The sequence below is a fragment of the Schistocerca nitens genome, chromosome 11 (genome assembly GCF_023898315.1).
Source record: "Schistocerca nitens isolate TAMUIC-IGC-003100 chromosome 11, iqSchNite1.1, whole genome shotgun sequence".
In the NCBI taxonomy this organism is placed as follows: domain Eukaryota; kingdom Metazoa; phylum Arthropoda; class Insecta; order Orthoptera; family Acrididae; genus Schistocerca; species Schistocerca nitens.
Window position 1 is genome coordinate 160,228,624 of NC_064624.1, and position 133,480 is coordinate 160,362,103.

General features: G+C 43.4%; 1 protein-coding gene across 2 annotated transcripts; it reads right to left on the reverse strand.

Annotated features, from left to right (window-relative positions):
• Positions 1 to 16,965: 16,965 nt before the first annotated feature.
• On the reverse strand, positions 16,966 to 121,225 carry LOC126212938 (ATP-binding cassette sub-family F member 2). Of its 2 annotated transcripts, none has more exons than XM_049940456.1 (12): positions 121,107 to 121,225; positions 117,676 to 117,917; positions 108,033 to 108,239; positions 107,783 to 107,907; positions 84,381 to 84,712; positions 77,995 to 78,097; positions 76,613 to 76,708; positions 65,353 to 65,532; positions 59,031 to 59,171; positions 45,795 to 45,986; positions 27,791 to 27,994; positions 16,966 to 19,009 (listed from the first exon to the last, which is right to left on the reverse strand). In XM_049940456.1, exons 2-12 carry the CDS (start codon positions 117,878 to 117,880, stop codon positions 18,878 to 18,880), a joined length of 1,917 nt encoding a protein of 638 aa, XP_049796413.1. In that variant the 5' UTR covers positions 117,881 to 117,917; positions 121,107 to 121,225; the 3' UTR covers positions 16,966 to 18,877. The 2 variants fall into 2 exon arrangements, with proteins under 2 accessions (XP_049796413.1, XP_049796412.1); XM_049940455.1 differs by lacking the exon at positions 121,107 to 121,225 and adding an exon at positions 120,863 to 121,008.
• Positions 121,226 to 133,480: the final 12,255 nt, after the last annotated feature.

The following is a 133,480-nucleotide window of genomic DNA, read 5'->3' on the forward strand; positions in this document are numbered from 1 at the left end:
ATGTCGATAACGGAATGGGTCACAGATCGAATGGTTCAAATGGCTCTAAGCACTGTGGGACTTAACATCTGAGGTCATCATCAGTCCCCTAGACTTGGAACTACTTAAACCTAACTAACCTAAGGACATCACACACATCCGTGCCCGAGACAGGATTCGAGACTGAAGCACATAGACAGCTCGGCCACAGTGGCCGGCAGGTCATAGATCATATAAATGCTGTAACATTTACACTGATCAGCCAGAACATTATGACCACCAGCTTGCAATTGGTGCAAACTTGTCCATGCGATAGCAGTGTCACCTGGCAAAGAATTATACACTACTGGCCATTAAAATTGCTACACATGAAGATGATGTGCTACAGACGCGAAATTTAACCGACAGGAAGATGATGCTGTGATATGCAAATGATTAGCTTTTCAGAGCATTCACACAAGGTTGGCGCCGGTGGCGACACCTACAACGTGCTGACATGAGGAAAGTTTCCAACCGATTTCTCATACAAAAACAACAGCTGACCGGCGTTGCCTGGTGAAACGTAGTTGTGATGCCTCGTGTAAGGAGGAGAAATGCGTACCATCACGTTTCCGATTTTGATAAAGGTCGGATTGTAGCCTAATGCGATTGCGGCTTATCGTATTAAGACATTGCTGCTCGCGTTGGTCGAGATCCAATGACTGTTAGCAGAATATGGAATCGGTGGGTTCAGGAGGGTAATACGGAACGCCGTGCTTGATCTCAACAGCCTCGTATCACTAGCAGTCGAGATGACAGGCATCTTACCCGCACGGCTGTAACGGATCGTGCAGCCACGTCTCGATCCCTGAGTCAACAGATGGGGACGTTTGCAAGACAACAACCATCTGCACAAACAGTTTGACGACGTTTGCAGCAGCACGGACCATCAGCTCAGAGACCGTGGTTGCAGTTACCCTCAACACTGCATCACAGACAGGAGCGCCTGTGATGGTATACTCAACGACAAACCTGGGTGCACAAATGGTAAAATGTCATTTTTTTGGATGAATCCAGGTTCTGTTTACAGCATCGTGATGGTCGCATCCGTGTTTGGCGACATCACGGTGAATGCACATTGGAAGCTTGTATTCGTCATCACCATACTGGTGCATCACCCGGCGTGATGGTATGGGGCGCCATTGGTTACACGCCTCGGTTACCTCTTGTTCGCATTGACGGCACTTTGAACAGTGGACGTTACATTTCAGATTTGTTACGACCCGTGACTCTACCCTTCATTCGATCCCTGCGAAATCCTACATTTTGGCAGGATAATGCACGACCGCATGTTGCAGGTCCTGTATGGACCTTTCTGGATACAGAAAATGTTCGAATGCTGCCCTGGGCAGCACAATCTCCAGATCTCTCACCAATTGGAAACGTCTAGTCAATGGTGGCCGAGCAACTGGCTCGTCACAATACACCAGTCTCTACTCTTGATGAACTGTGGTATTGTGTTGAAGCTGCATAGGCAGCTGTACCTGTACACGCCATCAAAGCTCTGACTCAATACCCAGGCATATCAAGGCCATTATTACATCCAGAGGTGGTTGTTCTGTGTACGGATTTCTCAGGATCTATGCACCCAAATTGCGTGAAAATGTAATCACATGTCAGTTCTAGAATAATATATTGGTCCAATGAATACCTGTTTATCATCTGCATTTCTTCTCGGTGTAGCAACTTTAATGGCCAGTAGTGGAGCTAGCCAGACACACACACACAGTGCGTATACACTCCTGGAAATGGAAAAAAGAACACATTGACACCGGTGTGTCAGACCCACCATACTTGCTCCGGACACTGCGAGAGGGCTGTACAAGCAATGATCACACGCACGGCACAGCGGACACACCAGGAACCGCGGTGTTGGCCGTCGAATGGCGCTAGCTGCGCAGCATTTGTGCACCGCCGCCGTCTGTGTCAGCCAGTTTGCCGTGGCATACGGAGCTCCATCGCAGTCTTTAACACTGGTAGCATGCCGCGACAGCGTGGACGTGAACCGTATGTGCAGTTGACGGACTTTGAGCGAGGCCGTATAGTGGGCATGCGGGAGGCCGGGTGGACGTACCGCCGAATTGCTCAACACGTGGGGTCTCCACAGTACATCGATGTTGTCGCCAGTGGTCGGCGGAAGGTGCACGTGCCCGTCGACCTGGGACCGGACCGCAGCGACGCACGGATGCACGCCAAGACCGTAGGATCCTACGCAGTGCCGTAGGGGACCGCACCGCCACTTCCCAGCAAATTAGGGACACTGTTGCTCCTGGGGTACCGGCGAGGACCATTCGCAACTGTCTCCATGAAGCTGGGCTACGGTCCCGCACACCGTTAGGCCGTCTTCCGCTCACGCCCCAACATCGTGCAGCCCGCCTCCAGTGGTGTCGCGACAGGCGTGAATGGAGGGACGAATGGAGACGTGTCATCTTCAGCGACGAGAGTCGCTTCTGCCTCGGTGCCAATGATGGTCGTATGCGTGTTTGGCGCCGTGCAGGTGAGCGCCACAATCAGGACTGCATACGACCGAGGCACACAGGGCCAACACCCGGCATCGTGGTGTGGGGAGCGATCTCCTACACTGGCTGTACACCACTGGTGATCGTCGAGGGGACACTGAATAGTGCACGGTACATCCAAACCGTCATCGAACCCATCGTTCTACCATTCCTAGACCGGCAAGGGAACTTGCTGTTCCAACAGGACAATGCACGTCCGCATGTATCCCGTGCCACCCAACGTGCTCTAGAAGGTGTAAGTCAACTACCCTGGCCAGCAAGATCTCCGGATCTGTCCCCCATTGAGCATGTTTGGGACTGGATGAAGTGTCGTCTCACGCGGTCTGCACGTCCAGCACGAACGCTGGTCCAACTGAGGCGCCAGGTGGAAATGGCATGGCAAACCGTTCCACAGGACTACATCCAGCATCTCTACGATCGTATCCATGGGAGAATAGCAGCCTGCATTGCTGCGAAAGGTGGATATACACTGTACTAGTGCCGACATTGTGCATGCTCTGTTGCCTGTGTCTATGTGCCTGTGGTTCTGTCAGTGTGATCATGTGATGTATCTGACCCCAGGAATGTGTCAATAAAGTTTCCCCTTCCTGGGACAATGAATTCACGGTGTTCTTATTTCAATTTCCAGGAGTGTAGTATCACTGAGCATGCCATCCATAAGCAGAATGGGGAAGCCGCATGATTTAAGTTTGACCAAGAGCAGCCTGTGACGGCCCAACTTGGCACGAGCATTTCAGTAATTGCAAGACGTTTGGGTGTTGGAGGAGTGCTGTGGTATCTTCAGTGAAACCAAGACGAAACCTAGTAAAGACGTTGCAGGATTGGGCGACCACCCCTCATTACAGGTACTGTCGTACACTGGGCAGACTGGTAATATCAGGGCAGGCGCAGACTGTGGCGAAACTTACATCAGTCTTTAATGCTGGGCAGAGTACAATTGTGTCTGAACACACAGTGCACTGAACACTCCTAACAGTGGGCATCTGCAGCCGAAGACCCTCGCACGTGCCAATGTTAACACCACGACATTGGCAGCTACGACTGAAGTATGCACATAACCGTCGGCACAGCATTGTGTGTGAGACACGTTTCTGTCCGTCTCATTTAAACACGCGCCCTAGTTATGCCTCGGCTGCCCGCCGGCGCTTTTCCGCGTGGCGGCGCCATTTGTTCTCCTCGTCTCGTGCCCCACCCTCTAGGTCGGTGGAATGGTGTGACTGAGTCGTGAAGCGTGGCAGTACGCCATCGACTCTGGAAGTTGTTTGTCTTACTTGTGGTGGTTTGTGTGGTGTCGGCCGGCTCATTCCACCGTTAGGTTCTACGGCATAGCGTGTCTGACTCGGAGAAGCCGTTAGCTCAGATTATGCTCGTTCTTGTCGGAAAAGAATTGAAATAAGGAGCTGTGATGTTGCCGTTCTGGAGAATAGGGGGAGTCGCCGAGGACGGTTACTCCGGGAATGTTTTGAGCACTGAGGGCGGCAGGTTTTCCTCCGGGACTGAAGTTGAGTATATTTCGCTATTGCCGTTGTGCTTTTGACTTGCTATTGCCCGATGTTATTCAATCTCTATATTGAGCAAGCAGTAAAGGAAAGAAAAGAAAAATTCGGAGTAGGCATTAAAATTCATGGAGAAGAAGTAAAAACTTTGAGGTTCGCCGATGACATTGTAATTCTGTCAGAGGCAGCAAAGGACTTGGAAGAGCAGTTGAACGGAATGGACAGTGTCTTGAAAGGAGGATATAAGACGAGCATCAACAAAAGCAAAACGAGGATAATGGAATGTAGTCAAATTAAATCGGGTGATGCTGAGGGAATTAGATTAGGAAATGAGACACTTAAAGTAGTAAAGGAGTTTTGCTATTTAGGGAGTAAAATAACTGAAGATGGTCGAAGTAGAGAGGATATAAAATGTAGACTGGCAATGGCAAGGAAATCGTTTCTGAAGAAGAGAAATTTGTTAACATCGAGTATAGATTTAAGTGTCAGGAAGTCGTTTCTGAAAGTATTTGTATGAAGTGTAGCCATGTATGGAAGAGAAACATGGACGATAACTAGTGTGGACAAGAAGAGAATAGAAGCTTTCGAAATGTGGTGCTACAGAAGAATGCTGAAGATAAGGTGGGTAGATCACGTAACTAATGAGGAGGTATTGAATAGGATTGGGGAGAAGAGAAGTTTGTGGCACAACTTGACTAGAAGAAGGGATCGGTTGGTAGGACATGTTTTGAGGCATCAAGGGATCACAAATTTAGCATTGGAGGGCAGCGTGGAGGGTAAAAATTGTAGAGGGAGACCAAGAGATGAATACATTAAGCAGATTCAGAAGGATGTAGGTTGCAGTAGGTACTGGGAGATGAAGAAGCTCGCACAGGATAGAGTAGCATGGAGAGCTGCATCAAACCAGTCTCAGGACTGAAGACCACAACAACAACATTGCCTTGTATTAGGGTGGTGTGTGTGACTTCATTTATGTTGCTGCTGCCGACATTGTGTGTTTTCCGTCCACCGGTTTAGCTCACCGGTTCTGAACCTATGAAGGAAAAGGTTGAATGTTAGTTCTGCACTGCGTTTGCGGAGTTTGACTTCGAGTGTGTAGGTTGTTCTTGTACTGCTGGGCCGGTTCCTCGGTTAGGCGTCAATGTGAGTGTGAATTGCTCGGTTAAAATTTGCAGAAGGCACTCCGGGCATGGTCGATGCTGTACAACCGACGAGGATAGTAGAACATGTTGAGTCAAAGGCTGTGAATGTGAACTGCTGCTCTGTCATGTCACACTAGGAGACTGCCTAATTAGGTACTGATGTATTGGTGGCTATCTATTGATTCTTGTGACCAATTTGGTTGTCAGTTCCAAGTCTGCGTGTTCTATGTATGTGAGTGTGGTCTGATGAATCCTGATACCGTCATCATACCAATGGGAGGGCACGAATTCTTTGTCTTCCAGAGCAACAGCTCCTCAATATCTGTACTGCAGGATGCAGACAAGCCGTGAGCAGCGCCATTACGCTCCGGGGAACATTCGTGTGGGCACCCGTCGGTCCAGTGGGGCTCATGCAGAGGGATCACGATGGACAAGTATTGTACACTGTTTGCTCACAACATACCAGGTGTGTCTAGAAAAAAACCGGACTAGTACTGGTGAAACAATAAAACGAATGCAATAAGGTTGAAAGTCGCGTGGCCTGTCACGTGACTCTCGCTCCGCCTACTGCTCGAGTTTCATCTGCCTCCTGCACTCAGTCTGCCCGTGGCGTCTGTTTTAAGTAGTTGACGTTTTGTCTGTGCGTCGGAAAATGTTGAGTGTACAGAAAGAACAGCGTGTTAACATCAAATTTTGTTTCAAACTAGGAAAATCTGCAAGTGAAACGTTTGTAATGTTACAACAAGTGTACGGCGATGATTGTTTATCGCGAACACAAGTGTTTGAGTGGTTTAAACGATTTAAAGATGGCCGCGAAGACACCAGTGATGACACTCGCACTGGCAGACCGTTGTCAGCAAAAACTGATGCAAACATTGAAAAAATCGGTAAACTTGTTCGACAAGATCGCCGTTTAACAATCGGAGCAGTGTATGAGTTAACAGGAGTTGACAAGGAAAGTGTTAGGCAGATTCTTCATGAAAGTTTCAACATGAACAAAGTGTGTTCAAAAATGGTTCCAAAGTGTCTCACAATTGAACAGAAGGAACGCCGAAGAATGATTTGTTCTGACATCCTGGAAAACATTGAAAGTGATCCCACCTTCTTACAAAATGTTATTACTTACGATGAATTGTGGTTTTTTACTTACGATCCCGAAACTAAACGCCAATCGATGCATTGGAAAACTCCTGGTTCTCCACGACAAAAAAAAGCACGAATGTCAAAATCGAAATTCGAGGCAATGATGATTGGTTTTTTTGACATCAATGGGATTGTGCACATTGATTGGCTACCAGAGGGACAAACAGTGAATCAGCATTACTACATTAGCGTCCTGGCTACCCTACGTGAGCGAGTACGGAGAAAACGGAACGATTTGTGGAGAAAAAAGTCATGGATCCTTCACCGAGACAATGCCCCAGCTCACAGTGCGTTGTCAGTGAAGACGTTTTTGGCAAAACACAACATTCCCATCTTAGATCATCCACCCTACTCACCTGATTTGGCCCCCTGTGACTTTTTTCTTTTCCCTAAAGTCAAGTCAGCTTTGAAAGGAACTAGATTTGAGACTGTTGAAGCAGTAAAAGAAAAAGCGACGGAAGTAATGTATGGACTTACCGAAAATGATCTGCAGCATTGCTACGAACAGTGGAAAATTCATATGGAGCGGTGTAGAGACCAAGGAGGAGAGTACATTGAAGGAGATAACATGAAATTGTAAATAAATGTTTTTTCCAGCATCAGTCCGGTTTTTTTCTAGCCGCACCTCGTATACCCATTCACGACTATCATGTTTTCCGATGGCAGTGGTATTTTTCAACAAGATACTGGGTCGTGTCACATGGCCAGGAATGTGATCACATCTGTCAACAGAGTGGGTCAAGGAACACAGTGGCAAGTTCCAGTTGATGTGCTGGTGCCCCAACTTGCCCGATTTCAACTCAATCGAACCCATGTGGGATGCGATTGAATGTGGCATCAGAGCTCATCCCCCCCTCCTAGGATTTACAGGAATTAGGTGACTCGTGCATGCAGATGTGGTGTCAGTTCCCTCCAGTAACATACCAAGGCCTCATTGCTTCCATGCCACGATGCATCGCCACTGTTATCCGTGCCGAAGGTGGACATAATGGCTACCTTACAAGTGGTTATAATGTTCTGGCTAATCAGTATATTTTCCATGTGAAAATGAAACACTCCATCAAATGAAATACAGCTTTATGCCGTCATCCATTTTAGGAGTGCAGGAAATATTCAGACACTTAACATTTCTTTCAGTAGAATGTTGTCAAATTCTCCAGGTAACATCAATTGGAGGTATCTGGAAGCTTAAAATAGTTCTGTGAGAAACGAAAGCCAATATCAACAGCTGTGCAAGGATGAATTACTGTGATAGTGTAAACATACAAAGTAATTTGAAAATTCAAACCAACTTTACAGAACACGGACGAAGCATTCACTGTGTCATGATGAGCACCATCGTAAATTGCATATTTTTTCTTGTTTGCAGAAGTTGTTTTGGAGCATCTATTATTGATTACATCAGTTTCAATGTCTCCACTGCCAATATTTTGCCCAGTCTTCTTGAAGTGGCTAGATCACGTGTGCATGCTTTCAGCGCAGCATTCTGAAATGTCCCAGAAGTTTTCAACGTGTGTAGATCGGGAGACTGAACAGTACGAACTGGACCATCCTCTTGTTCTTATACCTCTTCTGACCGTTTTATAATTTTTTTTTTTATTTACTGGACGACGTAGTAGTATGAATATCACATGTACGATTGTTACACAGATGAACTATTTTCTTTCTCAAGTGGAGAATCTTTAAGTTTTATAGGTCACAGTATCATTTTGCAAGTACTGATCCTTATTACCCAATTGGTTTACCCTGAAATATTTTTAATAAGTAAATCTCAATTTAAGTATCTGTAGAAACAGGTGGATACAGAATTTGGAGCAAGCTAATAAGCAGTTCTGACAAACATATTTCATCTACCCGTCGTGCCTCTCTTCTCAGCAATTGTCTTGCTTTCTGCTAAAACTTCCTATTTCAAATGTTATTTGTAATCAAATGTTTTATCATACAGAATGTTCCACACTTACCTGGTCCCCAGTTCCAGCACTGTTTTGCAGTCCAATTTTTTTCTTATAAAAATGCCCACTCTTTCAGTGCAAAATCTCAGTAAACTTGATTCAGAGAATTTCATGTTTTAGCCAATTTTGTCACGACCTGGTAATCACTGTTATAGGTTGCTTAGTACAGGGTGTCCCACATAAAATCAGTACAACTCTCACACAACATTCGGGTGACAATGAATTAACTCAAAAGAACAGATAATAGTGACATCACAAAAATGTATGTGCTTATAAGAGATGCTGGAAGTGGTGGCCATGGACATTTTGAGACAGTTACCACTTCAAAAGCAATATGACCATAAGTGATAGCTGGTGGTTGAGAGGTAGCATTTTTACTCTATCTGGGAAACCATGTACGAGGGCCGTTCAGAAAGTAACCTCCGGTTGATTTAAAAAAATACACCAAGTTAAATAAAAATATTTTAATATATACATCTTACAACTACATCTTTGCACTATTTTTCTACATAGTCTCCATAGCGATTGAGGCACTTATCGTATCTCTTCACAAGCTTTGAAATTCCTTCTGCATAAAAATCACCCGCTTGTGCCTGGAGCCAGCCTGTGACCGCATCTTTGAGCTCTTCGTCGTCATCAAACCGCTGTGACCCGAGCCATTTCTTCAAATGCATGAAGAGTTGATAATCACTTGGCGCCAGGTCTGGGCTGTAAGGTGGACGGTTGATAACGTCCCACTTGAAGGACTCGAGAAGGGCCGTTGTTCTGCGAGCAGAGTGAGGACGGGCGTTATCGTGCAAAAAAACGATACCGGAAGTCAGCATACCACGGCGTTTGTTCTGTATAGCCCGTCGTAACTTTTTTATTGTTTCACAGTACACGTCTTGATTAATGGTCGTACCACGTTCCATGAATTCAACCAACAACACCCCTTTGGCATCCCAAAACACCGTTGCCATCAGTTTTCTGGCAGAAAAATCTTGCGAGGCTTTTCTCGGTTTGGTAGGCGAATTTGAATGTGCCCACATCTTTGATTGTTCTTTTGTCTCAGGGTTCACGTACTTAATCCAGGTTTCGTCACCGGTCACGATTCTGTTTAACAATGGTTCTCCTTCGTCCTCATAACGTGACAGAAAGTCTAATGCAGAGGCCATTCTTTGAGTTTTGTGGTGGTCGGTAAGAATTTTGGGCACCCATCGTGCACAGAACTTATGGTAACCCAATCTTGCTGTCACTATCTCGTACAAGAGAGTCTTAGAAATCTGTGGAAAACCAGTAGACAACTCCGACATTGAGAAACGTCGATTTTCACGAACTTTTGCATCAACTGTCTGAACGAGTTCGTCAGTCACCAATGATGGTCTACCACTCCTCTCTTCATCACGAACGTTTTCTCGTCCACTTTTAAATAAACGTACCCATTCACGGACAACTCCTTCACTCATAACTCTCGGTCCGTACACGGCACAAAGCTCACGATGAATAGCTGCTGCAGAATATCCTTTGGCTGTAAAAAACCTTATGACGGCACGCACTTCACATTTGGCGGGGTTTTCTATTGCAGTACACATTTCAAACTGCCACAAAAACTAAACTAGCGCAGGTACGACGTTCACTCGACCACGGCTTGATGCCGACTGACCTGTTGAGTGCGTGAACGCACAGATGGCGTCGCTACTCCCCCCACAACCCGCACTGTGACCAATCGGAGGTTACTTTCTGAACCGCCCTCGTATTTGTAACTTAGTACTTAATTTTATCATCTTTTTCCTTTCCTTTCCTTACACCAGATTGCTCCTTGGGTCAGTAATTTTGTGTCCACCAATTTTGCTAACTTTCCTGTTACGAAATAAAATTAACCAAGGATTCCGAATTTTTCTTGTACACATTTTTATAAGTGGTCATGCTGAACAATACTTCACTCCAAGGTCTGAATTTATTTTGTTGACACCTCCAATCAACTTACCTGCGCAACTATTCATCCGACTGTCCTGCATCACTTACCAACTTGTTAACGTGTAAGTGTAATGTTATTTGATATTCCTACGAGTCGATTAGGATTAAGTAATGAACTGTTAGGGATGTTTGAAAAGAAACAAGCTGGATGACGGAAAATGAAACCACTGAGGTGATTGTAATGCTGGCATCTGTGGAACACGGACTGGTCAATACGAGGACACTGAGGCCTCAAAGCTGCGCTAGACAGACACAGGTGCACACATCCCCGTAACAGAGTGAGCAAGTGCACACGCCTATCACCCACAGCACTCGGCAGTGCTGAAAATGAAAAATGGAGTCTTCAAAAGAAGAGCACACAGGTTTAGTGCATTCCTTCTCAGCAGAATGACTGCAGGGAACACAAATTCATCGAACAATGAGGATTGTATGGAGAGCACCACATGCTTGTTGCAGTTCTGATGCTCAGTCCGATCTTGGGACTAGGGCTGCCACTGTAACTCAGTCTTCAATTACCGTATTTACTCGAATCTAAGCCGCACCTGAAAAATGAGACTCAAAATCAAGGAAAAAAAATTTCCTGAATCTAAGCCGCACCTGAAATTTGAGACTCGAAATTCAAGGGGAGAGAAAAGTTTTAGGCCGGATCTCCAAATCGAAACAAAGTTGGTCCATTGTAATATGAGACACAATCTAGGTCGAATGAATGACGATACAGCTACAGTAGTTTGGTTCGAGTCTTAACCTTAGCAGTCAAGCTTTACCAGGTAGCCATTGCTATGCAACAGGCACTCCATCCGTATTTATACGGGTACCCTTCCTTTTTCACGTGCTTTGTCTGGTTTGAATTGATTGCTCATTTTTCCTTGATCTGATAAGCACCGTTTTCTTTGTTATAGGTGTTTACGTCACTCTAAGCTGAAAATGCATTACTGTACTGTGTCATGCATTGTTTGTCGCATTCTGATAACGAGTGTTTAAGACCTGTCACCACTCTTAGCACAGCTTGCTTTTGTGCACACTACCGCCTTCAATAAAAAAGAGAGGAATTGTCTCATTAGCGAAACAATGGCAACAGACTGCTATTTGTTGTTACTTACACTGCTGCTTTCTTTGATAATGATCAACAAGAACCAAATAATAGGCTGCGTATGATAGAAGATATTCTGAATGAGAGTTTAGCGAAAACTTTTCTGTTTGAAAATCTTTGCAGACGCCTCATTAGTACATTACATTCTGCACAGAAATTAGAGTCATCTTAGATTTAAAAATCTAGTCAATTGCTGTGCTTCATTTCTGACTGTATCACTATTAGGCATAAGAATAATACGAATATAAACATGACACGATATGCATATTCCTCCACGTTTGCTGTTGTCTCACACTAGTTTTGTAGTTTATTAGGCAGACAGGATTTAAATGAGATAGCAGCAAACACGAAACAACACATGGCAAAATGTTTATATTCGTATTATTCTTATGGTGAAGAGAATACTGCATGTGATTCATAATTCATAGAAGTTCCTATTAGCAACCATCTCTTGTCACAGGTAGGAAAAAATTCAGAACGTAGAGTTGGCCATATTGACAAACATCCCAAACAGTCTTGCCAGTTGGATTTTCATAGTACATTGCCGTGTGGCTAAGGCCTCCCGTCGGGTAGACCGTTCGCCTGGTGCAAGGCTTTTGAGTTGACGCCACTTCGGCGACTTGCGTGTCGATGGGGATGAAACGATGATGAAAGACACACCACACCCAGTCATCACGAAGCAGAGAAAATCCCTGGCCCTGCCGGGAATCGAACCCGGGACCCAGTGCGCGGGAAGCGAGAATGCTACCGCAAGACCACGGGCTGCAGACCGTAGTACATTGAAATGCTGCTACATTCGAAGATGAACAATTCGGAATTTGTACTTACTTCATTGGATAATGTATGAAAATGCGGTGGTCGAAACTCGGGGCGGAGAAAAAAAAGCTCGTCTTCCACCTTTTTTTTAAATTTACTTACTGACGCAGAGGATTTGCTGCCAGTATTTATCTTTGTGCCTACAAAGCATGCCTGTGTAGCACTACATATATTCGATGGCATAAATTAGTTGTGGCGGCACCCACCAACATTTTTCAGAACTTCCGCTTGCTTTGCACTCGATTCTAAGCCGCAAAAGGTTTTTTGGATTACAAAAACCTGAAAAAAATTGTGGCTTAGATTTGAGTAAATACGGTAGAGCATCCAGCTGTTGGACAATGGTACAGGTAGTGCGGTGTGGTATTCCAGATTGTGCATCACCTGTCACTGATGTCCATCATCCCTAGAAGCACTCTAGCCACGCATGGGTGTACTCTGTACATCCTTTCCATTGTTCAAAAAAATTTCCATTCCCTGCAACTCTCCTGCTTTCAGGAAATGCACTACACCCCTTTGCTCTTCTTCTGAATCCTCTGTTCCACTGTGCAGTGCTCACTGACATCACGTGGGTGTGAACCAGTGCTCTCTAGCAGAGTTTGAGGCCTCGGCACTCCTATAGAGAGTACACCTCTTTCTGTGGGCAACGGCATTACGATTCCTTCGGTGGGTTTCATTTTACACCCTCCAGATAATTTCTTTTTTAATTACCCCGACAATTAACCCACCTCTGTGGCCGAGGTGGTTAACGCCTGCTTTTGCAGGGGCACTCGACCCGAGCGTAAGCTGGTTCGAATCCTGGTGGTGGAAAAAATTTTCGCTGCCAGTATTTGGCTGGCAAGGGAAGGAGAAGTGGTGGCATAAAGTTCCCGATTACCAAATTCTGCGCCAATGCTCCGATTTAAATACCAAACCTCTCTACAGTGAGTCATGAACGGAAGGCATGAAAGACTGCTGGTGGTGATCAGTCTGGCTGATGGGGGCTTTAAGCTCGGCAGCCTCCTCGTTGCTATTCACAACGAACATGGTGTATGGCAGTACTGGCACTGGATTGCACCCCTCTCCCTTCTCCAGTCATCGTATAGTGTCCCCAGTGAAATAATACAAAAAGACTTAAAAAACAGTATTTATAAAGAACACATTTTAAAATTGAAGAATATACATTTTTCTCACGTACCCGTATTATAATAATTTCTCTGTGTAAGTTTCGAGGGCAAAGAATTATAACAAAATGATCTAAAGATACGACAAGATATGCTCTCTTGTTAATTTTTTAGTCGTCTTCACTTCTTCTCTTGGCTTGGTTGCGTGTACACGGACATCTTGCAAGTGCTAGCAGATGTAAGCATATTTGCACTAATTAAGCATATTTGCACTAATTAAGCATATTTGCACTAATTAAGCATATAATATATTGATTTAATATTATTGTTCACCTTTAATTTGTAAGAGGTGATCCCGATTTCATGTCCGCCTTCCTTTAATTCACCTGCATTCGAGTAATTTACAGTTCAACAATCGCAGCGGCCAATGCAGCCAACAACGTCATTAGGTGACGATATTAACTTATAAAAAATTAGTGGAAGCGGAAACTCGCCCGCTATTAACATAATATACATTTTTCTCCACAGCCGACCAACATTGCAGAAAATACGTAGCTCTAAGATTCTTACTTTCAGTACAACAGCCGAGAACCAGAGCCAGGACTCAGACTACAATGCAATGGTTAATGGAGGTAAGAAAAAATAGTCACGCTTGTGTGTGGGCCGCAATTTTAATTAATAACTAAAGATTTTTTGCCTTAAAGTGAACTGACTAGGCGAGGAAATTAATATGAAAAGTTTATTCCATTGTTCAACTTACTTATTTAACGTAAAAAATAAGTTACACTCAAGTTTAATATTGTGGAAAAAAAAGGGGGGGGGGGGAGAATTCACAAAAGCATTTAATTGCAAATCAAAACAAAATGAAATATTTTTATTAAGGCCCACCATGTAAGTCGGCAACAATCACCATCATCAATAAATTTTTGTGGTAAATAATATATTAAATTACGACGGCTGACGGACGCAAGAATTGTCACCCAACACAAACACTACATTAACACCCCCCCCCCCCCACACACACACACCCCAGACCCTACTAATTAATGTCTCACAATCACATCTGAACTGAAATGTATCATCAGTCAGCTAAATGATTCCCAACAAACATCCTATTACAATGCAATTAACTTTGTGATTAATTATGAATGTGCATGCTGGCATATAAATTTTATATATTGGAGCAACTATGGTACTAAGTTTGAAGATGAAATTGTTCAGGAAATTTATTGGCACTATTAAGATGTATGAATTATAAACACTGACCTGTGATGTGTAACTTTACAAATCCATTAGTGAAACCTATTTGTCATCTTTTTGAGAGCAATAAATGTGAAAACATTTCAAGTTAACCTGCACAATGTTGTGTCCATCATTTAACAACCCAGTCACTAAACAGACAGTTTCAGGAAGAGTGACAATAAGAGCAGCTACAGAAAAAAAAAAAAAAAAAAAAAAAAAAAAAAAAAAAAAAAAAAAAAAAAAAAAACACATGTCAGTGCTCTCATAACTGAAGTCCCTTCAGCTGTTTTTGGAGTATTGTACAGGAAGCACATTGTAGAATTTCCTAGTACCACTGTTCTGTTTGAAGATAAAATTGTTTCCATCTACATCTTTAAACACGAGGACACAGCAAGTGCATAATCTGATTTCTCAGGTACTTCATTCTGTGGAAGAAGAGTCAAAATAAGGGAATACATGTCTGCTTATCTGTAGTCGACAGTTTCCGAGAGGGGGTGGGGAAGTCAAAGTTTTCAACACAATTTAGATGCCTTTTAGCACACAATAATCTCAGCCAAAATGGTTGCACTGTGGCTAGGGTCACAGTCCTGCACCCCATATTCGAAACCCAATCGCTTTCATTTATTTTATCTTATTTAGGTTTTCATTTATGGACCCATATCTGTAAGAGGCTACTACACGAATATTCCTTAAGTTCTGGGATATAACGGCAATACATTAATTGTAAAATTACAGCTGAGTTTCACAATGTCATACATTTACTATATGTGTGCATGGTATTTTCTGGGGTTACAATATTTTTAAATTTTCTTATTCTTACGTTTCTTTCATATACCAGTTACATTAATTCTTATATTTTATACTTATGTTTATTCTTCGGGAAAATTAGGTGCATTCCCTCAGATGAAACAGATCATAGAAACAGTGGAAAGATAGAAATGCTGAACATCACAAGCATTGCAGCAGGCTTGCAACAGTAACATTTGTTTGTGCAAATCTCACTTGGGAAAGAACTGTCATTAACACTGCTGAAGAGTTCACACAATAATTTCACAGCAGACCGTGCATAATGAACCACTTTTCAAAAACTACACAAATTTCATTGAAAACAGTCAGTCAGCAGACAAAAAAGGACAAAATTATTTCAGCATACAATGGAAAATGTTCATGTAGTAATGTCCTACGGACACGAGTGGATAAATGAATGACAAAAGTGAAAATAAGAATCAGGTTTCAAACACGGGGCTTGAAAGTCTGAAGCCACAACGCTAGCCACAGTGCTTCGGCTTCAGTTGTACTATTTACTTGCTAAAAGGCACTTAAAGTACATAGAAAACTGTACAGACATTTTCTCTCAAACAGTCAAGTATCAATGGATAAGCCAAGACACATATTCACTTATTTTGACCCCTCTTCCATTGATCATTTTTTTCCGGGAAATTGGGTTATGGTACTTGCCATGTTTTCCTTGTGAGCACACTGCCTTGTGTTGTGAGGTAAAGGGTACTTCATATGCCACCGTTTTCAATCCAAACATAGGATTTTCACATTCATTTGTGTTTGCCTTTGACGTATAAATATGCCATGTTGACCACTTTGCCTTCAACGAAATGTGAGTCTATTTCCTTCATGAATTATATTATTTTTTACTGACCATAAAATACAGACTTTGTGAAGCACGGCTCTCAAGTCATTTCCCTCTGGCAAGTGCTGCCCCCTCTGATTCATCTGTGGCACCGTCCCACCCTTGCCACAGCCTATTGCTCACTTGTTTGCACTACATGAAGATTTCTTTGCTTCAATTCCATTGCTCAGAATAAAAAAGACTCAATATTTTTTTATAAAAAATGTACTGAGAGAATTGGTGTCTTTCAAAAACAATGGGCAGTTTTTATTGATAATGCACCACCCATGGCCTGCAGCAAAAATGGCTGCAGTGGTCAAATAAGAAAAAAATGAAGTTAACTGTTCAACTTTATGCTGAATCAGTAAGAGTGTGTGTGTGTGTGTGTGTGTGTGTGTGTGTGTGTGTGTATGGTCTCAGACATGTCAGGATGTTCACAATGAAACATATTGCAGAAGTTGTCAAGGACAAGTTAAATCAATCTGCTTGTATATTTATAAATATTTCATTAGTTATGTAAGAGTTTTATATATGCAATGAAGCCAAAAATTAAAATTTCAATAGTTTATGTTTTGAGACTTCCACATATAAGGAGTATGTAGGGCTCACAACCCAATATGACTGACAAGTCATCTCTACAATTGGCTGGCGTGGCTATGGCGCTGCCGTGACGGCATCACACGAGTTGGGTCGGAGGGCAAAGCACTCACCTGAGAAGAATGGCTCACGAATTTTTATTTTCCATGCCTAATACGATAGAAACTTCATGTTTCACGCAAGCTCTTGCTCTCCCTCCATTTAGCAGAAGCTACCAGAGTGATAAAAAGGTGAGCTAAAAGTGTATATCAGGAAAAAACAAGACTCCCGCAATGTCCAGATTTTTATTACATTCAGCCAATGTCATGTGGGACGAGTACAAATGTGTTTCCACAAAAATCGGTAACAACTTTTAACAACCAGGAACAGAAACCAAACACACTTCATCAGATACACGGGCTCAAAGTAACAGAGCTTTTTCCAAAAAGACGGCACTTGCAACTAACTTCACTAATTTTAACAATAATGTGTGCCGGTAACCTTATTTCCTACCAAGAGCCAGTGTGTCGTGTCTCATCTATATCACAGGACTGCCTCAGCAGCTAGTTAAGCCTAAATTACAGCTATTTCCAAAAATTAAAATAAAAAAAGAACAAAAGTACCTACTGCACAGGTGACAATTGAAAAATCCCACAAATTACAAAAGTTCTAAAAATAGCTTCAATTCTTCACAGACATTTCCGAAACATACAGTTCGTGCACGATTAACATACGTATTGCCGCCGATTATTTTCATTGCTAAAATTTGACGATAATATTCCTAGAGAGAACGAGAAATAGTGAATAAATAATACCTTAGAAAATTTATATTACCCTAGACAGTTTGTAATAAGATACCTACGAGATTTATACTTTTTTTCCTTTACAATGATGGGCACCCCGACAGCATAGGAAAAATTCTTATTTCTCTCTGACCCGCAGTTCAATATGCCGACAGCTGTAGTGGGTGAAGAACTCAAAACTTATTTCACATTTCCTTCTGCAGCAATCCATCAGCCAAGTCTGATGCTTTGCACCAATTTTCAAATATGCAATGTACATTGTTACAGTAATTTCTCCGATACACAACTCTAGTACGATACTATCGGTGAAGATAAGAACAACTGTGCGACACGTCGGTCCTCTTAACAGTTAACGACACCCAACTAACCTACCCAGTATTCCTCTCGGCTAACACCTCAAAATAAACACACTGTCCCTCACAGCTAAAAATCAGTTTGCATCTATTCTCAACTGTTTGTCCACATTCTGTCACCTGTTTGAGGGGATGGCTGAAAATTAGAACACGTCAAATTAGGCAGTTGTACAAGACGGAAATCAGACTGAGGCAGATACAAAATGCGTCAGTACTTCTTAGCTGACAACACGTGTCTCTTCCCTCGCTTTCTTCTAACACCTCGTAGAATAGCAACGGAAAGAGGGAGCTGGTGTCACCAATTTCCAGTGGTCGTTATCAGAAGTGACGTGCCACTTGCTTTCTGCATTTTCAAGATGGAAGTAGCCATTCACATACATGCTACAAGGTGCAAAATAATAACCACAACACAGGCATAACTGTTACTCAACTGCCCCCCACTGTCCTTTGATTTTACTTTGCACATACCTGCTTTCTTATGATAACCAAATTTTTTGTCAGGAAACATCACTCTCACACCTCAAATGATATCAGCAGCAGGAACACTGTACTTTACTAGGTGTCTGTCAGCAACAGATGTGGGCGAGTAGACACGAGGTGCCCATCATATCCCAACCATCTGTTCCTTAAAAAGAGTCACTTCCACATTTGAAACTCACCCCAAATTACAGTTAGTAAACCAGCGAATGTGAAGGGAGTGAAAGATGGAGGGAGAGAATACCGACAGCAAGTACTTCGCTAAGAACAGGTCAAACCGAACCTTACAAAACGATCCCGCATTCACCGAACGATCGTCACCGTTTGTAGCAGTGTGGCACATTCACTGCAACAGTTGCTCCTATAACCCAAGTTCTTTCTTACTGCTCGGAAAGTGAAAATAAAAACTAGAGATTACGACAAGTATTTTGTCGAAATCGAGAGAGAAAGAAAATGAACGACCTCGACACACGAGAGAGGAGGCCGAGAGAGAGATATAGTAGAGTATGTGTGTCGGTCGAATTTTCCTGCAGTGTCGTCAATTATTGTCCCGCCTAGCGTGCCGGCTCATCACTTGAAGAGCTTCTTGTTGTTGGCCTTGTCTTTGAGGATCTTCGCCTTGAGGTGCTCCTTGTAAGTGTGGATGCCTCCCTGCCATTTTGTCACCGTGCCATTCTCACACACCCAGATCTCCTCCGCCACCTGAAACATGGGACATCATTATGATAACCTGTGAAAACTCTTTAATTGACTTGCACACACGCACGCACACACACGCTCCAAAGCAAAGCAAGCATACAAGAAGCAAAACAGGCAGCAAGCTGCAACATTTCTGAGAAAAGAATGACAGCCCACCAGGACCGAGGGAATAAATTATTAGTGCTACCGAGTGTTTATCTGGACCTGTGTGCTGAATGAAATTTCATGGACATAATGAGGATGGATACAATAACACACAATCAGGAAGATAGTAAAAGAAGGAGTAGACAGAATCAGCAAGCCTTAACCCCACGACTGTTCTGGACATACTAACAGACGTCGCTGCTACTGTCCCTGGATGCCCTGGACACGTTTATGCACACCTTCGATCCTTCCATCAGATGCACGTACATGCCCTCCCTTGCCAATGTGTTTCTACTCCCAACATGTAAATGCAACCAGCCACTCGGGTCTCTGCGTGCTCTGAATGCGTTAATGCCTGAGGCACTTAGGTACAATGTCCTGGTAGCCACATTTCTGCCCTGAGTGCTCTGCAGTCATTTGGCCTGTGTGTATCTGCTGCTGTGATCTTATTTGTGTTGCCATTTTCATCTTCAATTTTGACAGAGAAAACAGCATGCTGTTTGGGTTGTATGCAGGAAGGAATCATTAAGACAGTGACAGGCAATTTTAGTTGGATAAACCGAACTATACTATCGTAACAACAAAAATGATCTATTATTGACAAAATTATTTAATTGGTACATAAAAAATCTGCTCACCAAACAGTGGCAAAAAGACTGTTGTAATTGGCAAACTTTCAGAGCCAGTGGCTCCTCCTTCAGACAGAAGGGCTGAAGGGGAAGGAAGAAGGGTGAAGGGAAAGGACTGGAGAGGTCTAGGGGAAAGGGGTAGATTTTGGGAAAGTCACCCAGAACCACAGGTCAAGGGAAACTTACCATATGGGATGAAAGGAAAGAAAATCAGTCTTTCCTTCTCATCCCGTATGGTGAATCTCTGTTGTTCCACGGTTCCTGGTGACTTCCCCAAAATCTACCCCTTTCACTAGACCTCTCCAGTTGTCCTCCTTTACCCTTCTTCCTTCCCCTCCAACAGTTCTGCCTGAAGAAGGAGCCACTGGCTCCATAAGCTTGCCAATTACAAGCTTATGGAGCCAGGGACTCCTTCTTCAGGCAGAACTGTTGGAGGGGAAGGAAGAAGGGTAAAGGAGGACAACTGGAGAGGTCTAGTGAAAGGGGTAGATTTTGGGGAAGTCACCAGGAACCATGGAACAACGGAGACTCACCATACGGGATGAGAAGGAAAGACTGATTGTCTTTCCTTCTCATCCCATATGGTAAGTTTCCCTTGACCTGTGGTTCTGGGTGACTTTCCCAAAATCTACCCCTTTCCCTAGACCTCTCCAATCGTTTCTCTTCACCCTTCTTTATCACTCATAAAAAATATCACAAATATTTAGTTGTTGCAATGATCATACGTGACAGCAGCATGCTTATCACACACGTGTTTTACAAACTTTATATCAGTGCTATATCTGCATCTACACGAACACTCTGCAACTCACACTTAAGTGCCTGACAGAGGGTTCATTAAACCAATTTAACACTAATTCTCTATTGTTTCATTCTCTAACAGCAGGAAAAAAACAAACATCTTTCCATGCAAGATCTTATTTTATTATGTCTATCGTTTCTCCATATGTAGGTCAGCATCAACAAAATGTTTTCAGATTCAGAGGAGAAAGTTGGTGACCATTATTCCATGAGAAGATCCCATCACAATGAAAAATGGCTTTGTTTTAATGATGTCCGTGACATACTCTCCCCTATTTCTTGATATTACAAAACATGCTGCCCTTCTTTGACCTTTCTCAATGTACTCTGTTAATCCTATCTGATAAGGAGTCCACAACAGTACTAAAAGAAAAGAAAAAAGAAATGACAAGCCTAGTGTAGGCAGTCACTTGGGTACATCTGTTAGATTGTATCAATTCTTTCCCTTGCCTCCATCTGTAGCAACAGACAACAGTCTGCATAGACCGGAAGCCAGCTCCACAACACCCTCACTGGTCACTTCAGCCAGATGGAAAACTTAGACGGCCTCTTTCCAGACATTAGGCACACTGAACCGTCACTCTACCAGTCTAGTTCCGCTTCAATGAGGCAACATCCCTGGCCATGCTCTTGGCAGCTCAGCCGCACAACGCCACGTGGCCCACGTCATCGTCCGTCGCATTCTGCCTGTGTGTGTGTGTGTGTGTAGAATTCTTATCCCATAACCATCATAGTCATCTTGTGGCAGTCCGTTTAGTGAGAGGAGTGCTACTGCATTTTTACCCAATCTCATCTTCGAGGTGATTCTACTGACCATAGGAGTACAAAGGCAGATGCCAGATGCCCGGTTCTTCCTCCGGTATCAGCAATTGGGATACAGGGGAAGTGCTTTGTGCCAGGACTACTAGGCTGATTTATTACTATTCTGTCCCTGGGCATTTTGAAACCCCCTCATCACCATGCACGCCATCGAAGCAGTTTTTGCACGCTGCCAAACAAAGGTTGTAAACCACCCACAGTCCACCTCATCCAGACCCTCCTCGATTAAGAGGTATTAGCTCGTTCCTTCAGCATCTTCTATGTTCTGCCAATAAAATGCAGTCTGATTCACCTTCACCACATTTTCTATCCATTCTTTCCAATTTACATTTTTCATAATTGTAATTCCTAGGTATTTAGCTGAATTTATGGCCTTTAGACCTGATTGATTTATTGTATAATCGATGTTTAATGGAGTGCTCTTCGTGCTCATGTAGATTACCTCACACTTCACTATTTAAGTGAAATTGCCAATTTTCGCACCATACGGATATCTTATTTAAATTGTTTTGCAATTTGTTTTGATCTTCTGATAACTTCACTGTTTATGAACACCAGCATCATCTGCAAACAACATAAGATGGCTGCTCAGATTGTCTCCTGAATCGTTTATCTAGATAAGGAACAGCAGGGAACCTATAATACTACGTTGGGGAATGCCATAAATCACTTCTGTTCTACTCTATGACTTTCCGTCATGTATCTGATTGCTGCATAATGTTCTCCAGGAAGACTGCAGCTTCAGCACCTTCAACCTGAGAAGGCTCAATTCTCTTTCTTCCTATGTCCTCTTCTTCATTACTTTCACCATTACTTTACTGCGTGCTTTTGATTATTTCTTCATCTGTTAAAAGCTTGCTCTATCTCACAGTGTTCCTTATTCAGCCATTTACCAATGTCATCATAAATTTCTCCTCCTCCTGGAAGATTCCAAAGATGTCAATGTACTAAGTGGCAGCAATTTATTTCAAATTGACTGGCTCATTATCTTCAATGTACGGCCTCACTTTTCTCCAGTTCCTCTTTACAGTACCATTCTCCACTTTATCTCCAGCTTCTGCTATTTGGAAAACGTCACTTAAGTTGACTGCCTTCCACACCTTCAACACAGTGCCAATAGAACCTTTCTCACATTCATTCACCAACGGGACAAGTGCACGTCAATAGTAACATTTAATTGATTACAAAATTCCCTTATTTATGGGCTGAATCAAAGTTTACACACTGGGTGGAAGAAAGAATACTTTCATAACAACGGACTTTAGGGTCACATCAGAAGAATGACTCGGAGCAGTATTAATTACAATGATAGCTTTCAGTTGAAGCTTTTTCTTCTTTAACTCCTCTCAGAGTGGGTGCAAATATCTCAAGGAGCCACCAAGAGGCTATTTCTCTGACAATTCTCACTTTCTTCTGAGCACAATATTGCAATGATAGTGTATTTATGTTTCTGTGTTGAAAACAATGTGGATGATGGTATTTCCCATTAAGCATGAGCAGCAGTTAATTACTCCCATTTGCATTACAACATGCCATTAATATTAGGTGTTGTTTCTGTTGTTTTCCTTCTCATTCTTGGCAGCTAATATTTTTGAAGCAAGCATCTTTTACAAGAGTCAGGCTTCATCAGCATCGTGCAAAGCATCACCGTCCTCTATTATCTCCTATTAGCTTCTTTACAAACTAGCAACGTAGAAAATGATAGATTGCTATTTACTGGAAAGATGACACATTAAGCTGCAGACAGGAACAATTAAAAGACACTTACACAAAGCTCTCGGTCACACCTTTGTAAGGAAGAGAGAAAAATACACCTTTCATTCATTCACACAGGCAAGCGCACCTCTCAAACACGACAATTCCAGTGTGAGCATGAGGTGTGCTTGCTTGTGTGAATGAATGGTGTGTGCATTCTTCCTTCTGATTACAGTTGTGGCCAGAAGCTTTGTGCAAGTGTCTTAATTGTGTCATCTTTACTGTAAGTAGCAATCTATCTTCCTACAGTGTAGATATTTCAACCTCAAGTTTCCCTCCTTTACAAGATCTTCTGCATCTTACAGCAATGTTTTCGGATGAGTGTCAGCAGTCAAATGCTGTGTCTTTTTCCAGTGTGATAGCCAACCCCCATGTGCTGTAAGCAAGTTACTCTTGCCAAGATGCTTTTAAATGCAACTGCTTTTTGTTTAATTATCGGACCACTGACTGCAATTTCTTTACTGTGTTGTTGTACGAACCACATATGAACAGACAGATTCAGTTCTTCATTCTCACTCTTTCACATAACCTTCCATTTTCCCAACTCGCTCCCCGCACTGTCGATCGTCGTCCCTTTTTTTATGTCCTAAATAATCAGCAACAATGGCTTTCTGTGAAGGTCAGTTCAACTTATTCAAAATTTTGGGTTTCTGCTTCATGTCTTGCATAATGGGTTTCCTTTAGGAGGCCATGACACTGAACTGTATAGAGAAAGCCACAATTTCAAATATTTATAGCACTGTTTAACAATGTAATTAACTAATGCCTTGTTGCAAATGATAATTCGTTGTTTTAAGTGTCTTACCTGCTTGAACAACTAAAGGCAAGATGTGGACCAGATTACTGGGAGGACAGAATACTGAGGGCCAGATTAGTGGGCACTGGTTGTACGTCATTCCTGCAAAGCTAATTATAGATTTTGACATCTTGAACTGTTCATCAAATATGACTAGTGTTATGACAGCAATTCATGTTGCACACAGACAGAAAACTGGGCACAATGCAGACAACCCTGCTGCAGATATAAAAACCCAATACCTTCATAACAGTTATATCCAGGGTGTCTGGACAAGAATTTACAAAAACATTTATTTATGTTTCAGTACCTATTATGGTTGTATAACTATTTGTTCAATATCATAAATAGAAGCTCAATCATTTTTATGCATAGTGGTAGAGTTCAATGCGGACAACGTAGCTCGACAGATATTAAAACTTACTCCACTTCTCGCCACATGTTCATATGCATGACAGGTGTTAGAACCTCACCTGCAGAGTAAATCCTTTGTCTCAAATCCACCAGATCTTTTACCTTCATTCTGAAACAATGTCCTGATAAACCCCCATGAACTGAAAACAGCATAGTCGGATCAGTAGACAAAGACTGAAGAGTCCAGGCAATGCCCCTATTACCCTATCTACCATCTATAAGTTCTCAGGTTTTCAAATCTTGTCCGGTGCAGTCAAAATGGTTCAAATGGCTCTGAGCACTAAGCGACTTAACTTCTGAGGTCATCAGTCACCTAGAACTTACAACTACTTAAACCTAACTAACCTAAGGACATCACACACATCCATGCCCGAGGCAGGATTCGAACCTGCGACCGTAGCGGTTGCTCGGCTCCAGACTGTAGCACCCAGAACCGCATGGCCACTCCGGCCAGCCGGTGCAGTCACTAACACACACTTTCCTTCTCATCCTGTCCGGTAAGTCTCCCTGGCGCAGAATTCGGGGGCAATTTTTCTGAACTCTTCCCCAACTCCTAATCCTCGTCAGTCCATTTAATCTACATCTACATCTACATCCATACTCTGCAAGCCACCTGATGGTGTGTGGCGGAGGGTACCTCGAGTACCTTTATCGATTCTCCCTTCTATTCCAGTCTCGAACTGTTCGTGGAAAGAAAGATTGTCGGTATGCCTCTGTGAGGGCTCTAATCTCTCTGATTTTATCCTGATGGTCTCTTCGCGAGATATACGTAGGAGGGAGCAACATACTGCTTGACTCCTCCGTGAAGGTATATTCTCGAAACTTGAACAAAAGCCCTTACCTAGCTACTGAGCGTCTCTCCTGCAGAGTCTTCGACTGGAGTTTATCTATCATCTCCGTAACGGTTTCGCGATTACTAAATGATCCTGTAACGAAGCGTGCTGCTCTCCGTTGTATCTCCTCTATCTCTTCTATCAACCCTATCTGGTATGGATCTCAAACTGGTGAGCAGTATTCAAGCAGTGGGCGAACAAGTGTACTGTAACCTACTTCCTTTGTTTTCGGACTGCACTTCCTTAGGATTCTTCCAATGAATCTCAGTCTGGTATCCGCTTTACCCACAGTTTTATATAGTCATTCCATTTTAAATCATTCCTTATGCTTACTCCCAGATAATTTATGGAATTAACTGCTTCCTGTTGCTGACCTCCTATATTGTAGCTAAATGATAAAGGACCTCTCTTTGTATTCACAGGACATTACACTTGTCTACACTAAGATTCAATTCCCCTTCACCCCTCTTCCTTCCCCATCGACCCTTCTGCCAGAAAATGGAACCACTGGCTCCTAAAATCTGCACACTTTTTTAACCTTTGTGTGTGTTTTCTCCTGCTCCCACTTGGCTAGCAGATTTTTTTATCTGTCCACTTACTGAACAATGAGGATGATGCACAGAGTGAAGTTCCCAAAACAGGGATAGTTGTCTGCAAGGGTGGAGGAGGAAAGGAGAGGAGTGGGGCAGGGAGGCAAAGGGAGAGAGATACTTGCAAAGCAGACCTGGCCAGTGGCTGCAAGCTCTGCCTCAATGACGAATGTACACTTAGACCGATTTCATTCCTGGTGTATAAGTTACATCACTGCAGTAACTACAGTGGCAACTTGAACTTACAACTGTAATCAATAATTGTCCATTCAAGCTCTCAGCTGTGGGCAGGTAGTGTTAAATAGAGGACAGGTAACTGGTGTATGTGTATCTGTCGTGTCACAAACTGCAATGCAACATCTCTATGTCAAAGTATTCAATACATTCTCCAGAATATTTTGGAAAATGGAGAAGTGTGCAGAAAATTTGTCTGGCACACCTCGATCACCAAACAAAAACAGTGGTGGTGGTGGTGGTGGTGGGGGGGGGGGGGAATCGCACATGGTGAGACTTATCAGTATGATGCCAAAAAATAAAAAAAAATAAAAAATGAAAATGGGGGGGGGGAGGGAGCATAGTACAGAAAAAAAACCATCGCAGGTGGTGAGACTTGTCAGTATGATGCTAAAAAAAAAAAAAAAAAAAACACGGAGGGGGGAGGGGGGGGGCAGCGGCATAGTACAGAAATATGCAGGAAGGGTCAAAATGCTTTGATGACAATCGATATTCAAGCCAAAGTGACAAGCGAATTGATCATCATCCCAAAAAAGACTTTTCTGAAAGACTGACATGGCTGCTTTAATGTTCTGTGCATTTTACTGAAGTGGGGGCGGACTATGCAGAGCACATGAAGCATTAAAACTAAAATCTCAGAGTGTCTCCTCTTCTTTTTCCTGTGTCTTTGTCCTGCAGTGGCACAGAGTTGCCACTTTTATGATTGAATTTGGCACGGTTAATTTGAGGGGTGCCCGGATGTCCTGCCTATTCGCCCATTGGCTTATACAGCCGGCTCACAGACAGAAGTTTCAGGTTTGTTATTACACTGCCGGCTGTATGACAGGCTGAGCAGTCACAGTGTCTTCTTAATACTACTACTTCTCTGTTAACAGATGGAATGACATGTTATATGGAAATGAAGTCCCATACTTCTTGACAGAGCGTAGGGGAATGATATGGAAGACGCACACCACATTACTAGGCAAGGTCTTAATGGAGGTGGTTTGCCGTTGCCTTCCTCCGACCATAATAGGGACGAATAATGATGAAGACGACGATGATGATGATGAAGATGCCACAATAGCACCCAGTCATCTCAGGGGATGTGAAAAGCCCTGACTCTGCCGGGAATCAAACCCAGGACCCCACGCTCGGGAAGCGAGAACGCTACTGCGAGACCACGAGCGGCAGAGGATGTGTTATTTACCATTGGAAAAATAAGAAATCTATCTATTTAGTGGTGCATAAAACACTATTTCTTTCGATATTTTGTGAGTTAGTAAGCAACTGTTTTCAGGATTTGTTAGGTGAACCCCCCCCCCCCCCCCCAACCCCATCAAGAGAACACCCTCCAGAAATTGTGAAGTATGCAAAGCGAAGGAGGAGAAAAGCAATATACAGTTTGAGTGTGAGAAATGTCTATTGGTGTTCCACATACCTGTATTTGTCAAGTATGCCACACCATCCAAAACTTCTAAAAAAGTATTGTCTTCTCTACTTATTGCTTCAATAAATAGTAATGACAGATTTATGAAGAATTCCTATCAAAATATTATCCAATTTTGAGAAAAGCACTGATTTTCATAAATTTAAATAGTAAATACAGGGTTACTATGGGGGAAAATTATTAGTGTGTTGCACAATACCACTGTCAAATGTACAACACATTAATATCAGAAAGGATAATAGCATTTTACAGTTTAACAACGTTAACAACCTGCAGCAGATTTTTACACATTCAGGTGACAAGCAGGATGGATAGGAGGGTGGAAGGGGCAAGAACTGACCTGCGAGATGAGTCTGAAGTCGTGGCTGACCAGCACCATGCCGCCCTCGAAATCGTTGATGGCGTCAGCGAGCGCGTCGATGGTCTCCATGTCGAGGTGGTTCGTCGGCTCGTCCAGTAGCAGCAGGTGTGGTGCCTGCCACGCCAGGAACGCGAACACCACGCGGCACCGCTGCCCGTCCGACAGCTGCCGGATGGGGCACACCTGTCGACAGACACCCGACAGTGATAGCCTCTACTCCACTGCAGACCTCAGAGCACACACTACTGACTACAGCACTCACTCTGAAAAAGTTGTATACTTTTAACAGTCTAAAGGAGGAAACGGCATTACGTCTCGCGCTATTTGTCATCGTCAATGTGCACCCCTATATTTTAGTAATTTTTAATACCTTTTGTTTCTCATTTAAGATTTCACTTTTTGTACCCAATCTTTCTGTACAACCACTGGCTAAACGAGTCCCACACTGGCAGACCAAAGTCCGATGGCAGTATGAATCCCGTATATGAATGCAGCACAGTGCAGCATTCCTTCACCGACTGATCGGGAGGCGCAAGCGGAGGACCACACGACTACTCTCCCATCTGTTGGCAAACTGCAGCTTCTGAGGCCAGCGAAGCAAAGCAAAAACTTTAACTCCACTTTCTAATGTTCCTTTACAAAGAAAAACCGAGTAGAACTGCCCCAATTTAATACTCGTACCACTGAAAACGTGAATGAAATACAGTATAACCCCATTTTTACATTCCCGGAATTAATGTTTTCCTACAGTTTACGACATTTTTTATCGGTACCGTCAAATTCCCTATGCCCACAATGTTAATTTGCACCTGATTTTGCTTCAACATATCTATAATTTTTCCACGATTTACACATTACGAAAAAATGTTTGTGGAGAAAATATGATGCTGGCATAAAGTTCGCCGTCCAGTAGTGTTTACAAATGTTAAGTGGTGAAGTTTCTCGACACCAGGGCACTCTATTCAATGGATTTGAATGGGTAAACAAGCAAAAGTTTTAACAATTCCTGCCGTATCTCCCGCCACCGCCTAGCTATACGTGCCATGGTGGCCGATGGGAGTAACTAGGTTTGTTCGAATGAAGATATTGTGACCAATCACAACCATTTCCATACTGTCTCTACTGCGCAAATGCAGTTTCGTGATTGTTGTGATCATCTTGACATCTTTGTCGAACCATATTTAGTATGTCTCGGCGTATGGCCACGTGGAGCGCTAGCTGACACAGTCGTTCACTCTGTGTTGCTCAATGTTTTTAGTGTAAACACAGTGCCGGTTTCGTATTGTATTCATGCTGAGCAAAACGTGTTTCGAGAATTTGTTGTTAAGTGCAGTATTTGTGTGTGTATTTTTTGTAATGTCACACAAACAAAATACTTATTTTCATATTTTCACTTGACAACGAGAAAAATTTCTCTAAACGCGTCATGCTAAGCATGAAAAAATATGTAACTAGTGCAGTATTTCATTATTTAAGTAATGAATGACAGCTGCAGGCTTTCCAAAAACATCGATTATGACGTTTGGAAGTAAGTCAAACATTTCCACTTCCTAGACAGTTATAAATTCCAGTTACATCAGTGGTTTTTATTAGATATATAGATAGATAGTAAACCTTCACTAGATAATAAAAAAATCCCTGACAGGTCTTTTGATGCCTGTTATGTACATACATCATACATAAAGAGCAACGGGGTTTCCTACGCCTAACTTTTACAGCTGAAAACTGTATTTCCCACATTTTACATTTTCCTGCGTTTTACACCATTTTTTTGAAGTCCCTTGAAAAGGTGTAAAAGCGGGGTTTCACTGTAAGTATTAGTGTCAATGAATCTGAGAAACATCTGAAATTGTTAAAACTGAACAAAGCTCCAGGGCCTGATGGAATCCGTCAGATTTTATACTGACTATATCAGGCATGCGAGACAACGCGCTCTTTTCTCACACGACATACTGAAAGCCTTAGATCAAGGCAGTAAGGTAGACAGTATTTCTTCATTTCTTAAAAGCACGTGACTCTATACCACACCTACACTTATTGTCCAAAGTATGGTTATATGGGGTATCAAGTAAAATTTGTGACTGGACTGAGGATGTTTGGTAGGGAGGACACAGTAAGTTGTCTCGGATGGAGAGTCATTGGCAGATGTAGATATAGCTTCGGATGTGCCTCATGGAAGTGTGTTGGGACCCTTTGTGTTGTATACTAATGAACTTTGAGACAATAGTAACTTCAGGCATTTTGCAGATGGTGCAGTTACCTATAATGAAGTACTATCTGAAAGAAGCAGCATAAATATTCAGTCAGATCTTGGTAAGATTTTAAAGTGGTGCACAGACTAACAACTTGTTTTAAATTTTCAACAACGTAAACCTGTGCACATCACAAAACGAAAAAACTTAGTGTCCTATGACTGTAGTATCAATGAGTCACCGACTGTAGTATCAATGAGTCACTACTGAAATCAGCCATCTCATACAAATACCTGGATGTAACACTGTAGAGATATGAAATGGAACATTCACAAAGGTTCAGTCACTGGTAAAGTGGGTGGCAGACTTCAGTTTATTGGTAGAATACTGGGAAGTGCACTCAGTCTACAAAAAAGATTGCTTACAAAACACTCACGCAACCAGTTCTAGAATGCTGCACATTGTGGGGAACTTGCATCAAATAGGCCTAATTGGAGATATTGAACGTATACAGAGAAGGGCAGCTCGAATGGTTGCGGGTTTGTTTGATCCATGGGAAAGTGTTAGAGGTGCTGAAGGAACTGAACTGGCAGACTCTTGAAGGTAAATGTAAAATGTCTCAGAGGCTAAAATGGTTCAAATGGCTCTAAGCACTATGGGACTTAACATCTGAGGTCCTCAGTCCCCTAGACTTAGAACTACTTAAACCTAACTAACCTAAGGACATCACACACATCCATGCCCGAGGCAGGATTCGAACCTGAGACTGCAGCAGCAGCGCGGTTCCGGCCTGAAGCGCCTAGAACCATTCAGCCACAGCGGCCAGCCAAGAAAGTCTACTAAAAAAGTTTCAAGAACCTGCTTTACATGATGACTCTGGGAACATACAACGCCACCCTATGTATCGCTCACATAGAGATTACGACGATAAGACTACAATAATTACAGCATGCACAGAGGCAATCAGAAAATCATTCTTACTGCACTCTATACCTAAATGGAATGGGAAGAAACCCTAATAACTAGTACAACGGGACGTACCTTCTGCCATGCACTTCATGGTTGTTTCCAGAGTATAGATATAGATGTGGATGTAGACACTCACTCTCTCACACTTTGCTTCTACTCTTTGCCAGGCTGCTTCAGGCCTTCTGCTTTCAATTATTGCGATTAGACTTTAAACATAACTGTTCCTCTCAAGTACCTTAATGTTCACAATTGCATCCCATTTCCTACGACAGTGACACTTACTGTAATTCCTGCCTCTCTGGAAGCTCCCAAAGTAAACGGTATCTGGAATAAAAGCAGAATTCCATGCTCAATTTTTATGACTTCCAATCATTTGGCACGGCGACCAACTCCAATCTGTCTACAATTCATTGAGTATCCCATACAGTGTATCATTACTTGAAAGATAGCACCAAACACAAATTTTTCCATACTCTAGCAGCACATGTACCGAGACGTACCTTGTGCCATGCAGATCCAACTGTGTTTCGTTGGGACTCAAAACCAGAATCTTGCAGCGAAAGCTCAAAGTTGGTTAGGCATCACCAGTGGATTGTGTAATTCCAGCTTGAGTCCCAGTCAGCCACACAGTTGTGGTATGCCAGGAATATTAACGAACTTCCGATACTGCACGCTGTATCAAAGATGATATTTTCTGTTCACGATGTGGAACATTCGACACTGAGGTCATTAGATACAGTACAAGCTCAGATTGCATCAAGGATAGGGAAGAAAATTGGTCGTGCCATTTCAAAAGAACCATCCTGGCATTTGCCAGCAGCAATTTAGAAAAATCATGGAAACATAAATCTGGATGGCCGGACGCGGTTTTGAACCGTCGTCATCCTAAATGCTCTGTTCCGAGTACATGCAGCCGATGATAGGGGCGCGGTGACATCCGTGCATCAGAAGTGGGCAGGCAAATGGTCAAACCGCAGACACACACATCAATAGTGCTTATTGCGTCTCGGCAGATTGTGTGCACTACAGAACACAATGCACGGTATTTCTCACTTCTGACAGTGTGAAGCAGTAGGAAGTTTACAGATGAGGCATAATTTGGGAACAAAACACTCTACATACGTCATATGTTTGCTCAGAAGACAGAGTTTGAGAAGGGCCGTAAACAAATAGGAAAGCAGAGTCGTCTGCAGATTAAGAGAATAGGAGAGAATGTCCACAATACTGGTGATCTTATTGGAGACAACAGAAGTGTGACAGTATCTGGAATTCCTTCTCAGAAAGAAGCTGCAACAACCATTCAGCCATGTCGCAGAACGACTATCACCGTCAAGAGCACTCTGGGTGGGTCCTCAAATTTTGCCTGAACAAAGAGGTCCAAATATCTGCAGCTAAAGTGGATGCATTTTTTGAATCTCGTGACCTGTGAGAGAACTATATATATATATACCGGAATCTAAATGAGTCAGCAGTGTGGAAAAGTAAGAGTGACAACACCAGTGAAAATTGAAGCTCAATTGCCAGCTGATTAGGTGCTCACAAGAATCACGTTACCGACGTGGCGTTTCTCAGATTCAGTTTTCTGAATGGGAGTCACACCGTTGACTTTAGACTCACTCATTGCAGCACATGATGGAATCAAAAATTACGACAAGGACCCTTTCCCCAAACTGCACACCCTCACTATGTAGAAATTTGAAGAAATGAGGGAGGCACCTACAACAATGTAGCTGTAGGGAACCAAAGTAAATTAGTTGTTTTTATTATTTTATTATAATGCTTAGTTATTAAGAACTGTTCTTAATAACTGCTTGTGTTTCTCTAAGAGGAAGTCATTATTTAAAGCTCGTTCTTGGAACTTTGTAAACAGGCCTTCTCCAAAAAGTTCAGGTGGCTGCCAGTACAGTTTCCTCAGAATCTTTGTGACACACTCCCTCGAGTCATACAAATCCATGACCATTCGTGTTGCCCTTCTCTGTATATGCTCAACATCCTCTAATAGCTCTGTCTGGTATGGGTCCCATGCACTCAAGCAAATTCTACGGCAGGTCACATGAGAGGTTTCTAAGAATTTTCCTTTGTAGATTGACTACATTGTGATACGATCCCACCAATGAACCGAAGTCCACCACGTTGTTTTTCCTCCTATGACTCAGTCTACGTGGACATTCCATTTCAGATCTCTACAAACTGTTACACCAAGTATTTGTACAAGTAGACTGATTGCATTTTTTACTCACTGGGAGGCCATGGTATGGAACAAAAAAAAGTAAAAAGTCTTGTAAAGATGGACTCTAAAATGGTCACCTCAAAAGCCATGAGCACTTTTTTAGTAGAATATGCACAGTTTATAGCCCACAATTGTATGCCTTTGCTTCAAATATATCCCCACATACTGGGGATGCCCAGTCTATACAAAGTGTGTTTGAAAAGTTCTCCATCTCGCTCAGAATTGCATCACTATTCACGTAGTTTACTGCTTAGATTGGTATACATGTTAGTAGATGGCACGTGCAATTGCAAGTCATTCCAGGCAGAAGTTTACTGTACACAGTTTTTCCAAGCAGTTATATGCATAGTGTTGAAAATTGAAAAAATTTAGTGTCATGCAGTGATTAAATTCTTCATAAAAGAAGGATTAGCACCAACAGATATTCATTGGTGGCTTGTAAATGTGTATGGCACCTCTTCACCTTCAATTTACACCCTGAAGAAACAGGCTGCCGAGTATAAACTTCGCCGTGAAAGTATCGAAGATGATTCAGCGACTGGCGTAAAAAAGTGCAATCACACCAGAAATAATCAACAAAGTGCACGATGTGATTTTGGAAGATTGGTGTATAAAGGAGCATGAAATTGCTATTGCTCTAAAGATATCAAAGGAAGGTATCACATCTTGCACTGGGAACTGAGCACAAGAGCTTTGTGCAAGGTGGGTGCTGCGTAAGCCACTGCGGATCACAAACACATTCACACGATACTTGCAAAGAAGTTCAGTGCTTTTTACTAAAAACAGAAGTGACTTTTTGTGTTGATACATGACAGTAGGTTAAACATGAATTCACCTCTACACACCCGAACCTGAAGAGCAGTCAACACAGTATTTAGAAGGCAGTCCTTCAGTTCCAAAGAAGAAAAGAACGGTGCCATCAGCTGGAAAGATCGCAGTGTCGGCATTTCGGGATGCAAAAGGGATTTTGCTGTTTGATTATATTGAAAAAGTTAGAACCACAACTGGAGAAAACTACTATCAATTTCTAATGAAACTGGATGCAAGTTTAAGCTTTATAATGAGTAACATTTGTAAGATTCCAGAACACCATTCATATGCAAGCAAGTTTTTTGTTTTCTCTGTTACTGTACATAATACAATACCTTTACAAAGCAGGCATGCTTTCAGTGGACAATATATATAAACAGAGGAGACAAAATGGGAACATTTAGTAGTAGCCAGTTTGATGAGAAGGCAGCTCAGACAGTGTTGAGGTTTCTTTGTGAGAAATTTTTTTTTTTTTTTTTTTTTTTTTTTTTTTTTGTGGTTTTAGGGCGCACAACTTCAACGGTCATTAGCGCCCAGACTACGTTAGGAATGCACCGCGAGTCACAAGTTTGAAACAGCAACGAAACGGAAAACACGATAAAAGACAGACTGACAGGCATAGGATTAAAAAAGAAAACAGCATAATCAAATGTCCTTTGAGAGGGTTGTCAAATTGATAAAATGAAGAACGCGAGCAGCTGCTCGTGGGTCATCCGCTAAAATGGCTTCTACAGTACATGGCAGGCCAAGATCAAGACGCAGTGTGTTAAAATCCGGACAGGACGTTAAAATGTGGCGGACCGTCAGCAATTGCCCACATGGGCAGAACGGCGCCGGCGCAGCCGTCAGCAGATGGCGATGGCTGAACCGGCAGTGGCCAATTCGTAACCGGGCCAAAACTACCTCCTCCCGCCGAGAAGGGCGTGAGGAGGACGTCCAAGCCACGGGAAGAGGTTTTAAGGCCCGAAGCTTGTTGTCTGTAAGTGCTGTGAGAAATGTGTTGGTATCAACAAGACACTGATGTAGCCTGCTTATGCTGGAGCTAACCTACACTGAGCATGCATATTCATCTTACAGCAGTGAATCTCTCTCCTGTGTTTCAGTTTTTTTTGACATGTTACAATACTCTCTGTTACGTCATCACACATTACAGTATCATCAGTGAACTCACTTTTTACTGAGCATATTCTCCCTCACTACTTTTCATGTCTGAAAATTATATTCTATTTCCACTGTACAGTGGGTTGTAGAGTACATACACAGAAATAAATACGAACATGACATACAGAGCTCATCTGTGCTCCACTACACTTACTGGTTTTGAGTAGAGGCAGACTTCAAACCACAGCACTCTGTTGCACTAAAATATGAATACAATTTGGCATTTGACTTCCTAAGAAAATAAAGCAGATACTGTGGCCTTAGGATTCCTGGGATTTACAATATCTCATGTGATTGCGGAAGCACTTTCATCGGTCAGTCCATATGCACTGTTTAAGACTGCTGTGAAGAATATCAGTGGCACATTAAAAAAAAATTGAGAATTGGAGGAATCTACAGTTGCTGAGCACAGCCTCGCAAACAAACATACAATAGTGAAGAGTCTGTACAAATAAAACTGTGTGAGAAAATGTTCAACCATGATGGCAGAAATGATCTTAGCAGTGCACGGAAGCGAGTTCTCGAGGCAGGAAAGAGCCACAGAGACTTGTCTCAATGTTTAAGCTACGATGGGAGCGGTGGCGCCTCCAGCACAGACTCTGACACCACCTGCAAAAGCATGATGTAACTACCCACCAATCAGAAGTCATCTTCGGGTTATATAAGGCCACAACAGCAGCAGATTCAACAGTCAGTTGCTCCTGACGGAGAAAATGAGGTAATCATTGAAAGCTCGAGGATTTACCCTGAACTGACATAGCAAGAAGTCAGAGAATGTCTTACACACTATGTGATCAAAAATATCCAGACACCTGGCTGAAAAAGACTTGCAAGTTTGTGGCGCCCTCCATCGGTAATGCTGGAATTCAGTATGGCGTTGGCCCACCCTTAGCCTTGATGACAGCTTCCACTCTCACAGGCATATGTTCAATCAGGTGTTTGAAGGTTTCTTGGGGAATAGCAGCCCATTCTTCATGGAATGCTGCACTCGGGAGAGGTATCGATGTTGGTCGCTGAGGCCTGGCACGAATTCGGCGTTCCAAAACATACAAACGTGTTCTATAGGATTCAGGTCAGGACTCTGTGCAGGCCAGTCCACTACAGGGATGTTATCGTCTTTTAACCACTCCGCCACAGACCGTGCATTATGAACAGGTGCTCGATCGTGTTGAAACAGGCAATCGCCGTCCCCGAATTGCTCTTCAACAGTGGGAAGCAATAAAGTGCTTAAAACATCAACGTAGGCCTGTGCTGTGAGTATGCCACGCAAAACAAGGGGTGCAACCTCCCTCCATGAAAACACGACCACACCATAACACCACCGCCTCCGAATTTTACTGTTAGCAGTACACACGTTGGCAGATGTTCACCGAGCATTCACAATACCCACATTCTGCCATCGGATCACCACGTTGTCGACCGTGATTCATCACACCACACAATGTTTTTTCCAGTGTTCAATTGTCCAATGTTTACGCTCCTCACACGAAGCGAGGTGTCATTTGGCATTTACCGGTGTGTGTGGTTCACGAGCAGCTGCTCAACCATAAAATCCAAGTTTTCTCACGTACCGCCTAACTGTCATAGTACTTACATGGGATCCTGATGCAGTTTGGAATTCCTGTATGATGGTCTGGATAGATGTCTGCCTATTACACATTATGGACCTCTTCAACTGTCTGCAGTCTCTCTAAGTCAACAGATGAGGTCCGCCTGGACGCTTTTGTGCTGTAAGTATGCGTTCACATTTCCACTTCGCTATCACATCGGAAACAGTAGACCTAGGGATGTTTAGGAGTGTGGAAATCTCGCATACAGACATATGACAAGTGACACCCTATCACCTGACCATGTTCGAAGTCTGCGAGTTTCCCGGAGCACCCCATCTGCTCTCTCATGATGTCTAATGACTACTAAGTTCACCGATACGGAATACCTGGCAGTAGATGGCAGCACAATGCACCTAATATGAAAAACTTAGGTTTTTGGGGGTGTCCGGATACTTATGATCACATAGTGTACCACAGTGCTACCGCAAAAAACTGTTCTCATGTTTTGCAACTATTTGAAAAATGCCTAGGCTGTTACACTTTATTTACAAGACATGTGGTGACAACTTTCAATTCCTTTATGACATTCATCACATCCATATCTGGTCTACAATTAGTACCAGTCAGTAGTGTAGCGCTACAAATATTGGTTGTAACACTGTCTCCTTCCCGTCTGAGTGATGTCATGTAATCACTGATATTTCAATCTGTTTCCTTTTAGAATTCACATAGAGTTCTCAATTCAAAGTTATATGTTCATGTAGTATTATCTGCGACATTTATAACAGAAATTTTTGACTTGATTGAATTGCTCAATGGCACTTTACAAAGAATTTTAGTTACTTTGTAAATAGTAAAAAATGCACTTACAGTGCCCACGACTTTTGCACAGCTTGCTGCTGTTTGTAACTGTTTGTATGATGAATTACGGGAAGTGCACACGACAATCTGGTGTGTCCAATGTGTGTAGACTATTCTGTTGCTCATAAGTAATTTTGTACGATTCATAAATGAAGTTAGCTAGTGCTCTGTTTTGCTCACAGCAATTTAAACTGAACTATTAATATGCCAGCCTAACTACAAGCCTGGAAATTTTTACATAATTGGGAAAATTAAAGTAAAATGTTTGTGACAACCAAGATTATAAGATTGAATGATTAGGTTGGTTCGAGATATAGTTGCAACCATGTGAATGCAATCGACATAGGCTTTCTCCCAGTTTCTGTAGTTTATGGCTGGGTGTAAGCTGTTAGATTTGTGGCCAATGGACAGTTGCAACAAGTTTTGACTGATCAGAGCAAATTCTTGTGACTGGCTCCAAGGCCTTTAATAAACCTGCTCCGAAGATATCAGCATGCGCATGTGCAGAGCTTTTTGTGTCGAGTCTAACAGCATTCTCGTTGAAAATAAGAAGTTCTAGGTTCCTGCTAGTCTTTTAAAGGAACTGTATATCTCAAACTTGTGGAAAATTTAATACATCCTAGCGTAATTTTATTACCTTTAGCGATTTATGTGATGCATATATAAAGCCTGGGGTATCAAAAACAAAAAGATCTCACTATCCTTTTGTGTCACTTTCAAAATGAATACAGTTTTCTCTTGCATACGAGGAACCCATCAAAGAGCAGATAATTGGGTGTCACATACCACACTCATTGCTATAAATGACACGTGCACATTAAAATGATTCTCTTCAAAGGGGAGGTGGCATAAATAGCAATAAGCAAGCTATGCTGTTAGACATATATTAGTGAAATTAAGCTGCATATGCATACCAGATTCTTCACCAGTGGGCACATTGCAGCCATTCCCTAACAACTAAACCCATGATAATTTTTCTTCAAATTAGATAATTCCTGGTATTTTTAATGTTTGAGCACTTAATAACTATGTTTATTAACAATGGTACTAATTGTCTACAATGTAAACAAATCTGTTTGAATAATATCCACAACTGAGCATTATACCAGTGGTTGAAAATACCTCTTCAGTTGTAAATTTCTTTTATCATCACAACCAGTTTCGGGCTCTCGTAAGCCCATCATCAGGTGTCGTAACTATGCTGTGGCCCCCGACCGCCGCAGTGGATGTGTACTAGGTGCGGTGTGCTACCGATGCGCGCAGAGCAGGGAGTTCTGGGCTCATAGGTAGCACACCGCGCCTAGTACACGTCCACTGCGGCGGTCGGGGGCCACAGCATAGTTGCGACACCTGAGGATGGGCTTATGAGAGCCTGAAATCAGTCGTGATAATAAAAAAAAATTTACAACTGAAGCAGTATTTTCAGTCTCTGGTGTCTACAATGTATTGTCAATCAGCAACAAAATTTGAGTTACCAAAACCAATGAGACATGCTGCTCATATTTTTTCATCATATGCATATAATCAAAATATGTAAAAGAACACAGAATGTGGATGAGGAAAGTGGTGTCAGGAATAACTGAGAATGTCTTCAGTTAACATGTTCAATCATTGACAACATAATGTGAATGGACAAACACAAAAAATCTACTCACCAAGTGGCACCACAAAAAAGGTTTAACTTGTACAAGCTTTTGGAACCAGTGGCTCCTCCTCCTGGTGGAAGAGTTGAATGGGAAGGAGAGGGGTGAAGGGAAAGGACTGGAGAGATTTCGGGAAAGGATACAGTTCAGAAAATTCACCTCGAACCCCAGGTCAGGGTAGACTTACCGGACAGTACGTCTTCCCTCACCCGGGGTTCTGGACGACTTTTCTTAAGTGTACCCCTTTCCCTAAACCTCTCCAGTCCTTTCCCTTCACCCTTCTTCCTCCCCCCTTCAACCCTTACACCTGGAGGAGCCACTGCTCTGAAAGCTTGTCAATTACAACTGTTTTGTGTGTGTTTTCTGCCGCCGTTTGGTGAATAGATTTTTTTATCTATCCAATTAAATAATTTTAAAAACAAAGATGATGTGACTTACCAAACAAAAGTGCTGGCAGGTCGATAGACACACAAACAAACACAAACATACACACAAAATTCAAGCTTTCGCAACAAACGGTTGCTTCATCAGCAAAGAGGGAAGGAGAGGGAAAGACGAAATGATGTGGGTTTTAAGGGAGAGGGTAAGGAGTCATCCCAATCCCGGGAGCGGAAAGACTTACCTTGGGGGGAAAAAGGACAGGTATACACTCGCACGCACGCACGCACGCACGCACGCACACGCACATATATATATATCCATCCGCACATACACAGACACAAGCAGACATTTGTAAAGGCAAAGAGTTTGGGCAGAGATGCCTCTGTACTTCCGCCTCGAATGACATCTCTGCCCAAACTCTTTGCCTTTACAAATGTCTGCTTGTGTCTGTATGTGCGGATGGATATGTGCGCGCGCGCGAGCGCGAGTGTATACCTGTCCTTTTTTCCCCCTAAGGTAAGTCTTTCCGCTCCCGGGATTGGAATGACTCCTTACCCTCTCCCTTAAAACCCACATCCTTTCGTCTTTCCCTCTCCTTCCCTCTTTCCTGATGAAGCAACCGTTTGTTGTGAAAGCTTGAATTTTGTGTGTATGTTTGTGTTTGTTTGTGTGTCTATCGACCTGCCAGCACTTTCGTTTGGTAAGTCACATCATCTTTGTTTTTAGATATATTTTTCCCACGTGGAATGTTTTCCTCTATTATATTCATACAATTAAATAATTTTGCCAATAAGTGATTGTTTCAGTTGACATATTGTATCACTGATTCTCCAAGAAGTGCCGACCGAAAGTGGGAAGCAGAAACCTTCCTAGTCAGCTTCATTCATCATAATTCGATGTTTTTGGAAAGCCTGCAACTGTCATTCATTCTTTAAATATGGTAATGAAACACTGCACCTCTTATTTTTCATCCTTTACATGATGATTTTGAGAATTTCTCATCGCCTTAGTATGTGTGTGCTGTGCTGCCTGTCTTTCACTGTAGCCATCTTTTTGCGGCTATATGGCACTGTGCCTTCTCTATTATGCAGAAAACAAGGCACATGCAAACCACCATTCATAATGTTTGTGAAATTTCACAGAGTGTGTGCATGTGTGCACATGTGGTTTCTGTATCATGTAGTAGACCCAGTACGGTACTAACCTCAAAAAGACAATACAATACAATGAAAGAGAGGCACAGCACACACAATACTTATGTAAATATTTTCACTTGACAATGACAGTCTCGGAATAATATATATATAAAAAAATTACATACCTGGAGCACTGGTTCATTATTTAAACCAGAAACTTTTGAGCAATATGAAAAGAGTAGAGGTGCCAACTAGCACAGCAGGTTGTCAGATAGCAAAACATGCGAAATAAGCATTCCAGTAAACACAAGTGTTCTGATGGTCGAAATTATCACAAAGCTGTGCATGCACAGTAGAGACAGTTTGAAAATAGTTACACTCCATTGTGATGGCATTACTTGAACGAATCTTTTGTCACTGGGTACCACGTACTACCAAATGACTGGCTACAACCAACAATAATGAACTGCCAACTGAAGAGCCGCACGCACCATAACTACAGTTTTTAGCCCAGCACGTCCCATCTGCACGATGGCGATGTAAAGAAGAGCTTTAAAAAACTGTAAATAATTTACAAAACTTGGAATTTAAAGAAGTGTGCTAACTTGCAGGTTTTGCTTCCTTACCTACAAAATCACAGTCCGAATCTTCGGATGTCTGTTAATGGAAACAACACACAGCAAAAATTTTACACGAAAAGTGGTCATACAGACAACTGAAGAGGAGGGATTCATATCCCTCCATCTTATTACTGATACTCACAATGCAAATTTATTTATATAGTGAGGAAAAGAAATATGACATGTTTGTCAAGCATAAATGTGCAGATACTGTGCAACAGTTTTACTCTCAGTTTGCATTTGGCAAGCTACGTCAAGAGACGACACCTGTCTTCGGCAAGAGATGGCAATCGCAGTGGTGTCGTGAAAGGGATTACCTACTCAGATGTGGCAATCATTCGATGGATCGCTATCCTTGTCCGAAGATGCACAGACTTCCAGACAACCATTACACACACGTCAAAATAAGTGTTGTATCACTACAGTTCTAGGAGTTCCTGACCCTTTACACAAAAATAGTATATATATATATATATATATATATATATATATATATATATATATATATATATATATATATATATATATATATATATAATGAGACTTACCAAACAAAAGCGCTGGCAGGTCGATAGACACACAAACAAACACAAATATACACACAATATGTCTGCTTGTGTCTGTATGTGTGGATGGATATGTGTGTGTGTGCGCGAGTGTATACCTGTCCTTTTTTCCCCCTAAGGTAAGTCTTTCCGCTCCCGGCATTGGAATGACTCCTTACCCTCTCCCTTAAAACCCACATCCTTTCATCTTTCCCTCTCCTTCCCTCTTTCCTGACGAAGCAACCGTTGGTTGCGAAAGCTAGAATTTTGTGTGTATATTTGTGTTTGTTTGTGTGTCTATCGACCTGCCAGCGCTTTTGTTTGGTAAGTCTCATCATCTTTCTTTTTAGATATATTTTTTTTTTCCACGTGGAATGTTTCCCTCTGTTATATATATATATATAGACACACACACACATTTCAGCTCTTTATTGCTCATGAAAACAAAAAAATTACAAGTTCTACAATAACAGTATAGACTTCCTGAAGGTGTGTTCAAGACTGCAGCATATACCAGTACCTCTAATACCCAGTAACACATCCCCTTGTACTGATGCGTGCCTGTATTTGTGCTGGCATACTGTACACTGGATCATCTAGGCACTGTCGGTCCAGACTGCTGCTCCTCAGTGGCCATTCAGTGTAGATACCTCAGAAGGGTTGGTGGGTCATCTTGTACAACAGGCACATTTGATAGCGTTCATGTCTGGACAACATGCTGGCCATTCCAATCTAGCAATTTCGTTATTATAAAGGAAAACGCACAAAAGATGTGCACCGTGAGCACGAGAATTGTTGCACGTTAAGACGAATCCCCTCCGAAATGCTGCCGATACAGTTGCACTGTACATCAGAGGATGTCATCCCTGTACTGTATGACCATTTGATTGCCTTCAATGGCCACCTGTGGTGTACACTGGCCCCCCGCAGTACCACCCCAATACACCAGGAGACTTCCATCCATACTTTCTGGACAGTGTGGTGGTGGTGGTTAGTGTTTAACGTCCCGTCGACAACGAGGTCATTAGAGACGTAGTGCAAGCTCGGGTGAGGGAAGGATGGGGAAGGAAATCGGCCATGCCCTTTCAAAGGAACCATCCCGGCATTTCCCTGAAGCGATTTAGGGAAATCACGGAAAACCTAAATCAGGATGGCCGGAGACGCTTTCTGGACAGTGTGTCTAGGACATTCAGACTCGCCACACTGCCTCCAAAAACGTCTGACAATTGTCTGAAGGCATATGCGAGTCTCATCTACAATTGTTGCACAGTGTCTAGTATCCAAAGATGGACCTCACCACGGACGCCTGAAGTGAAGTTGCAGATCGTGCAGCCTATTTTGTACAGTGAATTAAAACAAGACGTCCTGAGGCTGCACAAAAATCGTTAATCAGCATCGTGGCATTCTTCTCAGAGTTTCTCTGAACTGAAACCCGTAAGTAGTGGCCGTCAGCTGCAGTAGTAGCCTTCAGGTGGCCCGAGCCAGGGAAGTCGTCGACAGCTCCCGTATTTCTGATCCACCTCCGTGTCCGAACTACACTGCTTTGGTTTGCTCAGAGACATCTGGAAACTTCCCTCGATGAGAGCCCTCCCAGGAAACTTAATGTAGATACGATCAAACTTCAGAGTTCACCTCACAAGCGTGGTGGAACTGCAAGTAATGCACTGCCTTCCTGGCATTATGACTGGAACTGATCACCTGTCTTACCCACTCCGTCACACAGGCACAGCTGTTTACATCTTTGTGTGAGTGACTTCTATGAACAATCTAAGAGACTGTTACTGATGCAAGTATCCAAGTTCAATATCAGTGGTCAGGAGAGCTTGAAACTGAGGTGATGCAACACATTTTTTTGATGTGTGTACTAATAAGAGACAAGTTGTTGCTGTTGTGGTGGTGGTAGCTAATAACAGACTTGTTGTTGTTGTTGCTGTTGCTGCGGTACATTCCTATGGGACCAAACTAATGAAGTTATCAGTCCCTAGGCTTATACACTACTTAATGTAACTTACAAGGGGAGGCCACAACGTTTGGAACGTGGATTTACTGTAAACTTTGTACACCCTTAGCACTCCGTGAGAACAACAAAATGTGTAAGCAGTAGCGCGCACTTCTCAAGCATTATTGAGAAAATCGCAAGATAATTTCGGTCGTCAAATATGTATCTGTGAGTGGCCACTTTTACCATGAAGCGGCTGTAGCCGAGTGGTGCCGGCACTGTAGCTCAGCGTGTTCGATCAGAACGTTAGCGACCCTTTCTAATTAAAAAACTGAGCGAACGGATCAACGAACAAACTGAACGGGTGTCCCCCGTCATACACCCTGAAAAAATTTAACGAACAAAATAGAACAAAATGTTTTCTAAAAAACTTTTATTACATTTACAATGTTATTTAGCAGTCTACTAATATTTATTATCACAAATAATATAATATTCATAACTATCGACTAGTAAACGACCAAACGCATGAAGTGATACTGAAAATGTATGCTTGTCCGTGTCTTCAAAACTGTTCATATTTAATCTAAAGAGAACGAGAAATTGATTCTCGGAAGACGCTATTAAAATACACTCGATACTGCATAACCAATCATCAGCGTCGATTTTTAAGGAAATGCTGCGTTATGCACGGTTTGCTTCTAAATTATCGTCTGAAAGAGATATTTTTGAAAATGTTAACGAGGTTTGTTTTTCCACGGAAAACATCAAATACCTTGCGTATGTGGAAACATAGCATTTATTCAATGCAGCTGGTGCCGTTTAAATTTATGTTTTCCATGTTTTTACGAAAAATACCATCCTGCAACTTGTACACATAATGTCAAAGCGATGATTAATTTTAAATCTTTCGAAAGCCATCTGTGCCGGTCAAAACTTGGGCTCCTTCCAGGTATAAGGGATTTCTCAAAAAAAAATGGACAAGCATACATTTTCAGTATTACAGTATGCGTTTGGTCATTTACTAGTCGATAGTTAGGAATATTACATTATTTGTGATAATAAAAATTAGTAGACTGCCAAACAACATTGTAAATTTAATAAAAGTTCATCCGATTACACGTATTTTTCCCATTATATCAATTGTAATATAAATAGTAAAGAAACTGTTGAAAATAAAAAAAAAATTAAAAAGAAACTAATGAACAGAACTCTATGCAGGAGATTGGACGCCAAGCACTATCGTTTGTTGAATTTGTTCAGGGCGGACATCGGATAACACACGTTCAGTTCGCTCATTATTTTATTAGAAAGGGTAGATAACACACTGATCGACCACACTGAGCTACCGTGCCGGCACCACTCAGCTACAGCCGCTTCATAGTAAAAGTGGCCACTCTCAGATATATATTTGACGACCGAAATTATCTTGCGATTTTCTCAATAATGCTTGAGAAGTGCGCGCTACTGCTTACACACGTTGTTGTCCTCACGGAGTACTACGAGTGTGCGACGTTTGCAGTAAATCCGCGTTCCAAACGTCGTGCCCTCCCCTTGTTAAACTAACACTAAGGACAACATACACACCCATGCCCAAGGGAGGACTAACCTCCAACGGGGGCAGCCATGCGAACCATGGCAAGGTGCCTCAGACCACGCGGCTCCCCCACACGGCACACATGTTGTAAGAGAAGAAAACTGACAGATTACCACCACCACCACCACCACCACCACCACCACCACCACCACCACTACCACTACAATAATGCAGATCATGTATGTGGTAATGAAGAGAATATACCATTTTTTTTTAAACAAAGGTATGTTAAGTTATTCAATGAAAATGGTGTACCAGGGAATTTAAAGCAATTAGAACAAGGTCTGAAGTTGTCAGAGAACAGACACTCTAGGTCATTACCACAGCACAGTGCCACATTAGCACCTACCTGCTGGCGGCCGGTGAGGCCGTAGCGGCCAATGATCTTCCGCATCTCTTCCTTCTCCTTTACCTCCGGGAAGGAACGCATCATGTACTCTAGTGGAGACAGGTCCAGGTCCAGCAGCTCGTGCAAGTGCTGGTGGTAGCGTGCGATGCGCAGGTGAGAATTCTTGCGGATCATACCCTCCGTCGGGATCAGCTGCGACACGCATCTCCGATTAATACTACCACCGTAATATGACAACAGAACATACGACAGGAAATATAGCCAAATGTCCAAACTTATGGAAAGTTAGTAATACTCTTAACTACGCGAAGAATGAAGTTATTAGTGTACAGTTTTCTTATACACTGGCTGCTTTGTAGACTTGAAGCTGTAGGGAATGACAGAAGCAGGTACAAACAAGAAAAGGGCTGTCAAAAGAAAAATCTACGAGCTCGAAAAAGGGATGGGGGGGGCCAGAGTGTAAGACAAGCAGCTTAACTATGGCAAATTGTGTGAGTGAAAAATAAAGTTATGTAAGAATTTTTAACATGTTACAACCCTGTCAGCAACTGTGATAAATTAATGTGTCAAAAATCCGCCTCAGTTGTGAAATGTTACTGGTCTTTACCCAGATTTCAGCTAGAGTAATCCAGCCTTCTTCAGAAGCACAAATTAAACAAATACATGCCAGAATAAGGCACGGTCAAACATAAAAAGCTAAAGTACTGTGGTACCATGTCAAGCTACGTTACTTAGCTGAGGAACAGCCCCGGCCCACTTCGTGCAAAGCGGCTAGTTAGTCGCAGACAGTACTTTAGCTTTTTATGTTTGAGCGTGCCTTATTCTGGCATGTATTTGTTTATTTTATGCTTCTGAAGAAGGCTAGATTACTCTAGCTGAAACCTTGGTAAAGATCTCTAACATTTCGCAACTTCTTCTTCTTCTCCTCCTTTTTTTTTTTTTTTAAGGGCGCAAAACTTCTATGGTCATTAGCGCCCAGGCCGTGACTTAGGAAACAGTAAAAAACCGAAATTGAAAACCAGCAGCAATGGGAACAAAGTCATAAAATTGGAGAAACTAAAAGCAGAAGGAATGCTTAAAAATCCACTACAGAAAGGGGTTGGTTGTCCCCAAAAAAGGCTTCAAATGACTGACGTCATTTCACTGTCACTAATAAACTGGAGAACGCGGTCGGCTGAGCGCGTGTCATCTGCTAAAATCGACGAGAGATCAGGCGATAGCTGTAGATGGGAGCGTAACGGATTAAAATAGGGGCATTCAATTAAAAGGTGTCTTACCGTCCACAGCTCAGAGCAGTGGGGACAGAGTGGGGGAGGATCGCCGCTTAAAAGATGTCGATGGCTAAAAAGACAGTGCCCTATTCGGAGTCTAGCTAAAATTACCTCCTCCCGACGACGCGTTCGGGAGGAAGAGGTCCAAGCACAAGGAAGGGCTTTCACTTCCCGCAATTTATTATGGGGAAGTGTTTACCAATGCGCGTGCCATAAATGAGCAACTTTGCGACATAAAACACTCCGTAGATCGGTGAAGGGAATCGACTGAATAGCTGGCCGAGGAAGAGAGACTGCAGCCTTGGCCGCTATATCGGCCGCCTCATTCCCACAGATACCAGCGTGTCCCGGGAGCCAGAGGAACGCCACTGAGATGCCCCCCTGGTCGAGCAAGCACAGACAGTCCTGAATCTGGTGGACCAGAGGGTGCACAGGGTAAAGAGCTTGGAGACTAAGGAGAGAGCTGAGAGAATCTGAGCAGATTACGTACCGTATTCGCTCATGGCGGCGGATGTAGTGGACAGCCTGGAGAACAGCGTAAAGCTCCGCAGTATAAACCGAACACTGGTCGGGAAGCCGAAAGTGATTTGGGGTGTCGCCAACAATATAGGCACTCCCTACACCTAACGATGTTTTCGAGCCGTCGGTGTAAATAAATGTGGCATCCGTCATTTGTGCACATAGAGCAGCAAATGCCTGACGATAAACAAGTGTAGGGGTACCATCCTTGGGAAATCGACAAAGGTCACGGAGCAGGCAGATCCGGGGACGGAGCCAAGGCGGTGCTGTACCCCAAGTTGTCAAGAAGGTTTTAGGAAAGCGGAAGGAAAGAGAATGGAGCAGTTGACTGAAGCGGACTCCCGGGGGTAGTAGGGAGGAGGAGCAGCCTGCATACCCTACATCAAAGGAAGCGTCGAAAAAAATGTCATGGGCCAGATTAGCAGGCATGGAAGACAGATGGCTAGCATAACGACTCAGAAGGACTGCTCGCCGATTGGACAGCAGAGGTTCAGCAGTCTCAGCATAAAGGCTTTCCACAGGGCTAGTGTAAAAAGCTCCAGACACTAAACGTAATCCACGGTGGTGGATAGAGTCGAGATGCCGAAGAATAGACGGCCGAGCAGAGGAGTAGACTATGCTTCCATAATCCAATTTCGAGCGCACTAAGGCGCGATAGAGGCGGAGAAGGACCACTCGGTCCGCTCCCCAGGAGGTACCATTCAGGACACGGAGGGTGTTAAGGGATCGCAGACAGCGAGCCGAAAGATAGGAAACGTGGGAGGACCAGCACAGTTTTCTGTCAAACATAAGACCCAAGAATTTAGCGACGTCTGAAAACGGAAGGTTGACAGGACCTAGATGTAAGGAGGGCGGAAGAAACTCCTTATGTCGCCAAAAATTAACACAAACGGTCTTACTGGGTGAGAAACGGAAGCCGGTTTCGATGCTCCAAGAGTGGAGGCGATCGAGAGAGCCTTGAAGACGTCGTTCAAGAAGGCTGGTCCGTTGAGAGCTGTAGTAGATCGCAAAATCATCCACAAAGAGGGAGCCCGAGACATCAGGAAGGAGACAATCCATAATTGGATTTATGGCGATGGCAAACAGTACAACATTCAGCATGGAGCCCTGGGGTACCCCGTTTTCTTGGGAGAAAGTACAGGAGAGAGTGGTGTTCACCCACACCCTAAATGTGCGCTCTGCCATAAATTCGCGAAGAAAAAGGGGCAGCCGGCCTCGAAAGCCCCAAGAGAACAGTGTGCGGAGGATGCCTGTCCTCCAACAGGTATCGTATGCTCTCTCCAGATCAAAAAATATTGCTACCGTTTGGCGTTTCCGGAGAAAATTGTTCATGATATAAGTGGAGAGAGCAACAAGATGGTCAACTGCAGAACGATGCTTTCGGAATCCGCATTGGGCTGGTGTTAAAAGACTGCGGGATTCCAGCCACCACGCTAAACGGTAATTCACCATACGCTCCAAAACCTTACAAACACTACTCGTGAGAGAAATGGGGCGATAGCTAGAGGGGAGATGTTTGTCCTTTCCAGGTTTCGGAACGGGAACGACAATAGCTTCCCGCCATCGTCTGGGAAAGGTACTGTCGGTCCAAATTCGATTATAAAGGCGAAGGAGGTAACGCAGACTACGGGTTGATAAATGCAGCAACATTTGGACATGGATACCATCCGGTCCTGGGGCGGAGGAACGAGAAGAAGAGAGTGCATGTTGGAGTTCCCGCATGGAGAAAACAGTATTGTAGCTTTCGTGATTTTTAGAGGAGAAAGGAAGAGGTCGCACTTCCGCTGCACGTTTCTTCGGGAGAAACGCTGGCGGGTAATTTGAAGAGCTCGAAATCTCAGCAAAGTGCTGACCCAACGAGTTAGAAATTGCGACGGGGTCCACTAAGGTATCATGCGCGACAGTGAGCCCAGAGACTGGGGAGAAACTAGGCGCGCCTGAGAACCGTCGAAGCCGACTCCAAACTTCCGAGGAGGGAGTGAAGGTGTTAAATGAGCTAATAAAGAATTTCCAGCTTGCCTTCTTGCTATCGCGGATGACGCGACGGCATCGCGCAGGGGGCTGCTTATAGCGGATACAGTTGGCCAAAGTAGGATGGTGACGGAAAATGCGAAGAGCACGTCGTCACTCACGTATTGCGTCACGGCATGCCTCGTTCCACCAAGGAACTGGGGGGCACCGGGGAAATTCGGAGGTGCGTGGTATTGAACGTTCCGCAGCTGTAAGAATAACGTCGGTAATATGTGTGACCTCATCGTTGACGCTGGGAAAGCGACGGTCATCGAAAGTCGCTAGAGACGAAAAAAGTGTCCAATCGGCTTAGGCAAACTTCCAGCGTCGCAAGCGCATATATGGCAGTTGAGGCTGCAGTCGAAGGACACATGGAAAGTAGTCACTCGAGTGTGTATCATCAAGGGTGAACCATTCGAAGCGCCGAGCTAGCGGAACAGTACCGACCGGAAGGTCCAAATGAGATAAATTTGTCGTGGAGGCAGACAAAAACGTAGGGACCCCAGTGTTGAGGCAAACTAGATCTGCTTGGTGGAAGACGTCTAGCAATAGTGAGCCACGTGGACAAGGATGTGGAGATCCCCAAAGCGGGTGGTGGGCATTGAAGTCCACAACCAGCAAATAGGGGGGGTGGAAGCTGACCAAGAAGATGAAGGAGATCAGCTCGTGCCATTGGTGTGGACGATGGAATGTATACAGTACAAAGAGAGAACGTGTATCCAGAAAGGGAAAGACGGACGGCGACAGCTTGGAAGGAACTGTTTAAGGGGATTGGGTGATAATGGAGAGTATCGTGGAGAAGAATCATGAGTCCTCCATGTGCTGGAGTGCCTTCAACAGAGGGGAGATCATATTGGACGGACTGAAAAGGAGGGAGAACAAAGCGGTCATGGGGACGCAGCTTTGTTTCCTGAAGACAGAAGATGACCGGCGAGTAGGATAGTAAGAGGATCGACAATTCATCCCGATTGGCTCGAATACCGCGGATATTCCAGTGGATAATGGACATAGGGTGAACAGAAAATGGAGGAATGTGACCAAGGTCGCTGTCAACTCAACGACTGCTCAGAGCTTGCGACCGACAGCATGGAATGGCATTCAGCCGAAGGCAGAAGATCCTGATCCATAGGTTGGTCAGGAGCAGCTCCTGCCACCAGCGACCGGCCGGTTGATCGGCCGCCAGCAGTGCGCCTCGGCGACACAGAAGACGGCTGAGGGCGATTTCCGCCAGGTGGTGCTGTAGATGGGACACGCCTTGGCGGAGAAGGAGAGGAACTGGGTTTCTTTGTAGCCTTCTTGGAAGTATGATGTTTAGATGAAGGAGGAACCGATGGTTGGGAAGTTGCGGTACGTAAAAACTCTTCACGAGTATGCTCTTTTTTCGAAGACTTGGCGTCTGACTTTTGGGCTCGAGATTTAGCAGAACCCGACGAAGGGTGAGCCATAGAGTGGGCAGGCGAAAGTGGTGAGGTTGAACGGGCGATCTTTGCGCTGGCCGATCTGACGACCGTGGTACTAAAGGTGAAGTCGCAAGTCTGCGTGGCCGCCTCCTTTGTTGGCCGAGGGGAAGCAAGGACAGTGCTGTATTTTCCTGTCTGAGGCACGGTGGGCTGTCGACTGGCGAATAATTTTCGAGCAGCAAAGGTCGACACCTTTTCCTTCACTCTTATTTCCTGGATCAGTTTTTCGTCCTTAAAAACGGGGCAATCGCGAGAGGAAGCAGCGTGGTCACCCACACAGTTGATGCAGCGAGGGGATGGAGGTGGACAAGCACCCTCATGGGCATCCTTGCCACACGTAACACATTTGGCCAGATTGGAACAGGACTGGCTGGTGTGATTGAACCACTGACATCGATAGCAACGCGTAGGGTTTGGGACGTAAGGGCGAACGGAAATTATCTCATAGCCTGCTTTGATTTTCGATGGGAGTTGAACTTTGTCAAATGTCAAGAAGACAGTGCGGGTTGGAATGATGTTCGTGTCAACCCTTTTCATAACCCTATGAACAGCCGTTACGCCCTTGTCAGACAGGTAATGCTGAATTTCTTCGTCAGACAATCCATCGAGGGAGCGTGTATAAACGACTCCACGCGAGGAATTTAAGGTACGGTGCGGTTCCACCCGGACAGGGAAGGTGTGGAGCAGAGAAGTACGCAACAATTTTTGTGCCTGGAGGGCACTGACTGTTTCTAACAACAGGGTGCCATTCCATAATCTGGAACAAGACTTTACAGGACCTGCAATTGCGTCGACACCTTTCTGAATAATGAAAGGGTTGACCGTGGAGAAGTCGTGACCTTCGTCAGACCGAGAAACAACAAGGAACTGTGGCAACGATGGAAGAACCGTCTGTGGCTGAGACTCAGTGAACTTACGTTTGTGAGCAGACATAGTGGAAGGTGAGGAAACCATTGCGGAAGAATCCCCCATGATTACCGGCGTCTCCGATGGCGCGCTCCTCCCTTGTGGGGGCCCTCACTGAGGGCACACCCGCCTTAGGTGATTGTTCACACCTCAGGTCACACCTCCCGACAAACGGACGGAGGGACCAATCGGCACTTTCGGAAGGTATCAGCTCGGGTAATCACCCCTCCCTGGGCCTGGCCGTTACCAGGGGGTACGTGTCCTACCTGTCTACCCGGGGCGGGGAATTACGCGTTACCCCGTCACCGGCTACGCATGGAAGTGCGTGGGTCGGCCTTCAGACACGCACAGGGAGGAAAAAAGAGAAAGGGAAAGGAAAGAAGAGGGGGTCTCAAACGCCGCAGCGGAGAAAAGGGCAAAGAGAAGAGGGAAGGAAAAGAGAAGGACAGAGGAAGGACGAGGACTTGCAAGTGTAGAAAGCAAGGAATTTGGAACAGTTTCGAGCGTCCGTCTCCGGACGTAGGCACAAACCATACTCCCAGAGGGGGAGAAAGGGAAGGAAAGAGCCAGAGGTGAGGGGGGGGGGTGAAGATGGGGGACGGGGAAGGATGCGGAAAGGGAAGGTATGCAGCCCGGAAAGGAAGGAGGGCCACATTAGCTCGGGGTCCTGTGCTCGCTACGCACGTGTCCACAAAAGAGTTGTGGACCCCGGGGGGGATTTCGCAACTGAGGCGGACATATACAGTTATGTCGATCTGATCAAATTTTTGAATGTGCCGTTCCGGATGTATGAAGAGGATAAGAGATTGGAGGATGTGCAATGCAATAATGAAAGGGAGACAGGAAGTGCAGATCAAGAGCAAGGATGATGGATGACATGTCCGATGACCCTGCCAAAATGGAGATGTGAAGTTGGAAGAGGAAAAGCAGGGGAGACTTAAGTACGGAGGCACACTGTGGAGGAGGTAATGCTGAAAAGTAGAAGAAGGAAAGATCAGTCTCCAGTTACAATATGCAAGGGTACCTCTGCATGTTGAGACAACTGAAAGACCTTGTTTGCGAAGGAGGATATTCATCATTTTAGGGGCAACTTCTGTTCTGCTTCTGCTTGTGTTTGTTGATATGTACTTTATTTGCATCCAAGGGCCAGTGCAACCTGCACTGCACACTGTACAGGCAATTTACCTCCTTAGGGAGGAACTGTGCGGAACACTTAGTGTGCTTTGGTGCAACATATTACTTTGATAAAGTAATGTTTTCCAATGTCTACCTAACTGACAAACAATGGTCACAACAGCTGAAAACATTTTTTTATGCACTACAAAAGTTTAAAATTGCTAACTATTTGGAAGTATGCATAAAAATTTCTCAGTTCACTTGCCAAATCATATTCAGATAAAAATTCCAAGCTTTCGAAGATATCCATCGTCACCTTCGTCAGTGCCTAGAACTGACTTACGAGCTGGCAAGGTTCCCTCTTTTATACCCTCAGAATGGCATCCAATTGGCCGAATTACATCATCGTCACAAAGGTGAGAGCAGAGGTCCCGCTCTACATCCATAGATTTTGCTTGCGCTCTCCATCTAGTGCAGCTTGTAGTGACACCCACGATATGAGGCGTCCAACTGCAGAAGTATTCCTCTGTTTCCCTGTGAAGTGCATGCTTCCGTACATTGCCAAGTGTACAGCCTGTGTCTCTCGAGTGCACACTTCCATTCACTGCAAAGTGCAGAGCCAGTGTCTCTAATGAAGTTGTTTTCACAAAGACTGATTTCAACAGCTTCTCTGATCGCAGAGTCCCAACAGCTTGTGCTGTTCTCTGCCACTGCTGATTTATCCCAATGATTGTATTTAAGGTGATGATGATCAAGACGACAACTGGCAACTTTCCGTATAAACTGATCCACATAACTCTTGCCACACTCACAAGGAATGTTATAAATTCCCGGCACTTTCAGGTTGAGATTATCTTTAACAGTTCACAACATTTCTTTACATTTTTTTTTTTTTTGAGTGGCCAGAAGACTGGTCCGATCCCTTGCCTGTTTAGGACTCTTCCTATCTTTCTAGTTGTTATACTACAGAATGGAAGCTGCACTGTGTGTTGGTCATCTGCTTGTTTGAATGGAGTCATGTATTTTTCTCAACAGTGTTTATCTAATCTCGTGGACAGAATACCTGTTTCTTCTGAACACCATCTTCAGATGCTTTATCTCAGAACCGAGGTGGACCACGTCCAAAATATTTCTGTCTCTGTGTACTAATGTGTACAGCATAGCCCTCTTCTGAGCTGGCTGGTGAAAGCTATGCGCGTTGAGATACGTATCTCTACGTGTCCGTTTTCTTTACGCAGAATGGCACAGTCATCCATCTGATTTCTGTTCGACCAAGACATCTAAGAAAGATAACTCCCATCCTTCCCCATCTTCACTGTTAATCTTATGTTGGGATATATACCATTCAAATGGTCAACAAAGGGCTGCAGTGCCTCACTGTCATGCAGCCATATTAAAAATGTATATCAAAATATATATCAAATATATATTCAAAAGAAGCAAGGTGGTTGTTCAACAGCCATTCTTCAAAATCTTCGGTGAGTAAGTTAGGTATGGCTGGTGACAATGACAAACTCATGGTCGCTCCATCAGTCATTTCATAACGATTTCCACCATACAATAAGTGCATGGTCATAAAATTGTGGCTAAATAATTTCAAAATTCCTGGGGAGAAATGAATGGCCACCTGTTTTCATGTGTCTTCCACTGGTACTTTTGTAAACAAGGCCAACCGTGACCTCACCTGAACTATTGGGACTCAGATCAGAGAAGCTGTTGAAACCAGACTCTGTAAAAACAACTTCATTAGACACTGGCTCTGCACTTAGCAATGCATAGAAGCATGCACTTTACAGGAAAAAAACATAGGGGAATGCTTCTCACAGTTCACCACCTCACGCGATGGATGGCGCTGCAAGCAATGCCAGATAGAGAATGCAGATGAAGAGTACACCACCTCTGTACGTGCCATTACGACGATAACGTAATCCAGCCAATCAGATGCTGTTCTGGAGGTATAAGAGAGGGAACCTTGCCAGCTTACGACAGTCAATTTTAGTCTCTGAGGAATATGATTGTGGTGGATATCATCTAAACCTTGAAATTTTATCAAAATTTGACACAGCAAGTGAATCGAGAAATTTTTATACAAAGACTCTGCCATGAAAAACACTGTAGCCATATTTGGAAGTACTATTACTGTTTGTACATACAAACTGGTACAGATGAATGCCAGGTGTCTTTGAGGTGGAACAATAGCAGCAGCTTTACTGCAGTTCATGGGACCTGCCAGGTCAGCAGTTATCCTGTGCTGCACCAAATGTTCCATTGAATAGAAGGGCATGCCATGACAATGGAGCTGATGCCACGGAACACAGACTGTGCTTAGTTAGCCGTCATATTCATTGCTAATGTAAAACAGAACTAATGTAATGCAACAATGAATGTAAGATGACAAATAGTACACAAAGTGTTACCTTTCTGTAACAGAAGGACCAATATAATGGTGTTTCAGAAGAACTGCTTTCTAATATTTAGTAGAAAGCTGAAAATATATCAAAGTTTACAGATTGCAGCAGGGGTGAAGTCCACACTGATGCAAACTACGCGGCTTGTTTGAACAGTGTTTACAGATGCAGCAGCCCACAAGATAAGAATAGCAGCACTCTCAATCTGAACATCAGCATTTCTCGAACTAGATTAACACTAAAGTGCACTTTTTTTCCTTAGGTAATACACTACGTTGTCTTGAAATTTCATATTGCTAGGTCTAAACACGTGTGTAAAAAAATGATTCAAATGGCTCTGAGCACTATGGGACTTAACTACTGTGGTCATCAGTCCCCTGTAACTTAGAACTACTTAAACCTAACTAACCTAAGGACATCACACACATCCATGCCCAAGGCAGGATTCGAACCTGCGACCGTAGCGGTCACGCGGTTCCAGACTGTAGCGCCTAGAACTACTCAGCCACTCCGGCCGGCCACGTGCGGAAAACTTAAGGATGCAAGTAACTTTAGCATGATGTGTTACTGCCAAGTAACAAAGCTAGGTGAAACTTTAACCATACCAACAAAGAATTGCTACACTACAGAAGGGTATTTAAAGAAGCACACAATGAGAAAAACTGAAATGATACTAATTTGAAGCCAATAATTGCACTGACTGCAGTTTATGATGGTTCCCTGAACATAACAAAAGGTGGGACATGATTCTTTATGCTGTGTCATCACCATGATGGGCAATGCACGCTCTGTAACGTACTCCCATTCTGAGCAGAAGGCCGGTAAAGAGTTCCATTCCTTCACGAGCACGATTAACAACTGCTAGATGGTCACTGGTACACGTGGATATGCTGCAATACATCCCCGTAACATACCTCACATGTGCGCGATAGTATTTCAGTTTGGGGAACAGGGACAATAGGCTATTCGCTGAATATCCTCTCGTTCCGTGAGCTCTGCCCAACCTGCACCATTCGACACGGTCGCACATTGTAGTCCCTGAAAATGAACTCGGGACTGAAGCGTCCCAGAAAAGACGCACATGGGGAAGGAGTACTGTTTCACACTAACAAAGACCAGTGGTTGAACCATCTTCAGAGTTTTTGAGGTCAGTACACCCACACAACATTATGCCTCCCAGCAACCTAACACCTAGACCTCCAAAACGATTGTGTTCAACTGTGTTTCTGGGAGCATTACGTACCCTCATACAGAGCACGGTGGTTCCACACAACACAACTGGGAACACCGTCAAACATGACAGTTTTGGTGTTCCGTGTGTTGTGATGTGGAGGGACATAATGTTGCATTGGCATACTGATCTCCAAAACTTTGAACATTGTATGGTCCATTCACCAGATAACATTACTGTGACACTGTACTCTTTCCCTACAAATCTCTTTTTGTGGGCACATCCGGACCCTACTTCATTTTTATGGGGGGAACTGTGCAGATGGAGCAGCTCTCTGAACGAGAGGATATTCACTGAATGAACTGGCCTGCCCATTCCCTCCAATTCCGATCCCATGAAGCACACGTGAGATATGTCGGGGAGACAAATGGCAATACCTCCACTTCCACCAACGACCATACACCAGTCGTCAACAGCGCTGTTCGAGAAATGAAACGCCCTACCACATGAACTTCTTACTAACTTTGTGGCCAGCGTGGGAGCATGTTGCAGAGCACACACTGCCCACCACGATGATCAACATACCACTAACAAGGGAACCTCCCCATCGCACCCCCCTCAGATTTAGTTATAAGTTGGCACAGGGATAGGCCATGAAAAACTGAACACAGATCAATCGAGAAAACAGGAAGAAGTTGTATGGAACTATGAAAAAATAAGCAAAATATACAAACTGAGTAGTCCGTGTCCAAGATAAGCCACATCAAGGTACGTATACACTGATGAGCACCGTGGTCCCGTGGTTACCGCAAGCAGCTACGGAACGGAAGGTCCCTGGTTCAATCCTCCCTCGAGTGAAAAGTTAATTTTTTATTTTCAGACAATTATCAAAGTTCATGCACTCAGACATGATCAACTTCTTCGCTCTCCAAAATTCCAGGACATGTTCAGATTTGCTTGGACACATGCAGGATTTGACGGTCTACACACGGAAAAACTTGAAAACGTTAAAAACGTATGTTTTGACAGAGCACAGGGAAAACAAACTCTTATGTCTTCACCACTTTTTTGGGAGTGAATATCACATCCACAAGAAAACCTAAATCGGGCAAGGTAGAAGAAACTTTTTACCCATTCGCCAAGTGCGCAAGTTAGGTGGGTCGACAACATATTCCTGTAATGTGAAGCACATGCCGTCACCAGTGTCGTATAGAATATTTCAGACGTGTTTTCCTGTGGAGGAATCGGTTGACCTATGAATTTGCGATCAAATGTTTTCGGTTCCTATTGGAGAGGCACGTCCTTTCGTCTACTAATCGCACGGTTTTGCGGTGCGGTCGCAAAACACAGACACTAAACTTATTACAGTGAACAGAGACGTCAATGAAGGAACGGTCAGATCGTAACTTTGCGAAAATAAAGTAAGTAAAATTTTTACTCAAGGGAGGACTCGAATCAAAGACTTCTCGTTCCGCAGTTACTCACTCTAACCACGGGACCACGGCGCTCCTCAGCTTATACAGTCCTTTATGTTGCATATCTTACACTGGGACTACTCAGTTTGTATATTTTGCTTATTTTTTCATAGTTACACACAACTTCTTCCTGTTTTCTCGATTGATCTGTGTTCAGTTTTTCAAGGCCTATCCACTGTGTCAATTTATAACTAAATCTGAGGGGGGTGCGATGGGGAGGTTCCCTTGTAAGAACCATTATGTACAGTGGACCATCATAAATTGTGGTGACTTCAATGACATTGTTGTCTGAATTAAAGTGTCATTTCTGTTTGCCTCCCTGCATACTTCTTTCTGTTACCTTCTGTACTATACTGTAGCAGTTATTTCTATGTACAGTCCACGTTTCATCGAGCTGTGTTAATTCACAGACACCATGAGAAAGTTACTTTCATCCTTAAGTTTTCATCACCAGTGTATTTTACATTTCAGGTGATACACAACTGAAATGTGTTGTGTGTTAAATTTTGAAACTCCTTCCTAAGCAAGCACATGTGTTACACAAAGTGTTCCTTTAAATTCTGTATTCTAGGACCAAGTGTTTAGCCCAGATGCAGATTTGGAAAAAAACTGATTCACCCTATCACTTCCTTAGGGATTAACTTAAAACAGCTTTTTTGTTAGCAGATGCCTACATCACACAAAGTACATTAATGTTTTTGTTTCTGAGATTAGTAGTTTAGTCGGCATGTTACGTCAATCAGTTTCTTATATACACTGGAAAGTGATCAACATATCCAAAAGAGCTTTCCAGCACAGCCCTTAAACCAACTACAACCCCCCCCCCCGCCCTCTCTCTCTCTCTCTCTCTCTCTCTCTCTCTCTCTCTCTCTCTCTCTCTCTCTATCACCGGCTACTCACATCCCCATACAGCAGCTTCAGCAGTGTACTCTTGCCGGCTCCGTTGGGGCCCACCAGGGCTAGCCTCGTGTCCAGGTCGATTCCAAACTCCAAGTTCTTGTAGATCCAAGGCCCCGTGTCCGTATACCGGAAGCTCACATTCTAGAATTGTGAAGAAAGCAGTGCATTAAAAAATAAAATAAAATAAAATGTGTGGCGCAAAATAATTTAATTGGTACTGTGCTCTGGTGACACTTCAGACTCAAATATGAAGTTACTTACACAGATGTACAGTCAAAAGAGTCACCAACTGCATACTGTTGTTTTACAAATAGTGTTGGAAACACTGTTGCTTTTCCAGCTGAGGGGCGTCAGCAGGGTGTCTACAGATTTTCAGAGGGTCAAATTCATGGCGTTTTCATGACTCTTTTACTACCTCAAGTTATGTTCATGACTTCTCAAAAATGTGTGTGATACAATGGCAAAAACACTTATGAACCTGAAAGACTGAAATTAAAGTTGGCTGTAATAAATCTTATATCACAAACTGTATGTCAGCATGAATAACGTAAAGATGTACGACTTGCAGTATACCATTCATCAAATGCCAAAAAACAAACTTTCACATAGGATAGGGTATGGCTATTTTCAGATATCTTTATCATCACATCAATTAAAATACAAATTGTTTTAACATCGTAAATGTGGCAAAAATTTACAATTTTCTGCAAGACAATATTACAATTTTGAATGTTCTAAATGTGTGTCAAATGTTATTAAGTTGCTTAGCTGAACTTGAAATTTCAACATCTATAACTTCAGGTGCTTCTTTTGCCTTTTCTATGATCATTCTTCTTTATTTTTGAGCTCTTATTTCTTCAACTGTTTCTTTTACGATTGGCCCCCTCATTTCCATAAGGTTTTTTTAAGGATTCTACTATTTTTAATGAAGCATTCTTCACAGCTAGTATTAATGATTTTGTGATGTCAACATCAGTTGTTTCTCACTATTAAGTAAATCACCTAATAATTTTATTGCATTGTAAGCACTTCTTTCTGCAAGAGCTGTATCTTCTTGCAAAGTTTTCACTGAAACTTTATTGTTAACAGAAAAGCTTCTTTCAACTGCGGCATTTCCATAAAACATGCGTAACAACTTCTGCACGAACGAAGTTATGGTTCGCACTTTGCAGTAAATTCATCAGAAAGTGATCAAGTTTTCCTCCATAGGATCAAATTGTTTCAGCTTTTTTTTTTCCTTTTTTCCCAGAATATTCACGAAATTTAGACTATTCTCTATTCACAACATCAACTGTTGATGGAACCATATGTCTATCTGACAAATTTATCTAGACTTTACAATTTCTCAAAATGGAGCTCTGCATAACCTGGGCTGATAAACATGAGCCACCTTAGACTACAGAATGAGATTTTCACTCTGCAGCAGAGTGTACGCTGATATGAAACTTCCTGGCAGATTAAAACTGTGCGCTGGACCGAGACTCAAACGTGGGACCTTTGCCTTTCGCGGGCAGATTAGAGATTAGATTAGTTTTTTGTTCCATAGATCCGTGCTGAAGAGATCCTCGTGGATGTGGAACATGTCTTTTTTGGCTGAAATAACAATACTAATAGTATGAATATATACAAAACATCATTTGTTTCTATTAAAAAATTCGTCAATGGAGTAGAAGGAGTTGGTCACTAGTAAGTCTTTCAGGCTACTTTTAAATTGATCTTTATTTGTAACAAATTTTTTATGTTTGCTGGCAAATTATTGAAGATGAGTGTTCCTGAGTGGTGGACACCTTTTTTAACTACAGTAAGTGCTTTTAAGTCCTTGTGCAGATTATTTTTGTTCCTGGTATTGTATGTATGAACTGAGCTGTTTGTTGGAAAAAGAGATATATTATCTAGGACAAAAGTGCTCTACCAACTGAGCTACACAAGCACGACTCGCGACCTGTCCTCACAGCTTCAATTTTGCCAGACCTCGAGTGTGTGTGTGTGTGTGTGTGTGTGTGTGTGTGTGTGTGTGTGTGTGTGGTAAGTTTAAAATCTTACTATTGGGTTAACGTCATACCCCTTGCAATCTCAAGAAAATTTGTCAGCTATTATAATTAAAAAAAAAAAAAAAAAAAAAAAAGTCAGACTCAAACATTTATTATTGAGAAAGTCTTTTAAAATAAAAAGGTATCTTTAGCAGTGTGTGATATGTCACCAGCACCTCCCACTCCCTATTTGCACGATAACATTTTGGAATGACATGTGTATTTGAGTTGTTGTTTGTGAACCGCCCTAATTGATGGTTCACACTACCTATGGATTATGGCTCGGAGGAACTCCGACAAAAATGCCACCATGTTGAATAATGCTTTTCGTGCAGCCACAGGACGTCTTGTTACGAATCAAACTGTGCGCAATAGGCTGCATGATGCGCAACTTCACTCCTGACGTCCACAGCAAGGCCCATCTTTGCAACCACAACTCCATGCAGTGCGGCACAGATGGACTACACAACATGCTGAATGGATCACTCAGTATTGGCATTATGTTCTCTTGGAACACTATCGTCGGAGAAGTGTTTAGAGGCAACCCGGTCAGGCTGAACGTCTTAGACACACTGTCCAGCGAGTGCAGTGATGAGGAGGTTCCCTGCTGTTTTGGGTGGCATTATGTGGGGCCGACGTACGCCACTGGTGGTCACGGAAGGCGCTGTAATGGCTGTATGATACGTGAATGCTATCCTCCGACCGATAATGCAACCATATCAGCAGCGTATTGGGGAGGCATTTGTCTTCATGGACGACAATTCGCACCCCCCTCGTGCACATCTTGTGAATGACTTCCTTAAGGATGACATTGCTTGACTAGTGTGGCCAGCATGTTCTCCAGACATTAACCCTATCAAACATGTCTGGGATGGATTGAAAAGGGTTGTTTATGGACGGCGTGACCCACCAACCACTGAGGTATCTATGCCAAATTGCCACTGAGGAGTGGGACAAACAGTGCCTTGATGAACTTGTGGATAGTACGCCACGACGAATACAGGCATGCATCAATACAAGAGGACGTGCTACTGGGTATAAGAGGTACCGATGTGTACAGCATTCTGGACCACCAACTATGAAGGTCTCACTGTATGGTGGTAGAACATTAAATTTGTGGTTTTCATGAGCAATAACAAGGGTGGAACTGATGTTTATGCTTGTCTCTATTCCAATTTTCTATACCAGTTCCAGAACTCTCGGAGCCGCGGTGATGCAAAACTTTTGATGTGTACAGATGCAAGGGTATCAGGGATGATTATTCACTGATGACATTCCTATCCTCAGTGAAAGTGAAGAAAAATTACAGGTTCTGCTGAATGGAATGAACAGTCCAAGGAGAACAGAATATGGATTGAGAATAAACTGAAGGAAGACTAAAGTAATGAGAAGTAGCAGAATAGAGAACAGTGAGAAACTTAACATTAGGACAGATCACGAAGTAGGTGAATTTACGTAATTATGCTACCTCGGCAGCAAATTAACCCATGACAGAGCAAGGATGACATAAAAAGCAGCCTAGTGCTAGCAAAAAGGGGTTTCCTGGACATGAGAAATCTACTAGTATCAAAATTATTTCTTAATCTGGAGGAGGAAATTTCTGTGAAGGTATGTTTGGAAAACAGCATTGTATAACAGTGAGACATGAGGCATGGGAAAACCAGAAAATAAGAGAATCGAAGCATATTAGATGTGATGCTACAGAATGTTGAAAATTAGGTGGAATGATAAGGAAAGGAATATATGGAAAATACTGACAAGAAGAAGGGAAAGGACAACAGGGCATCTGTTAACACATCAGGGAATAACTTCCACGGTACTAGAGGTATCTGTAGAGCGTAAAGACTGTGGAGGAAAACAGAATGGAATACATCCAGCAAATAACTGAGGATGTACATTGGAATTGCTGATGCGAGATGAAAAGGTTGGCACCAGTTAGGGATTTGTGGCAGGTCTGGCAGAAGACTGAATGACTTTGAACAGAAGAATAAGAAAATTCAGAGGTAGTACATCCACTTAAAGGTGAAAAAGGCTAGGTTTCAATTATCAAAAGCACATATGAGAACAGAGCAGGCAGATAGGAAAGTTTTGCCTGTACTAGTGTTTCAGCTCCACACTGGAGCACCACCCATATGTACTGCCAAAGGCCCATCTTGCAGTTGTGGACACAGGGTCACCTATAGGGAGGACAGATGAGCCTCACCTGAGACACACTGTTGAAGGGTTACCAGTCCCACGCGGCACTTGGTAAATTTTTTTTGCCCACACACAGAGACCAAACTTGTGCCGATGCTTGCAGTGAACTATAGTGTGGGGATTCTCCATAGCGCAAAAGTAGATGTCTTTGAGGTGAACGGTACCACCCGTCGTAAAGACAGCCTCATCTGCGAGAAGGACGGGCGACATATCCCAGCACAGTGGCTGCCCGGGTGATGAACCCACGACCAAAGAGTCACTGTGGATACGAGTCTCGACGTACTGAGGCCAGTATGCATTATGATATAGATAGTGACAGTTGTCTCAGAGAATGTTCCACACAGTTGTCTGGGCTACCTTGCACTGGACTTGCTTCGAGCCGATTCGAGGATCACTGTCAAAGATCTTTTATCTCCACTTTGAAGTGGGTGTACCTCCCTAAGAACGCATTTCCAGCCATATTAACCCAGTCAACAAGACCAAAAAAAATTGGAGAGGGAAGAAAAAAATCATGCAGTTTCAAATTTTTGTACAGTGGTATGAGGAAGTGCCATGAACAACGTACTAAAAATTCTGAGCAATGGAGTCCGAGTGTTGCTGCGGGCGGTGGTGGTGGTGGTGATGGTGGTGGTGGTGGTTGAAGGTGACTTTATGTTTTTATTCAGTAACTCTAAAACTGGAACTTCCACCAACAATGTTTCCCAGTAATAAATTAAACTACGTTAACTTTACAACAAGAAAGAACTGATTCATTTTTCTGTCTATTTATATAGTATTGAAATAACTGATTTGAAATTTTATCAGTATGACTGAGTTATCCATAGAAATTGGTATACTAAGTATGAAAAAGATTGATTAATATTTAATAGCACTTTTTGAGATTCATCAAGTAAGTGTAACATATTGCATGTAGCAGTCACCAAGTACACAGCTCACTCAGTCCAGCAGCCAGCACCAGCTGTCCCAGCGCGAGAACCGAAATCTCCTCTTCACGTATCCACAGCAAGCTACGCTTTCAGTGTAAGGTAACAATTCACAATAATTTGCAACCCTACAATAGTAAGAATAGATTTATAAAGAATTCTCCCTCCTAACATTGCACAAAAATTAAAGAATGGAAACTCCAGATGCATATAAAACTGTAGGATAACAGATTGCTACTTACTGTAATGATAACACATTAAGTCACAGATGGGCACAAGTAAAAGACATCTACACATAAGCTTTCAGTCACAGCCTTTATCAGAAAGAGAAACGCACACCATGCATGCACACCAGCAAGCCCACCTCATGAACACTACCACCCACTCCAGCAGCTCGGGCCAGAATATGCTTGCTTGTGTGAATGAATGGTGTGTGTTCCTCTTTCTGATGAAGGCTGTGGCTGAAAGCTAATGTCTCTTACTTGTGCCCGTCTGCAACTTAATGTGTTCTCTCTACAGTAAATAGCAATCCATCTTCTCCTAGAGTGTTGATACTGCACAAAAATTTTTGACTACACAAATTTCTTCCCTCAATTTTCCTTCGCTGGCTGGACTATGTCCATAAGACAATTTTGCTCCCTATTTTCCCAGTGATTGCTTCCTGACCTTTGCCTCAACTTAGCAAAATCATCCTGTACACATACATACGGTCACGTCAATAAACAGCAGATCTATATTAAATATTTTAAAAAGATATCCGAGACAATTATTATGTCATTGATAAATAATTACACTTTACTTTGATGTAAAATAAAATGTTGGAATTTTTAAGACTAACGCAAAAGTAATCGGCATAAAATATACTCGAAGTTATATGTCCAGAGAACGTAACCTGCAACTGTCATTATTGAAACAAGTAAACAAGTGGCATCTTCTCTGAGTCACTAAAAAGCCCATTTTATTTTTGAGGAAAGCAATATAAACATTCTAAAAGTCATTCATTTTCTGCATTGCCATGCAAAAAATCTACCATATAGATAAAATTGCTATACAGGGTATGTACCTACAAAGCCTGATGGCGTTGCAATCATCTAACTGTTGAAGGTCTGTTTGTGAACGTTTATACAAAGTAAGATCACAGTACGGAGGCATCACGACCCCACACTCACTCACCTGTACCATGATGACCGGCGGTGGGATACTGCCGCAGGACGGAAAGTAGAAGTGCACCGTCTTATCGGTCGTGACACGCTCCGTCAGCCCCTGTGCCACCATCTTGGCCAGCGTCTTCTCCTTCGACTGCGCCTGTCGGGCCAGCTTGGCACTGCCGTGACCGAACCTCGCGATGTAGTTCTGAAAATAATGTCGTGCACTCCGTCACACCAGATAACTGCAAAAGCGAATCACTGTACCGGCAGTGCCACCAGTAATCCAGTCTGAACTCTCCCAGTTTTATTTATTACTAGTGAACCCGGAAATGCTTCGAAACTGCTAAATATGCACGGATACTCCATATACATCCTGAATTTCCTGCGCCCTCTCTCTGCCCGCATTGTCGTCCACACCCCCACTCCCTCTCCCCTGTATGTTTCCTCCTCCTCCCATTCTTTGTGCATAACCAAACCTCCCATCCATCTCTTCCTACACCCTCTCTATGGCCGTTTCCATCTCACCATTTAGTACAGTATTGTGTAAAAATGTGAAGTAAATCCATGAAGATCTTTCATATATTACATAAAGGCCTTTACATGTCTGCTTGTGTCTGTATATATGTGGATGGATTGTGTGTGTGGGGGGGGGGGGGGGGGGGGGGCGCCAGACGCGTGCGCGTATACCTGTCCTTTTTTCCCCCTAAGGTAAGTCTTTCCGCTCCCGGAATTGGAATGACTCCTTACCCTCTCCCTTAAACCCACATCCTTTCGTCTTTCCCTCTCCTTCCCTCTTTCCTGATGAAGCAACCGTGGGTTGCGAAAGCTTGAAATTTTGTGTGTGTGTTTGTGTGTTTTTTTATTGTGTCTTTCTACCAGCGCTTTTCTCGTTTGGTAAGTCACAGCATCTTTGTTTTTTATATATATTTTTCCCCATGAACCATGGACCTTGCCGTTGGTGGGGAGGCTTGCATGCCTCAGCGATACAGATGGCCGTACCGTAGGTGCAACCACAACGGAGGGGTATCTGTTGAGAGGCCAGACAAACATGTGGTTCCTGAAGAGGGGCAGCAGCCTTTTCAGTAGTTGCAGGGGCAACAGTCTGGATGATTGACTGATCTGGCCTTGTAACATTAACCAAAACGGCCTTGCTGTGCTGGTACTGCGAACGGCTGAAACCAAGGGCAAACTACAGCCGTAATTTTTCCCGAGGACACGCAGCTTTACTGTATGATTAAATGATGATGGCGTCCTCTTGGGTACAATATTCCGGAGGTAAAATAGACCCCCCATTCGGATCTCCGGGCGGGGACTACTCAAGAGGACGTCGTTATCAGGAGAAAGAAAACTGGCATTCTACGGATCGGAGTGTGGAATGTCAGATCCCTTAATCGGGCAGGTAGGTTAGAAAATTTAAAAAGGGAAATGGATAGGTTAAAGTTAGATATAGTGGGAATTAGTGAAGTTCGGTGGCAGGAGGAACAAGACTTTTGGTCAGGTGATTACAGGGTTATAAATACAAAATCAAATAGGGGTAATGCAGGAGTAGGTTTAATAATAAATAAATAGGAGTGCGGGTTAGCTACTAGAAACAGCATAGTGAACGCATTATTCTGGCCAAGATAGACACAAAGCCCATGCCTACTACATTAGTACAAGTTTATATGCCAACTAGCTCTGCAGGTGATGAAGAAATTGATGAAATGTATGACGAGATAAAAGAAATTATTCAGGTAGTGAAGGGAGACGAAAATTTAGTAGTCATGGGTGACTGGAATTCGTCAGTAGGAAAAGGGAGAGAAGGAAACATAGTAGGTGAATATGGATTGGGGGGAAGAAATGAAAGAGGAAGCCGCCTTGTAGAATTTTGCACAGAGCATAACTTAATCATAGCTAACACTTGGTTCAAGAATCATAAAAGAAGGTTGTATACCTGGAAGAATCCTGGAGATACTAAAAGGTATCAGATTATATAATGGTAAGACAGAGATTTAGAAACCAGGTTTAAAATTGTAAGACATTTCCAGGGGCAGATGTGGATTCTGACCACAATCTGTTGGTTATCAACTGCAGATTGAAACTGAAGGAACTGCAAAAAGATGGGAATTTAAGGAGATGGGACCTGGATAAACTGAAAGAACCAGAGGTTGTACAGAGTTTCAGGGAGAGCATAAGGGAACAATTGACAGGAATGGGGGAAAGAAATACAGTAGAAGAAGAATGGGTAGCTCTGAGGGATGAAGTAGTGAAGGCAGCAGAGGATCAAGTAGGTAAAAAGACAAGGGCTAATAGAAATCCTTGGGTAACAGAAGAAATATTGAATTTAATTGATGAAAGGAGAAAATATAAAAATGCAGTAAATGAAGCAGGCAAAAAGGAATACAAACGTCTCAAAAATGAGATCGATAGGAAGTGCAAAATGGCTAAGCAGGGATGGCTAGAGGACAAATGTAAGGATGTAGAGGCTTGTCTCACTAGGGGTAAGATAGATACTGCCTACAGGAAAATTAAAGAGACCTTTGGAGAGAAGAGAACCACTTGTACGAATATCAAGAGCTCAGATGGCAACCCAGTTCTAAGCAAAGAAGGGAAGGCAGAAAGGTGGAAGGAGTATATAGAGGGTTTATACAAGGGCGATGTACTTGAGGACAATATTATGGAAATGGAAGAAGATGTAGATGAAGATGAAATGGGAGATAAGATACTGCGTGAAGAGTTTGACAGGGCACTGAAAGACCTGAGTCGAAACAAGGCCCCGGGAGTAGACAACATTCCATTAGTACTACTGATGGCCTTGGGAGAGCCATTCATGACAAAACAACCATCTGGTGAGCAAGATGTATGAGACAGGCGAAATACCCTCAGACTTCAAGAAGAATATAATAATTCCAATCCCAAAGAAAGCAGGTGTTGACAGATGTGAAAATGACCAAACTATCACTTTAATAAGTCACAGCTGCAAAATACTAACGCGAATTCTTTACAGACGAATGGAAAAACTGGTAGAAGCGGACCTCGGGGAAGATCAGTTTGGATTCCGTAGAAATGATGGAACACGTGAGGCAATACTAACCTTATGACTTATCTTAGAAGAAAGATTAAGAAAAGGCAAACCTACGTTTCTAGCATTTGTAGACTTAGAGAAAGCTTTTGACAACGTTAACTGGAATACTCTCTTTCAAATTCTGAAGGTGGCAGGGGTAAAATACAAGGAGCGAAAGGCTATTTACAATTTGTACAGAAACCAGATGGCAGTTATAAGAGTCAAGGGGCATGAAAGGGAAGCAGTGGTTGTGAAAGGAGTGAGACAGGGTTGTAGCCTCTCCCCGATGTTATTCAATCTGTATATTGAGCCAGCAGTAAAGGAAACAAAAGAAAACTGCGGAGTAGGTATTAAAATTCATGGAGAAGAAGTAAAAACTTGGAGGTTCGCCGATGACATTGTAATTCTGTCAGAGACAGCAAAGGACTTGGAAGAGCAGTTGAACGGAATGGACAGTGTCTTGAAAGGAGGATATAAGATGAACATCAATAAAAGCAAAACGTGGATAATGGAATGTAGTCAAATTAAATCGGGTGATGCTGAGGGGATTAGATTAGGAAATGAGACACTTAAAGTAGTAAAGGAGTTTTGCTATTTAGGGAGTAAAATAACTGATGATGGTCGAAGTAGAGAGGATATAAAATGTAGACTGGCAATGGCAAGGAAATCTTTTCTGAAGAAGAGAAATTTGTTAACATCGAGTATAGATTTAAGTGTCAGGAAGTCGTTTCTGAAAGTATTTGTATGGAGTGTAGCCATGTATGGAAGTGAAACATGGACGATAACCAGTTTGGACAAGAAGAGAATACAAGCTTTCGAAATGTGGTGCTACAGAAGAATGCTGAAGATAAGGTGGGTAGATCACGTAACTAATGAGGAGGTATTGAATAGGATTGGGGAGAAGAGAAGTTTGTGGCCCAACTTGACTAGAAGAAGGGATCGGTTGGTAGGACATGTTTTGAGGCATCAAGGGATCACAAATTTAGCATTGGAGGGCAGCGTGGAGGGTAAAAATAGTAGAGGGAGACCAAGAGATGAATACACTAAGCAGATTCAGAAGGATGTAAGTTGCAGTAGGTACTGGGAGATGAAGAAGGTTGCACAGGATAGAGTAGCATGGAGAGCTGCATCAAACCAGTCTCAGGACTGAGGACCACAACAACAACAAGAACATTTTTCCCACATGGAATGTTTCCCTCTATTATATTTATATATGTAATACTACAAAAAGACAATATTATGAAAAGGAGTGTTGCTACTGACTGTATAGCAGAGATGCCGAGTCACAAGCGGAGATGCCGAGTCGCCCACAGGCCAACAAGACTGTCTGAAAGTAAGCTTTCAGCCTCTACACACACACACACACACACACACACACACACACACACACACACACACACACCACAATCTGGCTGCTGAAACCAGACTGCAAACAGGACCACATGCTGGGAGAAGCAATGGAGTGGTGAGGGCAAGGGAGGAGGCTGGGGCACAGAAGGGGATGGTTGGGAGGGTAAGAGTGGGGAATGGTAAAGTGCAGCTGCTGGAAGTGTACAGGGACGAGGTGGAAAGAGGGTAGGGCAACTAGGTTTAGTCAGGAGGTTAGACGGATGGCAGGGGGGAAGAGGGGGGGGGGTTAGGGAAAAAGGAGAGAAATAGAAAGACTTGGTGCAATGGTGGATTACAGAGATGTGTAGTGCTGGAATGGGAAAAGGGAAGGGGGTAGATTGGTAAGAATAAAGACTAACGAAGGTTGAGACCACGAGAGCACAGGCCATTTAGATCCTTTCCATCAACACCAGCTTTTCTGAACTGAACTGGTGGGAAATCTCCCTGCAATATAGCCTTCGTTCCTGTAATCCTTCTGGCCTCAACATATGAAATATTGACAAACTCTTGTAAAATTACAGCGAGAACTTTCAGTGATGATATTAAACAGTTCCACAAGAGCTCTATGCCCAGAAAAGTTTACAGTGCAGGAGCCTTAGGAAAGACCAATGTCCTCTCAAAACCTCCACATATCTCATATACAAATTATCTGGTTGTCAAGTGCAGTATTTACATATGTATTTTTTGTGATGTTACACAAACAATGTGAGTGATAGTTTGCATGTGTGTGGTTTTCCACATAATTGAGGAGGCACAGTACCTAATAACCTCAGAAAGACCAGCACAATGCAAGAGATGCAGAATAACATATTCAACACCACATAAAATACTTTGTACACTTTTGCACTTGACAATGAGTAGAATTTCTCAAAACGCATCATGCTAACCATGAAAAAATATGTAACTAGTGCAGTATTTCAATATTTAAATAATGAATTACAGCTGCAGGCTTTCAGAAACATCGATTATGATGTATGAAATTGTGTCAAACATTCCTACTGCCCAGACAGTTATCAGTTCCAGTTACATCAGCAGTGTTTATTACATAATAAACATTTATTAGATAAACAAGTCCCTGACAAGTATTTTGATGTCTGTTATGTAAATGTATCATACATAAAGGGCGAGAATACAAGGGGGTATCCTATACGGAACTTTTACAGCTTAAAATGTTATATCGCAAATTTTACATTTTCCTGAGTTTTACGCCATTTTTCTGAAGTGCCTTGAAAAGTGTAAAAACACAGTTTCCTGTATTATTATTATTATTATCTTTCTTTTCTCAGACGTTATGTCTGGTCAAAAATGGAAAGTGACGCGGACCTTGATCAAGCGCGACTTCCTTTTAATTATTATTATTATTATTATTATTATTATCCTGAGGGAGGGGAACAAGAAGAAGACCAGGAGGGCAGCCTTTCTAACGTATGCAGGACCTATATTTGCTAAGATCAGCAGAATACTGAAAAAGCTCAATATCAAGAGTGTGTTCCGCCCACCAAACAAGATCAGGGCACTTCTAAAAACGGTTAAGGATGATCTGGGATTGAGAAAACCTGGTATGTACCACATACCATGTGAACGCGGTATGTCTTACATTAGCCAGACCACCAGGACCTTGAACATAAGATGTAAAGAGCATCAAAGGCGTACCAGGCTACAACAAGCCACTAAATCGGTAATAGCAGAACACTGCTTGGAACTTGAGCACAACATGAATTATGATAAAACCAGGATCTTGTCTCAGACCGCCAAATTTTGAGATTGCGTCATCACTGAATCGATTGAAATCAAGATGACAGAGAACTTGATAAACAGGGAAGCTGGATACTAACTCACCACGCCATGGAACCCGGCTTTGGAACTATTACAAAAACAACAGAAGAAAACACAAGACCAGCAGAATGACAGGGGCACCGGAGAGAGTCTGAATGGTCACCAACAGCAGACGCAGCCTGTCGACGGTGCGAGGAAAGCATCTGGCAGGCGCCGACCTAGTAGGGAACGCCATAAGATGAAGTTACTGGACAAGTTACGACAGCACAAAGAGAGGATGGTGAGCATGCTCATTTTCCTGCTTAGGTGCAGAGAAGACGACGTGGTGCTGTTTCTGCCAAAATTAAACACCATGTAACATGTAAGGCTGCTAACAGAATCGAGCATCACGCCAGTATGGCCCCGGTAAGGGAAAAGATCCGTGATAAGTAGCATAGCGTGGACATCACCTCCAGGGATCTGCTTTGCCTACACTTGGACTTTGCAAACAACTTAGCACCAGAGGACTGGAATAGGATGGACAGTACGACATGGTCACTGGTGGCATGCATTACACACAATGCTACAGCTCGACAACTGGAGAAATTTGAACGCAGGAATAAAAAAGTGCAACAGGCACATGATGCTCGCAAGGTGGTAAATCCGCGTGGTCCCCCGTTAGAAGATTCCAGCTTAAAAGAACTCAAAAGGGGCCTCAACTTCGCAGTCACTCCTAGAGACCTGCCAATTTCCAGCTTCATCAGCTCTGTGGAGCAAGTGGTCCACACACTACCATCGAGCATTGCAGAAGAGATTCGGAGAGAGATGTACAGGGTGCTCACCAAAGCCAGACCACCCAGAACAAACATTTCAAGAGATGAGAAGATGGCCCTCAAGAGTTTGCGGGAAGATGAAAGCACAGTGGTGTTACTGGCAGACTGACTATGACCAGAAGGTCAGTCAGCTTTTAGAGGACCCTGCTTACAGTCCACTAGAGAACGACCCCATCGATAGAGTGGACAGGAAAACCAGAGCTCTGCTCAAGGAAACAGGATGGCCTGAGGTTGTCAAGCAACTAAAAGCTAAGGCAACAGTACCACCTAGATTACATGGATTGTCCAAGATCCATAAAGAGGGTATACCGTTGCATCCTATTGTAAGCCATATTGGTGCAGCCACCTATCCTAAAGCCACCCACCTTAAGATGATGATAGCACCGTATATGGGAAAGTGTGTCCACCACATCTGCAACTCATCAGACTTCGTAGAACGTCTCAAAAACAAGGACATCATGGTCAGCTTCGATGTGTCTCTGTTCACTAGGATACAACTTCAGGAGACACTTGATTTAATCAGTGAAAAATTTGGTGGAGCTGTGTTGGACATTTTCAAGCGTATCTTAACATCTGCCTATTTCCTATGTGGAGACCAATTTTATGAACAGACCGAAGGAGTGGCAATGGGTAGTCCGTTATCTCCGGTAGTGGCAAATCTGTTTATGAAGAGATTCGAGGATGAGGCACTTACGACCGCTGCCTACAAGCCGACCTCTTTCTTTAGGTACGTTTACACATTTGTCGTCTGGCCACAGGGTCGGGAAAAACTGTAAGAGTTTCTTGACCATCTGAACTCTAGACACCCCAGCATTAAGTTCACAATGGAGCTAGAAAATAATAGTCAACTTCCTTTCCTGGATGTCCTGATGAAAATGAAGACAGATGGTACATTAGGCCATAGTGTGTATAGAAAACCTACACACACCGACTCACAACTACAAGCAGACAGCTGCCATCATCCGGAACAGAAGAATGGGGTTCTGAGAACACTTGCTCACTGAGCCAAAACACTGTTCGAATCAGACAGCTTGGCAGCAGAGTTAGAACACCTACAGCAAGTGTTCGCAGGCAATGGATACTCATCAGGGGACATCCACAAGGTGCTACATCCTCCAGAGGGAGGAGAACAAGGAGATGCCAGGAGGGTAGCCTTTATACCATATGCAGGGCCTATATCTGCTAAGATCAGCAGAATACTGAAAAAACACAATATCAAGAGTGTGTTCAGCCCACCAAACAAGATCAGGGCACTTCTTGGAACAGTTAAGGATGACCTGGGATTGAGAAAACCTGGTATCTACCGCATACCATGTGAATGCGGTATGTCTTAACATTGGCCAGGACCTTGGACATAAGATGTAAAGAGCACCAAAGGCATACCAGGCTACAACAAGCCACTAAGTCAGCAATAGCAGAACACTGCTTGGAACTTTAGCACACCATGAATTATGATAAAACCAGGATCTTATCTCAGACCCCCAAATTTTGGGATAGTGTCATCACTGAATCGATCGACATCAAGATGACAGAACTTGATAAACCGGGAAGCTGGGTACCAACTCAGCATGGCGTGGAACCCAGCTTCGGACCTCTTACAAAAAGAATGGAAGAAAATACATGACCAGGAGAATGACAGGGGCACCGGAGAAAGTCAGAACAGTCTCCAACAGCAAACGCAGCCTGTCGACAGTGTGAGAAACGTGCCTGACAGGGGCCAACCTAATATGGAATGCCATGAAACGGCCGCCACCGGGGAAACAGCAGAAGCAGGCACGGATGGAAGACGGAACACCTGGTGACAAACCAATACGGTCGCGCTGGAGGAAGTCGGAATGGTCACCAACAGCAAACAGCCTGTCGACAGTGCTAGGAACGCACCTGGTGGGCGGAACATCCGGTGACCAACCGACATAGTCGTGGTGTGAGCGGACGGCGTAGCGAATGCCAGACACCGTCCAGACAAATACGGGAGACAGTCAGCCTGTCATTCAGTCACAGGAAGCACCTGATGAAGACGCCGAGGTACGGCGTCAAAATATTTTGTTAGAAAATTGCAGACCACCAGCAGTCCATCCAATTCAACGAGATGGCATGCTGATTTTTATCCACAACAACAACAATAACAACAACAACAATAACAACAACAAAAACAACAACAACAATAACAACAACAAAAACAACAACTTGGCATGAGGTCAATGTAAAATGAATACATTTTAATTTTGAGAAATGTATCACGATGTTCAGAACCCAACTGGTGAGCGAGTCAATGATTTCGTACATATTTATGGTTTTAGGAATTTGTGTTGTGAAGTAAAATAGCGTTACTGCATTGGCTGGGCGTTAACGTTAGCATAGTTTTCAGTCAGGGTTGATACAGAGGAAAGAGACAAGAACAGTAATCCGAGAGTAGTGGGATCGAGTCCATATCTGGAAACATTTCTTTTTCTTATTTTCGATTTTTATGTTGCTTTGGAATTAGTGTCCACAGAGAAGAAATAAAAACTCTGAGGTTTGCCCATGATATCAACATCATCATCATCATCATCATCTCAGAGACAGCAAAGGGCTTGAAAGAGCAGTTGTATGGAAGGGACATTGTTTTGAAAGGAGCATATACGATGAACATCAACAAAAGCGAAGAAAGTATTATGGAATGTACCAGAATTAAATCGGGTGATGCTGGGGAATAAGATTACAAAACAAAACACTAAGTTGTAGATGAGTTTTGGGCAACAAAATAAATGAAAATAGTCAAAGTGGAAAGGATATAAAATGCAGACTGGCAAGAGCAAGAAAGGCGTTTCTGAAGAAGAGCAACTTGTTAAAATCAAGTGCAGATGTAAGTGTCAGGCAGTCTTTTCAGCAATGTATAGAAGTGAAACCTGGACGATACAGAGTTTAGACAAGAAGACAGTAGAAGCTTTTGAAATGTAATGCTACAGAAAAGTGCTCAAGATTAGATGGGTAGATCACATAACTAATGGGGTAGTACTGAACAGTATTGGGAAGACAAGAAATCTGTGGAACAACTTGGTCAAAAGTAGGGATCTGTTGATAGGACACATTCTGAGAGCATTAAATGATCAATTTATTACTCGAGGAGGGTGGGTGAGGTAAAAATCTTAGACAGAGAAGAAGAGATTTATACAGTGAGCAGGTTCAGATTATGTAGGTTGCAGTAGTTATTTGGGGATGATGAGGCTTGCACAGGATACATTAGCATGAAGAGCTGCATCAAACAGCCTTTGGACTGAAGATGACAACAACCAGGTTCCTTACACAGCAGAAAACCAAAATAATGCTCAATATACACTATTTATTAATATTTTCATAAAAGGCTTGAAAAGTAAAGAGCAACCAAACTTTGCAATTGCAAATAAATTTCCAGGGAGGGATTGTAAGGCATACATGAGAACTTACATAAAATTACAGACTTATTATTTTGTAGTTTATGTTTTAGTAGTGCTGGTGTGATATTCACTATAAAAAGGAAGGCAAAATCTTCTTGGCAACTTTCACACTTCATATAACACTGCATTTTTACAATTACTTGGTGGTTTTACAGTTTCTATAGAGAATCAAATTGTTTACATTCATCAGAGATTCTCCTTCATCGCACAGTGCAGCAGCAAATCATGTGCAACACATTTCTTCCAATGGCAATGGAATGCTCTCTCTCTCTCTCTCTCTCTCTCTCTCTCTCTCTCTCTCTCTCTCTCACACACACACACACACACACACACACACACACACGTCAAATTTTTGAATGAAACTGTTTTTAAGTTTCCCAGATTCTGATGAAGTAACATTCCTACATTTTGCCCAGTACTCACCCACCAAATTTTTGTTTGCTTTTTGTTTTTACACCTTTTATGGCAATATTAATAATAGTGAGCATTATTTTGGTTTATTTACAATGCACGTAACACATTAATGTAAAAATTGGAAATAAATTTACTGCATAAGGTCCAAATCCCACACTCTTCAGCTTACCATTCTGTCCTCTTTCCACAGTGACAACCATTGCCTTGAAACCATGTTATCACAAAAAACTCACGCATCACCCACCCTGTGACAAAACAATATTTTTCCCAACTGGTTGGCCATAGAACTCCCACTTCTGTCCGAGCCCTGTGTAAACCATAAATCTGGACGCTACTGGTGACGGGTAGGTGTGGTCCCATAACTAGTAGAGACTACTACGGGACACACCAGAATGTTGCCAATGGCACCTGTCGTGCAATTTTCTAGGGACATACCTTCATGTGGGCGATCTGGTCCTGCTCCCAGTTGTACTGCTTCATCTGGTTCTCCAACAGCTCCAGCCTCGTCCGCACAAACGCGTCGTAGTTCCCCTGCAAACAGAGAGGAACAAGAGGATTGGTCCAAGAAACTGCAGAGCCACTGCACCAACTACCAAGGTCTCACGGCTGTCTACACTATTGTGCTGTCCTCCGGCCCACCGCTACACCTGCAGTCCAACACAACCTCTTTGCCTTTACATACATCTGCCTGTGTCTGTATATGTACAGATGGATATGTGTATGTGTGTGGGTGGGCGCGCGCGTATTCCTGTCCGTTTTTCCCCCTAAAGTAAGTCTTTCCGCTCCTGGGATTGGAATGACTCCTTACCCTCTCCCTTAAAACCCACATCCTTTCGTCTTTCCCTCTCCTTCCCTCTTTCCTGATGAAGCAACCGTGGGTTGCAAAAGCTTGAATTTTGTGTGTGTGTGTGTCTCTATCAACATACCAACGCTTTCGTTTGGTAAGTTACATCACCCTTGTTTTTAGATATATTTTTCCCACATGGAATGTTTCCCTATATATTAGTCCCTCCATCACTAAACAACCTACACCATTTTTGCACATTTCCATCATTCATTATTCCTGCACCATAAACTTGAACCAGTGAATTTCAGCAGGATGAACTAGTTTCGCATTTAAGAACCGAATTACTGAGTGTGCTTCACAATCGGCAGGACTGCTGATCGACACGGCGACAAATGAAGCAGTATAACCAACACCGGCAGAGATGTGAAATGTAATGGAGGTGTAGTTAGAGACTGGCCAAGAGTGGCCGACTGTGGATGGACATCACGTGACAGGACACACTGTGTTTTTACGTTAAAAATGATCCTCTTATTTAGAATGTAACTAAGCTTAACGACAATAAAATCCACAACAGAAACATTTTTCTTTACTTATTTTATCAGTGGTACTGAAGAGGTTAAAGTAGTTCTGTCCAGATACACTACACCTTTTCTCTACTTCCAGTGCGAGCTCAGGAGACAATGAAGATTGCGAGACCACTCACAATCCACTTTCCACTCACAAATCAGCCCCGAGAGCTCTGCGTTAAGATTAACAGATCACAGACAGAGAAGAACGTCTGCAACTCATCAAAAGTGACTGGTAAAGGAGGCATCCACAATCTGCCCTCACCCCATCTGAGAGTTCCGACATGTCAGCAGCAGTCAGTATCCGAGTGGTACAGCGAACACTCTAAACAGTATCCATCCTGCGAGTGCCTGGAGGAGTACATCCAGTACGGCACATATTCGGACATATGCCGTACTTCTGACTCACATACAGTGAGTCGAATGAGTCTGAATACGTGCAGTGAAAAAAGAAAACTACTCACCGTGTAATACTTCAATTTCTTCTTGTCTAAGTGGATAATGTTGGTACACACACCATTCAGGAAGTCTTGAGAGTGCGAGATTATCACCAGGATTCGCTTGTACCTGTAAAAAGTGACACACACACACATCAGGACTTTCAGTTACACATCTCTCGTTAACATTTGCAAAACAATTAACTTTAATCAAGAAGGAAGGTGGGTGGAGCACAAGTCATAGATGGACCCGACAGGGCACGGTGCAACACCTGCGACAGTTGGCGGGATGAGAACGTCCATGTATTCTCAAGACCAACTACTGTGGCATTCACTTAATCTATTTGGGGAAACCTACAAACATATTACTGTGAATTGTACAAAAATTGTGTAGATGAAGGTGCCAAGGCAGGGGTTTGGATTCCAGTTGTCCCAATGGAAACTACTGTCTTAACCAATTTACCACATTCCTCAGTAAATATGAGTTCTGTGGAAGTAGTGAGGGAAAGTCACATTGAAATAAACCTCACAATTGAATGTAAATGGTAGCATGTTACAACTTGTCTGGCAGAGATTTAAATTTAAGCCAACCACATAAGCTGGGGTCTGTCCACAGATTTTGAGGAATATAAACATTTACACAACAAAAATGACTATTTTATTTGACAATACCTACAATTTACACTGGTATTGTGACCTTCAGTGCACACACTAGTCTATCCTGCACAGGCCCCTATATCTCGGCGTATGTGCTGCAGCTCACACCCACTTGAACCTGCTTACTGTGATCAAACATTGGTCTCCATCTACAATTTTTACACCTCACACTTCCCTCCATTGCCGAACTAACTTTTCCTTATATCTCTTTTATCCCCAGTTTCATTCAGTACCTCCTCATTGGATACATCAGCAGTCTCTTGTAGTATCACATTTCAAAAACTTCTACTCTCTCTTTAGGTCACAACCGTTTACCGTCCACACTTCACTTCTGTAGAAGGCTACACGTGGGGCTCAGTACTGCCTCTCTCTGGAACCCCAATCCAGCTTCCCAGACGTTAGCTTGTTACAGTTTTCCCTTTCTTCTGAAAACAATTTCAGTCAGTATTTTTGTAGCTATAATTTCTTAAAGTCATGCTTCCCTATTAAATCTGTCAGCACCTTTCTTTGGAAGTGGAATTATTATTTTCTTTTTGAAGTCCAAGAGTATTTCCCTCATATCACGTATCTTGCAAACTGCGTGAAGTAGTTTTGTCATGGTAAGCTCTTGAATGATGTCAGTAATTACTCCAAGGGCCTAATTTTGACTTTCATCTTTCAGGGCTCTGTCAAATTTTTGTAGTATCAAATCTCCCCTCTCATCTTCATCAACCTACATAATATTGAAATTACAATGAAATCCAGACCTTTAGCTGCTTACAGTCATTGATAAATATCAATGGGGACAGCTGAAAATGTGTGCCCTGCCCGGGACTCGAACCTAGGATCTCCTGCTTACATGGAGGACACACTATCTGACTGAGCCAGCAAGGACACAGAGGATACTGCGACTGCAGAGACTTACATCTGGCATGCTCCCCCTGAGACCCACACTTCCAACTTACTATCCACACACTACATTAGTGCCCCTGCCCACAATACTTATTACCCACGGCAGTCAATCTTCTGATTCCCATAGGAGTTAGGGCAATATGAGTGCACCTGCACCGAAAAAGATCATTGGCCAGTAAGCCTTATCTATATGAAGATGGTATCTGTCCTTTCAGACCTGTCCAAAAGGACAGATACCATCTTCATATTTACATAACATTGGATTTATGTTTGTTTCCTTTTTACAGGCCTTCCATACAGTCCCTCCACCTTTCAGTTTTCACTTCTTCACTCAGTACTACATTGTGATCCGAGCTCTCGATATTCGTACAGCTCCTTTTCTTTTCTCCAAAGTTCTCTCTAATTTTCCTACGTGAGTCACTGAGGCGAAACTAGTGCTGTACCATTGTAAGAGGTATGGAGGCGAGCGATGTGCCCAGTTCACTACTATCAGCACCATGTCATCATAACGTGCCTGTGCGTAACACGCAAAGGATTGCATGATAATTGAAGAGTGAAATTAAAAATTCATCAGTATATGCTTAAGTACATTAATGTTAATGTTGCGAAGTCTCAGGATGATCAAATGAATGTTAAGCAAAATATGAGTTTAAGAAAAATATAATGGTGCTGAATAATTGAACTACAAAGCTAAAAACTGATCAGAATACAGGGTGTATACATGGACAAGGAAAAAAAATTCCCAGATTTTTCTCAGATGTCCCAGTTAAAAAAATACACTTTTTCCCGGGTGAAAATACACTTTTTCCGTGTTAGGGGGTGACAGAATACTTTCTCTCTGAACCATAAAATTTAGAAACCCTTTGAATGGTTCATATTTTATACACCCGTGTAGAACTTCAGGGAACGAACATTCCCTCCCCCCCCCCCCCCGCCTCCTCTCTCCTAAAAAAAAAAAAAAAAAAAAAAAAAAAAAAAAGGAAGAAGAAGAAGAGAAGAAGAAGAAGAAGAAGAAGAAGCATTTCGACATTTCGAAAGATGTTTCATGTGCAGCAGCATGTACACTGCATATTTTCGTATTACGAAAGTATATATTTCTTCCACCAAACACAACACGTTAGTTTCCGAAGCATTGAAATCGAGACAGCGATGCGATTTAGTCAGCCAATCATAGCTGATGTCACGTGATCTCGCCAGCCGATCATAGCAGATCTTCGGAGCAAACGACACGTGACGTACAACCAACAGCAACAGCAACCAACATCACTGTTCAGTAGTGCGAACACATAAATATGAAAACTTAATGATTTAGATTAATACACATGGCGTAGCTACAAGAATAGCTTTCGCATATAATACCGGTCTTTTTTGTACGTGTTACACTTTAATTTACATCACACAAATGTGCTAGTAAACTTTAAAATACTTAAACATATAGGCATGAAATTCTGCTAAGTGGTCGGCAGTCATGGTGTTAAACTTTAAATGAGAATCAAACGCTCCGGGATTTAAGAAATTCAAAGCACATTCGCACACTTAACATAATTCATCTTGCGTAAAATGAAATTTATTTTTAAAGTTAACGTCAACCTGTTAGAATTCATTTCAGCAGTTGTCAGACAGCGCCAGAAAAAGGTGTTACTGTGCGTGCGCAGCTACAATGATGTAGGAAGCCCACACGTTCATACCTATATAGCATTAAGAGACCTTACATTACGTCATAAACGAAACAGAACATTAGAGGGTACTCCAAGATCATCGGAATTTTGTAAACCAGACTAAAATGCATAATTCGGCATAAAGTGCATATTCATATGTCCAGATTCACAAAGAAATAGGCCCCAAACTGATGTTATGCTTTTCAGTGTGGTTTTCGGGCTGCAAATTTCCTTGGAGTACCAGTATCTAATGTTTGGTTCTTTATTACGGCATAACGCCACATGAGCCAGGAGATAAACACAGGCACTTGTAATTCAGCAAACAGTTGACACCAGCCAGTACTGTGGAATAAAACACCTCGTTTCAAATACTGACTGCCTCTGCCAAAAAGATTAATAAAAGCCAAATTGTTTTTAGCAAATCAACAAAAATAACTTCAGTATTCTGAAAGGCAATTAATGCTTGACTGCCAAAAACTTGGAATTAAAATAAAATCAGGAAACTAAAACTAATAACATTTCAGTCTTTTGTAATTATATAGCCATTTTAATTCACTTGATAGCTCTCGGCAACAGAAATTTGTTTTGTTTTCATTTGAGAGAGTTGTAAACGAAGAACAAACAGCAAAATCACTAAATCTAAACACGGGTCACATGGAGACTACTGTCCTCTCCCTGCTTGTTAAACTGCTCTGCGCATGCGCGAACCTGGCAGCTTGGACTCGCCAGAAGGATTTTTCCAGCTGTGTGTGACTGCTTGTTGATACTGCCGATACAGCTAACAGCCGTACTTCAAATAGCCATAAGCGGGAGCAGGTTCTGCTCATACGCGAATCAACTGTGCACGCGCACGAGCCCGCTGGCAACTGCTCAAACGAATCTAATGCAAACCGCTGTGACCTCACAGTAAACGGAAGCAGTTTTTGTTATTAAGTACTGCATGGTCTTCGTCCTAAAGCCTTCGACACATTTTGGTGTTGGCAGGCGCTTTGTGTGCACTGTCGTTTGTTGCTGGAAACAGCGCATTTCCTTTGCAACTTAAATTTATTTTGGTTTTCTTTCCCTTGTTCATGTTTTATTGCTGCAGTATTATTCTGCAGTAGTGGGCTAAAGTAAAATTATTTGTTAGAGCATCATTTCTTACCAGTCAAAATTAAAAAAATTTTAACTGAAACTAAAACAATGAAAACTTCCCAGAATTCTAAAAAATCCCAAGTTCTTCCCGGTTTTCTCCGGATGAAAAAATTCCCGGGATTTTCCCAGATCTCCTGGTTGTCCCGGGTCGTATACACCCTGGAATATGAAATTGTACGTCACAAAAGTTACAAGCCCCAACTTGTTCAGAGCAGTATTTTGGTTAAAATCTGCATTTTTTCAAAAAAATGCAAGCTGCTAAATATTTGACTCAGAAAGCTGAAAATTCTTAAGAAGCACCAGTAAAAACATTAAATATGTGACATCCACCAGGGTGAACTGTTGGAGGGTATGATTCCATGGAGCTTAAGATACATCATAACAATGTTTATTTCACGAAGTCGATCTCACAGCTACGGACCTCTCCTCGTCAGTCTGCTCAATTGTTACTTCAGGATTTCGACATTATTTAATTTCTGCATAACAAACTAGCAGTAATTCATAATCAGAGAGACTGGCACTACTGTAATACATTCTTCAGTGGAATCTTGGGAGGCCATTTAGGCAAGCCATGTTGAGGGAAACCACAATTTGTCATTTCCTCACAGTTTGTAAATGTCTTGGAAGGTCTAATGCCCAAATGCATAGGTGGAAGGCGAATATCATCCTTGAAATTACTAGGCCTCTTGCCTAAGGTGAATGTGAAATCACAATCTGAACATAAAATTACAAACTTTACCACTGTCAAAAAGACTATAGTCACTAGCCTATATAAGAAAATTTTGTGAGTTAACTTTAATAACAATAGCCCTAAATATTAAAATTTCATAATATAAAGTGGATACATTATTTTTTCATAGGAAATATATAATTTTGAGACTATTTAAAACAAGTCAAACATATGATACTTGTGGTCTCTTTATAACTTCTATTTTTGCAAACATCTACTTTTCTCAGGATTGTGTGTCTGTGCTTTAGGTGCTTACAGCTGTCTGTGACTTTATATTTTTCCAAGTGTTACTTACAATTTTTAACAGCACATCCTTAGTATTATGGATGAAGCATCATGTGGTAAAATAACATCCATAATGGTATGACGACATGCTGGAAACCAGCTAAAAACAGTAACACTTGCAAAAACATCTACAAATGACTGAGGGGAAAAGAAAGACTACCTACAACAATGGGCATGTCAGTCTGGCATATATATGAGCCCCACAAGGAATGCTCAATATTCAGTGACAATCATTTTAGGCAAAAAAATTCATATGGACATATGTCCTACTCCCAATTGTTTCCGAGATACAACGTGCGTGCTGGTAGTAAACTACGTTGCATAATTTCCAGAATGTCTTGCTGTTCCTGCACAGATTGTTGAACTACAGGTTCAGAAGAAAAATGGGTACTTGTAGGAAGAAGTGTCACGAAACGTGCTGAAAACTCTAGTAAATACTCTATAATCTGGATTTCGATGTGTCGGAAAGTGCAGCCGACATAATTCCACAGCAGTAGGAGCACTACTGTCGCAAAACCCATAAACTTACACCATATCTGCATATTCTTTGTTAGTGTAGATGTGTGGCCCTTTAGCGAACACATGTACAAATACAGTTAACCGATGCTTCTCTGTAGTACAATCCCAATCCCTAGAGCACAACTTGACTCGCAACACACCGCAGACAACTGTGTATTGAACAGGCTAGTTTAATAACAGAAAGACAGTCCACGCAAAGAGCTTTACAGCAACGATCTAGGTTGGGCTACAATATATCATCAAAGAGGTTGGGTGGGTACGGCACGTTATCTACACACCACTAGCCCAAAAACAAATATACATTAATGTCCTAGTTTTGAACACCATTTGGAATAGGGTGCAAGTCCACAGGAAGTTTTTCCCTTCACACGAGTGTTCTCATATCTCTAAATACTGACCATTCCTCCTGGGGCACACAGGTATATATAAGATTAATACGAAGAGCACAACTGAGAGGAAACAACTTGAGAACTGGCTCGTAATAAACAAACCGTCCCGCCTGCTCCTAGCGACAGAGCCCACACCCTCACACTACTCACGACTTGAGTTCCTCCTCGAGCCACACACAGGCGTCCAAGTCGAGGTGGTTGGTCGGCTCGTCCAGCAGTAGCAGGTGTGGCGTCACGTACAGGGCGCGGGCCAGTGCGATGCGCATGCGCCAGCCTCCACTGAAGTCGCGCGTGCGCTTCCGCTGCATGTCTGGCGAGAAGCCGAGACCGTGCAGGATCCAGGCGGCACGCGCCTCCGCCGTGTCCGCCGACAGGTCGTCCAGCCGCTCGTACACGTCCAGCAGCTGTTCTTGCGACTCGTCGTCCTCGCACGACACCAGCGACTCCGCCAGCTTCTCCAGGCGGATGCGCTCCTCGTCCACCTGCCGGCGGCAGACAATTTAATACCTGTGCTTGCTGGCAGTGTCAGACATAGTGAGGTGCAATACTTGCACTTGCGGCAGTCCCACTCCTAGCATAAATACTTCCTTTTTCTTTTCTCAGTTCCTTATGTAATACATACATTGTGTATATGGGATGTTAAAAATGTGTACCACATTTTGAGAGGTGGTAGTATGGACCAAAACAAGATTAAAAACATGGGCTGTGAAATGGGTACCTCACAAGTACGAGCACATTTTCATCTTTGCTACTGTGAAACTAATCTTTTTACTATTATGATGGTGCACAAGTTCATAGCATCTTTGTTTTGCACATTGGTATTCGAGTTGTTTTGAGTTATTTATTGACTGACTTTTCGTTTGTAGTTCACTGATGCTATTTGATTTTACATACTGTCACCTGCAGGCGCGGCTCGTAATTAAAGGCTCTGAGGTGGAGCCGCCCCAAAATATATGTTAAAGTACATTTCGCAAGAACGTATTACATAATTTAAATTATCAGGACGAATTTCGCAGAATTCCCATTCCGCTTAAAATAACGACGGTCAACGTTTTTGGAACTGTTTGTATCGATAGATGTTTTCCGAACGATTAGTAGTGTTTAGGCTGCGCCTTGGAACGTCCATAAGCTGCATGTAGTAGCGGTTTGGGGGTGTGGCTTCTACATAGTACTGCTCTTTATGGGCGACCCGAAGGCTCAGAGCTTGCAGCCTAAGGGTGTCATACCAACCACCACACGTTCCACTATCTATGTAATAAAGGAATGTAGAGTGGCCGAAACTTTGCTATCCAATCTCTGTCTCTGCACATCTCTACTACGCTTCGATGCGTCATTAATCGATGTTTAGTATTACTGTTTTGATAATGTTTTACATAGTTGTTTTGTTTCTGCCATTGGCTATTTTATCCACATTTAGAATAAGTTTGCAAATATCCCGTCAGAGTGCACTAGACTACAGTAACATAACAGTACTGCCATCTAGCGAGAGTTTAATAAGTGATTAGAGGACAAAGCGCACGAAATTTGTCCCATTACTTTACTTTCCTTGCTTGCTGATGCTGACTGCTTTTGTTGATATCGTGTGGTATTAGCAAGTTTCTTTTTCGGAGTGTATTTTGCAAGATTTTAGTGAGTTTTACTTGCACAAGACCTGTAACGTCACCAAAACATCACAGTATCGTCATGCGAACTCGTAAACTTCGAGCTTTGGAGGTAAACCACAATGAACGCCTTAAGTTTAGAACTGAAAACACTTAAAATATTAAGCAGCCGCAAAGTTAAGATTCACCGCATTAAAGATTCTCCGAAACGCGTCTTTTCATATGATTTGCTGCAAAGTGTCATAAAATGTAATGACGACGTTTAAAAACACTAACCAAAGATTTTAACTCGAAGTTAGCTTCTAATGATATTTAATACCTGATTATAGAAGATACAGTACGTAAAATTAAGGGCAGAGAGTGATATGCCCACCCCCCTCTCCCTGAATTCTTAGTTGTTTATGTCAGACTAATCTGTAGCGTAACGCTAGGTCTATGTTGGCTCCGATCGATAAATGCCGCAGCCTTCCCCAGTATAGAAACCACAAGCCGCGCCTGGTCACCTGGAGAAAAAGCAAGTGGCGTTATGGACACCAGAAAGTGGAGTGCCAAGTGGAGGAATCAAAATAATTCTGACTTATTTTTCTGAACGAGTTCAACAGATGGGTGACAGAAGTGAAGGCAGCCAGGTACATTTGGACCACGTATGGAGTCAAACATTTTTGGCGTCTGCGAGAAGAACAAAGGATGTTAGACTGAACATCTACTCCAGAATGCCCACTTGATTCCAAACCCCATGAAGAAAGTCACAACTTTTAAATTTACGCGGTTAAACAAGTCGCGACTTGACCCTGTCTGAATTGGATGACACAGAAGCAGTAATGCCCAGAAGAAATGGGGCTATTGAAGTACTGTCCAATGCAATGAGTGCAGTCACCAGCAGTCAGTCTCCTCCTCATCACATCCAGTAAGTCTCCATTGAGCTACTTTTCTGTACCTCTCCCCATTTTCTAAGCCATGCCTAACAAAATATTATGTCAATATCTCTAACAAAATGTCATTTTTTTATATTGCTAGTGCCCAGACAGTGTGAAGGAAACTCTCTCTCTCTCTCTCTCTCTCTCTCTCTCTCTCTCTCTCTCTCTCTCGCTACAAATCAAAATCTTCACTACAGCACTGAGTAACACAGCCAATGTCTCAAACAATTTGTATATTGGGAACCTTCACCAAAACTCTCAGAGAAATTACTCTCCTTCCTGGCTTAAAAGACAGTTAATGGTCCCTTTACCACCATAGTTATCTCTTCTTTGATATGCATGTCTTCCACAGTTCACTTTAGTCATCTCCCCCCCCCCTCCCCCCCACACACACCTTCCCCCATCTACACAGACCACCTTCTCCACACCTCCCCCACCTACACAGACCTCTAAACTATCTGATCTTTCTGAACCAATGAAACAAATGAAACTACACTCCTGGAAATGGAAAAAGAACACATTGACACTGGTGTGTCAGACCCACCATACTTGCTCCGGACACTGCGAGAGGGCTGTACAAGCAATGATCACACGCACGGCACAGCGGACACACCAGGAACCGCGGTGTTGGCCGTCGAATGGCGCTAGCTGCGCAGCATTTGTGCACCGCCGCCGTCAGTGTCAGCCAGTTTGCCGTGGCATACGGAGCTCCATCGCAGTCTTTAACACTGGTAGCATGCCGCGACAGCGTGGACGTGAACCGTATGTGCAGTTGACGGACTTTGAGCGAGGGCGTATAGTGGGCATGCGGGAGGCCGGGTGGACGTACCGCCGAATTGCTCAACACGTGGAGCGTGAGGTCTCCACAGTACATCGATGTTGTCGCCAGTGGTCGGCGGAAGGTGCACGTGCCCGTCGACCTGGGACCGGACCGCAGCGACGCACGGATGCACGCCAAGACTGTAGGATCCTACACAGTGCCGTAGGGGACCGCACCGCCACTTCCCAGCAAATTAGGGACACTGTTGCTTCTGGGGTATCGGCGAGGACCATTCGCAACCGTCTCCATGAAGCTGGGCTACGGTCCCACACACCGTTAGGCCGTCTTCCGCTCACGCCCCAACATCGTGCAGCCCGCCTCCAGTGGTGTCGCGACAGGCGTGAATGGAGGGACGAATGGAGACGTGTCGTCTTCAGCGATAGTCGCTTCTGCCTTGGTGCCAATGATGGTCGTATGCGTGTTTGGCGCCGTGCTGGTGAGCGCCACAATCAGGACTGCATACGACCGAGGCACACAGGGCCGACACCCGGCATCATGGTGTGGGGAGCAATCTCCTACACTGGCCGTACACCACTGGTGATCGTCGAGGGGACACTGAATAGTGCACGGTACATCCAAACCGTCATCGAATCCATCGTTCTACCATTCCTAGACCGGCAAGGGAACTTGCTGTTCCAACAGGACAATGCACGTCCGCATGTATCCCGTGCCACCCAACGTGCTCTAGAAGGTGTAAGTCAACTACCCTGGCCAGCAAGATCTCCGGATCTGTCCCCCATTGAGCATGTTTGGGACTGGATGAAGCGTCGTCTCACGCGGTCTGCACGTCCAGCACGAACGCTGGTCCAACTGAGGCGCCAGGTGGAAATGGCATGGCAAGCCGTTCCACAGGACTACATCCAGCATCTCTACGATCGTCTCCATGGGAGAATAGCAGCCTGCATTGCTGCGAAAGGTGGATATACACTGTACTAGTGCCGACATTGTGCGTGCTCTGTTGCCTGTGTCTATGTGCCTGTGGTTCTGTCAGTGTGATCATGTGATGCATCTGACCCCAGGAATGTGTCAATAAAGTTTCCCCTTCCTGGGACAATGAATTCACGGTGTTCTTATTTCAATTTCCAGGAGTGTATTTGGTTCCAGATGCCTTTTCACGTCTCAAACATTGATGATTTATGTAGGCAAACTGAAGCTGCAAATGAAAATGTATTCAAATCTCAGCCTTTTACAAAATTTAATTCGTCGCTTCAGTTTGCATATATACATAACAGATGTGTGAGATTTGAAAAGGTCTCTGGAACCATATAGCTTCATTTGGTCACAGCACCTATGCCTGCGTTTCAGGCAGGATTATCCATTTCATATGATGCCGAGATGCTATTCCAACATAGTTGGAGAGCCTCTACAAAGCTGTTTGAGTTAAGGGGGAAAACCAAGTGCACTGAGGGGTGAAGGGGAATTTGGACTGAAGATGGAGGTGTGCTAGGGTAGTCTGTGCAGTTGTGCAAAGCTACTGTGCCAGGGTGGTGTACTGGTTAGCACATCTGCAAACTGGAAATTTGTGGTAAGGTCTTATGGGACCAAACTGCTGTGGTCATCAGTCACTAAGCCTACACACTACTTCATCTACCTTAAACTAACTTACACTATGGACAACCCACGTCCGAGGGAGGACTCGAACCTCCGACAGAGGGGAGCCACACAGACTGTGACAAGGCACATCAGCCGTGTGGCTACCCCACCCGGCAGCACATCTGCCAACAGTACAGGACACCCAGGTTCGAATCCTGGCTTTGGTACAAATTTTCATTCTTCACTTCAGTCTTCATATAAACTTATTTCTGAACAGTTACTCTGTCACTCCCATCTTCTGTCATTATCCATTCTGTTTCTAATGGCATTAAACACAGCTTCAAAAGTGCTAAATCACTTTAATTTCACTATTATTACCAATGCTTGTTATTAAACAATGGAAACTCATGGTGGTAATATCAACAATGTAGGAAAAGACAGATTGCTACTTACTGTAAAGACACATCAAGTTGCAGACAGGAACAATTAAAAGACACTTACATAAAACTTTCAGCCACAACCTTCATCAGTAAACACACACACACACACACACACACACACACACACACACACACACAGTCAACTGCAGCATCTCTGGCCGGAAATGCTGGAGGTGGCTCTCTCTCTCTCTCTCTCTCTCTCTCTCTCTCTCTCTCTCTCTCTCTGTGTGTGTGTGTGTGTGTGTGTGTGTGTGTGTGTGTGTGTGTGTGTCTGAGAATACCCAAGCACTTACGACTGCATGCTGTAGCTGCATGTATTTATGCAGATCTCAGTAAATTTCCTTTTTTGTAGTTGTCAGATGTATATTTTATTAATATCATTGATCTTCAAAAGCTCACCAAGATCTCCTGGAACTACTGCATGTGCTACAAACCACTGGGACTTCTTTCTCTGGTTTACACCACAGTTGCTGTAGTATTTTCATCAAGTACAAATACCTGCCAAGTTGTACTAGTTATTTCTCACCAATTCTGCAATCAGCTGGGACAGTAATGTCAATCATTTACTGTTCGCCATTCTCCACAGCTGTTATGCCTGGTGTAATGTGTTCCAGCATTCAAGCTGTCCAAATTTTCGATTATCACAGTAATTTGGAAAATTCATTTTCTAAAACTTTCTGATGCTATTCAATATGAATATTGAGCAAGCAGTAAAGGAAACAAAAGAAAAGTTCGGAGTAGGTATTAAAATCCATGGAGAAGAAATAAAAACTTTGAGGTTCGCCGATGACATTGTAATTTTGTCAGAGACAGCAAAGGACTTTGAAGAGCAGTTGAACGGAATGGACAGTGTCTTGAGAGCAGGATATAAGATGAACATCAACAAAAGCAAAACGAGGATAATGGAATGTAGTCGAATAAAGTTGTGTGATGCTGAGGGAATTAGATTGGGAAATGAGACACTTCAAGTAATAAAGGAGTTTTGCTATTTGGGGAGCAAAATAACTGATGATGGTCAAAGTAGAGAGGATATAAAATGTAAGACAGACAATGGCAAGAAAAGCGTTTCTGAAGAAGAGAAATTTGTTAACTTCAAGTACAGATTTAAGTGTCAGGAAGTCGTTTCTGAAAGTATTTGTATGGAGTGTAGCCATGTATGGAAGTGAAACATGGACGATAAATAGTTTGGACAAGAAGAGAATAGAAGATTTCGGAATGTGGTGCTACAGGAGAATGCTGAAGATTAGATGGGTAGATCACATAACTAATGAGGTGGTGTTGAATACGATTGGGGAGAAGAGGAGTTTGTGGCACAACTTGACTAGAAGAAGGGATCGGTTGGTAGGACATGTTCTGAGGCATCAAGGGATCACCAATTTGGTACTGGAGGGCAGCGTGGAGGGTAAAAATCGTAGAGGAAGACCAAGAGATGAATACACTAAGCAGATTCAGAAAGATGTAGGCTGCAGTAGGTACTGGGAGATGATGAGGCTTGCACATGATAGAGTAGCCTGGAGAGCTTCAAACCAGTCTTTTTTCGTATCTTCTAAGTCGTTTGGCCAATGCTTGTAATTTCTGCTTCTTTTCATCTAATTGCTCTATCGCTTCTTGTTGTGATATTTTTACCTAACCTTTTTCATTTTTTGTCTGATATTTCATTTCTTATAAATTGTGTTAACTGTCCGATGTCTTTTCTCAGTTTTTCTGTTCTGATCTGTAGCCTGTGTTGCCATGCTGGTTTTGTGGGTTTCTTCTGTGTGTTGGTTGGTTCTGATGTCTGCCTAGTATGTATATTTAGTGTAATGAGTGCTCCTATATAAACCAGTAGTTTTAACTCTTCCATAGTTGTATTTTCATTTATTTTGTTGTGTATGATAGTAGTAGTAGTAGTTGTTGTTTCAACTTGTGGGTTATTTGGTGGTCTATGCAAGAACGGTCTAATGTCTGTATTTGTGTCTTTGTATTCTATATATGTCAGCTGAAATTTTTCTTCTATATCTAACATGTGTGTCACTTCGTGTTCTTTTTGTGCTTGTTCTGGTGGCTGTCTTAAGATTTCGTTTTCCTCTGATTGTTTAATTGATGCGTGTTGTTCTTGGTTTGTTTGCTCTGGGATGTTGGAGTCCATTACTGTATTTTCTTCTTCTTCTTCTTCTTCTTCTTCCCTTCTTCTTCTTCTGATTGCACATTATTTTGTTCCAGTATTTGTTGTACTTGTTGGTTGATGTTTTCTAATTCTGACTGGGGTATCCTGTTATTTTTGGTTATTACACGGATCTGATCAGCTAGTCGTCGTTCTATTAAAAATTTTAATTCTGGTTACCTGGTAATAAATTTTGTGTATACTTGTGATCTGTATCCAGTTGTGTTGGTTCCTAAGTTTGTTGCTTGGTAATAACAGAACATGAGGTGTCGATTAACTTCATCTGACCATCTCATCCTCTGTTTTCCTTCTAGGGTGGTTGCAGGAAGCATATCCTGCAAAACACCTCTATTTGGAGTTAAATAATTTTCCGTGTGGCTAGCAGTGTCGTTACCATTGTGGTCGGGCATATGGACAGCGCTTGTCCGAGGCTTCATTAGTTCTGTACTGAGCCAAATAATCACACTAAAAGGGGGGTTAGCCCTATAGTGGTCTGTTCTTTTTGTCGCCTTTTACGACTGGCAGAACATACTGGCGGCCTATTCTTTTCCCGGGCCTCCACAGGGATTACTACTACTACTATTAGCATTAGTGATAATTTTTATCACCACCACCACTATCTCAGATCTATATAACTGAACAAGTACATGTAGAAACTGAGAACTTTTTTAAAAATACCAATTTTTAAAAAACTGAACTTCCATGTACAAAACAGCTTCAAATATCTGATTACTTTACAAATGGTTTAATGTGTTTAATACTTTACATTAAGCATGAAAGCGAGAAACAGCTTAGTAAATGTTTTAAATTTAGATTGACCTTTTTCGGAAGTTGCTGAAAAAGTGTTCTCATTATGTAACACTGGATGAATATGAACTGGTTAATTTATGCTATATTTTATGGCTAGCTAGTTTTTCATGCATCTTAATGTTTATCATGTCACATCTCCTGAACTGTGTCTTACAATGGCACATTCAGTGATATATGAAGATACTGTCTGGAAAGTGGGGGTGCCAATGAAGTTACTAGTAAGGAAGGAATAAATTAAAATATTAGGCCTGATGCCCAAGTTTTATTGCACTAACAGTTAACATGTACTAAACAATAAACTTTTTTCCTTCCAACATTTTGTAGGGTGTGTCAGACAAAGATTTGCAAAGGTTTGAAAATACAAATAAAGTTTATCAGAAGTTGCTAAGTGCTCTCATTCTAAAATATTGGATGAATACTGTTCAAGTAATTCGCATACCACGAGTTACGCTACCTCAAGACAATTACACCATTTCTAACGGTAATACTTGTCTTATTGTGTTAAACTTTTAACATAAAATCATCTCTCTTCACAATTAGATTACAACTGAATATTTAATTTTTAAATTAGATCAACAATTACACAAAATATCAAAATTCGAAACTGTTGTTTCGCATAGCCCCAGGACCGACCTGAATAAGGTTGGAAGGCCCTAATCTGATCGGGCTGAATAAAACAATTAATTAAAACTGGGAAATGAATTGACTATACATGTACTTTCTTGCAGCCTCAGATTGGCGGTGTACTTACAAGAAAAGAGAAGAACTTCAATTTACAATCTATTACGATGTGGATCGTTACGTCATTTGTCACAACCAAAAAATGCAACCAGAGATGTAAATTTCCAGATATATTGCATGAGTGTCCAAAATCAAATGCACACCAAACAAAAAGGTCCCACTATGCTACTGAGAAAGGAGCTACATCAACTAGGAAATACACCACTAGGGTCAGTCATTATGTCCCACTTTGTGGAAACCGTCCAAGTCCTCTGGCTGGGTACCGTAACAGCTTGTCATTCACTTCCACAAAAATATGCAGGACTGAGAATCTGTCCGCACTCTCCTTCCTCCGCCACATTCTCGAGACACTGACCAGTAAATACAGCCGCTGACCCATCTGCCTAAGGTATCTGGGCCGTCTGACACTGCACAGTGTCCTCTCGTCGTATACACAACTCGATAAACAGGTCGGAGGGGTCCTGGTCCATCATTCGACTGACTGCCTGTCAGGCCTCCGACTCCTGCTAGCTGACCGTGAATACCGACAAACAGCTGCTGGTGCACGTAATAGCACGTGCACAACTGTTGTCAGAGATCTGCCGACATGCGAACTCCGTACAGTTTACAGTTTCTGGGTCGGGCCAGCCATCCCAACAAATCTCAGCACGTATGATCTGAACTGAATTTAGCTTAAAACAAGTTCAAATTTTTTTGGTGGGACACGTGTACTGTACAAACCTCAGCAAGTAACACAATTTAGTTCCAGTTCCTCTACAACAATTTCTTAAATAGAACACTACAATGGTCAGTGTAAAAAAAATGAGCAGACAGCAGAATTATTTTGTGTAACTCTCTCTTCTTCTGTATTATTTAGAATGCAAATTTCAGTGTGATGTTGCCTCGGCACAATATCTGCTGTTTCACACGAGAAAGGGGTGCCGGGGAGAGAGAACTAACTCCGTGCTCTGTACTCAGCCTGTCCTTCCTCTCCCACTTCTTACGAGTCACCAGAGAAGAAAGCTGCACTCCATGATAACACTGACAGGATGTGGAAATGCTTGCAGAGCCAAGTGAGAAAAAGGGTAATAGAATAGATTGCTACCATTTAGTGGGTATTTTGAATCATAGACAGGCAACAAAAAAAGACTGCTAACCAAGTACACTTTTGGCCAAAAGGGCCGCCTCCTGAAATAGATCCCCCCACACCCCCCACACACACACCCCCACCCACCCAACCCCCCCAACCCCCCCCCACGCACCCCCCCTACCCTCCCCCCCACACCCCCACCCACCTCACCCACCCACCCCCGCCCCCCCCACACACGCCCCCCCCCCCACACACACACCCACACACCCCCACACCCACACACTCCATGGCCACGAAGGCCAGACTGCAAGCAATAGCAAATGTGACAAGCAATCTAAGTGGCGGGAGGTGAGGGGAGGCTGGGGTGGTGAGGGTGAAGAGATAGCAGGTTACCGTATTTACTCGAATCAAAGCCGCACTCGAATCTAAGCCGCCCCTGAAAAATGAGACTAAATCAAGGGAAAAAAAATTTCTCGAATCTAAACCGCACCTGAAATTTTTGACTCTAAATTCAAGGGGAGAGAAAAGTTTTAGGCCGCACCTCCAAATCGAAACAAAGTTGGTCCATTGTAATGCGAGACACAATTTAGGTCAAATGAATGACGATACAGCTACAGTAGTTTGGTTCAAGTCTTAAGTTTAGCAGTTAAGCTTTACCAGGTAGCCATTGCTATGCGTCAGGCGCTCCGTCCGTATTTTTACGGGTACCCTTCATTTTTCACGTGCTTCGTCTGGTTTGAATTGATTGATTATTTTTCTTTCATCTGATAAGTGCCGTTCTCTTTGTTATAGGTGTTTACGTCACTCTTAGCTGAAAATGCATTACTGTACTGTGTCGTGCATTGTTTGTTGCATTCTGATCATGAGTGTTTACGGCCTGACGGCGCTCGCGGCATGGCTTGCTTTTGTGCGCGCTACCGCCGCTTACAATTTTAAAAAAGAGAGAGGAATAGTCTCATTAGCAAAACAATTGCAAGAGACTTATTTGTTGTTACTTACACTGCTGCTTTCTTTGTTAATGATCAACAAGAACCAAATAATAGTTTGCGTACGATAGCTGTTCTGAACGAGAGCGTAGTGAAAATTTTTCTCCGTTTGCAGACACCTCTTTACTACATTACATTCTGCACAGAAATTAGAGTCATCTTAGATTTAAAAATCTAGTCAATTGCTGTGCTTCATTTCTGACTATCACTATTAGGCATAAGAATAATACGAATCGAAACATGACATGATATGTATATTCTTCCGCGTTTGCTGTTGTCTCACTCAAGTTTCGTAATTTATTAGGTAGACGGGATTTAAATGAGATAGCAGCAAACATGAAAGAATACATGGCAAAATGTTTATATTCGTATTATTCTTACGGTGATGTGAATACTGTATGTGATTCACAATTCATAAAAGTTTCTATTAGCAACCATCTCTTCTCACAGGTAGGAAAAAATTCAGAACGTATAGTTGGCAATATTGACAACATCCCAAACAGTCTTGCCAGTCGGATTTTCGTAGTACATTGAAATGCTGCTACATTCGAAGATGAACAATACGGAAACTTGGGGCAGAGAAAAAAGCTCGTCTTACACCTTTCTTTCTTTCTTTCTTTCTTCCTTTCTTTTGTGTAGAGCTACATATATTCGACGGCAGAACTACATATATTCGACGGCAGAAGTTAGTTGTGGTGCCACCTACCAACATTTTTCACAACTTCCGTTTACTTTGCACTCGATTCTAAGCTGCAGGCGGTTTTTTGGATTACAAAAAGTGGAAAAAAGTGCGGCTTAGATTCGAGTAAATATGGTAGGGGTGGATGATGGTATTGGACAGATGGTAGGACAGCTAGGGGCAGTCAGTAAAATTGAGGGTGGGTGGGTGGGTGGGGGGGGGGGGGGGGGGGGTAAAAAGGCTGTGGGTGAGAAGGACAGGGAGAGACCAAGGTTGAGGCAAGGAGGGCAACGGAGAAAAAAAAAAAAGATATACTGCAGAGAGAGTTCCTACCTGCACAAGTCAAAAAAGCTGGTATCAGTAGGAGGGATCCAGGTGGCACTAGGCTGTGAAGTACTCAGTAAAACGAAGGTTCTATTGGGCAGCGTGCTCGGCAACTGAGTGGTCCCACTGTTTCTCAGCCACAGTTTGTCAGTAATTGTGCCCACAAATAATGCAACACAGTGGTTGCAGCTTAGGTTGTAGATAACTCTACTGCTTTCACAGGTAGCCCTGCCTTGATGGGAATGCAATGTTTGTGGTAAGATGTACGGGACAGTTCATGCATCTCTGTTCACTACAGGGATATGAGCCGTGAGGCAAGGGGATGGGAACACGGGTGGAGTAGAGATGGAATAGGGATGGAAGAGGGTACTGTGTAGGTTTGGCGGGCGGCAGAATACCGCAGTGGGAGGCCCGGAAAGGATAGTGGGTAGGTCATTCTTCATTTCACAGCACAATGAGGTGTAGTCAACACCCTGTCATAGAATGTGATTCAGTTGCTCCAGTCCAGGATAGTATCGAGTCATGGGGGGAATGTTCCTCTGTGGTCGGACGGCGAGGCTTTGGGAGGTGGTGGGTGACTGGAGAAATAAAACACAAGAGATCTGTTTGCATATAAGGTTGGGAGGATAATTTCAGACTGTGAAAGCCTCAGTGAGATTTTCGGTATATTTTGAGTGGAACTGCTCAACACCACAGATGCGACAGCCACAGGTGGCTACGTTGTACAGGAGAGCTTCTCGGTACGGAATAGGTGGCAGCTGTCGAAGTGGAGGTATTGCTGGTGGTTGGTAGGTTTCATTCTGACAGAGGTACTGATGTAGCCTACATTGAGGAAGGTGGATTGTTGGGGTAAAGACAACCAGGTCATGTGAACAGGGGATCAGGTGCTGATGTTCAAGAGGAATGTGGATAGGGTGTCCTCACCCTCAATACAGATCACGAACATGCTATCAATGAATCTGAACCGGATGAGGGGTTTGGGATTTTGGGTGGTTATGAAGAATTCCTCTAGATTGCCACAAATATGTTGGCACAGGATGGTGACATGCGGGTGCCCACTGCTGCACCACAGATTTGTTTGTAGGCGATGCCTTCAAATATGAAGTAGCTGTGGGTGAAGATATAGCTGATCACCATGACCAGGAAGGAGGCTGTGGGTTTGGAATTCATTGGGCACCGGAAAACTTAAGTGTTAAATAGCAGCAAGGCTATGGGCATTGGGGTGTCAGTGTAAAGGGAGGTGGCATCAATAGTGGCAAGCAGGCATTGTGTGGTAAAGGAACCAATCCTGGATTTTCTGTCGTTTGAAAAAGGGTTATAGTGCAGACACCAAAAGGAATAACTACTGTTGTTGACAGGTACAGACATAGGGACCTCAAAATATTTTCATGAATAACAAATTTGTCAGTCACTTACCTTCTACCCCTGGGAAGAAGGTTAGTGCTCTAATTTAAACAATTTAGCTGTCAATGAATACTTTCAAAATGTAACACCACTCTGGTAACTGAGGGCGTCTGAAATTGTGGTTTGTGGATACTGGACTCTACAGATATTACTTTTTAGTTTTGTGAAATGAACAGTTTTACATTTCTGAACATTTAAAGCAAGATGCCAATCTTCGTACTACTTTGAAATGTCATCAGATCCAACATACTGGTGCAGCTTTTTTCAGATAGAACTTCGTTATATACAACCACATTAGCTGCAGAAAGTGTGATATCAATATTAATATTATCTGAGAGGTCACTAAGGAACGCTGTAAACAAACAAACAAACTTTTTATGGAATTTGCTATTTGCTTTCCATTGGTTTGTCAAACAAGCATGCAGATATTCAACCCAAGTCTGGCAAGTTTAACCTGACTTTTGAAACAGCTCTCACACTGTGCATATCATGAGGGTAAAATTAGACCAACTGGCACCAAATTATGTTGATCAGAACTTGTTTGCAAAATATTTTACCACTCAGATTTTCACAACTATTTTTTGAAGTTAATGAACCATTTCATTCTGTCGCCTATGATTTCTTGTTGCAAACATAACATCAGTGATCAAAGAGTTTCCATTTGAAGGCCGTACAGTCCAGAATCAGTATGCCAATTGGGCAAAATCGTCGTGAGCATTGAGGTAATCATCCCACTGACACACCAGGTTGAACATACTCTTAGCAAAACACCATGTCCTACTCCACGAAGAAGTCAATAACTGCCTGATGCACATTCTCGTTTGACAACATCGCCGACCCTTCAATGCCTTTTTTTTAAGGGACCAAATGTGTGATAATCACATAGGGAGACAGGACTGTAGGGTCAGTGCTCGAATGTCCTCTACTTAAAATTTTTTTGGATATTTGTGGTAAGTTCCTATAGGACCAAACTGCTGAGGTCATCGGTCCTTAGGCTTACACACTACTTAATCTAACCTAAACTAACTTACACTAAGGATGATGTGACCCTCCGACGGGAGTAGCCGCGTGAACTGTGGCAAGGGGCCTCAGACCGGGGAGCGTAGCCATGCGGCCCCCTACTCGAGTTGGTGTAACTCGTGCATTTCAAAATTTGCAATAAGGGATTGTGAGTTATCAGGAAGCAGCAGCAAGCCTTGTCGCACAGACGTGCTGCCCTATACACATTCTTCATACTTCAACAAATGTCTATCAGTGTTTCCCCTTTGGCAGCCACGGAAAGGACAACAGCGCAGAGGTCCTGTTTGAATGCATTCGGTAGTAAACGTCTTTGCATTTACCGCACCCACGTCAGAGAGAGACTATCGTCTCACTAATCCCTTACCTACGTGTCAGTGCTTATGTACCCGCTTCTGAGTGACACTACTTTGCATACATGCTGTAGCATCGTCAAACAGAAAATTTTTGATTGCTCATTACATTGTATGCTTTAATACATATTTCAATGCAATGTTCCAATTAATTTAACAAATGAAGAAATCTATGATACTGTCATGCGAGGATTATTCATTTTCTTCTCAATATCTTTCTGTATAACACATGGCTGCAAAAGATGCAACCCACTACCACTGAGGAAATTGCTAGTACCGTATTTACTCGAATCTAAGCCGCACTTTTTTTCCGGTTTTTGTAATCCAAAAAACCGCCTGCGGCTTAGAATCGAGTGCAAAGCAAGCGGGACTTATGAAAAATGTTGGTGGGTGCCGCCACAACTAACTTCTGCCGTCGAATATATGTAGCGCTACAAAGGCATGATTTGTAGTCACAAAGATTAATACTGGCACCAAAACCTCTGCGCCAGTAAAAAAAAAAAAGTTGAAGACGAGCCTTTTTCCTCCGCCCCGAGTTTCGACCACTGCATTTTGGTACATTATCCGACGAAGTAAATACAAATTCCGTATTGTTCATCTTCGAATGTAGCTGCATTTCAATGTACTACAAACATGCGACTAGCAAGACTGTTTGGGATGTTTGTCAATATGGCCAACTCTGCGTTCTGAATTTTTTCCTACCTGTGAGAAGAGATGGTTGCTAATAGGAACTTTTATTAATTGTGAATCACATGCAGTATTCTCTTCACCATAAGAATAATACGAATATAAACATTTTGCCATGTATTGTTTCGTGTTTGCTACTATCTCATTTAAATCCTGTCTGCCTAATAAACTACGAAACTAGAGTGAGACAACAGCAAACGCGGAAGAATATACGTATCATGTAATGTTTATATTCGTATTATTCTTATGCCTAATAGTGATACAGTCAGAAATGAAGCACGGCAATTGACTAGATTTTTAAATCTAAGATGACTAATTTCTGTGCAGAATGTAATGAACTAAAAAGCCGCCTGCAAAGATTTTCAAACGGAGAAAAATTTTCGCTAAAATTTCGTTCAGAACATCATCTACCATACGCAGTCTATTATTTGGTTCTTGTTGATCATTATCAAAGAAAGCAGTAGTGTAAGCAACAACAAATGTTTCGCTAATGAGACGATTCCTCTCTATTTTTTATTTGTAAGCGGCGGTAGTGTGCACAAAAGCAGACCATGCCGCGAGCGGCGACAGGCCGTAAACACGCACAATCAGAATGCGACAAACAATGCATGACACAGTACAATAATGCATTTTCAGCTTAGAATGACATAAACACCTATAACAAAGAAAACGGCGCTTATCAGATCAAAGAAAAATAAGCAATCAATTCAAACCAGACGAAGCACGTGAAAAAGGAAGGGTACCCGTATAAATACGGACGGAGCGCCTGACGCATAGCAATGGCTACCTGGTAAACCTTAACTGCTAAGCTTACGACTCGAACCAAACTACTGCAGCTGTATTGTCATTCATTCGACCTAAATTGTGTCTCATATTACAATGGACCAACTTTGTTTTGATTTGGAGGTGCGGCCTACAACTTTTCTCTCCCCTTGAATTTCGAGGCTCAAATTTCAGGTGCGGCTTAGATTCGGGAAAATTTTTTTTCCTTGATTTCGAGTCTCATTTTTCAGGTGCAGCTTAGATTCGAGTGTGGCTTAGATTCGAGTAAATACGGTAATCTTGGTTTTATGCACGTAATCTTTTGATCTTACTTTCCACAATCGCAGAAACTGATGATCAGTGAGACACAGTGTAACGAAAACTCACTTTATGCGCAACGAGATTTAACAGAATTTCTGAGAAAGTCTTATGTTATCCCCCCACACCTCTGTCCCAACAGACAAAGGATAGTCAGGACTTCTAAGTGATATTATTAATAGTAGAGAGGTCACTATCAAGCTCAATGTCGTGTGGGAAGTTTCTGTACTCTTGTGACTGACATAAGCAGGACTGTACGCAGTGCACCCGCAACATGGGACAATGGGCAGACGGTCAACTTCCCGTTTCGACACTTGCCATTTAGACAATTGTTCTGTTCTGTTCTGTTCAGGAGATATACTGTGGACCCTCGACCCCTGCAGCTCGTGACAATCCCACTGTCACAACAGAAAATGCAGTTCTGTTTGGCTAACAGATAGCTACCACATGAGATAGACAAAACTATTGAGAACAATGGTAATATCTGATTCTAAGTTGGATGTAATAAGCAATGAACAATAATAATGGAAGTACTATACATGTGTGTTGTAGGAGGAGATGCACTGAGTTCACTGAGCAGTAGTTGGCATTCATACCTGGTACAACCAGCTTCAAGGATAGAGTCACACCGAAATTCCCATTTCGGGTCCTCCGAGCTGTGGTGGTTTTTTTTTTTGTTTTGGTTTTAGGGCGCAAAACTGCTATGGTCATTAGCGCCCGGTCCGTGACTTAGGAAACAGTAAAAAACCGAAATTGAAAACCAGCAGCAATGGGAACGAAAGTCATAAAATTGGAGAAACTAAAAACAGAAGGAAGGCTTAAAAATTCACTACAGAAAGGGGTTGGTTGTCCCCAAAAAAAAGCTTCAAATGACTGACGTCATTTCACTGGCACTAATAAACTTGAGAACGCGGTCGGCTGAGCGCGTGTCATCTGCTAAAATCGACGATATATCAGGCGATAGCTGTAGACGGGCGCGTAACGGATTAAAATAGGGGCATTCAATTAAAAGGTGGCTTACCGTCCACAGCTGAGAGCAGTGGGGACAGAGTGGGGGAGGATCGCCGCTTAAAAGATGTCGATGGCTAAAAAGACAGTGCCCTATCCGGAGTCTAGTTAAAATTACCTCCTCCCGACGACGCGTTCGGGAGGAAGAAGTCCAAGCACAAGGAAGAGCTTTCACGTCCCGCAATTTATTATGGGGAAGTGTCGACCAATGCGCGTGCCATAAATAAACAACACGACGACATAAAACGCTCCGTAGATCGGCGAAGGGAATCGATTGAATAGCTGGCCGAAGAAGAGAGACTGCAGCCTTGGCTGCAATATCGGCCACCTCATTTCCACAGATACCAGCGTGTCCCGGGAGCCAGAGGAACGCCATCGAGACGCCCCCCAGGTGGAGCAAGCGCAGACAGTCCTGAATCCGATGGACCAGAGGGTGCACAGGATAAAGAGCTTTGAGACTGAGGAGAGAGCTGAGAGAATCTGAGCAGATAACGTACTGTATCCGCCGATGGCGGCGGATGTAGTGGACAGCCTGGAGAACAGCGTAAAGCTCCGCAGTATACACCGAACACTGGTCGGGAAGCCGAAAGTGATTTGGGGTGTCGCCAACAATATAGGCACTCCCTACACCTAACGATGTTTTCGACCGTCGGTGTAAATAAATGTGGCATCCGTCATTTGTGCACATAGAGCAGCAAATGCCCGACCACAAACAAGTGAAGGGGTACCATCCTTGGGAAATCGACAAAGGTCACTGAGCAGGCAAATCCGGGGACGGAGCCAAGGCGGTGCTGTACCCCAAGTTGTCAAGAAGGTTTTAGAAAAGCAGAAGGAAAGAGAATGGAGCAGTTGACGGAAGCGGACTCCCGGTGGTAGTAGGGAGGAGGGGCGGCCTGCATACCCTACATCAAAGGAGGCGTCGAAAAAAAGGTCATGGGCTGGATTAGCAGGCATGGAAGACAGATGGCTAGCATAACGACTCAGAAGGACTGCTCGCCGATTGGACAGCGGAGGCTCAGCAGTCTCAGCATAAAGGCTTTCCACAGGGCTGGTGTAAAAAGCTCCGGGCACTAAACGTGATCCACAGTGGTGGATAGAGTCGAGACGCCGAAGAATAGACGGCCGAGCAGAGGAGTAGACTATGCTTCCATAATCCAATTTCGAGCGCACTAAGGCGCGATAGAGGCGGAGAAGGACCACTCTGTCCGCTCCCCAGGAGGTACCATTCAGGACACGGAGGGTGTTAAGCGATCGCAGACAGCGAGCCGAAAGATAGGAAACGTGGGAGGACCAGCACAGTTTTCTGTCAAATATAAGACCCAAGAATTTAGCGACGTTTGAAAACGGAAGGTTGACAGGACCTAGATGTAAGGAGGGCAGAAGAAACTCCTTACGTCGCAAAAAATTAACACAAACGGTCTTACTGGGAGAAAAACGGAAGCCGGTTTCGATGCTCCAAGAGTGGAGGCGATCGAGAGAGCCTTGAAGACGTCGTTCAAGAAGGCTGGTCCGTTGAGAGCTGTAGTAGATCGCAAAATCGTCCACGAAGAGGGAGCCCGAGACATCAGGAAGGAGACAATCCATAATTGGATTGATGGCAATGGCAAACAGTACAACACTCAGCACGGAGCCCTGGGGTACACCGTTTTCTTGGGAGAAAGTATGGGAGAGAGTAGTGTTCACCCGCACCCTAAATGTGCGCTCTGCCATAAATTCGCGAAGAAAAAGGGGCAGCCGACCTCGAAAGCCCCAAGAGAACAGTGTGCGGAGGATGCCTGTCCTCCAACAGGTATCGTATGCTCTCTCTCCAGATCAAAAAATATTGCTACTGTGTGGCGTTTCCGGAGAAAATTGTTCATGATATAAGTGGAGAGGGCAACAAGATGGTCAACTGCAGAACGATGCTTTCGGAATCCGCATTGGGCAGGTGTTAAAAGACTGCGGGATTCCAGCCACCACGCTAAACGGTAATTCACCATGCGCTCCAAAACCTTACAGACACTACTCGTGAGAGAAATGGGGCGATGGCTAGAGGGGAGATGTTTGTCCTTTCCAGGTTTCGGAACAGGAACGACGATAGCTTCCCGCCATCGTCTGGGAAAAGTACTGTCGGTCCAAATTCGATTATAAAGGCAAAGGAGGTAACACAGACTATGGGCTGATAAATGCAGCAACATTTGGACGTGGATACCATCCGGTCCTGGGGCGGAGTAGCGAGAAGAAGAGAGTGCATGTTGGAGTTCCCGCATGGAGAAAACAGTATTGTAGCTTTCGCTGCACGTTTCTTCGGGAGAAATGCTGGCGGGTAATTTGAAGAGCTCGAAATCTCAGCAAAGTGCTGACCCAACGAGTTAGAAATTGCGACGGGGTCCACTAATGTGTCATGCGCAACAGTGAGCCCAGAGACCGGGGAGAAACTAGGCGCGCCTGAGAACTGTCGAAGCCGACTCCAAACTTCCGAGGAGGGAGTGAAGGTGTTAAATGATCTAATAAAGAATTTCCAGCTTGCCTTCTTGCTATCGCAGATGACACGACGGCATCGCGCTCGGAACTGCTTATAGCGGATACAGTTGGCCAAAGTAGGATGGTGGCGGAAAATGCGGAGAGCACGTCGCCGCTCACGTAGTTCATCACGGCATGCCTCGTTCCACCAAGGAACTGGGGGACGCCGGGGCAATTCGGAGGTGCGTGGTATTGAATGTTCCGCAGCTGTAAGAATAACGTCGGTAATATGTGTGACCTCATCGTAGACGCTGGGAAAGTGACGGTCATCGAATGTCGCTAGAGACGAAAAAAGTGTCCAATCAGCTTGGGCGAACTTCCAGCGTCGCGGGCGCATGTATGGCAGTTGAGGCTGCAGTCTAAGGACACATGGAAAGTGGTCACTCGAGTGTGTATCATCAAGAGCGAACCATTCGAAGCGCCGAGCTAGCAGAACAGTACCGACCGCAAGGTCCAAATGAGATAAATTTGTCGTGGAGGCAGACAAAAATGTAGGGACCCCAGTGTTGAGGCAAACTAGATCCGCTTGGTGGAAGACGTCTAGCAATAGGGAACCACGTGGACAAGGATGTGGAGATCCCCAAAGCGGGTGGTGGGCATTGAAGTCCCCAACCAGCAAATAGGGGAGTGGAAGCTGACCAAGAAGATGAAGGAGATCAGCTCGTGCCATTGGTGTGGACGATGGAATGTATACAGTACAAAGAGAGAACGTGTATCCGGAAAGGGAAAGACGGACGGCGACAGCTTGGAAGGAAGTGTTTAAGTGGGTTGGGTGATAATGGAGAGTTTCATGGAGAAGAAGTATGAGTCCTCCATGTGCTGGAGTGCCTTCAACAGAGGGGAGATCATATTGGACGGACTGAAAAGGAGGGAGAACAAAGCGGTCATGGGGATGCAGCTTTGTTTCCTGAAGACAGAAGATGACCGGCGAGTAGGGTCGCAAGAGGATCGACAATTCATCCCAATTGGCTCGAATACCGCGGATATTCCAGTGGATAATGGACATAGGGTGAACAGAAAATGGAGGAATGTGACCAAGGTCGCTGTCAACTCAACGACTGCTCAGAGCTTGCGACCGACAGCATGGAATGGCATTCAGCCGAAGGCAGAAGATCTTGATCCATAGGTTGGTCAGGAGCAGCTCCTGCCACCAGCAATCGGCCGGTTGATCGGCCGTCAGCAGTGCGCCTCGGCGACACAGAAGACGGCCGAGGGCGATTTCCGCCAGGTGGTGCTGTAGATGGAACACGCCTTGGCGGTGAAGGAGAGGAACTGGGTTTCTTTGTAGCCTTCTTGGAAGTATGATGTTTAGATGAAGGAGGAACCGATGGTTGGAAAGTTGTGGTACATAAAAACTCTTCACGAGTATGCTCTTTTTTCGAAGTCTTGGTGTCTGACTTTTGGGCTCGAGATTTAGCAGAACCCGACGAAGGGTGAGCCAGAGAGTGGGCAGGCGAAAGTGGTGAGGTTGAACGGGCGATCTTTGCGCTGGCCGATCTGACGACCGTGGTACTAAAGGTGAGGTCGCAAGTCTGCGTGGCCGCCTCCTTTGTTGGCCGAGGAGAAGCAAGGACAGTGCTGTATTTTCCTGTCTGAGGCACGGTGGGCTGTTGACTGGCGAATAATTTTCGAGCAGCAAAGGTCGACACCTTTTCCTTCACTCTAATTTCCTGGATGAGCTTTTCGTCCTTAAAAACGGGGCAATCTCGAGAGGAAGCAGCGTGGTCACCCATACAGTTGATGCATCGAGGGGATGGAGGTGGACAAGCACCCTCATGGGCATCCTTGCCACATTCAACACATTTGGCCGGATTGGAACAGGACTGGCTGGTGTGATTGAACCGCTGACACCGATAGCAACGCATAGGGTTTGGGACGTAAGGGCGAACGGAAATTATCTCATAGCCTGCTTTGATTTTCGATGGGAGTTGAACTTTGTCAAATGTCAAGAAGACAGTGCGGGTTGGAATGATGTTCGTGTCAACCCTTTTCATAACTCTATGAACAGCCGTTACGCCCTGGTCAGACAGGTAGTGCTGAATTTCTTCGTCAGACAATCCGTCGAGGGAGCAGTTATAAACGACTCCACGCGAGGAATTTAAAGTACGGTGCGGTTCCACCCGGACAGGGAAAGTGTGTAGTAGTGAGGTACGCAGCAATTTTTGTGCCTGGAGGACACTGACTGTTTCTAACAACAGGGTGCCATTCCGTAATCTGGAACAAGACTTTACAGGACCTGCAATTGCGTCGACACCTTTCTGAATAATGAAAGGGTTGACCGTGGAGAATTTGTGACCTTCGTCAGACCGAGAAACAATAACGAACTGTGGCAACGATGGAAGAACTGTCTGTGGCTGAGACTCAGTGAACTTACGCTTGTGAGCAGACATAGTGGAAGGTGAGGAAACCATTGCGGAAGAATCCCCCAAGATTACCGGCGTCTCCGATGGCGCGCTCCTCCCTTGTGGGGGCCCTCTCTGAGGGCACTCCCGCCTTAGGTGATTGTTCACACCTCAGGTCACACCTCCCGACAAACGGACGGAGGGACCAATCGGCACTTTCGGAAGGTATCAGCTCTGGTAATCACCCCTCCCTGGGCCTGGTCGTTACCAGGGGGTACGTACGTGTCCTACCTGTCTACCCGGGGCGGGGAATTACGCGTTACCCCGTCACCGGCTACGCATGGAAGTGCGTGGGTCAGCCTTCAGACACACACAGGGAGGAAAAAAGAGAAAGGGAAAGGAAAGAAGAGGGGTCTCAAACGCCGCAGCGGAGGAAAGTGCAAAGAGAAGAGGGAAGGAAAAGAGAAGGACAGAGGAAGGACGAAGACTTGCAAGTATAGAAAGCAAGGAATTTGTAACAGTTTCGAGCGTCCGTCTCCGAACGTAGGGACAAACCATACTCCCAGAGGGGGAGAAAGGGAAGGAAAGAGCCAGAGGTGGTGGGGGGGGGGGGGAGAAGATGGGGGGACAGGGAAGGATGCGGAAAGGGAGGGTATGCAGCCGGGAAAGGAAGGAGGGGCACATTAGCTCGGGGTCCCGTGCTCGCTACGCACATATCCACAAAAGAGTTGTGGACCCCCTGGGGGGCCAAGCTGTGGTTGCAAACCAAGCAGTCTCCATGTACTGACAATGGCAACTGCAAGACATTTCTTACTATCAAACCTGTTTACAACATAGTAATGTAATACTGCCTATGAAACACTGCATTCCGACATCGACACAAACCATTTCACACATTGTGTCAATCTGGACGTCAATCGAAATTTCTCTCAATCAGATTAGTGTTCCACAAATACAATTACATACTGCAGAACTGAAGAAGTTTGGCAAACTGTATGATCCTTTACAGCACCTTAACAGGCAACAACTGCAAGGGCCCTGACATACCTAAAGCTAAAGCCCTACAGCAAGTGCAGCCAATATAGGCCATACATACCTCCATGACACACTGCAGAGCTGTCTTGTCCGACGCCGGCATCTCACGTGTTAGGTGGAAGATGTCGATGTGTTCTGGAATGGGCACCTCCCGATTCCCCAGCACGGACAATAGTGTTGACTTCCCTGAAACCCAATACCAGACATGGTCTAGCACCTACACCATACTTTTTGCCTCACATTCCCTCCATCCACTGACTCATAATCCTGTCCATGCATACAACATACTGACAGAGCCTCTAGGCACTCACCACAGCCATTAAGCCCCAGCAGACCGTAGCGGCGTCCACAGTTCAACTCCAGTACAGAGTCTTGTAGCAGCTCGTGGCCATGAAACGAGATGGACAGGTTATCAATCTTGATGTCACGTGACCGCGGATGCACTGCCAGACTGCCCGTGCACGCCCGCGCCTCCGCATTCAGGCGTGCATCTGCCTCCAGCTTCATGCACAGTGCCTCTGCGATGAGAGATTTGTTCAGTTTCCTTTTAATATTTTTGTCATCAAACTGACATTTATTTATTTACATATTTACTGTCATTTGGAAAATACTGTATGGTCAGATATTTACACACACACACACACACACACACACACACACACACACAGTGTGAACCAAAAGCACATTAACATTTGTAAATTCAGTACTCGCCAAAAAGTGTAAGTAGAGAGGTAAAAATTGACACACTTGCTTGAAATGACTCGGTTGGTTGGTTTGTGGGATTAAAGGGACCAGACTGCGACGGTAATTGGTCCCTTTTTCAAAAAAAAAAATAATTAATTAAAACCACCCAAAGAGAATAAAAACGAACAACAGGAAAGACGTCAGACGACACAAGACAAGAAATACTCCGACAGAGAGCAGACAAAACAAATTAAAATCACACAGAGTGTGTCGGTGGTTGGCCGACCATAGAAACAAAAAAGGAAAAGCCAACCACCGGGAAATACATTAAAAACGCAGACCAAAATCGTAGGCCAAAGGCCAGAATCAACACAAAAGGACATAACAAACACTCAGATGAGACGATAAAAACCCCCTGCCCGAATAAAACTTAAAACTAAGCCAGCCATAGCAGGGTCATCAGATAAAAGGGCAGGGAGCGTATCAGGCAGCGCAAAGGTCTGCCTGAGCACAGCTAAAAGCAGACACTCCAATAAAATGTGGACCACAGATAAAATGGAGCCGCAGCGACACATATGTGGGTCCTCACGGCTCAGTAAGTGGCCGTGCGTCAACCGAGTGTGCCCAATGCACAGTCGGCAGAGGACGACAGACTCCTTGCGAGAGACGCGCAAGGAGGAGTGCCACACAGTCGTCGTCTCCTTGACGGCACGAAGTTTGTTATGGGTGGCAAGACCGCGACATTCAGCGTCCCAAAGCGAGGAAATGTGTCGGCGGAGGACTGCCCTCAAATCAGTCTCCGGGAGGCGAATGTCCGGAGATGGTGTACTGGTGGCCTCTTTCGCCAGGCGGTCAACATTTTCATTTCCGGGTATCCCAACATGGCCCGGGGTCCAAACAAAGACCACAGAGCGGCCGCAATGCGCAGGAGTATGCAGGGACTCCTGCATAGCCATCAGCAGACGAGAACGAGGAAATCACTGGTCGAGAGCTCGTAAACCGCTCAGGGAATCGCTACAGATCACGAAGGACTCACCTGAGCAGGAGCGGATATACTCTAGGGTACGAAAGATGGCGACCAGCTCAGCAGTGTAAATGCTGCAGCCAGCCGGCAATGAACATTGTTCGGAATGGTCCCCTAGAGTAAATGCATAACCGACTCGACCAGCAACCATCGAGCCGTCAGTGTACGCAATGCCAGAGCCCTGATACATTGCAAAGAGGGAAAGAAAGTGGCGGAGGAAGGCCTCCGGACGGACTGAGTCCTTCGGGCCCTGTGCCAATTCCAGCCAAAGGCAAGGGCGAGGAACACACCATGGGGGTGTACGCAGAGGTGCCTGGAAAGGAGGCAGAAGAGGTAAAGCCCCAAGCCCGGAGAGAAGCTCTCTGACGCGGACCGCGATCGTACAACCTGACAGGGGCCGACGTTCTGGCAGATGGACGACCGATCGCGGGAACAGGAGATGACAGTTTGGATGCCCGGACAAGCTAAAAACATGGGCAGCATAAGTGGCCAATAAATTTTGGCGCCTGAACCGCAATGGAGGGACACCTGCTCCCGCAAGTATGCTGTCCACCGGGCTGGTCCGGAAAGCACCAGTGGCAAGCCGTATGCCGCTGTGGAGGATTGGGTTCAGTACCCGCAGCGCAGATGGGGATGCTGAGCCATAAGCCAGGCTCCCATAATCCAGACGAGACTGGATTAACACCTGGTAGAGCCGGAACAGGGTAGATCGGTCGGCGCCCCAGCGGGTGTGACTCGAGCACCTCAGAGCATTTAGATGCCGCCAACACGCCTGTTTAAGCTGCAGAATGTGAGGCAGCCAAGTCAGCCAGGCATCAAAAACTACACCCAAAAACCTATAGGTGTCCACCACAGCAAGGAGTTCGTCGGCAAGATAAAGCTGCGGCTGAGGATGGACTGTTCGGCACCAGCAGAAATGCATAACGCGGGTCTTGGCAGCCGAAAACTGAAAACCATGCGCCTTGCGGATAGCGCCCTGTAGCTGACATTCAACAGCTGCAATGCCAGTAGAGCTGTAGTAAAGGCAGAAGTCGTCAGCATACAGGGAAGCGGAGACAGAATTTCCCACTGCTGCAGCGAGCCCGTTTATTGCGATTAAAAACAGACAGACACTGAGGACAGAGCCCTGTGGTACCCCGTTCTCCTGGACTCGGGAGGAACTATGAGAGGCCGCGACTTGCATGCGGAAGGTACGAAATGACAGAAAATTTCTGATAAAGATCGGCAGAGGGCCCCGAAGACCCCATCCATGAAGCGTAGAAAGGATGTGATGATGCCATGTCGTATCGTACGCCTTCCGCATGTCGAAGAAGACAACGACCAGGTGCTGACGGCGGGCAAAGGCAGTACGGATGGCCGACTCCAAACTCACCAGATTGTCGGTGGCAGAGCAGCCTTTACGGAACCCACCCTGAGACGGAGCCAAAAGGCCCCGAGACTCCAGTACCCAATTCAAGCGCCGACTCACCATCCGTTCGAGAAGCTCGCAAAGAATGTTGGTGAGGCTAATGGGCCGGTAGCTGTCCACCTCCAAAGGGTTCTTCCCAGGTTTCAGAATGGGGATAACACTTTCCCTCCTTTGCGACGGAAACTCACCCTCGACCCAAATGCGGTTGTAAAGGTCGAGGAGCCGTCACCGGTAGTCCACTGAAAGGTGTTTTAGCATCTGACAGTGGATGCCATCTGGCCCAGGAGCGGTATCAGGGCAAGCGGCAAGGGCACTGTGAAACTCCCACTCACTGAATGGAACATTGTAGGATTCCGGATGGTGGGTTCGAAAAGAAAGGCTCCGACGTTCCATCCGCTCTTTAGTGGAGCGGAAGGCCAGTGGGTAATTGGAAGAAGCAGAACTAAGAGCAAAATGCTCTGCCAAGCTGTTGGCAATTTCGTCGGAGTCTGTACAAACTGCTCCATTCAGTGAGAGCGCAGGGACGCTGACAGGGGTCCGATAGCCATAGAGGCGTCGGATCTTGGCCCAGACCTGCGATGGAGAGACATGGAGGCCAATGGTGGACACATACCGCTCCCAGCACTCCTGCTTGCTTTGGCGGATAAGGCGGCGGGCCCGCGCACGCAGCCGTTTGAAGGTGATGAGGTGTTCAATGCAGGGATGTCGCTTGTGACACTGGAGCGCACGCCGGCAATCTTTAATCGCTGCAGCGATCTCAGGCGACCACCAAGGCACAGTACACCGCCGAAGGGACCCAGAAGAACGGGGAATGGCAGATTCGGTGGCAGTAACGATGCCGGTGGTGACCGATTGAACCACTGCATCGATGTCATCACTAGAGAGAGGCTCAATAGCGGCAGTGGAGGAAAACAAGTCCCAGTCAGCCTTATTCATGGCGCACCTGCAAGGCCACCAAGAAGACTGACGCTGTGGCAGTGACAGAAAGTGGTCACTACCACACAGGTCGTCATGCACTCTCCATTGGATAGACGGTAAGAGGCTTGGGCTGCAGATCGAAAGGTCGATGGCGGAGTACGTGCCATGCGCCACGCTAAAGTGTGTGGAGGAACCATCATTTAAAAGCGAAAGATCGAGCTGTGCTAATAAATGCTCAATGGTGGCGCCTCGACCTGTCGCCACTGACCCGCCCCACAGAGGGTTATGGGCATTGAAGTCGCCCAGTAACAAGAAAGGTGGCGGCAATTGGGCTATCAGAGCAGCCAGGACATGCTGCGTGACAGCACCATCCGGTGGAAGGTAAAGACTGCAGACGGTAACAGCCTGTGGCGTCCACACCCGAACAGCGACAGCCTCTAAAGCTGTTTGTAGAGGTACAGACTCGCTGTGAAGAGAGTTAAGGACATATATGCAGACGCCACCAGACACCCTTTCATAAGCTGCCCGGTTCTTATAATAACCTCGATAGCCACGGAGGGCGGGGGTTCGCATTGCTGGAAACCGAGCTTCCTGAATAGCAATGCAGAAGAAAGGGTGAAGGCTGTAAGTTGTCGGAGCTCAGATAGATGGTGGAAGAAACCACTGCAGTTCCACTGGAGGATGGTATTGTCCATGTCGGAGAGAGGCGTGACGGGACTTGGAAGGCAGATTACGTCGCTGGGTCACCTGCTGCCTCCAATTTAGCACCGGTGCTACCGCTATCCATGACGTCTGAGGGACCGGCGAGATCGAGGACCTCAGCGGACACCAGAATCTCCACCTCGTCCTCAGACGCAGAGCTGGAAGGTTGCGGTGCGGTGGCTGCCACCGCGAGTTCCTTGGTCTTAGAGCTGCTCTTCTTGGATTTCTCACGTTGCTCCTTGGGTTTAACTGGCTGGGAGGGCTTCACCGATTCAGTCTCCGGGACTGAGGAGGATCGCGAAGCCCTACGACCAGCGGATTGTGGGCACTTACGCAACTGTCGGTCGTCACCCTTCCCGCTGGTGGAAACATGGGAAGGGAGGGACCCAAGGGACCCCTTGCAAGCGTGAGAAGCCGAAGAAGTTGGACACTTCTCCGGCTTAGAAGCAGGGACGGACGTCCCTGATGGGGGGGATGGTGTTGCTCCTGAGGTAGGTGGCGCAGGAGCAACCCGGTGGGTAGAGCCGCTCACTGGCAAGGGGGCCAGGAGGAGTTTTACTACTCGTCGATCCAGCCGGAAGGCGCGAAACTGATGGGGTAGCACAGGTGTTGTAGCAGAAGTGTAGGAAGATGTCATTCTCACAGGATGTAATCGGTCGTATTTCCTTTAGGCCTCAGTATAGGTCAGTCGGTCCAGGGTCTTATATTCCATGATTTTGCGCTCTTTCTGAAAGATTCTGCAGTCTGGCGAGCAAGGTGAATGGTGCTCCCCGCAGTTGACACAGATGGGAGGCGGGGCACATGGAGTATCGGGATGAGACGGGCGTCCGCAATCTCGACATGTGGGGCTGGAAGTGCAGCGGGAAGACATATGGCCGAACTTCCAGCACTTGAAGCACCGCATCGGGGGAGGGATATAGGGCTTGACGTCACATCGGTAGACCATCACCTTGACCTTTTCCGGTAATGTATCACCCTCTAAGGCCAAGATGAAGGCACCGGTAGCAACCTGATTGTCCTTCGGACCCCGATGAACGCGCCTGACGAAATGGACACCTCGGCGCTCTAAGTTGGCGCGCAGCTCGTCATCAGACTGCAAAAGAAGGTCCTTATGGTAAATAACTCCCTGGACCATATTTAAACCCTTATGGGGTGTGATTGTAACAGCAACATCCCCCAACTTGTCACAAGCAAGTAACCGTCGTGACTGGGCAGAGGATGCCGTTTTTATCAGGACCGATCCAGAGCGCATTTTGGACAAGCCCTCCACCTCCCCAAACTTGTCCTCTAAATGCTCGACGAAGAACTTAGGCTTTGTGGAGAGAAAATACTCCCCACCAGCTCTTGTACAAACTAAGAATCGGGGCGAATAACTGCTACTGCCATCCTGAGACTTACGTTCCTCCCACGGCGTGGCCAAGGAGGGGAACGTTTTCGGATCGTACTTCTGAGCGTTAAATTGAGCCCGAGAACGCTTAGAGACTGCTAGCGGCTGGCCACCAGCGAGAGACGATGTACCACGCTTCATTGCGGGTCATCCGCCCTGATGCCACCTACTCCGACCAAGGGCCCTCCCCAAGGGCGCCACCCAGCCACAGCAAAGGCCACTTGGCAGGATGGCCATTGCCGGGAGTCCCGATGCCCCAAGGAGATGGGCATCTACTCCTTGGCATACGTGGGGAGTTAACGGCGCAGGCATCAGTAGAGCAATCCCTGTGTTGTCAGGGAGCTACAACCAACAGGGTACATGGCGGCCCCACCACAACAGACTGGCTACCGTGCTGGATGTTAGGTAACATGTGGTCCATGGTCGCCGTCAGTGCAGAAAGAGGCACTGCACAGTGCAAGGTGTAATCTGCATGAAGGAACGTAGTCATGCCCAAGAGATGGAGAGCGGGCAGGACTGCAATTCAACGGCGAGTAAGCTGGCGAAAGGTCTGATCGCAAGACGGACACAACGCACCAAGTAAGGCGCCCTTCCCCAATCGGCTCGCTCTTCAGAAAATTTTGAGAGATGGAGGTCAAACCCAACAGGGGACCATCACATAATGCCGAAACGTGTGAGACTCCTTTTAGTCACCTCATACGACAGGCAGGAATACCGCGGGCCTATTCTAACCCCCGAACCCGCAGGGGGTGAAATGACTCGGGGATTTCATTGAAACCAAAATAAAGTACACAAATGTCCAATGCTTCATGTAATACGAAATCAATAATCAGCACAGCAACTTATTTTTTTGCAAAGATGATGATGTTTATAATACATGTTCACTGTATGGTCCATCACTCATCAACAGTACCTGTAGTTTTCAGGTACAATGTTGTCAACAGCACTGTACAGCATATCTGTAGGTATCTTGAGAAATTGCCATCAGATGAGGTCAGACAATCACGGTAGACTTGCAACTTCAGGTAACACCACAACCAATAACCATAAGGATTGAGGTCTGGGGAACTGGGAGGCCAACCATTGTTACAGAAGTAGCAGCTCAGCACACAATCCTTACCAAACAATGTGTGCAAGAGATGTTTTACATGTGTACCAATATGGGATAGAGCACCATCATGCATAAAAGTTGTACCTTCCAGCAGGTTTCTATCAGCCAGGCAAGGGATATTTTAACTATCAGCAGCATACCTCACAACACTCATGCTGGCAGTTCGAAAAACAGCACACTGCATTTGCGCTAAGTAAAAGTGTCCGACCACAACTGATGTGATTAATCCACACCACAGCGTGACTCTCTCTTCACGCAATGGGGTTACCATGATAGTTCTAGAATTTTTGGTAGCCCAAATTCTGCTGACACATCCTTCGAGTGTAACGTGGTCTTCATCGGTTCACAAGAATTGGTCAAGTGTGTGGGACCTGTATGAAATACGACTGACAGGGGATACTTGACATATACAGAGAAGCGCAGCGTGAATAGTCATGGGTTTGTTTGATCTGTGGCAGAATGTCACAGAGATAATGAAGAAATCTAACTTGAAGACTCTAAGATGGACATAAATTATCCTAAGAAAGTCAATTAATGAAGTTTCAAGAACCAGCTTTAAATGATTAAACTAGGAATATATTACAATCCCATATGTATCGCTCACATAGAGATCGTGAGGATAAGAACAGAATCATTCTTCCTGCACTTCATACCTGAAAGTAACAGAAAGAAAACATAATTGGTACAATGAGACAGAATTGTTGCCCTGGTGGCAACACATTAGGGGGTTAAACTCATGGCTGCATACCACAATCAAACTAACTTGGCAAATATTTAAGACATTTAACATTAAATTTAGTTCAGTAATAGATGCAAAGTCACTGAGAAAAACAGAAGTCATTTCTGGTGTTCTCCGAGGAAATGTTAGAGGCCTTACGCTGTTCCTTCTGTATATAAACAGATTTAGGAGGCAATCTGAGCAGCCATCCTAGGTTGTTTGCAGATGATGCTGTCTTATCGTCTACTAAAGTCATCAAAACCATTTGAAAAACAATTTAGATATCTGTGTGGTATGAAAATTGGCAACTGTCCCTAAATAATGAAAAGTGTGAGGTTAAACATGTGCGCTAAAAAATCCATTAAAACTTTGGTTACACAATAAATCAAATCTAAAGACCATAAATTCAACTAAGTAGCTAGGAAATACAATTATGAACAACTTAAATTGGAAAGAACACACAATGTTGTGCAGGAGGCAAACCAAAGACTTGTTTTATTGGCATAACACTTTAGAAGCTGCAACAGATCTACTAAAGCAACTGCCTACACTACACTTATCTGTCCAGTTTTGGAATACGGCTGTGTGATGTGGGACCCATACCAGATAAGAGTAACACAGTAAATTGATAAGTTCAAAAAAGGGCAGTATGTTTTTGTATTATCAAGAAAGGGGGGGGGGGGGAGGAGAGTTACAGACCTGATACAGGATTTGAGGTGGACATAATTAAAACAAAGGTGTACCTCAGTATCTCATTGCAGCGGGATCTTCTCATTAAATTTCAATCACCAGCTTTTTCCTCCAAATGTGAAAATATTTTGTTGATGACAACCTACGTAGGGTGGAACGACCATCATAATAAAATAATGGAAATATATAGGTGTGTTTTTCCACACGATGTTAAAGAGTGGAATAACAGAATTGTTGCGAAGGCGGTTCGACGAACACACTGCCAGGCACTTATGTGTGATTTGCAGAATAGCCATGTAGATACAGGTGAGCCCACTCTGTGTTGACAGGAAGACTGCTGCCAATGTTAGAATGCAAGCTCTACCTTAACTAACGTCGAAATGAAAGACTTTTGTTGCCTCTCTTATGTGGTGTACAAAAATAGTAGACTACACATTTCTGCCCCCATACGATAAATCGCATAATGGAGATTCCTTCAATCCCATTCAGAATGGATGGGCTGGTTTGCTACAATTTTAGTGCTGGTGCCCTACGGTCATCATGAACTGCCTGCTTCACTAACAAGTATTAAACTGTGTACATAATGTTACTTTAGTTCGCAACTGCCAGCGATGTGCCCCTTTTCAGATCTCAGCCCAGTCCAACTGCGCCTGCTAACTGTGAGTTTTCACAGATACCATTTTTAGAGGACATCAGTTATTTGGGATTTCAAATATGCTAGGATGTCCATATCAATTTCATTAAAAATAAGTTTAGGAAAAATCCTGGGACAATTAAGAAAAAAATATGGGAAACAAATTGTATTGACAAAATTAAATTTACACCGACATTTACATTTGGGTCATGCACTCAGATGATCCCAAGTGACTTTAAAATTAGTCTGCTGCACTGTCACCATACTTTTCAAAATGATGCATTTTATCAAGGAGCGTATTTTACTTCGAACTTAGTGCGATGTATTTTGTTTTAACAAAATGCATAATGTCAGACCACCAAATTGCAAGGTTTCACTACACAATGTACACTCAACAGTTTCTCCACCGCCAGTGATAAAAGTGAACTCAGTTTTTTGTATTCCTCTCAAAATTACACTTTTGTTTTGGCATAATTAAACAGTGAAAATTTGTACTACCAACCAGCAAAACATTACCAATAAATAAAGATTGTACAGTAAGTGGTTCAAAGTGGCATTTTCCAGCATATATATTTACGCAATTCACAGTATGTTTCACCTCAGGTGTATAAAATATTTTAGCCAAATGGAATCGCAAAAATCTACGAAAATCAGAAACAGCTCCAGCCATCCACTTACCTTCTGCACTTATCTCCCGGTCACCATTCTCAGTGGCGATGCCATTGGCCTCTGCGGGCGGAGTAGTTTCCTTGTCCTTGTCGCCAGCTGCCGCACCGTTCTCCACGGCCTGCGCCTTGCTCTGCTGCGGCTTGCGGCCCGACTGCCGTGCCTTGGCCGCCTCCTTCTTTCGCTGCTGCTCTCTCTTCTTTGCGTCAGATGGCATGTTGGTGGCTGCGTTGACTGCTGGACGCTACTGTTACCTGCCAGGAGAGCAGGATGTCAGGCAATGGTTATAGCAACGGCTGCACCCGCAGCTAAAGTGCATCTCAGCTAATTCTTGTATTGTGTGCTGACACTGGATGTATCCAATTGGGTGTCAATATGGCAACCGACGAGAATTGCTGAACCTAATGTTTTATTTTGATGGAAAATACAAATTCATTACATCCGTTATCAATACGGAGAACATCAGAATAAGTTTTGTTGATCTGATTATTGTTGTATTTATTATGTTAACAGTAAGGGCTAGATGAGATTACATACCGATCTGCAGCAAAGCCAGGTCTAGGTTTGGTTAGGTTGGACTGTGACACCTTGCTTTTAAGTTAGCAGAGCCAATGATCTCAACACATAAAGATGATTGTTTTAATGGACTGCATTTAGCGTAGCCTAAAATATGACTGTCATTGCAATCTTATTTGTATTTTCTATTTCCCATTTTGTCAGTAATGCCGATGCATTTAAATTCTAACGCAGTAAGACAAAACACTACCTAAATTTGTTTCTAAACCCCAGAAAATTACAGAAAAGCATACTCAATGGCTACCGACTCACGATTCATCGTATCCAGATCATATCATTCATCCACAAGTTATCAACATCAACATGCAACACAACAGCAACAGGCACCATAACCGCACTATTACCACTTATAGTGACTGACAATAATTTAGCTGATTTCTTGCAACACTTTTTGTCCAAAAACCATTTGCGTGTCTTAACAGCAAAAACTACTGCTATAAAAAATAAAAGCTGTGTTATCATGTTAGGAAATACTAAATCATCCTAAATTCGTATACTTTCAGATGTGAAGCCATCATAATGGCAAACATGAATGACTTGCCGAAAACCAATAGGCATAAAACATGCAACATAGCGAGAATTGCAGGACCTATCGTGACATCGCATTTGATGGCTTTGTTAACTCAATTGAGTTATTACTTTCCAGCCCAATTAGGCTTTGTGCTACAGTACAGAACAGCTTGTCACCACAATCTGCTTTCCAAATGTTACACGGAACAAAATTAATATTGTCATCAGATTTCTGCTTAGCTATTTGCACACAGACGACATAACATGCCCATCAACATTACATTATGGGTCAAAGTAGAAGTTAGGTGTAGGTACTTTCAATTGATCTGCAAATCCAATTTTGAATCAGACCATTAAGTTAACCTCTTCAGTATAGAACTCTGAATGCTGATTTACATAAAGAGTATACAGACTACAAATTAACAGTTAATGAGTCTGGTTGAAAGCAATAGTCGGCCTACTGGATGTCAGGTTGACCCCTGATGGGATATATGACAACATATGTGCATATACACAGACAGAACAGAATACTGCACAATATTTATCTGCTTCTATTCCAATTCCCACCCCCCCTCCCCCCAACAGTTGTTGTGACAAACCAACCTGTGGCAGGGCCTGATATCTTGTTTGGGTTGGAAAGCGACTGCTCCATTGAGAACTGGCGAATGCAAAGAATGTGATGTATTGAGAGTAAGTGTACTTCTCAATGGAGCACACTGGATGCCAAAACATTGTTTATCTCTGCTATTTTAATCATGTCATAGGTGAAAGCACATCTGGTGTTGCTAGATTCAATATTTGCCACACACAGTTGGTGAACACGTGTAGTGTGTTTCATCGTAAGTCGTTCTGGCCCCCAAAGTCACACTAGACCTCCTTCAATGTAGTATTGAGGGTAAAAATTAAGCAAATGTCTGAATACTGCAATCAAATACTCGGCACAGGGTCAGCTGTAACATTTTTAGTATTAAAACTGTTTTAGCAAATCCAAACAACGGTTTTAACTTATGTTGCTCTTAACAGGCATGATGAAAATAGATGGTGGTTGAGGAGAGAGTGCCTCTTCACAGCTCATCTGACACACCAAACCATCTGTCACTATTAGTTATAAAATCTAATTCCTCAAAAAAGACAAAAATGTGTTTTGAAATGATAAATTAGGTTGGGTAACTAAATGAACAAGCGTGAAAAAAAATAGCATTATTACACAATGCTCCTTGAACCTCCAAAACAAAAATACTATCATAATACTGAGTGGAGTTTAGTATAAATACAGAAAGCTACCATAAAACAATAATAAAAATTATTATTTACAGCTAATGGAATAGTACAGTATTTGGAAATAAATACATTGGTATGTTAAAAAAAATCATTATCACAAGCTTCATGCATTTTACGTAAGTAAACAAAGCACCTTTGAGTTTACTAATGTGAACCAACCAATGTACGACCAAGTGGCACATAGTTAACAGGACTTGATAAGTGTGACTTGCGCAGAAATAAAGGCAACATTTAATTGAAGGTTCTGTCATGCCTTCTTTTAATTTATAGCTTACACCTAAATTACACTATCTGATCGATAGAAAGAAGTAACGAGAAGAACCATTTATAAAATTTCCGAGCACTGCAGTAAACTGAAAAACAAGACTTGACATTGTGGCTAATTAAAAAAAAAAAAAAAAAAAATCTGCATCTCTCCAAAAGTAAGTTTATACTTTTCTTTATGGAGATGACATACTACTTTCCCATTCACAGTAACGAAACGGTACCGATAAAAGCAAGCCATTCTTCAGTGCCTTTAAATTCCGTGTAGTACGCATCATCATCTCGTCTAGCTCCGAAAAGACTGCCAACAGCGCCAAAAAAACTATCAGTTTAACGGTACTCCAACCAGCAAGTCAAGCGTATTTCAAAGCAGGAGTCGCGTTAGAGTAATAGCAATAAGAACCATTCTTAAGATTCTAGATACGTTTCTTAAAACCAAACACACGTCACGCCAAAACTTCGGAGAATTTCTACGTCAGAATACAAATTTCGTTTTCTGAGATGAAACGACAGCCAGTGCGAGGCGTAAAAAAACGGTAGTATTGACGGGAAACAATGATGCACTCACAAGGTATCGCAACAAATCTTCCAGCAATACGTTCAGGTCATCAACTGGTCTACTGCTTCATTTCCACAAACCTCGGTCCACGGAAATTCACGATGACAAACTCGAGCCACGACAAAAGCGTAACAAAAGCCAGCAACCCAGACGTCAAAGCTCTTTTCGATAAATTTTGCACCACACTGCACACATGCAGAATTACTTCAGTTCATCATATCATTTCATGCATACAATATAACTCATAGCTTACTCGATAGATCTTCACTAGGAATATTCTTCACGTGCACGAAACCATAAAGCAAATTTGGACAACACTTTTACCGAAAGAGGACTCTGGCAGCTTCCGTGCGCCGGCAGTGCAAATACATCTATGGAATTAATACCAACCTAAAGTACTCAATACAAGTTATCCACCACGTTCTAAAACAGGACGAGGAACATCTATTTCTACAATTTTCCTCATGCACAGCTAATGTGAGGATGGTCGCATTGCACTTGATACCCGGAAAAAAAATTATTCAATTCGGGAGAGTGTCAGTTAGAGCCGACTTGAGTTGACGGCAGTGGGTGTATCGAATTCGAAACCAAACGTGATATCCATAGTCGAATATGTTCGTGACTCGTGAGCCTAGAAAAGTAGGAATTTATAGGAAAGAGGTGGCGTCTTTTCCAGTTTTGCGTAGTGATGGTGGTGGTTTTCTTGGTCCTTGCCACAGAAACGTGAAAAAGCTGTGTCTACATTCTACAAACGTCCAAGCCGAACTAAAGAGTAGTCCATTTTCACGAACTTAAGCATTCATATAACTTGGTTATGCACGTTACTACTCATACATTTAGGACTAAGGACTCCAGTAACTTTCACTCTGTCCTCAGTCGTTTACAACACAGACAATAGTCTCATCGAATTTCCTGTTGACATCAGCTAAGGAGGAAAATTATAAATTTTAAGAACGTAAAAGTGGAAGTCGAACACTGTCCTTGAACAGATTGTAGAGTAGAACGAAATCTAAAAATATTTGTAATTTGTAAATGATGGACCCGGTCCGTCATTGGACCGTAATGCAAGACCTGCCTTCGGGTTCCAGTGCATAGCTTTTTGTTGCAGCTGTATTAATTTGATACCGCAGCGTGTTAAATAACATTGTCGTTGGTTACTTTCACAGAGTAGATTTTCGATAATTTTGAGATTTTTGTAAATACCGGAGTTTTGTAGTATTGCCGTTGGAGACTGATTGACATTGCATTTGTGTGCAACACATTAAGTAGCTACGCTGTACCATTCTTCTTCTCCTTTGTTAAAAATATTACCTGAAGGAACACAAAGGAACATTTAAAAAGATCTTATGAGGAAACAATGTAGCAGTTTGTAAGTTCTTTTAGGTATGCATACTGGTGAAAACTTAAAACTGGAAAAGCCATATAGTGGACCTGCGAATACATGAAGGTTCAGCTACTTTTTGCCATAAGAATAACTGCCAACTTTGAGATTATAGAAGTCAGTACATTAACATATTTTGCCTATTTTCATCCACTGATGCCTTATGGAATAATATTCCAGAGTAAGTCTTCACTTAGACAAAAGTATTCATTGAACAAACAACAGTAATTAGAATTATGTATGAAGTTTACTTGTGTGCATCTTACAGGTATCCTTTTAGCAACTGGCAGTATTAACCAGAGCCTCACACTACATTCATTTACATTTGAAATTTATCAACAGTCCATCTGAGTATGTGAGTAGGGGAGTTCAGCACTAGAAACAAAACTGATCTGCATTATCACTTTGTCACAGAATGGGGTGAAATTGGAGCTATAAAACTCTTTGTCGGTTACTCAGTTAAATTAAATGACCAACAGATAGCATCTATGTTTTCAAATACAGATTAAAGATATTTCTACAAAACAAGTCATATAGGACAGAGGGATTATCGAGCGGAAATAATTGGTCATTTATACTGAAAATACCCTGTAAATGGCTGTCTCTTAGCCATACAATTTTTTTTTAAATATATGTCCTATGTTTGTTAAATTGACACATTTAAGATCATAACATTTATTGTATGGAGCCCACAACAAACTAACTACTTCAGATAAAAAATGTGCCAACAAAGATTTTCATCAGCTTGAAAGTCCGGTGAATCCTTGCAAACCCACATTTTGGAGGAATCGATGTCGGGGTGGAAAACATGATCCAAGAATTGAATTCATGCAGAAGTGTATAAATTTTAAACCTGAATGTTTTATTTTTGTGTGTGTGTGTGTGGGGGGGGGGGGGGGGGGGAGATAAAGTGAGTTGTACAACAACAGGTTTATTGCACATTTTTTGTAAAATTGTAAAAGACGTACTTCATGCTTATGTCTATTTCAGAAACTTCACACTTCTGTCTCTGCTACTGCTGTGTTCTGAAATCCTTTACCCAGAAAGCAACATACTGCATCTAGTGTGCCTCTAAAGTGTCCAGTTCATGACACTCAGCGGCCAAATTTACTTTCCCCCTTGTGGGCTCCTTGTATTTGAAAAGCTGTTAGTTATGTACAAACCCTACTTGTAAAGTTTCACACAGGACAGGAGCAGACTCAGTTGTAGTCAACTGTCACAACACATCCAGCCTGTCCACAGTTTCTCCTTTATCACCTATCTTATCTCTCTGGCATTAACTGAAATGCCTTTTAATCCCTTTGTCTTTTCTCACTGCTGTTATCTGATGGTGACATTTCCACAGCTCTTTTACTATTTAGAATCTTCCCTATGCTCAAGATAAACTGTACATCAGCACATCACTGCTTGCACTTCAGATAACCATATGCCTTACATAGGCCACGTTATCACTCCCTACTGTATTTAAGTCTCAAAATATATTAGTGATTCATAATAGAAGCAAAAACTACATTGTCACGAACTGTGATTGATTAATCATGAAATACTTCTAGATAAGCTCAAATACTATGGTATGAATGGGACAGTGCTCAGATGGTTTAAATCATACCTAACTTGAAGGGTGCAGAAAGTTGAAATAAGCAGTTCACATAATATGCAAAAAACTGGTGATTTCTCAAACTGAGGATCGACCAAGAATGGGGTGCCGCAAGGTTCGTTCTTGGGTCCTCTGCTGTTCTTAATATATATCAATGACTTACCATTCTATATTCACGAAGATGCAAAGCTGGTACTTTTTGCCGATGATACAAGTATAGCTATCACACCCAACAGACAAGAATTAACTGGAGAAATTGTAAACAATGTTTTTCAGAAAATCATTAAGTGATTCTCTGCAAATGGGCTCTCATTAAACTTTGACAAAACACAGTATATACAGTTCCGCACAGTAAATGGAATGACACAATAATAAATATAGACTTTGATCAGAAATCGGTAGCTAAGGTAGAATATTCAAAATTTATAGGTGCATGCATTGATGAGGGGTTGAACTGGAAAAAGCACACTGAGGATCTGCTGAAACTTTTGAGTTCTGCTACTTATGCTATTAGGGTCATTGCAAATTTTGGCGATATACGTCTCAGTAAATTTGCTTACCATGCCTATTTTCATTCTCTGCTTTCGTATGGCATATTCTGGGGTAACTCATCATTGAGGAAAAGAGTGTTCTTTGCACAACAGCGTGTAATCAGAATAATTGCTGAAGCTCATCCAAGATCATCCTGCAGACACTTATTTAAAGAGCTAGAGATCTTCACTGTAGCCTCACAATATATATACTCACTTATGAAATTTGTTATTAACAATCCGAATGAATTCAAAAGTAATAGCAGTGTATATGGCTACAACACTTGGAGAAAGGATGAATTTCACTACTCAAGGTTAAATCTAACTTTGGGGCAGAAGGGGGTAAATTGTGCTGCCACAAAAGTCTTTGGTCACTTACCTAATAGCATCAAAAGCCTGACAGATAACTCCTTCTACTCTTTAGATGAATTTTTGGATAAAGTATGTGGGTAATTTCCTCAACCCCCACAAAAAAATAAAATAAAAAGAAATAAAATTATTAAGTGTCATGTAATATTTTGTGTAATGCAATATCTTGTATAGACACCTTTTATTAACCTGACACGTTCCACATCAGTACGAAGTGTCGTATTCATGTTCTATGGAACAAGTACTAATCTAAACATACCCAGAACACCCCTCTCCACCTACAATGATGGGAAGGAAGTGTATTTTTGTTTGGTACCTGGGCACACAAATACTAAGAGAAACAAAATGGCAGATGTAGCAGTCAAAAGATGTGTGTCACAATGATTAGACAGTTCAGTGTGCCATCCCCCTACATGCCGTGGTGGAGGAGGAGGAGAAGAAGAAGATTAACGTCCCATCGAAAACAAAGTCATTAGAGACAGAGCACAGGCTCAGGTTGGGGAAGGAAATTGGCCGTGCCCTTTGAGAAAAACTATCCCAGCATTTGCCTGAAGCGACTTAGAAAACCTAAATCAGGATGGCTGGATTTGGGTGTGAATGGTCATCATCTCGAATGCGAGTCCAGTGTGCTAACCACTGCACCACCTCGCTCAGGTGTCCTACGTGCTGTCACCTTGCTGTTGACGTACAGAGTTAGGCGCAGATGGGAAGAAGAGTAGTGTGATGTTACTATAGACTAGTTCCTAATATTCTAACCACTATGCAACATAATATCTATTTCTTACAGTTCAAATGATATAAACGTGCTTACATTTTACGCTCAATGAAATATGAACAGTCCAAATTGGTGGTGCATCTCAGGATACTTAACCTGATATATGCTCATTGTACTGGAGTTCATACTGAGAACGGGATAAATATTTTAGGTCCATTCAGCTTGCTATGTGGATTAGGGAACAAAACATCTTTATATTTTGCATTACATTTTTACTACACGAAGTGGCATAGATGGTGCATGACCAAATCTCTGATTAACAATGATGCCCAGTGGACCAACCCTCATTTTTATATACCCTTTTAGACAATTCTTACACTAATAACAAAAAGAGGGTCAGTGTTGGAAGTAGAAATCTCTATTTCTGTTGCAAATCAATTTCAATCATTGTGTGACCATCATCAGTGCTAGTATTAAAGCCAAGTGGACTCATAAATACAGTTGCAATATCTGGCAATATCAGTGAAGCATACTTGTCAGACCGAAGCTGCAAATGCAGACGGGCTAGCTGCTTACAAGCTGTAAGGCAGTCTTGGTGCAGACAACTCCTGATGGAGTCCCTGTTCCAAAAAAAAAAATTGTACATTGCTAAATTTACATTTTTTATATTACAATTAAAGATTACTACATCAAATCGATTTAACATAGTCACATAGTAGTTTCAAATACACTTATCAGTTTTAGACATACAATTCAGCCAAATTACAATGTTACTACAGAAATTTACATCAATATATAAAATAAATAATGAATTTATTAGTTTTCTTCATTACATAAAGACAAAATTAGATTCAATGTTCTACAAAGGAAATTAGATCTTTCTGTTAGCATAAACAGAAGTTCTTGTCTTCAGACTGAAAGTACTTTTTGATAATTTTGTTGACATGTTTTAGGCTGCATTATTCAACAAATTATTTTAATTACTTATAAAATTAAAGACTTAACATTATGTACATTTATTTTAGAGATTAACAGCAGCAGTTCAGATGTTATGTTTTTGACTAATAAACAAAAATGAGTAACATTGTATTGTATCATTTCATTACATGTTAATTACAACAGAATACTTTAACTTCTGACATTCTGTAAATTAGATGTGCTGATGTTCCATAGATATTTATATTTTATATCGTCCACAAGGTAGAGAGTACCGGTTTCAACATTGTCCTGACATTATAATTAGCCTGTTAATTGAAATCTGATGTTTACTTGTCCTAAATGAACTATCAATCAGTGCAATGTGTTTCGAAAACTGGTTGGTTATGTAACGGTGGCTGCTAGCGACAGTCAAGAAACTGCACCCATGCAGATAGGATGAGATCCTTCTAACTTGTCTTCACACAGGACGCAGCTCTGTGATGTACAGCTTCTTGTTCCAGCAGTAGGGCCCTCAATGTGTGTGGTGTGCAGGTCTCAGTGCACCACATTTTAGTAGAATGTATTTTACACACATAAAAAAAGTGTTGTGTCACCTTGGTTCTGGAACTTATACAGAAAATTTGAATAGAGATCAACGTAAACATCATTTCTACCCTAATTATTGCTCATGAAATCGACACATTGCATGTTTTACCACCATACAGCAAGACCTTCAGAGGTGGTGGTCCAAATTGCTGTAAACACCAGTACCTCTAATACCCAGTAGCACGTCCTCTTGCATTGATGCATGCTTGTATTCATTGTGGCATACTATCCACAAGTTCATCAAGGCATTTCGTCCAGATTGTTCAACTCCTCAATGGCGATTTGGCGTAGATTGCTCAGGGTGGTTGGTGGGTCACGTCGTCCATAAACAGCCCTTTTCAATCTATGCCAGGCATGTTCGATAGGGTTCATGTCTGGTAAACAAGCTGGCGTCTCTAGTCGAGCGATGTCGTTATCCTGAAAGAAGTCATTCATAAGATGTGCACAATGCGGACATGAAATGTCATCCGTGAAGACAAATGCCTCGCCAATGTGCTGCCGATATGGTTGCACTATTGGTCGGAGGATGGCATTCAAGTAATGTACAGCCGTTACGGTGCCTTCCATGACCACCAGCAGCATATGTTGGCCCCACATAATGCCGCCCCAAAACAGTGGGGAATCAACACCTTGCTGCACTCGCTGGACAGTGTGTGTAAGGCATTCAGCCTGACTGGGTTGCCTCCAAACACGTCTCCGACGATTGTCTGGTTGAAGGTATATGTGATGCTTGTCAGTGAAGAGAACATGATGCCTATCCTGAGCGATCCGTTCTGCATGTTGGTGGGCCCATCTGTACCGCACTGCGTGGTGTCGTGGTTGCAAAGATGGATCTCGCCATGGAGTGAATTTGCGCATCATGCAGCCTAATGCGCACAGTTTGAGTCGTAACACGACATCCCGTGGCTGCATGAGAAGTATTATTCAACATGGTGGCGTTGCTGTCAGTGTTCTTCCAAGCCGAGCCATAATCCGTAGGTAGCAGTCCTGCCCTGCAGTAGTAGCCCTTGGGCGGGCTGAGCGAGGCATGTCATCGGCAGTTCCTGTCTCTGTATCTCCTCCATATCCGAACAACATCGCTTTTGTTCACTCCGAGATGCCTGAACACTTCCCTTGTTGAGAGCCCTTCCTGGCACGAAGTAACAATGCAGATGTGATGGAACTGCGGTATTGACTGTCTAGGCATTTTGAACTACAGACAACATGAGCCATGTAGCTCCTACCTGGTGGAATGACTGGAACTGATCAGCTGTCGGACCCACACCGTCTAATAGGTGTTGCTCATGCATGGGTGTTTACGTCTTTGGGCGGGTTTAGTGACATCTCTGAACAGTCAAAGGGACTGTGTCTGTGATACAGTATCCACAGTCAACGCCTATCTTCAGGAGTTCTGGGAACCAGGGCAATGTAAAACTTTTTTTGATGCATGTATTTTCAACAAGAGGGCAACAGCTAATTTAAAGATTTGCACTGTATTTGAACTGACAGTGACACAAATGTGGAATGAATTTTCAAGGTTGTTTGAAATGTCCGATCCGTCCTCTAGAATTGTGGGCAGAACTTTTTAATGTGTTGTTCAGGGTATCTGGCCCCTCGCTGTGTTTAATAAGTGACCAGCCAGCCAGATATACCTGTGTAATTATTTTAGCCTTCCTCTTCTACTACTTTTGTTTTAAGTCAAACAATGGAAAATCCGTGTAGGAATATAGGAAAAGATAGATTGCTACTTATCATAAAGAAGACATGTTAAGTTGCAGGCAGGTATAATTAAAAGATACACACAGCTTTTGGCCACAGCCTTCATCAGCAAAAGAGGAACAAAGAAACACACACTATTCATAAACAAAAGCAAGCGCATTTCATGCACACATGACCTCCAGCTCCAGCAGCTCGGACTAGAATGCATCTGTCACATGAGCTGGCAGTAGGAGTCTGGAGGGGCATAGAAACGGATGGTATAGTAATGTGTGGGAGGACAGGAACACTATCTGGCGGAGTGTACACGGACTAGAATGCCAACAGGTGTGACATCAGGAGGTTGTGGAGCAGGGAGGTGGTGATAAAGGAGAGGAGCAGGGAAAGATGGACAGGTCCGTGAACAGAGGGCAGCAAACAAAGAGGCTGGGAGACAAAAACAGGGAGGAGACGATAGGACATAGGGGATGGAAACTGTTGGATGGAGGGTGTGGGGACAGTATGTTCCTGTAGATCGACCACAGGATAATTACAGAAGTAGAGAAAGTGTTGTAAGGATAACTGCCATCTGTGCACTTCAGAAAAGGTGGTGGTGGATGGAAGGATCCAGATGCCTCGGGTAGTGAAGCAGCCATCGAAATCGAGCACGTTATGCTCAGCTGCATGTTGTACCGCAGTGTGGTCGACTTTTCTCTCGGCCACAGTTCGGTAGTGGCCACTCGTGCAGGTGGACGGTTGGTTGGTAGTCATATCAATATAGAAAGTTGCAATGGGTGCAGCAGAGCTGGTAAATGACATGGCTGCTTTCACAAGTGGCTTGGCCCCTGATGTGGTAGGATAAACCTGTGACAGGCCTGGAGTAGGAAGTGCTGGGTGGGTGGATTGGGCAGGTCTTGCACCTGGGTCTTCCACATGGATATGATCCTTGTGGAAAGGGGTTTGGATTGGGAGTAGCATAGGGATGGTCTAGCAGGTTGCATGGATGACAGAACACCACTTTAGGAGGGGTGGGATGGATTTTGGATAGGATGTCCATTTCAGGGCACAGAGATAGGTAATCAAAGGCCTGGCAAAGGATGTGGTTCAGTTCTTCCAGTCTGGGTTGGTCAGGGTGTATACGAACAGGGAAAAACCCGGGAATTTTTTCATCCGGGAATTGTTTAGAATTCCGGGAATTTTTCATTGTTTTAGTTTTCAGTTAAATTTTTGTGATTTTGACTGGTACTCTAACAAAGAATATTACTGTATCCCGCTATTGCGGAATAATACTGCAGCAACAAAACATGTGCGAGAGGGGGAAAAAAACGAAAATAAAACTTAAGTTGTAAAGGAAATGCGCCGTATACAACAACAAAACACAGTGCTCATACAAGCGTCTGCCAACAGCAAAGTGTGTCAAAGGCTTTAGGAAGAGTATGCAGTGCTTCATAACAACAAACTGCCTCCGATGAGCGTGACGTGACAACTGTTTAAATTAGATTCGTTTAAGCATTTGCTGGCGGGCTCTTGCGCATGCGCAGTTGAGTCTCGTATGAGTAGTACCTTCTTTCGCTTCTGGTTACGGAAGTATTACTGGGCGCCACTACTTACAAGGGAACCTCCCCATCGCACCCCCCTCAGATTTAGTTAAAAGTTGGCACAGGGATAGGCCATGAAAAACTGAACACAGATCAATCGAGAAAAGAGGAAGAAGTTGTATGGAACTATGAAAAAAATAAGCAAAATATACAAACTGAGTAGTCCGTGTCCAAGATAAGCCACATCAAGGTACGTGTACACTGCTGAGCAGCGTGGTCCCGTGGTTACCACGAGCAGCTACAGTACGGAAGGTCCCTGGTTCAATCCTCCCTCGAGTGAAAAGTTTTAATTTTTTAATTTCAGACAATTATCAAAGTTCATGCACTCAGACATGATCAACTTCGCTCTCCAAAATTCCAAGACATGTTCAGATTTTCTTGGACACATGCAGGATTTGACGGTCTACACGCGGAAAAACTTGAAAACGTTAAAAACGTATGTTTTGACAGAGCACAGGGAAAACTGTGCGACTGTGAAACTTGCATTCATTTGTTGCAGTTTATGTGACAAACTCTTATGTCTTCATCACTTTTTTGGGAGTGATTATCACATCCACAAGAAAACCTAAATCGGGCAAGGTAGAAGAAACTTTTTACCCATTCGCCAAGTGTGCGACAACATATTCCTGTAATGTGAAGCACATGCCGTCACCAGTGTCGTATAGAATATTTCAGACGTGTTTTCCTGTGGAGGAATCGGTTGACCTATGAATTTGCGATCAAATGTTTTCGGTTCATATTGGAGAGGCACGTCCTTTCGTCTACTAATCGCACGGTTTTGCGGTGCGGCCGCAAAACACAGACACTAAACTTATTACAGTGAACAGAGACGTCAATGAATGTACGGTCAGATCGTAACTTTGCGAAAATACAGTAAGTAAAATTTTTACTCGAGGGAGAACTCGAACCAAGGACCTCTCGTTCCGCAGTTACTCACTCTAACCACGGGACCACGGCGCTCCTCAGCTTACACACTCCTTGATGTTGCATATCTTACACTTGGACTACTCAGTTTGTATAATTTGCTTATTTTTTCATAGTTCCACACAACTTCTTCTTGTTTTCTCGATTGATCTGTGTTCAGTTTTTCAAGGCCTATCCACTGTGCCAACTTATAACTAAATCTGAGGGGGGTGCGATGGGGAGGTTCCCTTGTTAGTATTGCACCGGTTCGGAAATGTAGTAAATCTGGCGCTGATGCCCAGAGCAGTCTGAGCTGTGGTGGGGGAGATGGGTTGTATCCACGTGAGCTGTGTTTAAGTTCAGTGATTTTGTTTCCTCTTCGTTTATTGTTCTCACGTTAAATGATAACAAACAGATTTTTGCGACCGGGCGTTATCAAATGAATTAAAATACGTTCGCATAATTACGGAAGGCTAAAATACATTATTAGTTTTAGATTTTATTTCCACCTTCCTGACAGTCAAGCATTAATCACCTTGCAGAATAATGAAGTTATTTTTGTCGGTTTGCTAAAGACATTTGGCTTTAATTAATCTTTTCTGCTTTATTTGAAACGAAGTGTTTAATTTCACACTATTGGCTAGTTTCAACTGTCCGCTGCATTTCAAGTGCACGTATGTCATTATGCCATAGTAAAGAACCTAACATGAGATAATACAGTACTGGTAGTTCAAGAAAATTTACATACGACTCTGGACATATGAATGTGCATTTTAAGCCAAATAATGCATTTTAGTATGATTCACGAAATTCCGATGCTTGTGAAGTATCCTCTGTTGTCTTGTTTCTTTTATGACATAATGTAAGATCTTTTAATGTTTTACATGTACGAACATACGGGCTTCCTGCGTCATCGTAGCAGCGTAAGCCCGGTGACGTCTATTATCTGGCGCTCTCTTCCAACTGCTGAAACGAACCTATTTCCAACAGGTCGCAGGAAAATATTGCGAATGGTGGTTTGAAAAGCGTTACATTCAAACCAAATATCCTTTTATGCAAGATGAACTATGTGCGAGAATGTACGATGAATTTCTTAAATCACAAAGCGTTTGACTCTCATTTAAAAATCAACTCTTTGAGGACAACCATTTAGAAGAATTTCGAGCCCAGAAGATCAGACATTTACGTCGTTATTAAAAATATTACTGGCACATTTGTGTGATGTGTCTTGAAATGTAACACGCGCAAAAAAGATCAACATTATATGTGGAAGCTTAGCTTCTCTTCCAGCTTATTAATCTTTGAGACCAATATTACATGTGAATGCTATGTATATGAATTTAAACCATTAACTTTTCTTATTTGTGTGTTCGCGCTACTTAAGAGTGATCATGCTATTGGCTGGCTACATCACGTGTCCTATGCTGTGATCAGCTGGCGAGATCACATGACATGAGCTATGAGTGGCTTACAAAAGCGCATCGCACTTTCGATTTCAATGCTTCGGAAAGTGACATGCGGTGTATGGTGTGTTGTGGCGTAACAAGCTAGTCACGCCACACTGAGGAGGAAGCCGAAAGGCACGCGTACACACACGCCGACTGGCGTCAAGTCTGGAACAGGATACGTATTGAATACTATCAAGAAAATACGTATCTTTGGAATATACTTAACTTTTAATCAATCCTTGTGATACATCTCTCTTGACTATACAAATGAGACTCGTAAGATACATGCACTGTGACAATTGGCGCCTTGCTAAGTCGTAGCCATTAACTTAGCTGAAGGCTATTCTAACTGTCTCTCGGCAAATGAGAGCAAAGGCTTCGTCAGTATAGTCGCTAGCAACGTCGCCGTACAACTGGGGCGAGTTCTCGTACGTCTCTCGAGACCTGCCGTGTGGTGGCGCTCGGTCTGCGATCACACAGTGGCGACACGCGGGTCCGACATGTACTAATGGACCGCGGCCGATTTAAGCTACCACCTAGCAAGTGTGGTGTCTGGCAATGACACCACATGGTGGAATTCAAATTTATACCTTCGTAATACGGAAATATGCAGCGTACATGTTGCTGCACATCAAAGGTCTTTCAATAGGTGTTTTTTCCCCCCTGAGTTTTGTTTTCGAAAGTGCGGGGAAATTCTGCAGCTGTATATAAAACCATAAACACTCAAAGAATCGATGAGTTTTACAGTGCCAAGGGAGAGTATAACATGGAAAAAGTGTATTTTCAAGCGGGAGAAAGTGTATTTTTAACCGGGAAATCCGGAAAAAATCCGGGAATTTTTTTTCCTTGACCATGTACACACCGTGTTGTTACTGGGTGATAAAGGGG

Coding starts and splice junctions, on each gene's coding strand:
- LOC126212938 (XM_049940456.1), bottom strand. CDS start 117,880: ATGCCATCTGACGCAAAGAAGAGAGAGCAGCAGCGAAAGAAGGAGGCG. Junction 78,098..84,380: donor CTCGAGGAGGAACTCAAGTC/GTGAGTAGTGTG, acceptor CACTTTTTACAG/GTACAAGCGAATCCTGGTGA. Junction 59,172..65,352: donor CGCCGGTCATCATGGTACAG/GTGAGTGAGTGT, acceptor TCACAATTCTAG/AATGTGAGCTTCCGGTATAC.